Source organism: Puma concolor, chromosome B4, assembly GCF_028749965.1.
Source record: "Puma concolor isolate L17-30 chromosome B4, mPumCon1.1.hap2, whole genome shotgun sequence".
NCBI classification, from domain to species: domain Eukaryota; kingdom Metazoa; phylum Chordata; class Mammalia; order Carnivora; family Felidae; genus Puma; species Puma concolor.
This window is the reverse complement of record NC_141673.1, coordinates 67,644,301-67,748,433: the sequence shown is the minus strand read 5'-3', so window position 1 is coordinate 67,748,433 and position 104,133 is coordinate 67,644,301. Positions and strand designations below refer to the sequence as shown.

Below are 104,133 nucleotides of genomic sequence, written 5' to 3'. Positions count from 1 at the left end.
TTGGATGCTTAATTGACTGAGCCACCGAGGCACCCCAATACTTATTTTTATAAGAGATACAAAATGGCCTCCAACATAAATATGCATTTTTATGTGTTACCACAGACTATGGTCTCTGCTTGATATGTGTAATGAAATGGCTCACTTAGAAGTTTTCCCAGAACTAAGAAACAGTTCTTTCCCCTATATACTCAATTTTATACTTCTTGCAAGACAGAAAACTGCATCTTTGCAAAGGCAGGTTTTCCTAGGCACCTTTCCACAGGTACATGCCTAGGGATAGAAATTCAGCCAAAATACTCTGTGACAGTAAGAAATTATATAGAAGTACAAAAGGAGTATTCTTGAATCTTTTATCCCAACTACCACTTCCCCCCAACTTCTAGATTGTCCCCAGAAGGTAAATTCCCTCACAGAAGCACAGCCTTTCTGCTTGGAAGCACTGTGCTTGTGGAAGGAAGTCGGCTCTGTAAATAATGCTGTCATGGTGCCACCTGGCGAGGAATAGGGACATTACAAGGAGACCCTCTGAATTTATGGCTTTCAATTCAGCAAGCCCTACCAAATGCTTACTAAAGGCCTGGCTCTTTGCCAAATAGTGGGTGGCAGGGGAAGCTGAATAAATAGAATGTATTTGAACAATATAAAACCCAACTGCAATAAACTCCTAACTGGTCTCCCCTGGCCTCTCACATACCTATAATCCTGAAGGTAAGTCTTCCTAAACCACAGCTCTGAACATTTATCCTCCTCAGAAATCTACATCATGTCCCTATTACTTCTTGAATTAAGTATAAAATCCAGTGGTTGTAGGGAGTCAAGGTCCCCTTGGATAAGACCCTGGCATACTTTTTTTTAACCCATACATTTATTTCCCAGGTACGCTTTCTAGCCATCATTCCATCTTTGGAAGTCTGTATCATCCAGTCAGCTAGAAATGATTCCCAAGGGTATCCCAGTTCTTTTAATCTTTGGATAAGTAGACTGGACGAGTCCCTCCTGGCCCTTGACTCCATTTCTCTTAGTCATTCTTCCCAAGTGCAGTCAGATGCAAATCTCTCCTCTAGAAAAGGGATTTCTGCAGCCTTGGTCACCTGTACCAGCTTCTCATGGGGTCTGGGAAGGCTGCTTTTCCCTCTTCTCTCTCTTATGCTACCTGCAAATGGTTAAGTCCCCAGAAGGGGTATGTAAAACTTTTTGATTATTAATTTGTGCTTTTATTTCTAGGAATTCAATTCATTGCTTTCATCCAATTCTTAAAGAGACCTATAAAATGAAAAGGTTAAACAAACCCTGTAGTCAAAAGTTATTTACCATTCCCCAGAAATTCCCACTTTCCCACATCTGATTCTTTGCTCATTCTCTTTACTCTTCCTGCTCCATTCTGTCTCTGCCAGTTGGAATCCTACCAGTTCTTTGAGGTCCTTCTCAAATGCTACTTCCTTCATGGAGTCTTTCCTAATGTGATCTCTTCCTCCTTTAAATACCTAAATCTTTTATTTTAAACTTTTAAAAATGTTTATTATTTTTTTTTTGAGAGAGAGAGGCAGACAGAGCATGAGCAGGGGAGCAGAGAGAGAGGGAGACACAGAATCCCAAGCAGGCTCCAGGCTCCAAGCTGTCAGAACAGAGCTGGACTCAGGGCTTGAACCCACAAACTGTGAGATCATGACCTGAGTTGCAGTCAGAAGCTTAACTGACTGAGCCACCCAGGCACCTCATGAATATCCAAATCTTTTTGTTGGTACTTCTTTTGGGGATAATTATTATATTTTCCTTACTTCTATTGTTTATTTACTCACTTCTGTTATTTATGTGCTTGTTATTCCCCCTTCCAGATTATGAATATCTTGAGGGCTGGAACTTCTTTCTAATTTTTATATTCTCTTAAGTATTTACCATATGTTATTGACTTTAAGGCATCATCAGTTGTGACACATAATTATTTTAGGTGCCATTAAGAAAGAAAAAAAACACTGCCAATTAAACTTTCACTATGCTTTATCAATTTTATTTAAAAATTTTATTCCGTTTAAAAAGTTTATTTAGAAAGACTTATTTAGAAAGAGATGGGTTTTTTTTTTTTGTATCACTCCAAAGCACACAAATATAATTTAAAGTCATTATGGTATTCTTATAATTTCTTCATATTGAGTCTGACACTTCTGAATCACTTTTGACTCAAGGTTGTTGATGTCTGTTATTTTTCCAAACATTATATTCTCTGGGTCATTTTGAGTGTTAGCGAAGCAGCATTTCTTAAAAAGAGAGCTTCGCTATTGTCTCTGGCAATTTATTCCAGGCCAAAAAAATCTATTCTGCAAGTTTTAAAGCTGGAACTTTTTGATCTTGCCAGAAAGTGTTCAAGGAATCATTTCAGACAACAACCAGAACTAATATTCCTTCAAATGGTCCTTGAATGGTCAATTAACTGAAACATCAAGGGGTTGTAGATTTCCAGTCATACCACCTAGAATAACAACTAGGCCCAGGCATGTGTAGGCAATGACAACAATGTCATGACTGCTGCTTGGCCAACAGTAATTGTAAGCTGACATTGATTACTGATTATGAGACACATCCCATTTCAGAAGTGTTAAAATGGGGGAGTGGGAAGTATATTTGGAATTGATTAAATCAGTAGTATGGGAACTTCCTTATAATCAGAAATAAATGTTTGAGCCTTAAATATAGAATTAAAAAAAAATACAGAATTTTAGAACTGGTAATAAAAAAATATGTCCCCATCTCTTAGAATCTTCAAAAGTGTTACTGCTGAAAGAAATCTTAGTGATGATCATATAGCCATTTTATTTATGTGTTATTTTTATTTTATTTTAGAGAGAGAGAGAGAGAGCACAAACATGAGCAGGGGAGAGGGGTGGAGGGAGAGAGAGGGTGAGAGAGAGAGAAAGAGAGAGTCTTAAGTCCATGCTCAGCGTGGAGCCCAAAGTGGGGCTCATTCCCAGGACACTGGGATCATGACCTGAGCCAAAATCAAGGGTTGGATGATCAACTGACTGAGCCACCCAGGCACCCCAATATAACCATTTTATGTATAACTCAGATGTCTGAAGAGGCTGCTATGTCCCTTAGAGATCTGATTAAATTTGGTCCAAATTCAAATGCCAAAATCTGGGAATTCCACAGGATTCCATACATGCCTGTAGCATCTTATGGTTTATTTTGCTTTTGCTTCTTTCTGCATCCACAATCCTGAGTCCATGCAAGCTGCCTCAGTTTGACTTCTTATCAGCTCTGGGACACATAAAACAGCCCTTTCACTGGTTTCAATAACAAATATAACCTTACTAGGCACTGAAAAATTTTTACTGTAGACTTGAATAAAAAAAGATGAGGGAGAAGTGATCACAAGGAGAGTTCCCATTGAGGAGTTTATGCCTTTCACAGGCTCCTCTACCCTATCCTTCCTTTACTCTCTTCTTCCTCCTGCCTGCTCCAGAGTAACAAGCAAATTCTTTCTCTTATTTTGAGAAAAATAGTTTCTCTCCCATTTAGTGCCTGGATGAGAGAAATTTACCTTATTCTACTATAAGCACTTTATAAAAAAGTGTAGTCTCCTGCAGTGAATATATGATGCCATTGCGTATAACTAAAGAAATAGATGAGATGACATACCCAAGGTTGCATAGTTAATGACAATATCAGAACCAGAACTCTGTCTAAATTATATAGATCAGTGTTGTTTTTTTAACCCATTAAATGGTACTGCACATTTCTCTGCTACAAGTAGTTCTTTTTTAATGTTTATTTGTTTTTTTTTGGGGGGGGAGGGACAGAGAGAGATGGAGACAAAGAATCTGAAGCAGGCTCAAACCCATGAACCACAAGATCATGACCTAAGCTGAAGTAGGATTCTCGACTGAGCCACCCAGGTGCCCCATCTCTGCTATTAGTAGTTATAATATACTAACTGGTGGTTCAGCTTCAATAATAAAAAGGGCAAGTCAACATTGCTTTAGAGCAGGTGAATAATTCTTATAAGCATGAAGGAAAAAGACACCCAAGAAGGAAACCATGACTGAGTCAATTTGCCAACAAGTATTTACCAACTGCCTACTATGTATCATGGAAGGTGGTAGGCACTGGGGCAGACTCTAAGAAGTCATGGTCTCTGCCCTTAAGTTTCTCATAGTCTAATGATAAGGGAATGGTGTTCTCTCAAATTGGGAGAGAGTACTTCTCAGAATATTGAAGGGAAAATCTGTTTTCTTTGAGCATTGTCAACTGAATTAAGGGTACCTCAATTTTAAAATGGAAATGGTGTGTATGTGTGTGATGGGGGCCAGGGGGTGGGGGAAACAAGGTAAAATGGAGAGGACAAAAGTAAAGAAGCGCTGAGAAAACGCACAAAAATTTATACTACAGAGGACATCAAGTACAACATTGGAAGAAAAGCAGTAGCTGAGCTGGCATCTCATACTTCTCTGGAAAAAGTAAGTAGAAAGAGGTTGGGGAAAAATACTTATGGCCTCTACACCAGTGCACAAAGTACAGGTAATATACAAATAGAACTTGAGATTCCATACAATGAGAAAAATAAATTCTCACAGATATAAAGAAACTTGGTAGGGTGGGACTCATGTCTGGGACACGGCAGTGAGAAAAGGTGCGGTACATTGTTCCAAATAAACAATTGGGATCTGATGTGCAGCTGGAAAGGAATTGGCAGTCATGTGATCCACACCACATATATGTGGGAACATAAGCAGCTTCTTTGCTGTGATCTACAGAAAGTTAGCCCCTGCTCTTAGCATTTATAAAATTCAGAAAGGAAAAGAGGAAGAAAAAGTGTAGGGAATGGAAGAAGGAAAGAGACATAAGAAAGTAAGCGGAGGAATACAATAAAAAACAAAGAAAATGATAAAAGAGTAGCACTTTACATCATGAAGACAGTCTTATATGGGATTTTATATCCTTGAGAGTGGAAACAGGAAATGAATTATTTAGGTGAAGGTAAAGGAGAGGAAAAGAAGCAATATTATTGTAAAAATGTGCTAGATTCCACCAAAACAGATGAACTGGATTATAGATCCCAGGAACAAATTATGAAACTGGCACAAAGAAGTTCCAGAAGTGAGGGGAAGTTGATTTAATGTAATAGAATCCTTCAGAAGGAAGAAGATGGCAGAGGAAAGATGATTCTGGGTCAGATTCTGACCCACAAAGATGGAATTGATTGGTGAAATGAGGGTGAAGAAAATATTGAAAGTAACTATTGCATTTTGGTTCTTCCTGATAGCCAAGGAAGTAAGGTAAGAGGTAGTCCAGGGCTACTGGAAGCCTGACTTCAAGTAACTAGAAAGTATGATTTTTATAGCCTGCAACTCTATAGGGGGAAAAGGCTCAAAGAAGATGGCATTCTCTTAAGAATAAAATTTAGTCAGTACAATTGCTTTGGAGTCCAATGAAGAGGACTGGAATGAATGATCACAGGGACCTTGCCAATGAACTCAGATTTAGAGATGTCAGGCAGAGAGTAGGCATAACTAAGAGAGTAGTCCATATATTTCAATACTTTCAAATGCACAAACTATAAGGCAAAAACTGGGGGATTTGATTACAAAATAAAGATTTATGTTCTACAAAGGCCAGCGTGGACAAAGCTAATAGGTAGATGGCAGAATAAGAAACTATTTGCTTTGTCTAAAACTGACAAGGATATAATAGCCTAGAATAGATATGGATCTCGTACAAATGAACAGCAACCAGATAGAAAAAAAAAAGGTGCAAAAGATATCAACAGGCAATTTAAAAAATAGGAAAAAGCTAATATGCATATAGAAATTTGATCAAAAGCATCAATAATCAAAAGCACATTGAACCAACAATAATATATTAGGTTATACCTATCACACCAGCAAAAATTAGAAATCTAGAGAGTTACAGATGTCAGGGATGTGGAAATCTGCTACAAGATTGGTTTCACCACTTCTGGAAAGCAAGCTGGCATTACTTGGACACATTAAATAGATTCATACCCTGTAATCTCTCTCTTAAGTAACATAAAACAAATTCTTTACAAGTTCAGAAGGGGGCTAATAAGAGGATGTTCATTGCAGAGTTATTTGTAGTGAAGTGGAGCTGGGGGCAATGTGGGTGTTCATCACTGGAGTAGTGGAGAAGTACAACATGGCAAATGCACACCATGGCATCAGTGTGAAAGAACAGATTAAATGTTAGCATATGGCAAGATGGATGGAGATGAAAAACAGTGCTTAGTGAAAAACGTAAGACACAGAATGAGACCTATAACTCAGTAGCTTTGGAATACATTTAAAAATACATGCCTACCAAATAATAACTATTTTCTAAGAACACATTTAAACAGAAATATACACACTAAACACATCAGAAAATTGCCTATTGTTGGGGAAGAATGGGAGTGGAGATAGAATGTAAAGATGGAATAAAGAAATAAAGACATATAACAAGAGGGTTTTTCCTTGCAGGCACAATGATGGTGTATCATGAACTGAGGAGTATGATGAACTCAATCCTTCAAGGAACAAAAACTTCAAAACAAAACACAGGAAAACACAAACACAAATTTATCAGCACTAAACCATGAACAGAATAGCACTTAGAGAAGAAAAAGCCGAAATGAGGAAAAACTTGTAAAAATACTGACAGCAAAATAGGCTTGTTATTCCAAAAAAGAAATACAAAGAATTGATACCTTTGATGCTCAGAACACATGGGGTGCTATATACATTTTTGGAGGCACTGATTTTAGATGTTTGAAATACCTCATCTCATTTAATCCCCATAACCACATGAGGTAGATATCTTAGAACTTTTTTGGTTGCAAGAAATGTAAACCTATCTATAATAATTTTGAGGGAAAAAAGTTTATTATAAAGACGCCAGGTTATCTCCAAAACCCAAGAGCAAAAATGCAATTGGCCCTCCAAGGTTGACGAAACCAGGGCAACCATTATCTCAGGCTCTTTCTCTGAAGGTATGGTTTTCTATCTTTGCTTCTCTCTGTCCTCCGACTTCAATCTATTCTCCCTACCTGCCAATTTTCTTTGCTTCTTCACATACATGGAAGAAGACAATGGCTCCATATCTGAGTATCTGCCTGTTCCAGCCCCAAAGTGGGTATATCTGCTGCATTCCAATTCCAAATTCCTAGGAAAGAGGACTTAATCAATCTAGCTTTGCTGCACTGATTGTGGTGATAATGGTGTGGTGTTCCATAGTACTAACTTGACTGCCAGGGTTCACCCCAGTGGGAGAAGAAGAGGGTTCTTGGAGAATGGGCTGAGTGCCATAGCACCCTCTAAAGTATCTCCCATGGCCAATAGGACTGTGGAATATTTGCCAAACAAATGAATAATTGAAAGACATGAAACTCAGCTTTCTCTAACTTCAAAGCCCATGCTCTTTGTACTACATCATACAGCTCCAAAATGTTTCCATTTGAAAAAAACTGATTTCATCACCTCTGTAAAAGAGAATGGTCTTATATTAGGTATCTCCAGAAACCAGATGGCATATTCAAATTAGGATAGTTTGGGGAATTTCATAAAGGTTTATTTATAACGGTGTGGGTAGGTTGTAGGGAAACTGCAAAGGAGCTACAGTACCCCAAATCTGGTATTAGAGGGGCTAAGCCTGAAGAGGTAATGGGAGATGCAGTTCCACCACTTAGAAATAGATAACTAGGTAGAGAAGGCTACAATGACAAGAGCTGAGATCTTACCTAAAGGGACTCAAGTGAGCTTGCCACAATGCCACAGGGAAAGAGCCAGAGGATTAAATAGCCTAACCTCACATTCCTACTTCCCTCTAATCTTCTGCCTATACTACTCATTGGCTGAACCCAATAGAAAGCCAGGGGTCAGGGGATCTGTAGACCTGGTTCCATGCAGGTCAGCCTCCCAAGCCCAGAGCTGGGTAAAGAGGGTCAGGAATTGATCTGCAGAGGCAAAGAGATATCTAGGCCTGTAGACTAGAAAATAGAAACAAACGTGCAATCAAATTGGAAGTCCAAAAAGATAAGACTTTAAGAGTTCCCTATAGAGGATCTAGACATGTTTAATTTTCATGTCCTGGGTAAGCCATATTTCTAGATATTAAAGTGAATATTTAGCTTAAGTCACTAATGATGAATGCCTCAGGGGCTTCCTTGGGGGATTCAAAGCTCTGGACACTCCCTCTCCACTCCTACTAGAGGAGTTTTGCTATTTTGGTTTAAAACATCAGGATTCTGCTACATTGAGAAAATAGCGCTACAACACCTCCAGGTACTATGCTAAGGACGCATAAATGAATCATAAATCAGTGGGGAAGACAGAGAAGTAAAGAAGTAAGAGTACAGTGTTAGGAAAATGCATTGGTTATGAAGGGAACCCAAATAAAGCCCAATGAATCCAGAAAGGGGAAGGAGTCAAGGAAGGCTTCCTGGAGTAACTGCAAAGGGAGGTAAAGAAGTTCCGAAGACACCGGCGTTGTCTAGAAGGGAGGAGGAGCCCAACAATGATTCACTATCACTGAAAATATCGAAGCTACAGATCGGTGGACTAGGCTAGGAGGTAGGAGGACTCGACGTGATAGGCAAAGATCTATGCTCAGCCTAGCCTCCAACCTTGCTCCGCCCCCATCCCAGCGCAACCCATCCTCCACCAAAGGGGAGCGGCATTTCAGCATTTCCACTCAGCTGGGAGGGTATTCCAAACCCAAGAGACGCACTACCGCGGGGCACGGCTGCTGCCTAGTCTCCCAGAATAGCTCGTGTTCCCGGGGGGTCTTCAGGTTAGCGCAATCCCGCCCCAGCGCGGCCAAGAAGACGCTCATTGGCTGCCATAACGGCGATCCGAGAAGTTGGGGAAGGGTGATTGGCCGCAGGTTTGTTTTGTTTGTTTGTTTGTTTAGTGCTGACCACGCCCATCTTCTTTACCCTCCGCAATCGGGTCAGGGCCCAAAGCCTCATGGGTAGTTTGGGCACGCTAGATTGGGAAACATGGCGTCAGTTTTAGGAGGGATTCTGAAGGCTGGAAGAGCTGGAACCAGAGCTAGAATTCCTGGGTTCCCTCCCCACGTTTTCAGGGCATGGGCTGAACTGTGGTAACCTTAGAGGCTTGTCGTGCATCCTCCCGCGACAAGTGGTTTTGCATACGGATAGTGAGGGGGCTGGGACGAGACGGTCATTTCGGAGTGATTTCTGGTTGTTGCATTTACGTGCGTTTTCGCAGTCGCTGGGGGCTTTTCGTGTGCCTCCCGGGCTCAGGAACCCGGGCAGAGGCTGAAGCAGGAGACACCACCAAGGCGTCGGCTTGTCTGGCGTTGGAGCGCTGCCTCCGCGCCCCTGCCCCTGTAAGGTCCGTTGGTGCCCCAGCCTCCCAGAGCCCAGGTCCTTGAATGAGAAAGTGCTCGCCCTTGAGAAGACAGTTTAGGTCGCTCATCCCGATTTTACAACATTCCTGGCCATACTCACCCTCCACCTTCCACGTTGAAAGCATTTCAACAAGGAATCAGGCAGTTCGTTATACCTGGAGTTACTCAACCCCAGCTTCTAGCCTCCCCGCCCCACCCCACCCACTTTACAATTCACTGCTTATTCTTTAAGGCTTAGTTCTAATACCATCTCCTCAGTATAAAGCCCGCTCCATTCTTTGGGACAGTTATTCAGTTACATCCTTAGGCTAAATGTGGGCTCTGGAACTGCTGCCCACTTAGAAATGCCATTTGAAACGTGTGATTTTGAACAAATTAACCTCTATGAGCCCCAGTTTTGCCTCTTAAAATGGAGGTAATGTACTTCCAGGGTATTGTGAAGATCAAATGTAGAGCTGTTAGAACATAAGTGCTTGATAAATGTGAGCTGCTGTTATTATCTGCCCTCCCAACATACTTTGTATAGGCCCCTTATAACGTTTGTTCTTTATATTACCATTAATATATTATATTATATTGCCCTATTAAACTTTGAGCTTAAAAGCCAGAACTGTGTCTTGTTACAATGTCAGCGTACAACAGTGTTGGGCAAATGTAAAGCCAAGAAATTTCTTGGAAAACTTTGCAAAAAGCACCCTCTTCTTTTCCTTTCTTACTTTTTGTTTGTTTCTCTTAAAGCCTCTTTGAGATAGGAATTCTCAAACTTGGAGAAGAAGCTGAGATCCTAGGGGGAAGAATAAGCACTTCTTTTGTTCTCCATGGTGACCACGAAGGCCCTATCCTTTCCCTTTCTGCTTGACAACTTTAGACAGGTTTCATCTTAAGTATAGGCCCCTGGCCCCTTTTCTCAGAGCATTTATTTTAGAAAACTTGTAATTGCCAATCTTTCTGTGCCCCTTTTGAAATGTATATGAATCTCCTTTAAAGCCTTTTGCTAGTTTCCAGACCCAGGGAAGGTCTTTCTCAATGACCTGGGAGCCATCCCTTTTTTATTTTATTTTATTTTATTTTATTTTATTTTATTTTATTTTATTTTATTTTATTCTATTTTATTTTATTTTTAATATAATTTGTTGTCAAGCTAGCTAATATGCAGTGTATACAGTGTGTTCATGGCTTCTGGAGTAGATTCCCATGTTTCATCACTTACACGCTACACCCAGTGCTCATCCCAACAAGTGCCTTCCTCAATGCCATCACCCATTCCCTGCCCCATTAAGCCTCAGTTTGTTCTCTGTAGTTAAGAGTCTCTTATTGTTTGTGGGAGCCATTCCTTTAAAATGCAACCCTCAGGAAGATGGCATTCCTATTTCCTAGTCTCTATGGGAGGGTAGGAGCCCAACATCAATGGGCATCTTGCTCCAAATTGCAAAACTACAACCTGTAAACTTACTTTTCCTTTGAGTAAGACCAGTCACCACACACAGGTAGCCCTACTGCGGCTCTTAAGAACTCTCCAGCCACTTGTTTTAGTAGAGTTGAGTTCAATCTCCTATTGCAATAGTCTTTTATTATTTTTTATGTTTATTTATTTTTAAGAGAGAATGAGAGCAGGGGGAAGGGGAGAGAGAGAAGGAGACAGAGGATCTGAAGCGGGCCTCTGCGCTGATAGCAGCGAGCCTGATGCGGGGCCTGAACCCACAAACTGAGATCATGACCCGAGCTAAAGTCAGACGCTCAACTAGCAGCCACCCACCTTCCCCTCCTATTGCAGTAGTCTTAAATAAAGTCTTTCTTTCCTGTTTAACTTTGCCTGGTGTAATTTCTCTTTGATAATGGAAAATTTTTTGTTCTGTGTTTATTGTTTCTTCTCAATTATAGTGCTGTTTCATTTCTTCCTCCTTGATGACTGAGAAGTGCTTCTCACATGTCCTCTGATATCTAGAGATTCACCAATTTGGACTCAAAAGATTAGAATTTTGTGGAGTGAAGCTACTACTTTAAGTCATTGCAGAAGGTAGTGTGATTTGTATAATATGGAAAGGGTAGTACATCTATTTGAGGGAATCCTAACTGAGGTGCATTCATCTTATGGAAGTGGCACCAGAAAATAACAGACCTGTTCCCTTTCCTATTATTAAGAAAGGGGCATGAGAAAGATGCAATTAAAAAAAAAAAGAGTGGTTAAGAATATAATGCTCTCTCAAGGGACGCTAAATTTGGTTAAGGAGAAAAGCTAGAAGAAGTGAGAGGGGTTAGGGTTGCAAATGGAAAGCCTTCTGCAATGGTAGAGATAGTGTGGAGAGGTGTTAAAGTACAGGGAATGAAATATGTCTATTTAAGCTGGGAAGTAAGGTGCAATGAAATGAAAGATGGTTGGGAAAAAGGAAGGCAGTAGGGAGAGGGGAATTAACTTGGAGTATATACCAGGGAAGGAAACTAATAGTCTGAGAAGCTTGGAAGGGGCATTGACCACTTGGATCATAAGGGAAATATCAAACAGTCATGTTACTTAAGGAAACTAGAAGATTTAGAAGGGATTTGACATATTGGTCTATCTCACCTGCATTTCCTCAACAACACACAAGCATAAACATAAGTTGAATGCAGTGTTATGGTAGCCACTTAAAGCCATCATAAAAGTTCTCCCTTATGGGCTAATGGAAGCTAAGAAGATGGGGTTCAGGCTTATCACCCTTAGTTTTTCTTTTTCTTCTTTTCTCTGACTTTTCTTAATGTCAACACTGCTCCCTAATTCCCTTTTTCTTAACTTCTTCCCCTATTTTTTCTTATGTAGGAGTGGGGTGGATGAGGGTGGATTCAGGATATGAGAGTGGAATGTGAGAAAGAAAAGAACACTACAATGATAAGTTGAAAGAGAAAAGTTTGCTCCTAAATGTGTATGCAAAACTCAGGCTAGGAATAGTATGTAAAAGTACTGTACGAAAAAAATTAAATGGAGTTAAGTGCACTTATGCCTTTAAAAGATGTGACAACATAGAAGAAAAACATGAAAGTCTTAAATTATCCTCAGGAAGGCCTAAGAGAAAACAATGCTTGAAGTGAAATCAGACAGATGAGCATTAGACATCAATAGGATCTTCCAGGACTGATGCTAGTAGAAAGAAAGCTATGAATGCTCTTTCCTGGAGGCTCTCAGCATTGGAGAGTTGCCCAATTGTCAAGACTTGGGTGGGCGGGGGGAGACCTCTCTTCCAGGAGTCTTCCCACTAGATAGATTCTGCCTGGGCCAGGCTGGTCCTCCCAAGGGCCCTCACCATGGCCCCCTTCATTTCCTTGTTTCGAAAACTATAGATGATGGGGTTACACATGGGGGTGATGATGGTGTAGAGAAGGGAGAAAGGCTTGTCTTTGTCAGGGCCATGTGTGCTGCGAGGATTCATGTAAGAGAACATGGCTGAGGTATAGAAAAAGATGACCACAGTCAGATGGGAGGCACAAGTAGAGAAGGTCTTCCCCCGACCTGAGGAGGAGGTTCTGCCAAGGATGGAGGCCAGGATGCGGGCGTAGGAGATAACAATGAGCACCATGGGGCTGAGCAGCACCACGATGGCATCGGCAAAGATCATTTTCAGGCTAAACTGGGGGTCTCCACAAGAGAGGGCAATCACTATGGGGGCCTCACAGAAGAAGTTTTCTATGTGGTTGTCTCTGCAGAAGGGATTCCGGAATGACATATACTCAAGAAAGATGCCATTGATCAGCCCAAAGAACCAGGCAGTACTCACCAGCCTCACACAGACATGCCGGCTCATGATCTGGGCGTAACTGAGTGGGTGGCAGATAGCAACGTAACGGTCATAGGCCATAAAAGCCAAGAGGATGCACTCAGCTACACCCACACAGAAGACCAGGTACATCTGGGTCATGCAAGAGACAAAGGAGACAGTGTGGTTCTTGACCACTAGGTGGATTAGCATCTGTGGGATGGTGGTGGTGATGAAGCAGACATCCAGGAAGGACAGATGGCCAAGGAAGAAGTACATGGGGCTGTTGAGTCTGGGGTCTGTCCAGGTGATGAAGATGATGAGGCCATTCATGGCCATGGCAAGGCTGTAGAGGGCTAGGAAGAGGGCAAAGAGCAATGCCCGAGTGGAAGAGGAGCTCTGCTCAAAGCCCACGAGGATAAACTCTGTCACTGTGCTCCCATTCCTTAGGTCCACCATCTGCGGCCTGCTTGAGGAGGGAGGACAGGAAAAGCACAGGTGAGATAGTTGTAGGGGAATGCAAGGTACTCACTTGGGCCCAGAAACCCAGCTATAAAGGAATAACGAGCAGCGGTAAACATTTTAGAACTTTAGTAAAATATGTAAGTGGCCATGTTATGGGGCAGTGAAGATATCAAGGTCACTATAGGCTGCATACATGGAATTGTAATATCAAAAATTGAGGAAGTGATGGTTATACTTTACTCTGGTTTGGTCAGGCCTCAAGTGAAGTACTGCATCTTATACAGGGCTCCAAATGTTGAAGGATTAGCCACTAACAAAAATGTATTCAAAGGTGCAAAACTCAGATAGTAGGGCTTGGAACCCAGGCTAACTGAGGAATGGTTTAAGAAATTGAGGAATGGAGTATTTGAAGGAAGACATGGTGGCTATTAGCTTATAGAAGATCATATTTAGGAAGCACTTGGGAAATGTTTAAAGACATATTTTTTCTAGAAGAAAAAAATGCTTAGTTTTAGTGTATATATTTAAAACGATAAACGATTGAAGTTTCAGAGAAAACAATAACATTCTAGCCTTTGGCATTGTCCCTTAGCTGATAATAATTTGGATACCTCTGGAAACAGCCATGCTTACCAGTCATCCATCCTCTTTCCAGACTCCTTCTCCTAGTGGTTGCCACTATTGCATCAAACACCCATGCTGTGCATGCTGGAGATGGGGCATACTTGTGAACTCTTTATTGCGTGCTTTCCTCATAGGAGACAGTTTCCCTACTGGGGTTGAAACTTAGGGCTCTGCACCATTGGGTGGAAAGTATGCAACCATCACTGTGAGACAAGGGAAGCTATGAGCAGGGCACAAATTCAGCCTTTTTGGAATGGACCTTCAGAAAATCTTGATCTGTCCCTTTGCTTCTGGGATAAGTCTTGTTCTTTTTCTATCATCAGAGAATGAGAATTCAGAAACTCATGTTCTTTTCTCATTATTGTAAATTTTAGGAAGTCATTATGTTCATATTAAATCTCTCTTGTACTTTTCATCTTGTCTTTGAGTTAGGATATCAGATCCCTTCCACTTTCAGATGCTTATAGTTGGTTAGTATATTCCTTTTTAACCTTAAGTTCTGCCAACTACTCTTCATTTTCTTTTCTCCCACTCCTTTTTCTATACACTCTCACTCTACCCCCTGTGTTAGTCTTTTGCTCTCCCTTTTCCACTTCTACTTCTCACTCTTTCTTCCCCCTCTCCCTTTCTCATATTTGGTGTGGGTGTTTGCCATTTAGCTACCTCTGGGTGGACTCCCTTCTCTTCTCCATATCTTTATTTTTTTCTCCATGTCTTTAAATATCTCAAGTTGCCTATCTTAATTTTAGAAGAGATGTACCCAATTACTGCCACTCCTTTTAGCTTTGTATTCTCGGTAGGTGATTTCCTGATAGGTCAGGCAGTGGGCCATTCCCATCATCTGTACTTTGGAATGCCCCTCTAGAACTTGTACCTAGATATTCTCCTCTTCAGGCCCCAGAAAAGGCAGGGAGGGTCAGAGAGCAATGTTTAATCCAAGATATGGCTTGGAATCACGGACCCAGTGGACATATTGGGGCTGAGGTCAGAATCTGGGCAAGAGAAGTCAGTGAGCTATGCTCCAGACAAGCCTGGGACTTGTCCAAGAAGAAACTGAAGTTCAACCTAAGAAAGCACTAGGATCTATAGGAGTATAAATTCTTATTTGTGGTTCACAGTCCCAGAAAGAATACTCTGTGATACCTGGCATCTAGTGCCCTGTTAACAACCAGGGTTAACGAATCAAGCATTGGTATAAATAAACAGGATAATAATTTGAAAATCATATCCCACCTCATTCTGTTGCTTGGCTGGTGGTGAAGTTTGTCACTGAATCACTGCAGCAAATAATAGAGAAAATCTCATTGTATTTGAAGAACTGGTCCAGGGAGGATGGTCTGACCTGATGGGCCACTCTGGAAGAGAAGTTGTGGTAAAGACCTTGTTAGTTCTTTGATATCCACACCATAGGTGATATTTACTTAAATAATAATACTAAGTTATGTGTGTACTGCACTTCAACTGTCACATATTCCATTTGTTAATAACCCTATTTGCTCCAATTTTTTCATAGTGTATGTTTTGACCTTCTCAGGATTTTTTTAAAAATGTGTATTTATTTATGTTGAGAGAGGAAGAGGGGAAAGAGGCAGAGAGAGAGAGAGAGAGGGAGAATCCTGAGCAGGCTCCTAGCTCAGTGCAGAGCCCAAAACAGGGCTTGATCTCATGAACCTGGGGTCATGACCTGAGCCGAAATCAAGAGCTGGATGATTAACTAAGCCACCCAGACACCCTGCTTCTCAGGATTTTTAATTTTGTCTCAGTGCTAGCTGAATCTTTGCACTTTGACTTGAAAAATCACATGCTCTCTTAATTGTTACTTAAAGAAATACCAGCAAGAAAATAAGAAAACATTCATTCTCCTTTAGCTGCTGATAATCTCATATTATTCTAAAACATGTCCTTGAAGTTATTTCTGACCAAAGAATTTTCTGAGACTGGTTATAAGAAATTGTTGCTATGTGCTGTAAACCTAACCTTGAACTTCTAAAATATCATTTTTATTGGTGACCTTAATTATGGCCATGGTAATATTTAAACTGATAACTCTCTGTTTTCAGAAAGGCACATATACTTGTCAGATTGCTTTGTTAAACTAGAAGAGGATCATGGGATTTTCTTATGCCAAGTGTACAGATATAAGATACATAACCACCGGTGATGCCTTGAATTTTTTGTTTAAAGAGTCAAGGGCCTGTAATCTCATTTAAATTAATAGTAGTTTATAAAATAGTCCACACATGTCACGACATTTGAACCTCTGACTTAGTATTATAGTTTAATGATATAATTTAATCTCATTGAAGACCCTCTGTTAAGTTATGATGGACAATGTAGTTGAACATCATTTGGCAGGGAGAAAGGAATAGGGAATACATTATCAACTGTGGGTCTAGAGTGGCTTCAGAATTGATTAACTTACTGTTCTGATTCATTTTAGAACCCATCTGCAAGCAAAATAGAACTGTTCAAAAGTTCTAAGAGCCTCTCAATAGAGCAGTGATTTGTGTTGGAGGAGTAGCCAATATGAAGGTGTAGGTAGGACTGTTTTAATATTTTACACCCTATAGTTAACCATAGACTTAATGGTTACAATGCTAGATACTATCATGAGTAGGGTAGGGCAGGGATTAATTTCTTCCATATTCCTGATATTTCCTTCCACATGGGTGAAATTGTGATAGCATAACACTCCTGACCTTTCTCTTCTTCATTTACACCATACCTAGGGGGTGGCTTACTGGACTGGTGACTTTAGAAGGAGAAATGGAGCATGTGTTGTCTATCCCTTTCCTCTCACCTTCCCCTGGGGAATGAATGGCCTTCTCCAGGGTAGCCTCTAACCCTGTTTGGGGAGACTCTGTGGTTGTACAGTCTTGCCAATACAGAGGAAATTTTATCTGTCTGACTCTGTGCTTCTGGATTAGGAAGTCCAAATGCTCAAATGTCTGCTTTGTTATTAATAAAAATGATGTTTTAGCTTCCATCTCAGACTTGTCTTATTTCTCAGATGATTCAGACTCAGTTGGGAAGAGCAGTGTTATTTAATGAACCCCTCAAAGTCCCTAATGATTATTGTTAGTAATATAATCACATATATGGAAATAAAATTTAAACCAGGAAATGTGATACAGCCTTGGTTATAACGAAAAGAAACTATGAGTCATGATGATGTCTGGGAAGATCCTGAGAGAGCAGAGTTGTGCTGATACACATATGTTGAATGCTCAAAGTATAGTGCTGGTGAGTTAAGGGAGAGAAGTCTACATTCCATGACCACAGGAGCACAATGAACAAAGTGTGCTATTGTAGACTAGACTGGTGGGAAAATGTCTCATTATAATGTAAGATTTTGATTCCTGTCATATTTACTGAAGAGAATCAGGACACTATTGAATACATTCAACAGTTAGCCACAATGCTCCTGTTGCTTTCCTAGCATGCTATGACCACAGGAAAGAAAATATAATACAATACAGCACTGTATTGTTTATTCTGTAGAGTATGTTTGTTTTAAGAATGAGATTAGTTCACTTAAGTTGTAAACAAATTCACCAGCCCTGTTTAAATCATGTAGATTCTCAGAGAGCCTCAGCCTCTGTGAGGCTTGGCTATTCTCTTTCAGGTCTGCTGTAAATAAAATGTGCCTCTAGTAATTTCAAATCTTAAATAGCTTGAAACCTGGTTTATCTTCTGCATACCCTAATCCCTTGCTTTTTGGATTAAATACATAATTTCATCACCAAGCAACAGAAACATTGTGGCTAACTGTTGAATGTATTCAATAGTGTCCTGATTCTCTTCAGTAAATATGACAGGAATCAAAATCTTACATTATAATGAGACATTTTCCCACCACTCTAGTCTACACCCAAAACACATTATTTTTCTGAGCAGAAAAATTTTATGATAGATATATTTATCAAGGAGTTCATGGAGCTCTGGGGAATCAGTAGGTATATTTCAGAGTGTCCGTGCATCTCTGAAATGTTGTAGGAAAATGTGTGCACGAGATCATTTTTCTTGGAGAGTTCATAGCTTAATCAACGTGTCAAAGGCAACTGGAAACCACAAAGGGTAAAAAACTTGTCATTTAGAGATTTGAAGTCACTAAGTTCCCATAGACTTCTCTTCTTTAGATTGAAAATCAAAGTATTCTTTCATCTTGCTGAATTGTTTGTTTCCTCAAAAATATCTCTATGGAGTGTGATTGAGACATGGTTGAGCACCCAGTTCTACCACTGGTAGCCTCTTGAGATCATAGTTATTCCCAAGAGGTCTCAAAGAAGTCGTCCAGGAAAACAGTTTATTACTAGCTTGGGCTTTGGCTCCCAATCCTTATATTAGAGGCCTCCTAGCTCTCATGTTTGAGGAGGACCACATGGTAAGCTTTCTTTGCCTGGGCCACTCAGTGTCCTAAGGCCTACAGTGCTGAAAGTAGTGAGAAGTCTCCTTGTTTCTATCCTCCAGACCTATATTCCCATCTTACTATCATAATTAAAAGAAGAATAAACAGGCCTAAGAACAGGGTTGGGATGGGGAGGAGGGTACAATAAGATGAGTAATTAAATAGCATATTTATGATATAAGTTCAGAAAATGAAATTCTAAATCATCATGGAGGCAGTATTTCTGGCCATATGAACAACCAGGTCTTATCTAGAGACAGTATCAATGTTTGTTTTTTTGTTATTGTTGTTGTTTTGTTTGTTTGTATTTGGAGAAGTAGGAGGAGGTAGCAGAATTAAAAAAAAAAAGGAGCTTCAATGCCCTTGAGGAAGTTCATCCTGGGAAAAACCTCTATGATGACCAGTGGTTTTCCATTTCCTTCAAGGTTAGGACAAGCAGAAATGGTAGGTAGATGAACTTTCTGTCCCACAAGGGCTTTTAAACAATGATATTACTGGTTAAGGGGTATAGTTTCTTGCTCTGTAGGTTTTTTGAGAATATTTCACTGAAAGTTCTAGTATGTCAGGTCTGTTTTAGACTGGTCCAGTACCAAGGCAAAGGACAGACACCAGCCTACATAATTATCAGTGCCCCCAGGAGGATCCATGGCTCCTCCTCCTATCCTTCCTCCTCAGTTAATTGTATTATTTGAACCCTAAGTAACCTAAATCAGAAACCACAAAGTCACCTTTCACTCTTGTCTTTCTAACCTTCATATTATATTAAGTGCCAATATTCTTTATCTTCTCCTACTCTCCTACAGACACCCTAAAGTCCAGCTACAACTCACATCCCCCACAATACCATAGGCCTCCAAGTCTCTGTGTATGCGATTCCCTCTTTCTGGAATTCATTCTTCAGACATTTTCTCTATTTGGCAAAATCTTGCTTTTATAAGACCAACATCAAGTCCTGCATCCATAGTGAAGCCTTCAACTACTCTTGCCCAGGTCAGCCCATCTGAAGTGGCACTCACTCCTACATCTGCTAGGGGAAACACTCATCACATGCTACAACATCTTCCATCTATTACAAGCTCCTTAATCATAGGGATTTTACATCTTTATCTCCTGGAAACTGCCTAGCACATAGCTATATTTGCTGAAAATAGAATAAATGAAAATCTGAGTTCCAACTTTCTGCATTATTTAATGTTGCCAGTGGCATCAACTTTATTTTTTTTTAATTTTTTTAAAATTATTTTTTTTAACGTTTATTTATTTTTTGAGAGAGAGGGAGCTGTCAGCACAGAACCCGATGCAGGGTTCGAACCCACAAGCCATGAGATCATGGCCTGAGCTGAAGTTGGACTGAGCCACCAGGCGCCCCCGGTGGCATCAACTTGGGAAATAAATTCCTTTAAATCCATTTTTTTAAGTCTGTAAAATACATAATTGTATGGTTGTTCTGAAGATTAAGAGGAGATTTATTAATTCAATCAAAAATGTGTGTGTATGTATATATATGTAAATCCCATAGAACAGTATTTGCAGTAGGGAAAGTGCTCCACAAAACTAATGTTTCCTTTTCTAGGTCACTGGATAACTAAAAAATATTGAGACATTTACATTTTTAAATGTCAGTAATCCTCAAAATGGCTTGAAGCCTCTTAAAAACTGAATCCACAAATTAAAAATGTATTTCTAAGCATTACGTTCTGGCAAAGCATGCAGTACAGTTGGGGGTAGAGATATTTTTACAAATGAACTATAATATGATATGGTTAAGAGCTCTAATAGGGCTTTAATAAAATATTGCAGAATCTCAGGGCACCCGGGTGGCTCAGTTGGTTAAGCATCCAACTTTGGCTCAGGTCATGATCTCATGGTTTGTGGGTTTGAGCCCCATGTCAGGCCCTGTGCTGACAGCTCAGAGCCTGGAGCTTGCTTGGGATTCTGTGTCTCCCTGTCTCTCTGCCCCTCCCCTACTTGCACTCTGTCTCTGTCTCTCCCTCTCAAAAATAACATTTAAAAAAAATGTTAAAAATACTGCAGGATCTCAACAGTAGTAAAATAATGAAATGCTCAGGGGAAAAGTGTATAATAAGAAAAGTGTAATAAGAAAAGGCTCAGGAAAAAATATCTGCTAATGATGGACAGATTCAGAGGCTGTTCTTGGAAAAGGGCATTTTTATAAAAGAAAAAATGGCCAATCTAGGTGGGAACATGGATTAAGTCCAGAAAATCTTCAGTTTAGATATAAATTGAAATTATACATAAACTTTGAGGAAGACTCTAAGAGGCAAAAAGTGGCCCTAAAAAAGATGTTCTTTTAGTAAATTGAATTATTAGTAGATATGTGATTATTGTGATATAAAGGATAGATCCAGTGATGAAAACCAGTTTCTCCTCAATATTTATTAAGGAAAATAGAAATTCCTGTACCCAGTTTGACAATGAATGGGTAGATTGGAGGCATCAACTTCCATAATGGCTGATACTCAATAATTTTGAAATTAAATATATAAAATAAAACATTTAACTAATTGGGGCTTATTTGAGAATTGAGTGGAGATTTTCACTGCTTCTCAAGGCTAAGAACTGAGAGACAGGCTGAAAAACTCTCATAATTAAATAAGACTAGATAAACAGGCAGCCTTCAGGAAGAAGGTAAAGGCATCCACTCTCCTGATTCCAGCCCAGAGAATGTACAGTTCACCCTAAAGTGAATAATCAATTTCTCTTTGTTAACTAAGAATGAGATTTTAAAAAACAAAAGAAGGACCATTGATCATTTAAAAATACAGGCATGATGAAAACCTCTAGAAAGCTACAAGGGCCCTTGAATTAACTCTGCTAAAAGAGAAGGGCAACCAGTATCTACAGAGCTCCTTGTTAGTGAGAGTGGGGTCATCCATAACCAGCGATCAGGAAAAATGTACAAGTTGCAGACCTATCTGTGAAGGAAGAGAACCAAGTATTTTGTATCTAGCTGGATTGTATCTCACATCAGAATTATTAGAAAGACAGGGGTGCCTGGGTGGCTCAGTTGGTGAAGTGTCTGACTCTTGATTTCAGATTAGGTCATGATCCAAGGGTTGTGGTTGTGGGATTGGGCCCCATGTCAGGCTCTGAGCTGAGTGTGGAGCCTGCTTAAGATTCTCTCTCTCTCTCTCTCTCTCTCTCTCTCTCTGTGTGTGTCTCTCTTCCTCTGCCCCTCTCCCTTACTTTCTAAAATTAAATACAATAAAATACAATAAAATAAAAGATAAGATAAGATAAAATTTTAGAAAGATAGTAACCTACAGTGAGACTCTTCACCAGGAGCCAAAAAAAGTGAAACTAGAAAGACCTTGTAAGACAAAAGCTGTCACCCATCAGGCCTTATTCTGAGACCTATTGCAGTAGCCCCATCATTAGAAAGACAGTCCAGGCCTTTACCAAATCCTTACATTGTCAGAAAAAAATAATTGTTTTTCCTTCTGATTTTATGCATTATTCAGAATGCCCTGTAATTGTGGTATTTTTAAAGATTTAAAAAAGCTTTGGACCCTCATGAGTTTTGCTAACACATCCACATGAACTTTGAGGAATTTAAGAATAAATTGGAAGACGACAGGTTGTGCCATGTGGTACCTAACAAAGTTTTATAGACAAAAGCATATGGAACCATGGTTGAAAAGATATTTGGAGGACAGATGTAAATGATTTTTAAGGAAAGACGACCCATCTCAATGTCTTCCTAAATCACTTCAGAAGTGTTTCTATAGATCTACCATTTCCCCTCTTTTCTATTTTAAGCTCATTCCCATCTCCATTTTCTTAAGTGAGATGGACACGGAGTAGTCTCTTTGCTCCTCCACGTGCATTTTCAATAATTGGCTTGCAAGAAAGATTTATCCAATTGAGTTAAATTGTAGAAATGTTCTAAAATCTCTCATTGTGTCTCTCTTAGTCTTCTGCCTTCTTTTTGCTTCAGCTACCTCTTTGCTCCTGGATTCACTTCAATCTCTCCATATCTCTCTGAAACTGAGGCCCCCGAAGTACCTGCAGTCCCCTGATGATGACCTGGCCAGGGCCAAATATTATAAATGTGCCAATGCTGGGCATGCCAGATGCCTATTATGGGCTAGATTCCTGTGATGTCCAAAAGGTAAATGTAGGTCACAAACTCTCCCAGAAGACCTTATTGATCTGCACTAGTGGGAGATACCATAAATAATGGAAATACCAAAAATAACGTCAGTTTCATCATAGCTCAAGTTCTAACTCCGTATTTTGCTTCCCTCCTTCTCGTAAGACATGATCATCCATTGTGCTTATCCATTCTCTATCTGAGCCATAATGTGAACTTCCTATTCCATTAGAAGCTATAATGAAACCAGACTAGACTTGTTGCTCCTCTCCCTTGTCAGTCACTTTCGGTATGGAACGTTAAAGAGTAAAACAACCAAAAAAGCAAAGGGAAAAAGAGAGAAAATGATATGCAAAGGTATTCATAATGATATTCCTCTGAATGTTGATGGCCTGTGTATATGTCCAAAGAGGGATGAGTAAGAAATTGAAGAGGAGAACTTAGTAATCAAGAATTACTCAACATCAGCAGATTGGATAACTTCAGCTGTTCTGTGGCATTAGTTAATCTGAGCTATTTTACTATTTAAAATGCCTGAAAAAAACTGGAGTGACTCTAAATGGCTTAGAGAAGAAAGAGAGAAAAAATTAGAGGCAATGAGAGATGGGGAGGGGGGATGTGTACCAATAGAAAAGAAGAATATAAAGCTGAAGCACAGAAAGATTCCTGGACTGAGAAATGGATGATTTTAAAAGGTGAATAGTTATATATTTAGAGATTCAAAAACTACATCTATAACCTGATCTTATCACTTTATAGGGAAGCAAAGAGGCTAATGGGGTAAAGTACAGGGACTTTGGAGGCAAGCATACCTGAAATTCAGCCTTGGCATTGTCACTTACTATAATGTGGAGTTGGCTAGCTGAGTCACAAGTTTTTTCTCCTATAAAATAAGGATTAACTAAAATAATGTACAGTTAATGGGTGGCACAGATTAGATAATAAATAAAAATTAGCTGTGATCTCTGTTTCCTCTTCATCTCCTTGTGGTTTCACTTCACATGTGGAAGCAATATTGTAAAGATCTGTCCAGTTTCCCACTTGCAGAAACTCAGAGAAAGGGAAGGATCTCATCCATCCTAATGGTTCCTACTTCTCCCTGTCAGGAGGGACTTTCCATCTAACTAAGTTTTTCCCCCTAATATATTTTAGTCCCATTTTCTCTTAATCTTCTCCCAGAAACATTGCAAAAAATATCAACCCCAAGCTCTGTATCACAATCTCTAGGAAAGGATCATCATTGAGTCACTTCTCAGCCTCTCTTTCTCCAGGTAACAATAAAGAGAAATGCCAGATAAATAGAAAACACTGACATGCACAAGCATAAAGAGGAAGACTGAAAAAGGAAAGGATAAAAAGTAATCCTCTGGGAGGATACTAGGATATCCTAGGATATCTCTGGTATAGCAGAGAGATCTTACCCACACCAAACAAAAAAGGAGGAAAAATGTTAAAGCCAAAGAAAGAATTAGAGAGACTGAAATAGAGAAGAGTGAAATAGGAAAGAATGTGCACATGTGACAAGATGGTGTATGTGTGGAAAAGTGATGAATAGGTGGACATTTAGGGGAGGGATAAAGAAGCACATCAAGAGACAGAGAACTAAGAACCCAAATCTCAGCACAAAGAGAGAGAGAGAGAGAGAGAGAGAGAGAGAAAGAGAGAGAGAGAGAGAGAAAGCCAAAGCCAAATGTGGAAAAAGAGACTGAGAGACTGACCAGGCAAGCTAGGCATGGCTCCCTGGTCATGTGGAATCAGAACTAAATAGCCAGGTACTTGGATTCTGTTTCCTTAAGTTCTAGGAGTACAAGATTGACCTTCTGGATTGTCTTTCTCTCTGCAGCAATTAGAGACTGGTCTTTGCAAACCAGACTGGCCCCACCAGAAACATCCAAGCCATAAGCCCCGCAGTCAGAGCCATGGGGCTGGTGGGCAGACTCTGAGAGCCTGGTGGGGACTCAGAGGGAGATCCCAAGAAAAGAGTAGCTGGAGAGAATTAGAAAAGTGGAGACAGAGCTAGGCATCTAGAAAGCGAGAAATAGACAAGGTGGAGGTTAATGGAGTGTCCTCTCCTTCATGGCCACTGTGTGAAGAGCCTGGTGTGATCTGAACACAGGTGGTCACTGAGGGAGTCAGGGGGTATTCATCTCTGATAGATGCCAACCAAGTCAGGCTCAACTTTCATTGCGGAAGTGAGTACATTTACTGACCTTCTCCATGGGCTTTGGTACATGAGGGTGATGACATTGGCTCTGCTAATCTCAGCCCCAGAAGAGGGATCCACAGGCATAGAGTGAGGGTACTGTGAATTTTGCTGCAAACCAGCTGCTTGTTTATAGGACAGGGAGTATGACATCCTTCTGTGAATGCACATGTGCAAGGTGTGCATGCATGCACATATGCACATAGATGTGAGCTTCTAACTGGTTACTGCTGGGAGCCAACTGTAATAAGGCCAACTATCTCTTCCTGAAGTGTTACCATTCTAACTGGATCCCCAGGGATAGTCTCAAACCAGTCCAATCCAAGACTCCCTCGTGAGGCTATGTCCACGGCAGGTGGCCTGGAAAGTCTAGACTAGTCTCAGGTTTTCCCAGAGAAGTTCTGGTCCATTTACCAGGTAACTTGATAGATAAGGGGCCTAGCAAATATCATTATCCCTGTGTTTTCAGCTTTAAATCTGGGAGCCCTTTAACTCTTGCCTACCAATTTTATTTTGCATTAATTTTCTAGTTAGGGTTTCTGATGACTTGTGCCCCCAATTAAATATTCACTTTCATATGATTACACTACATTCAGCACAACAACAAACACTGGCTGAGTACCCACTCTGCTCTAGTTACCTTGTTAAATGCTGCCAATAGGGTGCTAAACAAACAACCACAAGCTCTCCTTGATAACATGCCTCCCTTCTAACTGCCATCCTCTACCTCTTCATTATCACACTTCCATTCTTCAAATCTGGAATGACCTTCTTTTTAGCTTTTTTTTTTTTTATTTTAGAGAGAGAGAGAGAGAGAGAGAGTGCGCGCACACAAATTGGGGAGAGGGGCAGAGGGAGAGATAGAGAGTCTTAAGCAGGCTTCATGCTCAGTATGGAGCCCAACACAGGGCTTGATCCCATGACCCTGGAATCATGACTTGAGCCAAAATCAAGGGTTGGACGCTCAACCAACTAAGTCACCCAGGCGCCCCTGGAATAACTTCTTCCCCCTGATCTACCCACTGTTCTTCCCAAACCCTGCCTGCCTAGTACTGAATTAGATTCAGCATAGCTCAAAGAACTTCAGTCATCCTCATATCCCCTCAATCCTCTAATGCTCTTCTTTCTACCCCTGGAGAGCCTGGAGTCCTATAAAGTTAAAGTTTATGATGCTTGCGTCCTGACTCATTCTAAATGTGTGGGATGGCTTTTTGTCTCCACTCACCACCAACCAAGTGGTCTCCAAGTCTAGGTCTTACAAGATCTAATATAATTGGGGCATTTGGGAAACATAATTCAGTTTGGAGGAAGACACGATTTTCAAGCATAAGTCACAAAAGCTAAGCTTCAGGATATTGACCTTTGCAGTACAAGATGTCTGACATTGTTCAGACACCAATTCAAAAACTCCTAAAAAAAAAAAAAAAGCCAACTTGTCAAGTTCTTTATAGCTATTTCTTTAAAAAAAAATTTTTAACGTTTATTTATTATTGAAAGGCAGAGAGAGAGGGTGAGCAGGGGAGGGGCAGAGAGAGAGGGAGACACAGAATCTGAATCAGGCTCCAGGCTCTGAGCTGTCAGCACAGAGCCTGACGTGGGGCTTGAACCCACAAACCGCGAGATCATGACCTGAGCTGAAGGCGGACGCTTAACCGACTGAGCCACCCAGGCGCCCCTATAGCTATTTCTATACCATTAATTGATATTGTAAGAAGGAACCTTATTGGTGTCCTCACTTCCCTATAACTTCTGGTTCACAACATTTTAAAGACAGAATTCCAACCCAAACATGATATGCAATTCAAATTTGGGTGAAAAAATAATTGTAGTTGACCCTGGAACAACATAGGGGTTAGGGGCACCACCCCATGTGTGGTCAAAAATCTGTATAAAACTTTAATTCCTCCAAAAACTTAACAACTAATAGCCTACTATTGACTGGAAGCCTTATGAATAACATCTACAATTGATTAAGACACATTTTGTATGTTATATGTATTATATGTTGTATTCACACAATAAAGTAAGCTAAAGAAAATGTAAAAATGAAAATCGTTTTAGGAAGAGGAAATACACTTACAGTAATGTGCCATAAAAAATCCATGTGTAAGTGGACTTGCACAGTTCGGGCCCCTGGTGTTCAAGGGTCACTTGTAAATCAAAAAAAGAGATGTCCAAAAGTGGTATAATTTCAAAAGCCATTAGGGCAAAGAGTTGTTAACTCTATTGATGCTATGTGAGGTAACTCTGCATATATTTCCATTTATTTAGATTTTATCTAATGACATTCCATAAATTTATATGCATCTTTCCATGATGGATTACCGTTTTTCATTAGAGTTATTCCTATATATTTTATATTTTGGATAGTATTTAAAATCATATCTTAAAATTTTAATTTTCTAATTTGTTGGTATATAGAAATGCAATTCAGTTTTTGTACATTGATTTTGTATCCAGTAACTGTGTTAAATTATATCAATTTTAATATATTATTTATGCATTCTTTTAGTTTTTCTGTGAAGACAATCATATATCATTGTAAATGAAGGCAATTTTGCCTTTTCATTTCTAGTTCTTATATCAATTACCTATTTCCCTTGTTTTCTTGTACTTTCTAGGATCTTCAATATAATCTTGAATAAAAGTAGGGATAATGGTTACCTAGGCCTCTTTATGATCTGAAGGTAATTTTAATGTTTCACTGTTAGAGGAGGATGTTTGCTGTTCAGTTTGGTGTATAATCACTGTAATAGCTTAAGGAAGTTCATTTCTATTCCTGGTCTGCTGAGAAGTATTGTTTTTTAAGTTATAAACAGGTATAAATGCAAAATAGATGCATTTCCTGCATCTACTGAGATAATCATGAGGTATTTACTTGTCAACGCAGTGATTTACATAATTCATTTTCTGATGTGAAATCAACTCTGAATTACTGGAATAAACCCAATTTTGTTCATTATATAAGGTATTATATTTTTAATACATTGTAGGAGACAGTTTTATTTGAGAATTTTACCAACTATGTTTGAGAGTGAGATTAGCTTATTTTGTCTTCATCAAGTTTTGTTATCAAAGTTATCATTTAAAAAGTTGAGGTGCACGCCAGTCAGAGTGGCTAAAATGAAAACTCAGGAGACTATAGATGCTGGCGAGGATGTGGAGAAATGGGAACCCTCTTGCACTGTTGGTGGGAATGCAAACTGGTGCAGCCACTCTGGAAAACATTGTGGAGGTTCCTCAAAAAATTAAAAATAGACCTACCCTATGACCCAGCAGTAGCACTGCTAGGAATTTACCCAAGGGATACAGGAGTACTGATGCATAAGGGGCACTTTTACCCCCATGTTTATAGCAGCACTTTCAACAAGACCGAAATTATGGAAAGAGCCTAAATGTCCATCAACTGATGAATGGATAAAGAAATTGTGGTTTATATACACAATGGAATAATATGTGGCAATGAGAAAGAATACTATGTAGCAACATGGATGGAAATGGAGAGTGTTACGCTAAGTGAAATAAGCCATACAGAGAAAGACAGATACCATATGTTTTCACTCTTATGTGGATCCTGAGAAACTTAACAGAAGACCATGGGGGAGGGGAAGGAAAAAAAAAAAAAGGTTAGAGAGGGAGGGAGCCAAAACATAAGAGACTCTTAAAAACTGAGAACAAACTGAGGGTTGATGGGGGGTGGGAAGGAGGGGAGGGTGGGTGATGGGCACTGAGGAGGGCACCTGTTGGGATGAGCACTGGGTGTTGTATGGAAACCAGTTTGACAATAAATTTCATATTAAAAAAAATAAAAAGTTGAGGTGTTTTCCTCTTTTTCCAGTTATATAAAATTAGATTAACTTTCATTGATTGATAGTATTTGCTTTAAAATCCTATGTCTGGTTCTTTATTTATAGAAATATTATAGAAATACATTTTTTAATTTTAAATTCCAGGGTAGTTAACATACAGTTTTATATTAGTTTCAGTTGTACCATATACTGATGGTACCATTATAGTACCATATAGTGATACATCACCCAGTGCTCATTATGAGAAGTGCACTCCTTAATCCCCATTGCCTATTTTACCCATCCCTCCCCACCTCCCCTCTGGTAACCATTAGTTTGTTCTCTATAGCTAAGAGTCTGTTTCTTGATCTGCCTCTCCTTTTTTTTTTTTTAAATCTTTGCTCATTTTTTGTTTCTTAAATTCCACCTATGGGTGAAATCATATGGTATTTGTCTTTCTCTGACTGACTCACTTATTTCACTTAGCATTAACCTCTCTAGCTCCATCCATATTGTTCCAAGTGGCAAGGTTTCATTCTTTTATGGCAGAATAATATTCTACTGTGTACATATCACATCTTCTTTATCCATTCATCTATTGATGGACACTTGGGATGCTCCCATAATTTGGCTATTGTAAATAATGCTACTATAAACATGTATTATCCCTACATATATCCTCCCTACAATGCATTATCCCTATGAATTAGTGTTTTTGTACTTTTTTGAGTAAATACCCAGTAGTGAGATTACTGGATTGTAGGGTAGTTCTCTTTTTTAACTTTTTGGGGAAACTCCAAACTGTTTTCCAGAATGGCTGCAGTTTGCATTCCCACCAACAGTGCAAGAGAGTTTCTTTTTCTCCACATCCTTGCCAATACCTGCAGTTTCTTGTGTTTTTTATGTTACCCATTCTGACAGGTGTGGGGTGGTATCTCATTGTAGTTTTGATTTGCATTTCCCTGATGATGAGTGATGTTGAACATCTTTTCATGTGTCTGTTGCCCATCTGGATGTCTTCCTTGGAAAAAATGTTTATTCATGTGTTCTGTCCATTTTTAATTGGATTATTCATTTTGGGGTTGTTGAGTTTTATAAGTTCTTTGTATATTTTGTTACTAACCCTTTATTGGTTATGTCACTTGCATATATCTGCTTCCATTCCGTAGGGTGCCTTTTAGTTTTGTCAATTGTTTCCTTCACTGTGCAGAAGCTTTTTATTTTGATGTAATCCAAATAGTTTATTTTTGCTTTTATTTCCCTTGCCTCAGAAAACATATCTGGAAAAATGTTTTTATAGCTGATGTCAGAGAAATGACTGTCTGTGCTCTCTTCATAATTTTTATGGTTTCAGGTCTCACATTTAGATCTTTAATCCATTTTGAATTTATTTTTGTGTATGGTGAGAAAAAGTGGCCCAGTTTCATTCTTTTGCATGTAGCTGTCCAGTTTTCCCAACACCATTTGTTGAAGAGCTTTTTCCCCCATTGTATATTCGTTCCTACTTTGTCAAAGATTAGTTGCCCATATAATTATGGGTTTATTTCTAGATTTTCTATCTGTTCTATTGATCTATGTCTCCAGTTTTGTGCCAGTTCCAGTGTTTTGATTATTACTGCTTTGTAGTATAACTTGAAGTCTAGAATTGTGATACCTCCAGATTTGCTTTTTTTTTCAAGATTGCTTTGGCTATTCAGGATCTCTTGTGGTTCCATATACATTTTATGATTTTTTGCTCTAGTTCTGTGAAAAATGCTGTTGGTATTTTGATAGGGATTGCATTAAATGTGTAGATTGCTTTGGGTAGTATGCACATTTTAACAATATTTTTTCTTCCAATCCATGAGCATGAGCATGGAAAGTCTTTCCATTTCTTTATGTCATCTTCAATTTTGTGGAAATAATCTTAAACTACTGATTTACTGTATGATTACAAATGTGTGCATGTTTTCTATTTCTTCCTTAGTCATTTCTGGAAAATAGTATCTTTTCTAGAACTTTTCTATTTATTGAAGCAGATTTAATGTCATAAATTTTTCCATAGTATTATAGTAGAATTTTAAAAACTTGTGTTAGTTTTCAATTGCTATGTAGCATATTACCACAAATTCAAGGACTTAAGGTAACACAATTTTATTATCTTACAATTTCCTTGGGTCAGGAGTCTGGGTATGGTTAGCTGGGTATTCTGCTCAGGGTTGCACCAGGCTGAAATTAAGGAGCCACCAGGTTGTGATTTCATCTGAGGCTTAGGGTCCTCTCCCAAGCTCACTGTTTGTCAGCAAAATCCATTCCTTTGCAGTTGTACTACTGAGGTACCTATCTCCTTGCTGGTGTCAGTCAGACAGTGCTATAAACTCCTAGAGGCTGCCCATAGTTCCTTGCCACATGGCCACCATAGGCAGTTCACAATGTGGGTGTATGTTCTTTTCCAGCTAGCTGGAGTGTTATCTTTCTTAGACTTCCAGCCCTTCTTTAGCCTGCCATAATGCAGTTTTATATAAAATAAATTTTATATTTTGACTTTCATTGTTAAGAAGACAGCTGTCAATCTAATTGTGGTTTTTTTGAAGGGAATCTGTCTTTTTATTCAGGTAGCTGTTAAGTTTTTCTCTTTGCCTCTCATTTGCAGAAGTTCTAATGGTGTGCTCATGTGTGTATTTCTTTTTATAAATAATGTATTTTTGATGTATTTAGGACCTCTTTAATCTGTAGATTGATGTCTTTTCCAGTTTTGGAAAAATTTCAGCTATTTTCTCTTCAAATATGTATTTGCTCTATCTATTCTTTTTTTCATCTTCTTTATGACATATCACTCACTTTACTAATCCTTTTATTGGTTGTTTCTAAACATGCTTAAATGCAGATTGAATGTTCCTGGATGTCAGCCCCCAAATTCTTCACTGCTTTTTTAGTGCTTTAGTGCCTTCAAGTGGATAGTTTAAAATATATGTCCAGCTTTTGCTGTTTTTAGTGAGACAGTTGGTCCAAATTACATGGTCCACCAATATCAGAAACAGAAGGCCTCTTATAATTCATTCTGCAAAGTCTGCAGTTATGTGCCCCTTTAATTCTTAGTATTGTTTAAGTCTGTTTATTTTTGATCAGTCATGCCACAGTTATGAAATTAATTTATTCTATCAATTTAATCAATCTTTAGATTTGTTTGAATTAATTATATGATACATTTTTATTCCTTCTATGTTCCTTGCATAATCTATTATTCTGTGATTAAGTTGGTAGCTTAATTTATTACTTTTTAACACTTATTTTTTTTTCCTAATAGAAGGAAGTATTGCTCTAGGTACATCCCACAAAATTGTAAATAGTTTCATTACAAGTTTTGGATTTGTAAAATTGTCTAATTTTTATTATAATCAATTCTTTTGTTGAAAGCTGGACATGAGGTATTGGGTAAAAGGAACTGAGGCAAATAGGCCTTTAGTGGGAAGTTTTATGTTAGGCATTAGGCAGTGTTTAATATTTGCTGTAGTTGTGGTGTCAGAGGTTAAAATTTCCTCTAGTGTCCTCGTTTTTGTCTCACTTGCTGTTTTTTTTGTTTCCCCAGAGACTCCTTCATAAATAAGGTCTGAGGATTCAGCTCTTTCAGCTGTACTCCTTGAAATTCTCCAGCCTTACTGATGTGGTAGCAAGGTACAGGGGAGTGGAAGAATTCCATAGTCTTATGATTAGGTCTCAGTCTCCTAGTGAGCCCTTGTCCCTGGGCTGTAACCTTCATAGGTCCCTCTCAGTTTTCCTTTTTTTTCTTGGATCCTCCCCCAGATTTGTTAGGTTCTCACAAAATAGTTTTCCTTGAGGGCAGACTGTTAGGGAGAACAGTGCTCTCTGGGTTTATTTCAAAATGCTAACTTTTCCCTTCCTCTTGCTGAAGCACAGGGGGTTTATTTCCTGATGTTCATCATGAGAAACCGATGGGGCTGCTGGAAGTAAAACTCATGAAACTATGAGAGCTCCTCTGAGGGCAGGACCTCAGTAGTTTTTATCTCTGAAGCTAGCCTATGCTCAGTCTCTAGTAATAGTTCATTTTCCTTTAATGTTCTGGCCAGGCTCAAGATGCGGCTTCTATTCCCAGAAAGCTGTAACTTTCTGTGTTCCCTTGTCTCCTAGTTTTTGGGGTGGCGGTTTTTCCTGTGACTTCAATTCTCTGATAGATCTAAGAAGTCTTGCTGACTTTGTTTGTTTACCCTTTTTTATTGGTGAGTGTGGGAGCAGCAACTTCCAAGCTTTTTATTCTTTCCACGTTGAACTAGACTTATACCTCATTCTTTGGTATGTAGGTTAATTAGAGTTGTGTTTCTTAATTTCTAACCATATGGGCTTCCTTCTAGTTACCTTTTTGATACTGATTTCTAACTTAACTGTATCATGGTCAGAGAACTTGATCTGTATGATTCCATATCTAAAATGTTTTGAGATATGCTTTATTGACTAGTATATGGCCTATTTTGAAAAAAATTTCAATTCACGGTTGCTAATATGTGCCCGGTACTTGTTAGTCAGTGTTCTGGGAGGAAATGGTTGGCATACTTAAATAGGACTAATGAGGGGGCTTACCAGGATGTGAACAGGATTAGGGGAATCAGAAAGGGATGTTGAAGCATCCCAGGCTCTCAAGAGCAGAAAGCAGGTGCCACCTTATGGGGACAGGAAAGGGAGATTTTGGAGAAGGACACCTGACAGTAATTCTGGGACATCAGGGAAGAAGCAGAAGAATAAAGAGCCTCACTCACTAACTCTCCTGCCTTCCTCTATCCTGCTAAGTAACTCTTATTAGTTGAGCCCAACAGGATGTAGAAGGCATCAAAACCCATTGAGGCAGCAAACAAAGGTCTGTCTGCCAGGACACAGATCAGAGGGAGAAGGTATGTATTTAGTTCTATAGGGGAAAAGAAAATATCCATCATACATAAAAGGAAGAGTGGATCCTTTATATGAGAGGAGCATATGGGTGGGGGAAATATACACATTGATGAAAGAGGGAGATTGATAAGGTGAATGAGAAAAATGTTGACGTTCTAGAAAGTATTCCTATTAGAGGGCACATGGTTTTCACGGGTTGCACTGAATGGCATTTGCAGGAATCATAATGCAAATGAGCAAAGACAATGAATGATAGGATTGAGTTAGGCAAGAATGTGAGATTGGTGGGAACAAGAGAAAGATCACTGATGGATGGATGAAGTTTGAATGGAAGTAACAGAGGAAACGGGCAGAATTTAAGTAGGAGTCCATGCTAGTGGCAGGCAGAAGGATGTGATTGAGTAGGAAAAGTCTTATAATTTGAGATAAGTAGAGGAGTAAGGGTAGACTCAGATAGGGATAAACACAGAGGTTTTAGAGCAGGTTTTATCACATCTACTTATATAGATTGTTGCCATGGCAGTGCCAGCAGAAATCCTGCCCATGGTAAACCAGAAGTGTCTTTGTAGACAAAATTCTGCGTCCTAAATTCTTCGTTTCCTCCTGCCTCTTTTTTTTCCCATATCAATTCCTCTCATCATCTTCCTCATTCTGTCCTTTTAATACTTTATCTCCTGACCAGGGTTACTCAACCTCAGCATTATTGATTTCTTGGGTTGCATAATTCTTTATTATGGGGGTTGGTCTGTGTATTGTAGGATGTTCAGCAGCACCCCCGACCCCTACATACTAGGTGCCAGTTGCACACACCCTCCTCCTGTTATGACAACCAAAAAATGTCTTCAGATATTGCCAAATACCTCCTGGGGGAAGTAATCATCCCTGCTGAGAACTCCTGCTCTAGACTTTAGGTAACTGAATACGGGCAGGGAAGAAAGAGATAGAGGTGTGAGCAGAGTCTTGGAAATGTAGTGTATTATAAGTAAAACAAGAGAGAGGAAGAAATCTCCAAGAACAAAAGGGAAATATTTAAATTGCACAACATGCGTCCAGGCAGGGCACAAAATTTTTCCAGCGAAAGTGAATAAATACACAAAAAACTTAAAGTGCTCTTTTTATATTCTTATAAAATGCAGATGTCACTGGAAGCTTCCTTGACCCTACAAGATTTCATTCTATAGCTCCCACTCCCAGTTTACAATCTGGGGATGTGGATGCACCCCTCAGACTTCCTGTTCTTGCTTCTGCCCTCCCACCTTTCCATTAAGAATTCACATGTATTTGGCATATAGCTCCTCCTCTTGTTTCCTTGGAGGAGTAATACAATCCTATTCATCAGTTCTTACTTTTTCTGGGAACTTTCTTGGAGAATTTTGTAGCCACCATATAGGGATAATATTACATACCCCTTAACACATTTCTCCCATCCATTGCTTTTTCCCAAACTTATATACATCCCTTTGTTTCCCACATGGCTCTCAGTCTGTTCTTTTCCCAAAGCTGGGGCTCCTGCTAATTGCCTTTGCCCTAGAAAGAAATGCTCCAAAGAATGGAATGGTCATCCTCTTACTGTCTTTCTCTTGAAGAGCTTACTACCTTTCCCCCAAATTTGGAATAAACTTTTCCATTTCATTTTACTCGCCCCTCCAATCATGAACATGTATCAGTAAGAGAAATTTGGAAAGATCAATCTATACTGGAAGTGAAATCAGACAGATGAGCATTAGACATCAACAGGATCTTCCAGGACTGATGCTAGTAGAAAGAAAGCTATGAATGCTCTTTCCTGGAGACTCTCAGCATTGGAGAGTTGCCCAATTGTCAAGACTTGGGTGGTGGGGGGGGACTTCTCTTCCAGGAGTCTTCCCACTAGATAGATTCTGCCTGGGCCAGGCTGGTCCTCCCAAGGGCCCTCACCATGGCCCCCTTCATTTCCTTGTTTCGAAAACTATAGATGATGGGGTTACACATGGGGGTGATGATGGTGTAGAGAAGGGAGAAAGGCTTGTCTTTGTCAGGGCCATGTGTGCTGCGAGGATTCATGTAAGAGAACATGGCTGAGGTATAGAAAAAGATGACCACAGTCAGATGGGAGGCACAAGTAGAGAAGGTCTTCCCCCGACCTGAGGAAGAGGTTCTGCCAAGGATGGAGGCCAGGATGCGGGCGTAGGAGATAACAATGAGCACCATGGGGCTGAGCAGCACCACAATAGCATCGGCAAAGATCATTTTCAGGCTAAACTGGGGGTCTCCACAAGAGAGGGCAATCACTATGGGGGCCTCACAGAAGAAGTTTTCTATGTGGTTGTCTCTACAGAATGGACCACGAAATGTCATATAATCAAGCAGAATGCCATTGATCAGCCCAAAGAACCAGGCAGTACTCACCAGCCTCACACAGACATGCCGGCTCATGATCTGTGCATAGCTGAGTGGGTGGCAGATAGCAACGTAACGGTCATAGGCCATAAAAGCCAAGAGGATGCACTCGGCCACACCTACACCAAAAACCAGATACATCTGGGTCAAGCAGGAGGCAAAGGAGACAGTGTGGTTCTTGACCACCAGGTGGATTAGCATCTGTGGGATGGTGGTGGTGATGAAGCAGACATCCAGGAAGGACAGATGGCCAAGGAAGAAGTACATGGGGCTGTTGAGTCTGGGGTCTGTCCAGGTGATGAAGATGATGAGGCCATTCATGGCCATGGCAAGGCTGTAGAGGGCTAGGAAGAGGGCAAAGAGCAATGCCCGAGTGGAAGAGGAGCTCTGTTCGAAGCCCACGAGGATAAACTCTGTCACTGTGCTCCCATTCCTTAGGTCCACCATCTGCGGCCTGCTTGAGGAGGGAAGACAGGAAAAGCACAGGTGAGACAGCTATGTGTGGATGCTACCTAGTTGTATAAAAACAGACAAAGGGGACAAAGGAATGAAAAAGACGGAAATTTTAGTACATTCTATGTGAGTCAATATTGTCATGGGCACTGAAAATGCTAGTGCTATTGTAGGCTGTAATAGTGGAACCATATTATGAACCAAGGGAGATTCTGTTGTACCTTGTGTGAATCAGGCTGCATCTGAAAATATCGTATCCAGTTCTTGGACCTCTATTTTAAATGGTTATCCACTGGGACTACCCATATCCATGGGGCTATGTTCATGAGACAAACAAGACGGTGAAAGATCTGGGAACCACGTGACAAAGCTTTGAAGGAAACTTTAAAGAAGACTCAAGGAATCTGAGACGTCCATTTAAATATTAATGGGATCTCCATCTAGAGGAGTGAATTTTCTATCTCTGTATGCTGTCAATAAGTAGAACTTGAACCAGAGAGTAGAAATGTCAGAGAAAAAAAATGAGTGATATTTCTAATTGCACATTTTCTTTCTGCTCTTAACTACAAAAGCAATGCCTGTTCATTATAGAACATCTAGAAAATACCAAAAAAAGCAAAATTAAGTAAATAAAAACAACCACCTAGAGAGAAACCACATCAATATTTTAGTTTATGCCTTTTCAATCATTTTGTTTTGTGTGTTTATATTTTAAAAGCTTTTAAGATCAACATAAGGTCTGAGTAGAACCTGCCTTCAAAACTTAAGTTGGAGAGAAGTATAGCTTCAGGAAGAAATACAGCACTGATTCCAGGTTGGAGGATTCCAATAGGGAGAAAGTATAAAGGATAAACATTCATCTTTTGTTTGAATGGGCAGTTGGGAACAATTGCATTCCAACCCATTTTGCAGCCCCAAATAATTTATTCATTTAATAAGTGAATGTCTACTATGTTTCACATATTGTGCTAAGTGCGAGGGATATAACATCATTAATGAGACCTTTCTCCCTGAACTAATGGGTATTATACTATATCCTAAGTCATTAGATCAAGGGGATAAGTAAGAATATAAAGAATCCATATAATATATGCATAATATTAACAAAAAAGCATACATTTATAAGCAAATATATTTCAAACTCTCTTGCCTCCATACAGGGAATGTATCTTTTTGAAAGGTCATGGAACATTTGTAAAATATTGTTGTTATATTAGAGTACAAAGAAACCTTAAATGAATTCCAAAGATCCCAAAGAGTGCAGACTATGTTCACTATGCTAACACTGGGCATTAATATTCTTAAATTTCTGTATAGAGGGGATTTCTTAAAATTGTGTTTATTTTCTTCTCTTGAGGGAGAAAAAGAGCACAGTGGCTGGTCAGCTTGTTTATGGGATTTTGCTTACCAATATTGTGTATCATCCCATTGTATACTTTAAATATCTTATAATTTTGTCAATTAGACCTCATTAAAGCTGAAAAAAGTCTGTCAAATCCAAGTGGATAAAAGAGAATATTGTTTGCTGAGGTTTTTGTTTTTGTTTTACTTCAAGAAAATTAGTAAACTCTTACTGGAAATTTTACATTTCAAATGTGTTTCTTTGATAAATAAATTGTAAATAACACTCTTCTGATTAGCAAGGCTGCAGGAGCATTGTCCCATTTGTGCACTGCACAAAGGCTCCTGAAGGGAAGAGTGAATGCTGAAATCCAGCCTATGTAATCTAGCCTGTGCTCAATTTATCAAGCTGTGCACCCTGGTGAGGTGTGAGTTCAAGAGAAGTGGTGCCTTTTCCTCTAGTTCTTGCCTGACAGAGAGTGACTTTTTATAATTAGCGCAAAGGTACCGTATGTGCTAGGGAAGTATTGCTGATCAGGAAGATCTGGCCTTGAGAATATGTCAATTGTAGCACTTAAATTTTTTGTCTTACAACATTGGTGAAATTTTTGAATAAGTAACAATAAATAGGCCTATGTTCCTCTGAGTGGATTTTAGGAATAAAAAGGCAACAGGCATTTCTTATAATGCAGTGGTACTCAAAGTGTGCTCCAAAGGCCATCACCCCCAGCAGTGTTAACTGAGAACTTGATAGAAATGCAAACAGTTGGGCCTTACCTCAGCCACTGAATCAAACTCAGGGATGGGGTCCAGAAACCAGTATTTAAAATACAAGACCTCCATGTGAGTCTGATGCACATTAAACATTGAAAACTATCAGTTTAATGTAGGGCAGGACAAATTATGGCCCCCAAGCTAAATATAGGCCACTGCCTATTTTTATAAACAAAGTTTAATTGGAACATAGCCACTCCCATTTACTTATGCATTGTTTATAATTGTTTTCACACTACAGGCAGGGCTGAGTAGTTGCCAGAGACCAAAGAGCCTATAAATACGGTTGTCGGATTTAGCAAATAAAAATGTAAAATGATTCATTAAATGTGTTCTTCAGACAAACAATGAATACTTTTTATTATAAATATGTTTCATGCAATATTAGTAACCCAACACACAAAGCCTAAAATATTTCACTATTTGGCCCTTTACAGAAAATGTTTGCTGATCCTGCTTAATGTAATGACTTTAGAGTAGACTTGCTTCTGATAAACAAGGGTGTGTAAGGGAAGCAATGAAGAAGGCCTCAGTCCTGAGTACACATCTGGGATTCTGGTGCATCAAGTCTCAAGGACTTCCTTCCCAAGAAGGCCAAAACTAGGAGACCAATTTGCCTGGATGGAAGGGCAGCTGGTGCCACTTCGTTTTCTTTTTATTAAACTCATTTAATCAGTTGCTTTTCCTTTTTTAAGTGCCTGGCATTACACGTGTTCAATTAATATAAAGCAGAAGAACTTCAATAATAAAAATTTTTAAAAATATCAAGCAGATGTTTTAGAAGCATTGGCCAAGTAATTCAGAAGTGTTTCTGTGACAATAATAAAACTAGACATGATTATGAAAATAACCCCAGCTACTTGAAAATGGAGGGAAAAAAAACCCTTTGAAAACAATCCTTAGATCAAAAAAAGGAAATCAAACAGTAATTACAGATTATCTAAAAAGTACTGATAATAAAAGTAGCATATATTAATAAGTACTATACACAGATTTTTGTTAGAGAAAGTTAATAGCCTGAAATAGTTTTATTATTTAACAAAAAGGAATAAACATAAATGAAATAAGACAAGATAAAATTGATGTAGAGGTTAGAAGCAGATAAACAAAATTAACTTAAGGAAGACCAGAGGGGGAAATATGTACTGGAGGAAAAGATAATTTTCTAGGTAAATATAAATCACTAAAACTCATTAAAGAAAAGATAGAAATCAAGATAAGCTAATATTCTGAGTGAAAGGAATGAAATGCAGTTGTTCTAAACCTTAGCTTCACATTATAGTCACTTGAGTTTTTATAAGATTTTTGTGGGGTTTTTTGGTTTTGTTTTGTTTTTTAGTTTATTTATTTATTTTTTGAGAGAGAGAGAGTGCACGGGGGCGGGGGGGGGGGGGGGTGGGCAGAGAGAGAGAATCCCAAGCAGGCTCTACACTGTCAGCTCAGAGCCTGATGCAGGGCTCAAACTCACAAACTGTGAGATCATGACCTGAGCCGAAATCAAGAGTTGGACGATTAACTGACGGAGCCACCCAGGTGCCCCAACTTGAAGAGTTTTTAAATGTTCCCATGGCAAAAGACATGAACAGCCATTTCTCCAAAGAAGACATACAGATGGCCAACAGACACATGAAAAGATGCTCAACATCATTCATCATCAAGGAAATGCAATTCAAAATCACACTGAGGATCACCTCACACCTGTCAGAATGGCTAAAATCAAAAACACAAGAAGTAACAAGTGTTGACAAGGTTGTGGAGAAAAAGGATCCCTCTTGCACTATTGGTGGGAATGCAAACTGGTGCAACCACTCTGGAAATAGTATGGAGGCTCTTCAAAAAATTAAAAATAGTATTGTCTTATGACCTAGCAATTGCACTACTAGGTATTTACCTAAAGGATACAAAAATACAGATTCAAAGGGGCACATGCACCCCTATGTTTACAGCAGCATTATCAACACTAGTCAAATTATGGAAAGAGACCAAATCACCATCAACTGATGAATGGATAAAGAAGATGTGGGGGTACCTGGGTGGCTCAGGTGGTTGAGCATCCAACTCTTGATTTTGGCTCAAGTCATGATCTCATGGTTTGTGAGTTCAAGCCCCACATTGGGCTCTGAACTGACAGTGCAAAGCCTGCTTGGATTCTCTCTCTCCCTCTATCTCTGCCCCTACCCCACTCATGCTCTCTTTGTCTCTCAAATAAATAAACTTTAAAAATAATTAAAAAAATGAAGATGTGGGATACATACACACACACACACACACACACACACACAGGCATATTTACTCAGCAATCAAAAAGAATGAAATCTTGCCATTTGCAACAATGTAGAGGGAGCTAGAATGTATTATGCTAAGTGAAATAAGTCACAGAAAGACAAATACCAATGATTTCACTCATATGTGGAATTTAAAAACAAAACAAATGAACAAAGGGAGAGAGAGAGAGAGAGAGAGAGAGAGAGAGAGAGAGAAGACAGGAAACAGATTCTTAACTATAGAGAATGAACTGATGGTTACCAGATGGGAGGTGGGTGGAGGGATGGGTGGATTAGGTGATGGGGATTAAAGAGCACACTTATCATGATGAGCACCAAGTAATGTATAGAGTTGTTGAATCACTATATTGTACACATAAGACTAATATAACACTGTATGTTAACTATACTGGAATTAAAATTAAACTTTAAAAAAATATGTGGTATAGATGTGTATATATGTGGCATATATGTACAATTAATATTATTCAGCCATATAAAGAATGAAATATTGCCATTTGCAACAACATAGATGGAACTAGAGGGTATAATGCTAAGTGAAATAAGTCAGTCAGACAAAGACAAATACCTATGGTTTCACTCATATGTGGAATTGAAGAAACAAAACAAAGAAAAAAGAGACAAACGAAAAAGCAGGCTCTTAAATATAGAGAACAAAGTGATGGTTAGAGAGGAGGTAGATGGGTGAATGAGTGAATTAGGTGAAGGAGATTAAGAATACACTATCATGATGAGAACTGAGTAATGTATAGAATTTTTGAATCACTATATTATACACCTTAAACTAATGTAATGCTGTATGTTAATGATGCTGGAATTAAAATAAATAAATAAAATAAAATGTCCCCATGCCCTAGCTGCATATCAGACCAATTAAAACAGAATGTATTGAGAGGGCTCAGTCATCAATATTTTTAAAAGTTCCCTAGTAAGTCCAATGTGCAGCCAAATTTGAGAATTATTAAAATAGAGAAGACAAAGAGCTATGACAAAATAGGGCCAGGCTCTGATAGTTCCTTAGGTGAGTTCTTTCTAATATTGCAGCAATCAGATATTTTTGAAGGCTACCAAATCTGTTTACAAGAACAGAAAAAATAAAAGCTTCCTGATTACTTTTAGAAAGTCATAAAACCACTGATACCAAAACCTAAAAAGTACACAAAAGAAAATTTTGACCAAGATAATTTATATTAATAAGGAAATAGGCAAAACAAATTATTAGCAAATGGAATTCACTAGTGTGTTCAAAGAACAGTGCACCATGCTAACTGAAATTTATTCCAGGGATTTAAGGTTTTTCTTATATGAAGAATTCTACTAATAAAACTCACCATATTAATATGCCAAAGATCAAAAGTGTCTAGTCAATGAGATGTAAAAACATTTGATAAAATTCAGCAGTGATACCTGATTTTAAAAATCCTTAGTAAAATAGGACTAGAAAGAGGCTTCATGGCATAATTTAAAAAGGGCACTTGTGATGAGCACTTGGGTGTTATATGTAAGTGATGAAATACTAAATTCCACATCTGAAACCAATTTTACCATATATGTTAACTAACTAGAATTTAAATAAAAACTTGAAATAAAAAATGTATCTAAATTAAAATAATTATGTATATTATGTGTTAGGTATTGTTTGTTCTACATGCGTTTTAGGTAATAAGTGCTCTAACTTCAAAATCATGCATGGGGTAGGTAATCTTTCTTCTAACTTCACAGAAAGGATCAGTAATTTGCCCAACATCACACAGTAAATAGTGAAGCATGGATTCAAATCTGGGAAGTCTGATTCCAAAGCTTCACTGTCAACTACCCCCAAACCTACAGGGGTTTGAATGCCCTACAAGTACCAGCCAAAGCATATGACAAATGAATTAAAGGAGTAGGGTGTTGGTAAGTGTTTAACAGATGGCTCTGGGAGGGGCTCTGATCTATAGCATTTGCCAATTTCCAAAGTGTAAATCCTCCCACCATGACCTATTTCAAGCTAGAAATGATTGAAACCACTAAACATGTTTTAGGAATGGATACACCTTAGGTTACTATCATATAATTTTTACAACCATATAGATACAATAGATGTAAATAACCTTGAGAACATAGATATTAGTAAAATATAAATGAAAAAACTTTGGAAGTAATGAATTTTAGTATTACCTTTGTTTTTTAATATAATTTATTTGGTTTTAAGTTTATATAATTTGTTTATAATAGCTCTGTTTAACAAGTTCTTAAAATTCCTGAAAATTTAATAATTGACCCTTGAGAGCTGGTACTAACTGGCTCTAGTACACCACTGGAATGAAAAAAGGAAAGGGCAAAATTATCATTATTTGTAGAAGATATTTCTAGGATTGGGGTGAATTTCTCCTCTCTATGTTTCTGCCTCAACTTATAGGGAGGCCAGAATTTCTACCTAAATTTCTCCCATCAGGAGGGAATAATGTTACAGGAAACACTTTGACCCCACTGTTCATCTTCACTCTACAAATAAATACCCCTCAGGCACTGGTTACATATATTATGATACATACATAAAATGGGACAATCTTTTGGAAATTGTGTCTTACCTCACTCTATGAGGCGGAAATGGCCTTTTTGTCACCAAATCACTGCAACAGGTAAAAAAAACAGTCTCGTGGACTCCGAGGATGAGCTAGCCCAGGAAGAACATCTGATGTTGGAATCCTCTCTGGAAAAGATGGTGCCCCTAAAAGTTTACATAATCCCTCATATATAACCTCTCAAATCATTCCAAATGAATGTCTATTCAGATAAAACTTCTTTACTCATTTATAGTAATTTATAGTTTACAAAAGCACAGTCACATATATAATCCCATTTAACTCTTACAAAAATCTTGTGAAGTAGACGCTACCTCCATTTTACAGATCAGGAAACTGAGGCTCAGAGAGCTAAAGTAATCTGCTCAAGATTATATAGCTATTAAATGAAAGCAATGGGAAACTACAGCTTTAAAGTCCTTAGAATACCTTTTTCACCACACCAAGGTGCCTCAGGCAGAGGTGTTACTACCTCTTTCAGGTTATACCATTAATGAATGCCTCATTTATTCAGGAATACACACACACATATGTTATAACCCTCCTTTCCTTGTAGTTACATTCCTCATTCTTTGAATTTAATCATGGTAAAGAACAACTTATTGAGAGTGGGGGTAAAGTCCCTTTGAAGTTTGAATACATTCATTAACCTTTTCCGTCAAGCTGAATATTCATGAGACCTTTTACCATGCCATGCTATCCTTATTTCTTTATTACCTTTAAAGTTTCCAGAAATAAGAAAAGAAACAACTAAAGAAAAAATTGATTGGAGACACGGAGGAAAGTATAATAAGAACTAAATAAGCACATTTTGCATTTTTAAAAATTCAATGTGTATAATGCCTTTGGCTGATGGGCTGATCAGATCATCCCTGAAACAAACAATTACATGCTAAGGAAGGGACTGAATCAGAAGAACACTGGAAAGAGACATTTAAGATGTTAAGAAAGAACAATCTGGGAAATATCCCTATTCAAATATGCAACCAAATGTTCTCCACCTCTCACAAGACAGAGCTATAGGAATGAAGGTAAGTGCAACAAGAGTATTAAATTAGAGAAAAGGAATACTTTACTGATTTTAATGAGGGATTTGAAAGCATCATAGTGACTAAGGAGTGATAAAAAGTCTTTTTGGTGGTCTTTGGAAATAGGACAGATTCCAGTGCATCGGGTCTTGTTTCAGCTCAAAATGGTCCAAAAGCAAAGAGTGGACTGGAGCCTTCACTTCCTTCTGTCTGCTTTCTTGTTTAACAGCATCAAGACACAACCACTCATTTAAGTAGGAGACTGGGTGACCTCTCTGCTTCTTCCTCACTCATCTCCATATCCAATTAGCCTTTCATTCTCTCATTTTAACCTCCTCCACTCCCTTTATGCACCCTACACTCCAGTTACTATTTACCATACACAAACCCACCCATCTGTTCATTCACTCATCACTTGGTGCCTACTATGTACACACTCCACTCCTACTTGCCTCCATGCTTTCACACATGCTGGTTGTTTGGTGTGTAATGCCCTTTACCTCTATTGGCACCTGGTGAATTCTTTCTTATTTTTTTGTGACGCAGATCATATGCCACCTCCTCAACAAAGCCTTCCCCAATAGCCTATCATTCCCCCCCAGCTTTCTTTTACGGAAAATAGCTTAATTTCTTTAGAAGTAGCTTTTTAAAATTCCATTATTTGCTCTTTTTCTTTTTGAGTATAGTTGACACACGATGTTACATTAGTTTCAGGTATACAACATAGTGATTCAACACCTCTACATGCTGCGCTATGTTTATCACAGGTGTAGCTACCATCTGTCATGACGCAACACTATTTGCTCTTTGAGCCACAAGTGCTGTATAAAGTTTAAACAAGGCCCCCAAAATAATCAGAAGAATTAAATTAAATTAGATCAATTCTCAGGAAGAGACCAATACTGAAATATTTACAACTATATAATGGATTAGCTAAGAAATAAATACTAAATATAATTGATAGAAATAATCCATACAAAAATAAAACTGAACATAGGTAAAACTGGATATGCTAAGATTTAGATCTACAAATTTTGACCTGGGAAAATGGAACAGGAAAAAATATGTCTGCAAAAGAAAACCTACGGTAGCAGAAGCTATTATGTAAACTTGATTTGTATGAAGGCTGATAACAGAACTGTGTTGGTATATTAAACATAAAGGAATTAGTTTGGGTGAAAATGATTTAGTATTGACAGAAATTGGAAATATCTTAAGTACTATACTAGAAAGTTGGTTAAGGAATTAATTTGGGTTAATAGAATTATTAAGAGTAATTTCATATCAAGAATTTATATGGATTCGGTGTTGGTATAATTCCAATTTAAATGTTTGTATTCATTAACATAGAATCAACTTCAGGGCCAAAATAGTGAGGGAAAACATAACTACAAGGTGATAGTTGTGGAACAAAAGTATCTACCTGTTATCCAACATAGAGTAAACTTTTGATTAATGATTTTTGAACAAGGAAATGAATATTTAAACAGTATAATTTTGTTGATCACTTTCTAATTATGTAACCCACTAACTGAAATCTGTTTTAAATTCATATTTACCAAATTTGCAATATTGAATATATGATTATATTATTTTAATCCTCTTTGAAAATGTTGCATTACTCTGTGTGCTTCTCCCTTTCTATATAGCTTTCTTTTGAACATTTCAAGGAGTTTTAAATTCTAATTTATATAGTGACCTTTCTGCCTTAATTTCCAATGAACATATTATATTCTATTAGTCAGGAAATGAGAGTATTCAGTATAAGTCCATCATACAGAAAAAAGTAACAATTATTCTTTTACAGTTAGAGAAATCACCATCATAACATTTAATATTTCATTATTTCATTGATTCTTCTGCTTTCCAAAAGAGAAAGAGAAACTTGAGGACAAGAGAAAAGAAATATAAATTAATGCTTTAGTTTAAGAAAGCAACTAGAGGGGCGCCTGGGTGGCGCAGTCGGTTAAGCGTCCGACTTCAGCCAGGTCACGATCTCGCGGTCCGTGAGTTCAAGCCCCGCGTCGGGCTCTGGGCTGATGGCTCAGAGCCTGGAGCCTGTTTCTGATTCTGTGTCTCCCTCTCTCTCTGCCCCTCCCCCGTTCATGCTCTGTCTCTCTCTGTCCCAAAAAAATAAATAAACGTTAAAAAAAAAAAAAAGCAACTAGACACTTCACACCACAACCTAATTACAATTGTATAAAATTTTGCATATATTTCAAAAGCTCACAGAAAAACTGGAAGAAAATAGTATTGAATTTTGAATGAAGGAGAACTTCTGAACCAGAGGTGATAAATCATCACCCCTCTGGCCTACAGAGATGTGTTTTATTAAACTACAGTCTTCTGTAAAGGATACCTCACATAAAAATCTAGATTCTGCTTCCCAGGGAAGAACAATCAGAAGGTCTTGCTGCACTGTGCCTGTTCTCATCATCAACTCATTGGAGTTTAGTGCTGGTCTCTGTTCCAGGCTAGTGGGACTGGAAGGTCAGTCCCAAGACACGCCATTGTCATGCCATTGCAATGTCTATTTGACCACTTAAGGAATTTGTGCTTGAGGTCTTTCTCTCAGTCATACAAGAAATCATGAAGAGAAAGATAGATTTGATAGATTTTTACATCAAATGGGAAACTTTGGTACAACAACAACAACAAAAAACTACCTTATGTATTTTTAACAAATAACTGATTCAAAAAGAACACAAATACAAGGGGCAACAATATATTAAATTTATTATGTAAAAAGCCCATCCAAAACACCTAATGTCAAGAGATAAAAAGAATAAAGCATCATGATAAGTCTAGAGAAAGAGAAAAAAGAGAGAAAAATAAAAGAATAAGAACTCGTAACTCAGAAGTGGAAAAACCATCCCAAAGCATTCAAACTTATTAGTAATCAAACAACAGTTTTAAAACAATCAGATACCATTTCTGATCCATAAATTAAAAAATTTTAATTACAACATCAATGCTGGTGAAATTGTACTCCATTCTTGGTTGGAAAGCAGTTTGGCAATAGGTACCAAAAACTTTAAGAATGTTAATTCCTTTTAATGTAAGGTCCCTTTAAAAATACAGACCTTGGAGTCCAAACATCTGGATTTAAATCCTGGCTTCTCCACTTACCAACTGCGTAAACTGAGGCGACTTAAATTAACATGCCTCAGTTTCTTCCTTTCTAAGATGAGAATAATACTGATAGTACCTACTTTATTGGATTATGAGGATTAAATGAATCAATACTTGTGAATTTTCTGGAATAGTGCCTGGCACATTGTGCTATATAAGTTTGCTAAATGTGAATAGATTCAACTATTTTAAAAACTGACTCCAAGAAATTAATTACCAGTTGAGAAAAAGCTTTATATACAAAATTATAAATTATCACTATTTATAATAGCAAAAAAAAAAAGCTATAGTAGAGGAATGGTTATATCATTGAAAATTAAAGAAATATGCAGTCGTTAAAATTATGTTTATGAACTCTGTGTAATAATGTTGAAATACTTACATTATAAATTTAAGCAAAACAAAAAGCAAGATACAAGTCAGTATATTTGGTATTCTCACTACATTAATTAAAAAGAAATTTGCTTTGTATTGATAAAAGATTGGAAGGAAGTTCACCAAAATGTTGAATGGCTGCTTATAGATGATAGAACTATAAAATATTTATTGTTTAACGCTTTTCTCTACTTTCCATTTATTTAAAACTCAGCATTCCTCTACTTTTATGTATTTCTTTACACACATTTTCAAGGTAGAAAGTGATGTTATTATTCTATGATTTAGCTGTTATAAAGTACACCAAAGATAACACACTTCTCATTTACCCATTACATCTTCTTACTCTTAGTGTTTAAATACTCCTCTTAAACTGAACATTGTGTAGTACTAGTTTGATAAATAGTTACATATGTATGCAATTAAAGTTTATTGAAAATATTAAAAAGGGATAATTCAACTTAATACTTAATTTATTCATTCACTCAACCAATATTTATTAAGAGCCTCTTATGGGCCAGGCCCTGTTTTAGACACTTGAAAAAGTGATCAAAATCATTGTCCTCATGATGCTTCCATTCCACTGGAATTATGAAAATAAAGTGGGAATGGCTTTGGCTAAAAGAATCTTGAGATGTCTACAAATATACTTCTCAAAGGATTTAGAAGGGTTAGATTCATGGTATAATTAACCAAAGTCAAACAAATTTAATTCTTAGGCATATTGACCTCAGATGACCATACTCTGAGATGATTTCCTTAGATGTTAAAATTAAGAAAAATAAAGACAGACCCCTAAACAAATGCAAAAATAGAAAATACCTGAAGTCATTTAATTACATACAAGATGTTACAAATTCAATAAATGTTAACCTATCATTGTGAAAATTAACCATTAGGCTCACAGGAGAATTGGTTTTAGGATACTTAGTTTTCTCTCTTTGGGCTATGGTAGAATTAATAACTAAATAGCTTTTGGGCCTTTTTTAGTGGTAATTAAAAGGGGTACTGCTATCAAATGCCTGGATATGTCTAACCTACATCTATTATGGAACAATTTATGTTATCCTAGCCTCAGAAAAAATTAAGATTTATGTTGAAACTTTTCTTTACTATGTGATAGACAACCTTAACAAATTTGTTAAATTAGAATAATATTTTCTATTATGTTATCTAGACATTTTCCAAGGTAAATGTAGTTTCTTTCCCTTTCTCTGCCCTCTAATACTTGGATCCACTGCAAAGTCTCCATATTTCTGAAATTGAGAGACTCTGAACCACACTTCACATCTAATGATGGACTGACTGACAGTGAGAGGGCCCTTGCTTAGCATAACAGATCTTTACAACTATGCACAAGACAGAAGAACAAGCTCTATTTACAATGAAATTTCTCTGGCATTCACATGAGTGAGAGACAGCACAGATAACCTTATTTGAGAACTTTATTTCAATTGATTTTCTTAATTCTCGATGGATCTCAAATCCACTTATCCTTTCTGCTAAAATACTTAATAGTTGTTCAGAGTTTCCCCTCCAGAATAACAATCTAAGCTATATACAAAGCAAAAATCAAATAAAGCCAAGAATACATTCCTCCTCCTGACATTTCCCTCCTCTTAGAAGGGGATTTAAATAATTTGTGGAAAAAGTCCTAAATAACCCCCAAAACCTCCTCCTGACTCCAAATACCCTAAAATGTAGAGGGAAAACAAAATGAAAAGGTGACAAATTAATCCATACATAGCATGATTAATCCTTAAACATTAAGAATTTGGCTATTTGTACAAGATGGATTTGTAGGAAATTATACCGAAGGACTTTGTGATTGATGAAGGCAAAACTGAACATTAGACTGGCTCTTTTCAGCAGTATTAGCAGTCATGGTTAATGTGGACTATGTGTCATTTATGTTGTCTTGAAAAATTGTACTGATTGTAAAAATAACCAGAAACACAAAGATAGGGACATGAGATAGACACATATGAAAAAGTCTTGGAAAGAACTAGAGTTAGTTGGTCAATTATATAGATGGTATTAAGAAGTGAAATAATCACTTTTTGAGATCCAACATCTACATGTGAAACTCACATATATATGGTAGACGTGTAGAAAAAGCTTAGGGTTTGGAATTAGATAAATCAGTACTTACATCTCAGCTTTAATCACTTACTAATAGTATTTTGGGATATCATCTCTGGTTTGTCAAATAGTGTAAAGATTAATTGATAATGGAAATAATACACTTAAAGTGACCTACAAACAGTAATTGCTTAGTACATGTTCATTACCTTCTCCTTTACTTTTCTCCCACCTTTTCTTATTTGCACCTATATGTCGGAAGAGATCCTTTAAGGTCTTGAACCAATGTTCCGCTGCCATGGAAAATTTCTAGGTAGAAACTATGGTTTAAAAAAAATCACTTTTCCAGATCAGGAAATTCTTTTGGATAGCAGATTAAACTCCTGTCCCATCTCTGGCTCCTTGGCTTACTTCCTTGTAATTTTATTTATTCTGTAGATCTTAGAGGAAATGAGAAAAACTGAATCTTCATGTTATTTACCTTATTTTGTAATATATTTGCAAACCTCTTTAAGAATCCTAACCCATCTTTTCTCAAAGGTACAGGAAAGAAAAATGCACAGATATACAGGAAAACTATGCAGGCAAATGGATTGGGAGAAAAACACAAATGAGAAGGGAGGAAGAAAAATAAATCATGAGGCAGATAGAAGAAAATAAAGTAGATGAGCAGCAAACAATGTAAAGTCAAATAAGGAAATAAAGTGAAAGTTACAAATAAAAGGAAACAAGAATAGATTGTGAAAAATGTAATTGCAACAATCCCTCCCATTTCTGTGATTCTCCATGGCTTAGATTCTCTCATTTGCTCCTCACAACAACCAGTGAGGAATTTTGTGCTCTTAAAAGGTGCCACTAACAGGACTTTAAGATGGGGAAATGGAGTTTCAGGAAAGAATAAACAAGCTGACTTATCAAGTAGCTAGATGGGGATAGAGGCAAGACTAATTATGTGGTCTTTCAGGGGCTCCTGGGTGGCTCAGTCAGTTAAGCATCAACTTTGGCTCAGGTCATGCATGATCTCACGGTGTGTGAGTTTGAGCCCCGCATTGGGCTCTGTGCTGTCAGCTTGGAACCTGGAGCCTGCTTCAGATTCTGTGTCTCCCTCTCTCTCTGCCCTTCCCCTGCTCACACTCTCTCTCTGTCTCTCTTTCTCTCAAAAATAAATAAAAAACATTAATTAAAATTTTTTTTAAATTATGTGGTCTTTTACTGTCCTCACACCTCTGTGGATCAAGGCCACTTATAAATAAAGTATTAAAACCAAAATAAATTTTCTGGCTTCATGCTGAAAGAGGATGGAAAAATGGTGAAAGGAGGGATCTAGAGAAAAGGAGGGGAAGGACATAGTGAAGAAAGAGCTAGAAAATGAGAGAAAAAAATCCCCAGAAAGATGAAAAGCCAAATAGGAAACAGACTGAAAGGCTCACATAAGCATAATGGCATACGTCCGTGGATGATGTGGAACCAATCCCCCAATCTAGGGGTTTAGAATCCTCTCACTTCAACCAGGTGACTCTGAGAATAATTAGTCTGGGCTCTGGGTTCTATCTGCCTTGTATACAGGTCACCTCAAAACCAGACCAAACTGCTCATCCAAGTCATCTGCCCCTCAGCCAGAGCCAGAAGGGCAGGTGGGAAGACTCAGAGCCTGATAGAAACATGGAGGACACAGAGAAAGAAGCAACTAACTGGAGAGAGTTAGGCAAGAAGAGATACAGCTAGACATCTAAAGAATAAACAGAGCAAGGCAGAGGTAAACTGAGTTAAGATCTGTAATGTCATCAATGGTCATTGTGTGTAGAGCCCTGGTGTGATCTGATCTGAACACAGGTGATTGCTGAGGGAGCCAGTGAGTGTTCATCTCTGATGATACCAAGAGAGGATGTCAACTTTCAGCATGGGAGAACTGAACATATTCACTGACCTTCTCCATGGGCTTCAGCATCTGCAGGCGAGGACATTGGCTGTACTGATGTCAGGCCCAGAGTGAGGATGCAGTGAATTCAGTTGTAAGCCAGCTGCTCATTTATAGTGTGAGTTCCTGATTCTCTACTCCCTCTGACTCTATAGTACTCTCCATGATGTCTCTCTCACCCCACCCCCTCACAGGTTTACCAGGATATCCAATAGGCTCTCAACATTAGGTAGAGGCTACTTCTTACTGGTCACTGACAGGAAACTAACAGATGAACAATCTATTCTTTCAGTCTGCCTTAGTCTGACCAGGTCTCAGGAGTTTAAGCAGATTAGACCAGTCCTAGGATCCCCAGGGAGACTTGTCCATTGGCAAAGGGCCCTGGAATTTTTGAGTTAGCTTCATTTTTTTCTAGGAAGAATCTTTTCCCCACCCAAGATTGCTATTTGGAAGAACTAAGGGTCAGGTTATCTTCATGGTTCCTGCTCCCTTATGCCAGACAAAGAACCCTCATCCTCAAAGGTAGAACCTACCTACCTACCACTCTGACACTCCAACCCAAGGGATTCAGGAAGATGTAATCCAACATAGGACCCCAGGAAATGAAATGGATAGTAAGTTTTCTTTGGAAAAATGTTTATTCAAGATAGTTCCTGAACTGAATCAGTTATCCAGTCATCTTCAAAATTTCCTGTTTGTCTCATAGGCTTTTTTCTTACAGTTGTTTTCTTACAATGAGAATTCAAACAAGACCCAAAATTTACAAGCAGCACAGGAAAGAGTGGGTCCATATCAAAAGACTAATTCTGCATACCTCTCCTAGTGGAGGAGAGGTTATAATTTCCTCCCTTGCCTTGTTCAGTTGGGCTTAGCAATTGCACAGGGCCGAAGCTATAAGAGCAACATTTCAATCTCTGCTGTGAGCTCAGCCAGAGACTACAGGGCTGATAATGAGAAAATAAATATGTAATATTTATTTGGCCTGAAATCTGGCTTGAAATACTCCCTTCCAGGAGTACCAGATACTGAAGCTAAGAGATTCCACATGATACCACCTTCCAGGAAGCAGCCATTACAGGCATTTTATTTTATTTTATTTATTTTTTTTTTTAAATTTTTTTTTTCAACGTTTATTTATTTTTGGGACAGAGAGAGACAGAGCATGAATGGGGGAGGGGCAGAGAGAGAGGGAGACACAGAATCGGAAACAGGCTCCAGGCTCCGAGCCATCAGCCCAGAGCCCGACGCGGGGCTCGAACTCACGGACCGCGAGATCGTGACCTGGCTGAAGTCGGACGCTTAACCGACTGCGCCACCCAGGCGCCCCAATTACAGGCATTTTAAAGAGGATGGGGTCTCCCAACTACATTTTCTAGAACCCCAGAACTCCTTTTCAGTCTTTTCTAATGTTGGGTAGACTTTCTTTCTGTGGAAGTGATTTTAGGTAAATCTTAGGCACTTTACTCATTCCCCTCTTCTTTCTTCCATCCTTTTTTCCTGAATGGCCCTTACTCTCTAAAGCTTACCAAGAGAGTATGAAGAGTGGATCTGTTTGGATTTGGTGTATGCTTTTCTACTTATACTGGTTTGAAGTTTGTAGCACCCTCTGTCTTCTAATTGTGGTGAGGCATGTCTTTTGTTGAATTTTATTTCTTCTTTTTGACCTATATTGCTTTTGAAGTATTTGTGGAGAGATTCAGTTTTAGGTAGCTATCATTATCCTTGACTAGCCAGATTCCAGCCACTTTGGTTTCTATTTTTGCAACTAAAGTCTTCCTTTGGCCTAATATCTCTTCTTTGTCAATAGTATCTTTTCCCTCTGGCTATTCTTAAGACTTTTTCTTTGTGTTTGGTATTTTGAAATTTCACTATCTTTTTTTACTATTATTATTTTGAAAGAGGGAGAGAGAGTATGTAACAGGGGAGGGTCAGAGGGAGAAGGAGAGAGAGAATTTTAAGCAGGCTTCATACTCAGTGCTCAGAGCAAACGATGTGAGATCATGACTTGAGCCAAAATCTAGAGTCAGATGCTTAACCGACTGAGCCACCAAGATGCCCTTACCTTTTTTATCTATCCTATTTGAGATTTGTTGTCCTTCCAAAATTTTGTTTAATATTTATTTATTTTGAGAGAGAGAGTGGGAGAGGAGCAGAGAGAGAGGGAGAGAGAATCCCAAGCAGGCTCCATGCTGTCAGTAAAGAGCCAGACACAGGGCTCAATCCCACAAACTATGAGATCATGGCCTGAGCTGAAATCAAGAGTTGGTTGCTTAACCGACTAAGCCACCCAGCCACCCCCTGGGTAATTCTTCAGTTCCATAGCTAATAAGTTTTCTAATTATTTCTTCTATTATGTGTAAGGTACTATTTAAATGTCTAAGTTTTTTATTTCAAAAAATGTTTTGACTTATATATCTTATTTGTTTCTTCCAATACATCTGCCTTCACTGATAGTATCTTGTTCCTTTCTCATGTTTCCAACCTCAGATTTTATTTCTTTGAACATCTTAAGCATACTTACATTGTATTATTAAGCCCAAAATTCCATTATCTGAAAATACTGAGGTGTCCAGTGTGATATTTTTTGTTTCTGTTAACTGTTGCTCAGAGTAGTTGCTTTGTAATTTTGGATCATCAGTTCGTGTTTAGCTGGATTTCACATATGGAAATCCTGTGCAGTCTATTTTATGAGAGGATTTATGTTTGCTTCTGTCAAGTGCTCCAGAAAGATACTAACTCAGAGCCATCTTATAATTATTTGGCTTAGAATTATTATTCTGTGTTCCACCATGCACAAAGTGTAAATTAGCAAAGGTTTGTGGTCAAATTTTCAAGGGAGATTCCCCCCGCCTCCAGAACTAATATACACAGATATCCATGTTGCTTTCCTCTGCCAACGGGAAGATTATTTTCTTGAGCATTCTTTTACTAAGTGTGTAGGCCTTTGAGGAGACAGCTTGAGACATGATTTCATTTCCAACTTCCTACATTATGTAGAGCCAAGGGTTTGTCTCTTGTTCCAGTATAGTCTTCTGAAGCCTCTTATGTATTGAGATCTTCAAATATTCCCCCCAAAACATGGTGTTACTGTCATTCTGATTTTCAGTTTTTTCTGTTTTTGCCCACTGAGTGTTTTCCTTATTTTCTTGAAGGCTCAGCAATAATTTGATAGGATTTAAAACATATTTTATATATCATTGTTAGGATTTTATAGTTGTGTATGTGGGAAGGGATGGAAAGGTGGATGAGAAATGGAAATCCTTCTCCAAATCTTCTTATATATTGATATATAGTTTATATTAAGTAAAATTTACCCTTTTTGGTACAGTTATATTTGATATATATGACTATATATATATATAGTCATATAGTCATGTAATCATCACTACACTCAGGACACATGTCCCCAGATTCATCATCTATCATTTCAAAAAACTCCCTCATGGCCCTATGTAGTTAATTTAGTCAACTCTTCCATCAACCCCCAACAGTCACTGAACTGTTTTCTGTACCTATAGTTTTGTCCTCTCCAAAATGTAATTAAAATTGAATTATATAGTACGTAGTCTTTTGAGTCTGCCTTCCTGTATTTAGCATAATGTATTTGAGATTCATCCATGTTGTGTATATCAATAGTTTGCTCCTTTTTATTTCTGAGTATTTCACTGTACAGATGTAGCAGTTTGTTTACCCATTTACCATTTGAAGGTATTCATTACCACTCAGAATGTCAGTTTTTGTGATTATAAATAAAGCTCCTATAAATATCTGTTTTTGTGTCTATGTTAAGTTTTCAATGCCCCTGAGTAGAAACCTAGGAGTGAGATTTCTAGGTGGTATATTAAGTGTTTCAATTTATGAGACACTGAAAAATTGTTTTACAAGAGGTTGTACCATTTTACATTCCCACCAGAAATATATGAGAAATATATGAGAGTTCCACTTGCATTATTTGTCAGCACTAGGTATTTTCAGATTTTTATTTTATTCTATAATTCTAATAAATGTGTAGTGTGATCAAATTGTGATTTTTATTTGCATTTCCATAGTGACTAATAATGATGAGCATTTTTCTTGTGCTTATTTTCCACCCATATATTTTCTCTGGTTAAATATCTATCAATTATTTTGCACATTTAAAAAGTTGGGTTGTTTTCTTATTATTTAGTTTTGAGCATTAGTGATGTATTTTGGATACAGATAGTATCTCAGATAAGTGCTTTGTAAATGTTTTCTCCAAGTCTGTGCTTGTTTTTTTTTTCATTCTCTTAATAGTAACTTTCAGGGGCGCCTGGGTGGCGCAGTCGGTTAAGCGTCCGACTTCAGCCAGGTCACGATCTCGCGGTCCGTGAGTTCGAGCCCCGCGTCAGTCTCTGGGCTGATGGCTCAGAGCCTGGAGCCTGTTTCCGATTCTGTGTCTCCCTCTCTCTCTGCCCCTTCCCCGTTCATACTCTGTCTCTCTCTGTCCCAAAACTAAATAAACGTTGAAAAAAAAAATAAAAAAAAAAATAGTAACTTTCAAAGTGCAAAAGTTTTAAATTTTGATGAAGTCTAATTTGACAATTTTTTTCTTTTATGGTTTATGCTTTTAGTTTCATAGTTAAGGAAACTTTGCCAAAGTCAAGGTCATAAGGATTTTTGTCTATGTTTTACTCTTGAAGTTTGATTATTTTACATGATACATTTAGGTCTATGACCCATTTTGAGTTAATTTTTTCATGAAGTACATGTTATGGGTTGAAGTTTGTTTTGCATATGTGTATTCAATTTTCTCAGTGCCATTTCTTAAAAATATCATCGTTTCTTTATTGAATTAACTTTGTACCTTGTTGAAAATAATTTGGCCATGTATACAAGGATCTATTTCAAAAATCGATTCCATTCCACAGATTTATAGGTCTATCCTTTTTCCAACACCACATAGTCTTTGTTATTGCAGCTTTATAGTAAATCCTGAAATCAGGTTATGTGAGTCCTCCAACTTTGTTGTTGTTGTTCTTTTAAATTAATTGACTCTATTGTTTGTTTGTTTATTTATTTATTTATTTATTTAGAGAGTCCGCACATGCATGAGCATAGGAGGGGCAAAGGGAGAGGGAGAGAGAATCTTAAGCAGGCTCTGAGCCTGACACAAGGCCCAAATCAGAGCTTGATCTCACAACTGTGAGATCATGACTTGAGTCAAAATATAGGGTCAGACACTCAACCAACTGAGCCACCCAGGAGCCCCAAATAGATTCTTTTATTTTTTTTTTTAATTTTTATTAAAATTCTTTTAAAGGTTTATTTATTTTTGAAAGAGAGAGAGAGAGAGAGAGAGAGAGAGAGAGAGAGAGAGCAAGCATGAGTGGAGGAGGGACAGAGACAGAGGAAGGCAGAAGATCCAAAGCAGGCTTTGCACTGACAGCAGTAAGTCTGATGCGGGGCTCAGACTCACAAACCATGAGATCATGACCTGAGCTAAAGTTGGTCGCTCAACCAACTGAGCCACTGAGGTGCCCCTAGACTCTGCTTTTAAGAGCAGCTTTAGGAGGCACCTGGGTGGCCAGTTGGTTAAGTGTCTGGCTTTGGCTCAGGTCATGATCTCACAGTTCGTGAGTTTGAGCCCTGTGTCAGGCTCTGGGCTGACAGCTCAGAGCCTGGAACCTGCTTCAGATTCTGTGTCTCCCTCTCTGCCTCTCTCCCACTTGTGCTTGTCCCCCCCTCTCTCTCTCTCAAGGATGAATAAACATTAAAAAAAATTTAAAAAAAAGAGCAGCTTTAGATTTACAGAAAAATTAACATAAAATACAAATAATTCCTATATACACTCCAACATCTTACCCCACCCACCCAACTTCCTCTGTTATGAACATTTTGCATTAGTGTGGTCCATTTTGTTACTACTGATAAGCCAATATTTATATGTTAACTAAAATCCATTGTTTATATTACGATTCACTCTGTGTGTGTACATTCTATGGGTTTTAAAAAATGTATAATGGCATGTATTTACCATCACAGTGTCATACAGTATAGCTTCACTATCCTGTGAAACACCTGAGTTCCACCTATTCATGCCTCCCTCTTTCCTCCTGGACTCTTGGCAAAACAAACAAAAACTGATTTTTAAAAAAATTGTCTCCATAGTTTTGCTTTTTCCAGAATATCATATAGTTGGAATCATACAGTATGTACCCTTTTCAGATTGCCTTATTTCACTTACTAATATGCACTTAAGAATCTTCCATGTCTTTTTGTGGCTTGATAGTTCATTTATTTTTATCATTGAGTAATATTCCATTGTATGGATGTACCACAGTTTGTTAACATAGTCACCTGTTGAAGGACATCTTGCTTCTAAGTTCCAGCAATTTTGAATAAAGCTGCTATAAACATTTGTCTACAGTTTACCTCTCATTTGGGTAAGTACCAAGGAGTGCAATTGCTGGATCATATGGAAAGAGTATGTTTATGAGTGATGTTGAGGATTTTTTCATGTGGCTGTTAGCCATTTGTATGCCTTCTTTGGAGAAGTGTCTTCTGCCCATTTCTTAACTGGATTATTTGTTTTTGGGGGTTGAATTAGGTAAGTTCTTTATAGATTTTGGATATTAGCCATTTATCCAATATGTAATCTGCAAATATCTTCTCTCATTCTGTAGGTTGCCTTTTAGTTTTGTTGATTGTTTCCTTCGCTGTGCAGAACCTTTTTATTTGATAAAGTCCCAATGGTTCATTTTTGCTTCTGTTTCCCCTACCCCCAGAGACATATCTAGGAAGAAATTGCTACAGCTGAGGTCAAAGAGGTTGCTGCCTGTGTTCTCTCCAGGATTTTAATGGTTTCCTGTCTCACATTTAGATCTTTCATCCATTTTGATTTTTTGTGTGTGTATGGTGTAAGACAGTGGTCTGGTTTCATTCCTCTGCATGTCACTCTCCAGTTTTCCCAACACCATTTGTTGGTGGAACAATAACAAATGTTGTTTTTCCATTGTATAAATGGATTTTTTTCCATTGGATATTCTTACCTGCTTTGTCAAAGATGAGTTGACCAAACAGTTGTGGGTCCATTTCTGGATTTTCTATTCTGTTCCATTGATCTCTGTGTTTCTGTGCCAGTACCATACTGTCTTAATGATTACAGCTCTGCTATATAGCTGGAAGTCTGGAATTGTGATGCCTCCCGCTTTGCTTTTCTTTTTCAACATTACCTTAGCTATTTGGGGTCTTTTCTGGCTCCATACCAATTTTAGAATTGTTTGTTCTAGCTCTGTGAAAAATGCTGGTGTTATTTCGATAGGGATTGCATTGAATATGTAGATTGGTTTAGGCAATATAGACATTTTAACAATATTTGTTCTTCCAATCCATGACCATGGAATGTTTTCCATTTCTTCGTGTCTTCTTCAATTTCTTTCATGAATGTTCTATAGTATTCAGAGTACAGATCTTTTACCTCTTTTGTTAGGTTTAATCTTAGGTATCATGCTTTTTGGTGCAATTGAAAATGGGATCAATTCCTTGGTTTCTCCTTCTGTTGCTTCATTATTGGTGGATAGACATGCAGCAAATAGCTTCACATTGACTTTATATCCTGTGACTTTGCTGAATTCACGCATTAATTCTAGTAATTTTTGGGTGGACTTTCAGGTTTTCCATATAGAGTATCATGTCATCTGTGAAGTGAAACTTTGACTTCTTCCTTTTCAATTTGCATGCCTTTTATTTCTTTTTGTTGTCTGATTGCTGAGGCTAGGACTTCCAGTATATGTTGAACAACAGTGGTGAGAGTTGGACATCCCTGTCATGTTCCCGACCTTAGGGGAAAAGCTCTCAGTTTGTCCCCACTGAGGATGATATTAGCTCTGGGTCTTATATCAGGGAAATATATTTCAAAACCACAATGAGATGCCACCTTACACCTGTCAGAATGGCTAAAATTAACAGCACAGGACACAACAGATGTTGGCAAGGATGCAGAGACAGGGGAACTGTCTTACACTGTTGGTGGGAATGCAAACTGGTGCGGCTACTCTGGAAAATAGTGTGTAGGTTCCTCAGAAAGTTAAAGATAGAACTACCCTAGGATCCAGCAATTGCACTACTAGGTATTTATCCAAAGGATACAAAAATACTGATTCAAAGGGGCACATGCACCCCAATATTTATAGCAGCACTATCAACAATAGGCAAATTATGGTAAAAGCCCAAATGTCCATTGACTGATGAATCATAAAGAAGATGAGGTATATATATATATACAAAGGAATGCTACTCAACCATTTAAAAAATGAAATTTTGCCATTTGCAATGATGTAGATAGAAGTAGAGTGTATTATACTAAGTGAAATAAGTCAGTCAGAGAAAGACAAATACTTTATGATTTCACTCATATATGGAATCTAAGAAACAAAACAGGTGAACATAGGGGAAGGAAAGGAAAAATAAAATAAGATAAAAACAGAGGGAGGCAAACCATAAGAAACTCTTAACTACAGGGAACAAACTGAGAATTGCTGGAAGGGAGGTGAGTGAAGGGATGGGGTAAATGGGTGATGGACATTAAGGAGGGCACTTGTGATGAGCACTGGGTGTTATATGTAAGTAATAAATCACTAAGTTCTACTCCTGAAACCAATACTACACTGTATGTTAACCTGAATTTAAATAAAATCTTGGAAATAAAATAAAGAGCATGTTTAGTTTTGTTAGAAATTGCCATACTGTCTTTCAAAATGACTATATCATTTTGCATTCCCACTAGCAATGAATTTAGAGTTCCTGTTGCTCGATATCTTCCCAACATTTAGTGTTATCAGTGTTCTGGATTTTAGCTGTTTTAATGGGTGTGTAGTGGTATCTCATTGTTTTAATTTGTAGTGCCCTAATGACATATGATATTGAGCATCTTTCATTTGCTTACTTCTTGTCATCTGTATCTCTTCTCTGATGAAGTATCTCCTCAGATCTTTTGCCTATATTTTATTTATTTTTTATTTTTTATTTTTTTTGATACCTTATTGTGGTTTTAATTTCAATTTCTTTTTTTTTATTTTTTATTTTTTATTTATTTTTTTTTATTTATATATGAAATTTATTGTCAAATTGGTTTCCATACAACACCCAGTGCTCATCCCAAAAGGTGCCCTCCTCAATACCCATCACCCACCCTCTCCTCCCTCCCACCCCCCATCAACCCTCAGTTTGCTCTCAGTTCTCAACAGTCTCTTATGCTTTGGCTCTCTCCCACTCTAACCTCTTTTTTTTTCCTTCCCCTCCCCCATGGGTTCCTGTCAAGTTTCTCAGGATCCACATAAGAGTGAAACCATATGGTATCTGTCTTTCTCTGTATGGCTTATTTCACTTAGCATCACACTCTCCAGTTCCATCCACGTTGCTACAAAAGGCCATATTTCATTTTTTCTCATTGCCACGTAGTATTCCATAGTGTATATAAACCACAATTTCTTTATCCATTCATCAGTTGATGGACATTTATTGCCTATATTTTAAAATCAGGTTATTTTTTTACAGTTGAGGTTTAAGAGTTCTTTGTATATTTTAGATACCAGTCTTTATCAGACAGGTGTTTTGCTAACATTTTCTCCCTGTGTGTGGCTTGTTTCATTCTCTGGCTATTGCGTTTTGCATAGCAAAAATTTTTAATTTTAATGAAATCCAATTTATCATTTTTAATTTCATTCATTATAATGTTGGTGTTGCATCTAAAAAATCATTGTCAAGCCCAAGTTCACATAGATTTTCTCCTCTGTTATTTTCTAGGAGTTTGTTTGGCATTTTTCATTCAAGTCATGATCCATTTTGAATTAATTTTTGTGAAAGATGTAAGATATGTATGTAGATTTTTTTTTTTTTGCATGTGTATGTCCAGTTTTTTCACTACCATTTTTTTGAAAAGACCATCCTTTCTCAATTGAGTTGCTTTTGCACCTTTCACTATCAATTGACTATATTTCTGTGGATCTCTATCTAGGCTCTCTATTATGTTCCATTGATCTATTTGTCTTTTGCCAATGGTACACTGCCTTCATTAATATAGATGTATATAAAGTCTTAAAGTTGGGTTTTGTCAGTCCTCCAACTTTGTTCTTCTCATCCAAATTGTGTTGGCTGTTCTGTGTTTTTTGTCTTTCCATGTAAACTTTAGAATCAGTTTTCCGTACTCACAAAATAACTTGCTGGGTTCTTTTCAAAGTTGTTTTGGATACTTTAGTTCCTTTGCATTTCCATGTACATTTTAGAAACAGATTTCCGATTTCTACAAAAATTCTTCTAGTTTTTTGAGATTATATTAAATCTATAGATCAATCTTGGGAGAAATGGCATCATAACAATGTTTAGTTTCTAATTCTGAACACAATATATATTTTTTTAAAAAAGTTTTTAATGTTTTTTTATTTTTTATTTTTGAGAGAGACAGTGAGACAGCACAAGCCGGGGAGGGGCAGAGAGAGAGGGACACACAGAATCCGAAGCAGGCTCCAGGCTCTGAGCTGTCAGCACAGACCCTGATGCAGGACTTGAACCCACAAACCATGGAGATCATGACCTGAGCCGAAGTCAGACATTTAACTGACTGAGCCACCCAAGCACCCCTGAAAACAATATATCTTTCCATTTTTGTTTTCTTTTACTTCTTTCCTCAGCATTTTATAGTTTTTATCATAAAGGTCCTATATATAATTTAGTATTTCATGTCTTTTGGTGCTATTATAGAAGGAACTTTTTAAGTTTCAAACTTAGTTATTCATAGCTAGTATATAGAGATACAATGGATTTTGTATCGATCTTACTAAACTCACTTATTTTGCAGATTCTTTGAGATTTTCTGTCAACAACCATGTCATTTGTGAATACACAGTTTACATTGATTGCATTATAATCTGTAGAGCTAACAAAATCTGTACCCTCCCTCCTCTATTTTTTTTCTTTTTATGCCTTTTTCTTTAGTATTATTTCACTTTCAAGAACTTTCTGTATGATGTTGAATAAGAGTGGTAATACCAGTTATTTACGCCTTTTCTTACTCTTAGTGTGAAAAGAATTAGTCTTTCACCATTATGGGTTAAAATTTTTTATTGTCAGATGTTCTTTATCAGTTTGGAAAAGTTCCCTTCTACTCATAGTTGCTAAGAGGTTTTATAGTGAATAGGTGTTGAATTTTGTCAAATGCCTTTTCTCATCTGTTATAACCATATAGTTTTATTTCTAAAATCCATTACATGGTGAATTTCATTAATTTTTTGATTGATGGGTGTTGAACCAATCTGTATTCCTGGGATAACTTTAGTTGTGATGTACTGTCTTTATTATATAATGCTGGATTCTATTTGCTAATATTTTTTCTTAAAGATTTTTCCATTTATGTTAACAAGGGGTATTGGTCTGTAGTTTTCTTTTTTTGTAAAGTCTTTGTCTCATTTTGATATTCTGGTCTCAAAAAAGTTGAAAATAATTCCTTTATTTTCAGTTTTCTGGAAGAGTTTGTGAAGAATTGGCATTATTTTTCCCCTTAAATATTTGGTAGAACTCATCAGTAACCACCTCTAGGCCCCATGTTTTTTTGGTGGAATATTTTCAGCTATGAATTAATGTAATATATACAACTTCATGTTATTGATTTCTTTTTCAGTAATATCAGGTAGTTTGTGTTTCCCAAGGGATTTGTCTATTTCATTTAAGTTGAATTTGTGAGCATAAAATTGTAATATTTCCTTATTATCCTTTTTTTTAATTTAAATTTAAAATTTTAAGTTTTTATTTAAATTAGCTAGTTAACATATAGTGTAATATTAGTTTCAGGTATACAATATAGTGATTCAGCACTTCCATACAACACCTGGTGTTTGTCACAACAAGTGCATTCCTTAATCCCCATCACCTATTTAACTCATACTCTCACCCACCTTTTTTCTGGTAAGCATGTTTGTTCTCTATAGCTAGGAGTCTGTTTCTTGGTTTCTTTTTCCTGCCTTTGCTCATTTGTTTTGTTTCTTAAATTCCATATATGAGTGAAATCATATGGTATTTGTCTTTCTCTGACTGACTTATTTCACTTAGCATTATCTCTCTAGCTTCATCCATGTCATTGCAAATGCCAAGATTTCCTTATTTTTTATGGCTGAGTAATACTCCATTGTGCGTGTGTGTATGTATATATATATACATGCGTATGTATATGTATACCTATATATTTATATAATCACCTCTTCTTTATCCATTCATCAGTCGATGGATGCTTGGGCTGTTTCCATATTTTCACTATTGTAAACATTGGAGTGCATGTATCCCTTTAAATTAGCATTTTTGTTTTCTTTGGGTGAATACATAGTAGTGCTTTTGCTGGATCATACAGCAGTTCTATTTTTAATTTGTGAGAGAATTCCAAAATGTTTTTTAGAGCGGCTGCACCAATCTCCATTCTTGCCAACAGTGCAAGAGGGTTCCCCCTTCTCCACATCCTTGCCAACATCTGTTGTTTCTTGTGTTCTTGATGTTAGCCATTCTGACAGGTGTGAGGTGATATCTCGGTGTGATTTGATTTGCATTTCCCTGATGATGAGTGATGTTGAGCACCTTTTCATGTGTCTGTTAGCCATCTGTATGTCTTCTTTGGAAAAATGTCTATTTATGTCTTCTGCTTATTTTTTAATTCATTTTTTGAGTGTTGACTTTTTAAAGTTCTTTATATGTTTTGGATACTAATCCTTCATCAGATATATCATTTGCAAATATCTTCTCCAATCCTGATACATTGTCTTGTAGTTTTGTCAACCATTTTCCTTCAATGTCCAGAAGCTTTTCTTAAAAAAAAAATTTAATGTTTATTTTTGAGAAAGAGACAGAGAGAGTCAGGGACAAAGAGAGAGAGAGAGAGAGAGAGAGAGAGAGAGAATCTGAAGCAGGCTCCAGGCTGTCAACACAGAGCCCAAAGCAGGGCTTGAACTCACAAACCATGATACCTTGACCTGAGCCGAATTCGGACGCTTAACTGACTGAGCAACCCAGGTGCCCCCAGAAGCTTTTTATTTTGATCAAGTCCCAATAGTTTATTTTTTACTTTTTTTTCCCCTTGTCTCAGGAGACATATCTGGAAATAAATGCTATGGTCAATGTCAAAGTTACTGCTTGTGTTCTCTTCTAGAATTTTTATGGTTTCAGATTTCACATTTAGATATTTCATCCATTTTGAATTTATTTTTGTGTATGGCATAAGAAAGTGGTCAGTTTCATTCTTTTGCTTGTTGCTATCCAGTTTTCCCAACACCATTTGTTGAAAAGACTGTTTTTTTCTCCCATTGGATAATCTTTCCTGCTTTGTCAAAGATTAATTGACATTTCTGGGTTTTCTATTCTGTTCCGTGGATCTATGTGTCTATTTTTGTACCAGTACCATACTGTTTTGATTACTACAGCTTTGTAATATAACTTGAAGTCTGGAATTTTGATAACTGCTAGCTTTGCTTTTCTTTTTCAAGGTGGCTTTGGCTATTCATGGTCTTGTGGTTTCATAAAAATTTTAGAATATTTGTCCTAGCTCTGTGAAAAGTGATGTTGGCATTTTGACAGAGATTGTATTAAATATGTAGATTGCTTTGGGTAGTGTGAGAGAGAAAGACAGTGGCAGAGTAGGAGGACCCTAGACTTGCCTGGCCCCACAAACAGAACTAGATAACTATCAAATTATCCTCAATACCACAGAAATCAACCCTTTTATTGTCCTTTTAATTTTTGTAGTATATTTTGCAGGAAATATTGTAGCATCCATAGTCAAATTTTCTATTTCATTCCTGATATTGGAAATTTGTGTCTTCTTTGTTTTTCTTTGTCTGACTAGAGACTTATTAATTTTGTTGATATTTTGAAAGAACCAGGTTTTTATTTCATTGATTTTACTCTGTCTTTATTTTCAATTTCATTAGATTATTCCTTCATCATCCTTATTTTTTTCTTCTGCTTGCTTTGAATTTAATTTTCTCTTCTTTTCCAGTTTCTTTTGAGTTAATTTTTTTTAATGTTTATTATTTTTGAGAGAGAGACAGAGAGCAAGGAGGGGAGGAGCAGAGAGAGAGGGAGACACAGAATCTGAAGCAGGCTCCAGGCTCTGAGCTGTCAGCACAGAGCCCTCCCTACGCCAGGCTTGAACTCACAGGCCATGAGATCATGACCTGAGCTGAAGTTGGACACTTAGCCGACTAAGCCACCTAGGCACCCCATCTTTTCCAGTTTCTTAAGATGAAAGTTTGGAGTACTAAGTTAGACCTTTCTTCTTTTCTAATATAAACATTTATTGTTATAACTTTACCTAAAAGCATTGCTTGACTCACATTAAGCACTGCTTATATCTCACAAATTTTGATATGTTGATTTTAAATTTTTGTTCAATTTAAAAGTTTCTGTCTGGTGATCTCTTCTACAACTCAGGGATTATCTAGAATTGTGTTTAAAAATGTTTAGATATTTGGGGATTTTCTGGATATATTTCTGCTCTTTCTTTTTTTCTTTTTAGAGAGAGAGTGAGCATGTGTGAGCAGGGGAGAGGGGCAGAGACAGAGACAATCTTAAGTGGGCTCCATGCTCAGCACAGAGCCAGATGCGGGACTCAATCCCACAACCCTGGGATCATGACCTGAGCCAAAATCAAGAGTCAGACACTCAACTGGCGGAGCCACTCAGGCACCCCTGTTATTGATTTATAATATAATTTTGTTATGATCAGATAACATAACTTGAATAATTTCAATTCTTTAAAATTCCTTATCTATTGCCCAGAGTCTACATATAGATCTTACATCTTTAAAAAAATAATTCAAAATGGATCTCCTCTTAGAACAGCTTTTGCTGCATCCCAAAGATTTTGGACCACTGTGTTTTCATTTTCATTTGCCTCCATGTATCTTTTTATTTCCTCTTTGATTTCTTGCCTGACACATTCAATGTTCAGCAGCATGTTATTTAACCTGCATGTATTTTTTTTTCCAAAATTTTTCTTGTGGTTGATTTCTAGTTTCATATTATTGTGGTCAGAAAAGATGCATGACATGATCTCAATCTTCTTTTTTTTTTTTTTTAATATTTATTCTTGAGAGAGAGAGAGAGAGAATGAGAATGAGCGGGGGAGGGGCAGAGCAAGAGAGGGACACAGAATCCAAAGTAGGCTCCAGGCTCTGAGCTGTTGGCACACACAGCTGTGTGTGCTATAATTCACAAGCTGTGAGATCATGAACGGAGCTGAAGTTGGACGCTTAATCGACTGAGCCACCCAGGCACCAAATTCAATCTTTTTGAATTTGTTGAGACTTGTTTTGTGGCCTAACACAGGGTCTATTTTGGAGAATATTCTGTGTGCACTTGAAAGAATGTGTATTCTGTTTTTAGATGGAATATTCTGAATATATCTGTTAGATCCATCTGGTCCAATGCATCATTCAAAGCCACTGTAACTTTGTTGATTTTCTGTCTGAAAGATCTATCTATTGAAGTGGGGTGTTAAAGCCCCCACTATGATTGTATCACTATTGATTTCTCCCTTTATGTTTGTTAGTAGTTGCTTTATGTATTTGGGTACTTCCATGTTGGGTGCATATATATTTACAATTGTTATCCTTGTTGGATTGTGCCATTTATGATTATATCGTATCCTTCTTTGTTTCTCGTTATAGACTGCTTTAAAGCCTATTTTGTCCAATATAAGTATTGCTACCTCAGCTTTTTGCTTCCATTTGCATAATGTTTTCTATCCCTTTACTTTCAATTTGCATGTGTCTTTACATCTGAAATGAGTCTCTTGTAGGCAGAATATAGAAGGGTCTTGCTTTTTTATTCATTTAGTCACCATATGTCTTTTGATTGGAGCATTCATTCCATTTACATTCAAAGTAATTATTGATAGGTATGTACTTATTGCCATTTTGTTACTTGCTTTACAGTTGTTTTTGTAGTTCTCTGTTCCTTTCTTCTCTTGTTCTCTTCCCTTACGGTTTGATGGCTTTCTTTAGTGATATGCTTGGATTTCTTACTCTTTATTTTTTGCATATATATTATAGTTTTTGATTTGTGGTTACCATTAGGTTTATATATAACATCCTATGCATATAGCAGTCTATATTAGGTTGATATTCGCTTAAGTAGGTATCCACTCTAAAAGCACTAAATTTTACCCTCCTTATGTTTAATGTATATTTTGTCATACTTTACATCCTTTTATTTTGTGAAAACCTCGGCTGATATTTATAGATATAATGATTTTACCGCTTTTGTTCTTTAACCTCTGTACTGGTTTTTAAAAATTTTTAATGTTTATTTATTTTTGAGAGAGAGAGCGAGACAGAGTGTGAGCAGGGGAGGGGCAGAGAGAGAGGGAGACACAGAATTGAAGCAGGCTCCAGGCTCTGAGCTGTCAGCACAGAGCCCGACGCAGGGCTCGAACTCACAAACTGAGATCATGACCTGAGCTGACGTCAGACACTCAACCAACTGAGCCACCCAGGAGCCCCGACCTCTGTACTGGTTTTATAAGGGATTAATCTACTATGTTTTTATGCTTGTATGTGTCTGAAATTTTTTCCTTTCCTAATTTTCCTACTCCTAATTGTGGTCTTTTCTGTCCACTCAAAGAATTGCCTTTAATGTTCCTTGTAAGGCTGGTTCAGTGGTGTTTAATTCCTTTAACTTTTATTTACGTGGAAACTCTTGATTTCTCATTCTGTTCTGAATGATATCTTTCCTGGATAGAGTATTCTTGGTTGCAGGTTTTTTCCTATCAGAACTTTGAGTATTTCATGCCACTCCCTTCTGACATGCAAAGTTTCTGCTGAAAAATCAGTAGATACTCTTAACTATTTTCTCTGGCTGCTTTTAAAACTTTCTCCTCATTTCTATTTCCTGCCATTTTAATTATTATGTGTTTTGGTGTGGACCTCCTTTGGTTCACTTTATTAGGGCTTCTCTGTGCCTCCTAGATCTGTATGTTTATTTCCTTCCCCAGATACAGGAAGTTTTCAGCTATTATTTCTTCAAATAAATTCTCTTCCCCCTCTCTCCTCTTCTTCTGGGATCCATATGATGCAAATGCTATTACGTTTGATGATGTCACTGAGTTCCCTTAACCTATTCTCATTTTTATTGTTTTTCCTTTTTCCTGTTCAGCTTGGTTGCTTTCCATTACTTTGTCTTCCAGCTTGCTTATCTATTCTTATCTATTCTTCTGCTTGCTTATCTATTCTTCTGCTTCCTCTAATCAACTATTTATTCCCTTAGTGTATTTGTAACTTCAGTTATTGAGTTCTTCACCTCTAATTGGTTCTTTTTATATTTTCTATCTTTTTGTTGAAGGTTTAATTGAGATCTTCCACCATTTTCTCAAGTCCAGTATCTTTATGACTATTATTTTGAATTCTCTCCAGCATATTGCTTATGTCTGTTTCATCTAGTTCTTTTGCTGTGACTTTGTTCTCTACTTTCATTTGGTACATATTCCTCTGTCTTCTCATTTTTTCTAACTCTCTGTGTTTGTTTCTATTAGGAAAGTCAGCTATGTCTTCTGATCTTGAAGGTGGAGGCCTTTTGAAGAAGAGGTCCTGTAGTACCCTGTAGCAAAATTTCCCTGTTCACCAGAACCTGGCAGTTCAGGAGTGTTTCCTATGTGTGTTGCATGCACCCTACTGTTATGGTTGAGCCAACTTCGCCTTCAGAGTTGTAATGGCCATCTTTGCCTGTTGTGGGCAGTGTTTGGTCCCTACACTATTAAGGGGACAATCTGGGGCCACCCAAAGCTTGTAGTTGGGTCAAACCAGAAGCCTACCCTCAGCCCATTTACCAGAATTGCATCCCCACTGAACTGCAGGGTGCTCTACTTGCACTGTCCTTTGAGAGACTTTGATTGGTGGCCTGGACCTGCAGCTAGACCAGATGTCTGGCCCCAGTCTGTCTATTGGTTTTTGCAGTAACCCTGAGCCATAGGGCTCTCTATTTGTGCTGTCTCCTATGAGGTTTTTGTTGGTGGGCAGGGCTGGAAGTCAGATCAGATGTTTGCCCCTAGCCCACTGCTGGGGCTGCATTTGAACCAGTGTATGTGGTTATCTTCCCCTCTCCACAGTGCAACAGTCACTTTGGAGTGGTTCTGGTCACTGTGGGGGCTGCTTGCAGAATAGATATATCAAGCATCACTTTGGAGGGACTCCTATCATGTGGGGTGGGTTGAGTGGGACAAATCCACAGGAGAACTTGGGAATGGGGTATTAGGTGTTCATGCTGGTTCCCACAGGTGACTGGGTATCTAGACTATGAGATGGGGGAAAGAAATGATGCCTGCCAGCTCTTTTGTTCTTGGAGAAGTCTCCTAAATATCACTGCCCCTTTAGTGAATGTTTTGAAAAAAGTAAGTAAATGTCTTTGCTGTATACCCCAGATGCTTTTGAAAATGTTGCTTCTATGCTGTATCTCAGTGGGGTAGTTTGTTTTGGTATCTCATTAAGCGTGGGGGCTGTTTCTTATTGCCTTCCAGCTCTCTCAGAGCCAAGTCTCCTGATTTTTATAATTTCTTCTTTTTCTTTCTTTCTTTCTTTCTTTCTTTCTTTCTTTCTTTCTGAGTGAGTGTGAGAGCAAGTGAGCAGGGGAGAGGGGCAGAGGTAAAGAGAGGAGAAAGAGAGAGAGAGGGAGAGAATCTCAAGCAGGATCCCATGCTCAGCATGAAGCCTGATGTGGGGCTTGATTCCATGACTCCAATCATGATTGGAGCCAAATTCAATAGTTGGACTCTCAACTGACTAAGCTACACAGGCGCCCCTAAGTCTACTGATTTTTAAAGTTCCCAGTGTTAAGTCCCACTGAAGGTAAAAATTCATGAAGTTAAGTCCATCTGCTTTTCAAAATCAAATGTTACGGGGACTTGTCATCCCAGTGCAGGTCCCCATGTCTGGGGTGTCTAGTGTAGGGTTTGTTCTTCTCGTTTCTCCATTCTTGTGGTGTCCTTCCCATTTGTGGGTAGTCTCATTTAATTTGGTTCCTGATTGACTAGGACTATCCTTTCTTACAGTTTTTTCTGTGGTCTCCTCACTACAATTAATTGTGGAAAGTATGTTATGCCAGTCTTTGGTCCATTTTCTGGATTATTTACACTGATGTGGCTATTATCTAGGTGTGTCCATGGGATGAGATGAGTTTAGGATCCTACTCTGCCATCTTCCCAGGCTTCACTCTCAGGTCTGTTATGTTTTGTGGTATCTACTTGTTGAATTGATTACTGAGATCTCTCCAATTCTAGCTCTTTGTCCTTTTCTCCTTCTAGTTTTATAATTTTTGCCTTATGTATTCTGAAATCTACTTCTTAGGTACATACACATTTAGGATTATTATGTCCTTTTAGTGAATTGTCCTTTTATTGATCTTTATTTGATTATAATATTATTCCATCTGTCTTTGATTAATGTTTGTATGATATATCCTTTTACATCCAACAATCTGTCTTTCTACAGGTATATTTGGGCCATTTTCACCTAATTAATGATATGATTGAATCAAAATCTACCTACCATATCACTAATTACCTTTACGTTTTTACCTTTTTTTTCTGTTCATTATAGATTAATTGAATATTTTTTATAATTCTATATCTTCACCATTGGCTTATCATTTATAACAAAATTTTTTTAATGATTGCCTTATAATTTTTATTTTAGTTTACTTTTTGAGAGAGAGATAGAGAGTGCATGAGTTGGGGAGAGGGGCAGAAAGACAGAGACAGAGACAGAGAATCTTAAGCAGGCTCAGTGTGGAGCCTGAGGTGGGGCTCAATTCCATGACACTGGGATTATGACCTGAGCTGAACTCAAGAGTCTTGTACTCAACCAACTGAGTCACCCAGATGCCCCACATTTTGATTTTTAATAGGCACATTTAGTTATTTACAGTCCATCTTCAAATAGTATTGTGCCACTTCATGCATGCTTTATAACAATCTACTCCTAATTCCAATTTCCTATTCTTTGTGCTATTGTTCTGTATTTTAATTTTACATATGTTCTAAACCCATAGTACATTGCTACTATTTTTGCTTTAGACAGTAAATTATTTTATAAAATAATTAAAAACCAGAAAAAGTGTATATTTACTTTTCTCTTCATAATTTCCAAACATATTTTTGTGGATCCAAGTATCTTTCCAGAATTGTACCCCTGCCTCTTAAAGAACTTCTTTTAACAGTTCTTGTTCTGCAGGTCAGCTGGCAATTTCTGTTTTAGTTTTTGTGAAAAATATATTTACAGGTGGTCCCTGACTTAAATGGTTCAACTTAGGATTTTTTGACTTAAGAATGGTGTGAAGGGGCACCTGGGTGGCTCAGTTGGTTAAGAATCTGACTTGGGCTCACATAATAATCTTGTGGTTCATGAATTCGAGCCCGTGGGTTCTTTGCTGACAGCTTGGAGCCTGGAGCCTGCTTTGGATTCCATGTCTCTGTCTCTGCCCCTCCCATGCTCATGCTCTTTCTCTCTCTCTCTCTCTCTCTCAAAAATAAATAAACACTAAAAAAATGGTGTGCAAAGGATATGCATTCAGTTGAAATCATACTTTGAATTTTGATCCTTTCCCAGGCTAGCCATATGTAGTAAGATACACTCTTGTGTGACAGTGAACTGCAGCTCCTAGTCAGCCATACAATCATGAGGGTAAACAACTGATACACTTACAACCATTCTATACCCAGACAACCATTATTTTTCACTTTCAGTGTAGTATGCAATAAATTACACGATATATTCAACACTTGATTATAAAATTGGCTTTGTGTTAGATGATTTTGCCCAATGAGAGGGGAGGGGCCAAGATGGTGGAGCAGCATGGAAGTTGTTTTTGCCTCTATTGTCCCTGAAATGCAGCTAGATCAACACCAAACCATCTTGTACATCTTGATTTGAGGATTAACACAACAATATGCACAACTTGAACCACAGAACTTGGCAGGTACCCAGTGTGGAGGGGTTAACTGGGAGAGACAGAAGCTGCAGGGGGTAGGGAGCTGTTTTTACTTGCAGAGAGAGGACAGAGACAGCAGGAGGAGAGTACAGGAAAAGCACTCCCCCACCAAAAGCAGCTGGACAGAAAGAGAAAGAGTGAAAACAGCCACAAAGGACTGAACAAAAAAGAGAGAAAGGAAAAAGTAGGGGGTTTAAATTCCATTAAGACTTTATAAACAGGGGAGTGCAGGGTCTGAAACTCTACAGCTCAATAACTGGCAGAGCTCTGGTGGGAAGGACAAATCCCCAGGAGCAGACAGTGAAGTCTGAGGGGCCCTCAGGCCACACAGGAAGAAGTGGTTCCCCTGCTTGGGGTGGTTCCCCTCCCAAATGGGAGGACATTTGGTAGAGGCTGTGTGGCCTCCCCACAGGCAAAGGTCCCAGTGGACACTGGAGAACAGCCACATTCACTGGTGTTGGAATAAGGATGTTAAGGGTGAAGCCTGGCGCCAGACACGTGTTGTGATTTACCGTAACCCCTGGAACACTGCTGCTACATGATTGCATGAACTTTTTCTGCAGCAGGTTGGCACCAGGCTGCAGTCTCTGGGCATCTGCAGTAGCACAGTTGCACGAATATTCCTGGGTTGCTCAGCAAGACCCTCCCCCAGAGGGTTTGAGCAGGTCAAAACCACAGGGCCCTCAGAAGTGAGGGGTTTGCAAACATAACTCCATCTGAGATAAAACTCAGCCTGGCAGGCTGACGACTTGGTCAAAGACAGTTTAGAATCAGGGAGTGATGGAAGCCAGGGACAAAGGAGGGGTTCTTGATTGCCAGACTGCAAAAGCACAGTTCTGATACTAGAGACTGGGTAGCTGGGTAAAGCCATTTTCACCCCTCCTGTGCATGCTCATAGGTGCCTACATGTGCCACAATGGTCTACCCCAGTAAACTAAGCAGCGTCATCTAGTGGAGAACAGAGCTGTTACACTGAACCCCGCCCAACTGGGCCAACCACCCTCTGGAAGAACACCACAAGTCTCTCTGTCTGCTTAGTTTATGGACTATAAAGTGTTTCACAGTTTGACTTATAGCAGAAACTGGATGTAATTTCAATTGTATTTCATTCTGTTCCATTTTTATTTTCCATTTTTATAAAAAAGATTTTTCTTTAATTTTTCTACTATATATTTTATTTTTTTGTAAATTAAAAAAATTAATGTTTATCTTTGAGAGAGAGAGACAGAGTGTGAGTGGGGGAGGGGTAGAAAGAGAGGGAGACACAGAATCCGAAGCAGGTTCCAGGCTCTGAGCTGTCAGCATAGAGCCAGATGTGGAGCTTGAATGCACAGACTGTGAGATCATGACCTGAGCCCAAGGTGGATGCTTAACTGACTGAGGAACCCAGGCGCCACTACTTTTTTGTAAATTTTTAAAATTCTATTTTACTTTCATCATTTAATTTTATTTTATTTTATTGTATTTATTTTTTAAAATTTTCAAATGTTTTCCTTTTATTTACCTTTTTTCTCTATTCTATGAAGCTTCTTTCAACAACCAGACCAAAAAACACCTAGGATCTAGCATCCTTTATTTGATTTTTTGTGTGTTGTTTTAAATTTTTAAATTTTTACTTTTTAAATTTTATTAATACTTTTTCTTCCTTCAAATGACAAAATGAAGGAATTCACCCAAAAAGAAAGAACAGGTAGAAATGACAGCTAGGGACTTAATAAAGACATATACAAGCAAAATGTCTGAACCAGAATTTAGAATCACAATAAAAAAAATACTAGCTGGTGTTGAAAAAAGCATATAATCCCTTTCTGAGGAGATAAAAGAAGTAAAATATAGTCAAGATGAAGCTAAAAATGTTATAACTGAGATGAAATCTCAAACAGATGCCACGGCAGCAAGTATGGATGAAACAGAGCAGTGAATCAGTGATACAGAGGACAAACTTCTGGAGAAAAATGAAACAGAAAAAAGGAGGGAAACTCAGGCAAAGAGCATGATATAAGAATTAGAGAACTCAGTGACTCATTAAAAAGGAATAACATCCGAATCATAGGGGTCCCAGAAGATGAAGAGAGAGAAAAAGGGGTAGAAGGGTTATGTGAGCAAATCATAGCAGAAAACTTTCATAACCTGGGGAAAGACACAGACACCAAAATCCAGGAAGCACAGAGAACTCCTTTTAGATTCAACAAAAACCGAACATCAACAAGGCATATCATAGTCAAATTCACAAAATACTCAGGCAAGGAAAGAATGATATAAGCAGCAAGGGGAAAAAAAGTCCTTAACCTACAAGGGAAGACAGATCAGGATCACAGCAGACCTATCTATAGAAACGTGGCAGGCCAGAAAGGAGTGGCAGGTTATACTCAATCTGCTAAATCAGAAAAATATGCAGCCAAGAATTCTTTATCCAGTAAGGCTGTCATTCAAACTAGAAGGAGAGACAAAAAGTTTCCCAAACAAAAACTAAAGGAGTATGTGTCCACTAAACCAACCCTGCAAGAAATTTTAAGGGAGATTGTATGAGAGGAGGAAAGATGAAAAAAAAAAAAAAAAAGACCAAAAGCAACAAAGACTAGAAAGGACCAGAGAACAACACCAGAAATTTCAATTCTACAGGCAACACAATGGCAATAAATTCATATCTTTCAGTGCTCATTCTAAATTTTTTTTTTCAACGTTTATTTATTTTTGGGACAGAGAGAGACAGAGCATGAACGGGGGAGGGGCAGAGAGAGAGGGAGACACAGAATCGGAAACAGGCTCCAGGCTCTGAGCCATCAGCCCAGAGCCTGACGCGGGGCTCGAACTCACGGACCGCGAGATCGTGACCTGGCTGAAGTCGGACGCTTAACCGACTGCGCCACCCAGGCGCCCCTCAGTGCTCATTCTAAATGTCAATGGACTAAACACTCCAATCAAAAGACACAGGGTAACAGAATGGATAAGAAAACAAGATTCACCTATTCTGTTTACAAGAGACCCATTTGAGACCTAAAGACACCTTCAGACCGAAAGTAAGGGAAACAATCAATCATGCTAATGGTTGCCAAAAGAAAGCCAGAGTAGTCATACTTGTATCAGACAATCTAGATTTTAAGATAAAGACTAACAAGAGATGAAGAAGGGCATTATATCATAATTAAGGGGTCTATTCATCAAGAATATCTAACAGTTGTAAACATTTATGCTCCAAATGTGATAGCACCCAAATATATAAATCAATTAATCACAAACATACAGAAACCCATTGATAATAATACCTTAATAGTAGGGGACTTCAACACTCACTTACAACAATGGGCAGATCATCTAAACAGAAAATCAGTAAGGAAACAATGGATTTGAAACACACTAGACCAGATGGACTTAACAGATATATTCAGAACATTTCATCCTAAAGCAGCAGAATATACATTCTTCTCAAGTGCACATGGAACATTCTCCAGAATAGATCACATACTGGGACACAAATCAGCCCTCAAAAGCACAAAAAGATTGAGATCATACCGTGCATATTTTCAGACCACAACACTATGAAACTCAAAATCAACCACAAGAAAAAATTTGGAAAGACAACAAATACTTGGAGACTAAAGAACATCCTAGGTGACTAAAGAATGAATGGGCTAACCAAGAAGTTAAAGAGGAACTTAAAAAGTATATGGAAGTTAATGAAAATGATAACACCACAGCCCCAAACCTCTGGGATATAGCAAAGATGGTCAAAAGAAGGAAGTATATAGCAATCCAGGCCTTCCTAAAGAAGGAAGAAAGATCTCAGATACACAACCCAACCTTACACCTTAAAGAGCTGGAAAAAAACCAGCAAATAAAACCCAAAGATAGCAGAAGATGGGAAATAAAGATTAGAGCAGAAATCAATGCTATTGAAACCAAAAACAAACAAACCAAAATAAAACAACATACACACACACACACACACACACACACACACACACACACACACAAAACCAGTAGAACAGATCAATGAAACCAGAAGATGGTTCTTTGAAAGAATTAACAAAATTGATAAACCTTGGCCAGTTTTATCAAAAAGAAAAAGGACCAAAATTAATAAAATCAAGAATGAAAGAGGAGAGATCACAACCAACACTGCAGAAATACAAACAATAATAAGAGAATACTATGAACAATTATACACCAATAAATTGGGCAATCTGGAAGAAATGGACAAATTCCTAGAAACATATAAACTAACAAAAATGAAACAAGAAGAAATAGAAAATTTGAACACACCCATAACCACTAAAGAAATCGAATTAGTAGTAAAAAAAAATCTCCCAAAAACCAAGAGTCCAGGGCTGGATGGCCTTCCAGGGGAATTCTATGAAACATTTAAAGAAGAGTTAACACCTATTTTTTTGAAGCTGTTCCAAAAAATAGAAATGGAAGGAAAACTTCCAAACTCATTCTATGAAGTCAGCATTACCTTGATTCCAAAACCAAAGACCCCACTAAAAAGGAGAACCATAGAGCAATTTCCCTGATGAACATGGATGCAAAAATCCTCAACAAGATACTAGCCAACCAGATCCAACAATGCATTAGAAGAGCTATTCACCACAACCAAGTGGGATTTATACCTGGGATGCAGGGCTGGTTCAATATCTGCAAAAAAATCAATGTGATACATCACATCAAAAGAAAGGACAAGAACCACATGATCCTCTCAATAGATGCAGAGAAAGCATTTGACAAAATACAGCATCCTTTCTTGATGAAAACCCTCAAGAAAGTAGGGATAGAAGGATCATACCTCAAGATCATAAAAGCCAAATATGAAAGACCCACCGGTAATATCATCCTCAATGGGGAAAAACTGAGAACTTTCCCCCGAAGGTAAGGAACATGACAGGGATGTCCACTCTTGCCACTGTTATTTAACATAGTATTGGAAGTTCTAGCCTCAGTAAGCAGACAACACAAAGGAATAAAAGGCATCCAAATCAACAAGGAGGAAGTAAAACTTTCACTCTTCACAGATGACATGATATTCTATATGGAAAACCAAAAAAAAAAAAAAAAACCCTGCTAAAACTGATCCATGAACTCAGCAAAGTCGCAGGATATAAAATCAATGCACAGAAATTTGTTGCATTTCTAGACACCAATAATGAAGCAGCAGAAAGAGAAATCAAGGAATCGATCCCATTTACAATTGCACCAAAACCCATAAAATACCTAGAAATGAACCTAACCAAAGAAGTGAAAAATCTACACACTGAAAACTATAGAAAACTTATGAAAGAAATTGAAGAAGACACAAAAAAATTGAAAAATATCCCATGCTCCTGGATTGGAAGAACAATATTGTTAAAATGTTGACACTACCCAAAGCAATCTACATATTCAATGCAATCCCTATCAAAATAACACCAGCATTCTTCACAGAGCTAGAGCAAACAATCCTAAAATTTGTATGGAACGGATTGGCTGAGTAGCCAAAGTAATCCTAAAAAAGAAAACCAAAGCTGGAGGCATCACAATCCCAGATTTCAAGATGTATTACAAAGCTTTAATCATCAAGATGGTACGGTACTGGCACAAAAATAGACACTCAGATCACTGGAACAGAATAGAGAACTCAGAAATGGACCCACAACTATATGGTCAACTCATCTTTGACAAGCAGGAAAGAATACCCAATCGAACAGTCTTTTCAGCAAACGGGGCTGGGAAAACTGGACAGCAACATGCAGAAAAATGAACCTGGACCACTTTCTTACACCATACACAAAAATTAACTCAAAATGGATGAAAGACCTAAGCATAAGACAGGGCACCATCAAAATCCTCGAGGATAAAGCAGGCAAAAACCTCTTTGACCTTGGCTGCAGCAACTTCTTACTCAACATGTCTCTGGAGGCAAGGAAACAAAAGCAAAAATGAACTATTGGGACCTCATCAAAATAAAAACCTCCTGCACAACGAAGGAAACAATCAGCAAAATTAAAAGGCAACCAATGGAATGGGAGAAGATATTTGCAAACGACATATCAGATAAAGAGTTACTATCCAAAAGCTATAAAGACCTTATCCAACTCAACACCCAAAAAACAAATAATCCATTGAAGAAATGGGCAAAACACATGAATAGACACATCTCCAAAGAAGACATCCAGATGGCCAACTGACACATGAAAAAATGCTCTACATCACTTATCATCAGGGAAATACAAATTAAAACCACAATGAGGTACTACCTCACGCCAGTCAGAATGGCTAAAATTAAAAACTCAGGCAACAAGAGATGTTGGTGAAGATGTGGAGAAAGAGGATCCCTTTTGACTGTTGTTGGGAATGCAAGCTGGAGCAGCCACTCTGGAAAACAGTATGGAGGTTCCTCAAAAAATTAAAAATAGAACTACCCTATGACCCAGCAATTGCACTACTAGGTATTTATCCAAAGGACACAGGTGTGCTGTTTCAAAGGAGCACATGCACCCCAATGTTTATAGCAGCGCTATAGACAATAGCCAAAGTATGGAGAGAGCCCAAATGTCCATCGACAGATGAATGGATAAAGAAGATGTGAGACACACACACACACACACACACACACACACACAATGAAGTATTATCCAGCAATCAAAAAGAATGAAATCTTGCCATTTGCAACTATGTGGATGGAACTAGAGGGTGTTATGCTAAGTGAAATTAGAGAAAGACAAATATCATATGACTTCATTCATATGAAGAATTTAAGATACAAAATACATTAACAGAAGGGAAGGGAAGGAAAATAATATAAAACAAGGAGGGGAACAAAACATAAGAGACTCTTAAATACAGACTACAAACTGAGGATTGATGGAGGGCTTGAGGGTGGGGGATGGGCTAACTGCATAAGCGGCATTAAGGAAGACACTTGTGGGGATGAGCACTGGGTGTTATACACAGGGGATGAATCACTGGAATCTACTCCTGGAATCATTATTGCACTATATGCTAACTTGGATGGAAATTTAAAAATGAATAAATAAAAATATAAAAAATATAAATAAATAAATAAAAAGATTTTGCCCAATGATAGGCTAATGTAAGTGTTCTGAACACCTTTAAGGTAGGCTAGGCTAAAATATGATGTTTCGCGGATTAGATGTATTAAGTGGGTTTTCAACTTATGATATATTCAACTTACAATAGGTTTATTGGGAAGTAACCCCATCCTACACTAAGAAAGATTTGTATTTCTAGTTTGTTTTGAAGGATATTTTCACTTGATATAGAATTCTGTATTAACAGTTTTTTTTCTTTCAGCACTTTAAGTATGTTACTCTGTTGTCTTAGTTTCTGATGAGAAGTATGCTGTGATTTTAATCTTTTGTTCCTCTGCATAAAATGTGTCTTTTTCTTTTTCTCTAGCTGCCTTCAAGATAATCTTTTATTTTCACATTTAAATATGATGTGTCTAATTGTGTGTCTGTGTGGGTGTTGGAATTTATTCTGCTGTGATTCTCTGAGCATTTTGGATCTGTGATTTGACATCTTTCATTATTTCTTTGAAAGTTCTCACCTATTGTTTGTTCACATTTTTCCTACCTTGCTCTCTCATCTTCTAAATTTCTATTTACATGTATGTTAGGCTGTTTGAAATTTTCACATATCTCTTGACTATTTGGAGTTTTTTCATTCTTATTAGTTTTTGTGTTATAGTTGTGTAATTTCTATTGACCTATCTTCCAGTTCACTGATTTCCTCCCCTTGGCTATGTGGAATCTACTTACGAGCCTATTGGAGGCATTCTTCATTACTGTTACTATAAGTTGTTTTTATTTTTAGTATTTCATTTGTCTTTTTCCTATAGTTCCCATTGCTGCCAACTGAAATTACCCAACTTTTGATGTATATTAGCCATATTTTCTATCATAGCCTTTCACATATTAATCAGAATTATTTTAAATTCCCTTTTTGATAAGGTAAACATCTGGTTAACTTTTTTTGTTTTTGTCTTTTTTTTTTTTTTTTTTAAATGACTCCTAATTTTTGGTTGAAAGTTAGACATTGTGGATAGGACACAAGAAACTGAAGAATATAGTATTATGCCTAGAAATGGCCATGATCTAGTATCTATAATTTTGGAAAAGTTCTCAATTGACCTCACTTTCCTTCCAGTTATTACTACCTCAATTTCCTCCAGTGATTCCTTTCAGTTTGCAAAGGAATTTCCCTTATAAGAAAAGTTGTCTGTATAAGTTGTCTCTACTTGCGTGTTTCTTTCTTTAGTCCATTGCAATCTGGCTTCTATCTCAATTCCTCTGAAAATGTTCTCATGAAAGCCTCCAACAATGCAGATGGTCTCTTATTTATCCTAATTTTTATTCAGTCTCTCAGCTCTGTTGGGGGAGGTCATCAAGAGGACATAACTTCTAGCTGACCCATGAGCTAGACTCTGGTAATCAGAAGCTCCTTACCCCCTCCTCTAGTCTTAGAGTGTGTATTTTGCTTGCCTTCCCTGATCCCAGAAGCTGCTCCAAGGACATAGCCTCGAGATAGTGATGTGGTGTTGAGGCCATTTGGATGGTAAATGTGACTGAACCCAGTTAAGGCTTCTATATAAACTTTTAAGATTTGGCAGGTGTTAATGGAGATCTACTCATCTTGTGGCCACCCAAGACAAGCCTCATGTGTAAACTGCTTTGCTTTTTTAAGCCTGCCACCTAACAATCTTGAGTGGCCTGCCTCTTTTTCAGTTTCCCCTTGTCCTCGGCTTAGGAGCTGGTCTCAGATTACATCCAGGAAGCTCTCAAGGAGGTTGCAACCAACAAGCTGCTAATTCTTTCTCATGATCTTCTTGTGACAGAGCCAGACACCTACCCATATTCATTCTCACCCTTGTTATTATGTTTTATTTTTTTTAACGTTTATTTATTTTTGTGTGTGTGAGAGAGAGTATGAGCAGGGGCGGAGCAGATAGGGAGATACAGAATTTGAAGCAGGCTCCAGGCTCTGAGCTGTCAGCACAGAGCACGATGCTGGGTTTGAACTCATGAACTGAGAGATCATGACCTGAGCCAAAGTTGGACACTTAACTGACTGAGCCACCCAGGAGCCCCTCACCCTTATTATTTTTAAGAAAATCCTAGTTTCATTTAGTGTAGCAATTTACTCAGCTGAAAAAAACCCAAAATTTTTTAAGGCTTCCCTGCATATAGATTGTCATTTGACTAAGTCCTGGCCTGTGAGATAAATATAAGCAGATGTTTCTGGGTGGAACTTCCTTTAAAAGGGGTAGGGACTAACTCTGCTGCATTTTTCCCCTTGTTTTCTCTCCTCTCCCTACTTTTGGCTTAGAATGAAGACACTGTCATTGGGAGCCAGAAGCTCTTTTGCAAGTATGAGATGACCTTGAGGGTAACTAGAATACTCTCACTTCTGCCTAAATTATTTTTTTAAATGTTTTTATTTATTTTTGAAACAGAGAGACAGAGCATGAGCAGGGGAGGGGCAGAGAGAGAGGGAGACACAGAATCTGAAGCAGGCTCCAGGTTCCAAGCTATCAGCACAGAGCCTGACGCGGGGCTCGAACTCACAGACTGTGAGATCATGATCTGAGCTGAAGTTGGACACTTAACTGACTGAGCCACCCAGGTGCCCCACTTCTGCCTAAATTCTATTGGTCAAAGAAAGTCACACGATCAAGTCCAGATTCAATGGGGAGAACTGTATGGTCATATGAACAATGGATAGGAATTATTATCCTATTTCAAGGAGAGAGTAATAAGTCTATTAAACTAGTGTATGCAATTGCTCATTCTAGAAACCTAGGAGTCATCTGTGATGCCTCCATTTTCCTCACTCTCAACATCTAATCCATTGGGAAATCCTATTGAATCTGTTGTCAAAGTACATACAGAATTCATACATTTTCTCTCTGCCACCTTGTCCAAGATACCATCACTTCTTGCCCAGGCTCCAGGAGTCTCTTAATTGGTCTTCTCCCTTTTACTCTTATCTTCCTATCAGTTTTCTTCACTGCAGCAAGAGCCATCTTATAATATAAATCAGTTTGCATTGGCCATTCACTTAACAATGACTTTATATTGCATTTAGAATAAAATTTGAATTCCTAATAATACCATTCAAGGCTACGTATTACCCTCCCTCTGCCCTCTGATCTCTCCAATCTCATTTCACTCTGGTTTCTTCTTCTTTCACTATATTCCAGCCACATGAGTCTTATTTCAGAAACTTAAACTTTCCAAGCTCTTCCCTATTTCACGCCTCTCCGTATGTTATTACATCTCTAGAATGCTCTTGCCTTAATTTCTTCCATGACTAGCTCATTCCCATCCCTTATGTCTTTGTTTATGTATCATTTTCTCAGATTAGCCTTCTCTGACCCTCCTCTTTAAAGCTGGTCCCCTTGCTATTCCCTAACTAGCCCTTTGTTGAATTCTGTCATAATTCTTATTTTTCTGTTTACTTATCTCCTCAAGTAGAGTGTAAGCTCCATGAAGGCAAGAGCCATTTCTGTTGTTCGCTGTTGTATCCCAATACCTGGCCTTAACCCTGGTACTTTGTAGATTTTAAACAAAAATGCTGAATGAGTGAGTGAATGGATAAATAAATGATATAATAAAGGTCTGAGCCAGGACAGTTGCCATGGGTAAAGAAAGGATAGAATATTTGAAAAATTTAAGTTTCAAGTTAAATGCCCAGTCCTCTCTGAAGCCTCTCCTTATTTCTCTAGTCAGAAATTGAGTATAATGTCTCATGGCTGAACATCTTCTAATTTCTGTTTGTGCCTCACTTGTGGTACTTAATATGTGGTACTCTTATAGTGATTGTTTTTAATGACTTCTCTTTCCTGCCAGACTTTTACCTATCTTAATGCAAAACTGTATTTTATTCATCTGTCTCCCATAATGCACAGCATTGGCACACAGTAGACTGAATATATGTTTTGAATGAAAGAATGAGGAAATGATCTGAACATTTTCTAGTTCTAGGGTAAGAAGAAGGGGTTTCCATAGATTGGGTACCTGGGTAACTTCCCTGTGACTCAGCCTTTCAGGGAGGAGCCCATTCTGCTTGAAAGTTTTCCAATCTCATTACAAAGGTTCTTTGTTCAGGGCATGACTTTGCCATGCTTCACTTTCTGAAGTAAATCAAAGAAAGATACAAATAATGGATATTCTTCCAGATTTAGTAATCTCAAGCAAAAGCCTACTATTATAGTAGGCAGCAGTAATTATAACACAGAGCATTTCCCAGCACATCCCAGTTAGGCCAATAGAAATGACTTTGAACTTCCAAACTTTTGCTACCTGGGGAAGCCTGGTAATAGTGTTGAGCATACTCTGAGGAGGCACTTGGGTTCCAGCCAGTCTCTGCCGAGGCTGAACCCCTCATTCTCCCTTCTTCTCTGGTGTCTGTGGTAATAGGCCTTAGGGGAGAAGAAAGTAGAGTTGAGCTGAGACTGTCAGGGCCTCATTAGCATTTGCTACTTAGAGATTCCCTGTAGTTCCAAGTGTGGAAATCCCCATAGGCAGCTTTACTTTAGATCAATTTAAGGTCAGTCTCAGGTTTGCTTTTACTCTAAATAAGTCTCAAGAGGTTAGTTAGAAAGATGCCTACAGTGACTCCCCAAGTGACAGCTCAAAGAGGATCAGAAGCAGCTGGGATTTATTAAAAGAGTGAACAAAGGGCACATGTCCAGGAAGTGTCCCTACAGATCTTGTTCCAAGCATCCTGAGTAACCTGGCAACTTCAGGGTCAGCTCTCCCTGGTATGTAACTTACGGACTGTTCCTGGAAGACCCACTCCACTCCTACCCTAAATCTTTGTTTTGCTGTCATTTCTGGATTAGTGAGGAGAGGCTGGTCTCTGACTTTGGGACATCTTTTTTAACAAGTACTTCTCTAATCTACACCAATCATCAATAGCTAGATTAAATCCCCTTCTGGAAATAAGACTGTCATCTCATCATACCCTGCATCACAGATTGTTTCCAATAACAAAACAAAAAGAACCTAAACAATTATTCAAAAAAAACAAACTGTTAAGTAAAACATGGAACACCTATATAATGGCATTTTATGTTGCTCACTCCATGAATACCCGTTTACCTATAATTTTAAGTGAAAAATCAGGATGAAGAATTCTATATATCATATAAAAAGCTACATAAAGCCACATTTTGGCAAGGGATAAATGGAAAATACTAAAATGATAACCGCGAAAGTATTATGGATGTGATTTCCTAATCGTTATTTTTCTTTGAATCTTTCTATTTTTTTTTTAATTTTTTTTTTCAACGTTTATTTATTTTTGGGACAGAGAGAGACAGAGCATGAACGGGGGAGGGGCAGAGAGAGAGGGAGACACAGAATCGGAAACAGGCTCCAGGCTGCGAGCCATCAGCCCAGAGCCTGACGCGGGGCTCGAACTCACGGACCGCGAGATCGTGACCTGGCTGAAGTCGGACGCTTAACCGACTGCGCCACCCAGGCGCCCCTGAATCTTTCTATTTTTTAATAGCATGTATTACTATCATAATCAGGAAAAAAAACATTAAAATGGTAACAGCCATTCAGCACAGAGTTATGGTTTTCTAACATTATGCCAAAAAAAAAAAAAAAAAAGACTGATTAATGTATTTGTTTTTTAGGGTTGCCATAACAAAGTACCACCAACTTCACAAACTGGGTAGTTTAAAACAACAGAAATCTATTCTCTCTCAGTTTGGAATGCTAGAAGTCCAAAATCAAGGTATCAGCAGGATTGATTACTCCTGGAGGCTCTGAGGGAGAATCTGTTCCATGCTTCTCTCCTTCTGGTGGTGGTAACTGGCAATCCCTGGCATTCCTTAGCTTATAGACACAATATTTCATTATCACCTGCCCATCTCCCTATATGTCTGTGTCCAAATTCCCCTCTTCTTACAAAAAGACACCAGTCATTGGATAAGTGCACACCCTAGTCCAGTATGGCTTCATCTTAACTTGATTACATCTGCAAAGACCCTGTTTCCAATAAGGTCACATTCACAGAGAAGTTGCTGGGAGAATAAGTACCCAGGCCTCATCCTCTGTTCTACCTCTCATCTTCAGACAGTGGCCCTCTTGGTAGAATCCAAATGGAAGTAAGATGGCAAGGAAGCCCATGGTGGAGAACTTACAGATTATTCCCTGGGAGCACAGAGCAGGGTGGAGAATGGATTTTTAAGGGCAAAAGGAAGCCATCCAGCATACTGGATATTTATTTAGTGTCATGAATGTTTATATGTTTGGACTGAGGCCTTGGTTCCTCCCTAGTAATGCAAAAGGCTGACCTCTATTCCTTGCCACATGAGCCTTTCCACTTTGCTTCATTGAAGCACACAAGAAAAGCCAGACAGAGAAAATGCCAGCCACATGGAAGGTGAAGTCTCTTATAACCTAATCATGCAAGTGACATCCAATCATTTTTCCTGTATTATATTCATTAGGAAAAGGTCAATAGGTCCAGTCCACACTCAAAGGGAAAGAATCAAACAAAAATGTAAACAACACTTCTCCCCTTTATTCTAATAGATTCCTAATTTTGTTTCCCCTTTTCAAATGCCCCAAGGGTAGCTGGGTAGCTACAGGGGGTCAGTCTTAATTAGTCCATACCTATCATGGTGATCCTATTTCCCTTGCCAAGCATTACTTTAAGTATAAGAGTATGATGAAAATCCAGTAAAATATTTGGGAGGCTAATCTCCTGGTAGGCTTCTGGGAAGATTATCCTTACTGTTTTTTTAAAAATTTTTTTAAATGTTTATTTATTTTTGAGAGAAAGAGAGAGACAGAGGGCAAGCAGAAAGGGGCAGAGAGAGAGGGAGACAGAATCCAAAGCAGGCTCCAGGCTCAAAACTGTCAGCACAGAGTCTGATGCAGGGCTCAAACTTGTGAATGGGAGTTCATGACCCGAGCTGAAGTCGGATGCTAACCAACTGAGCCACCCAGGCACCCCTGTCCTCACTCTTTCAAGGGACATAAGCACAGGGACATTTCCTGCTCCTCTGAATGTGTGATGTTCAGGATTTTGTCAGCCATCTTGGAAGCATGGAGCATCCAGACTAAAAAGATAAACCAACACCAAGTGAGGATGGCAGAGCAGAAAGATTTAGAAGACACCTAAGCTTCTAATGAAGTTAATGAGTTGTTGAATTAACCAACTCTGGATCATCCTTCTCTGTAGTCCTTATTATGTGATTTAACAATGTATTCATTGGGGGCACCTGGGTGGATCAGCCAGTTGAGCTTTGGACTCTTGATTTGGGCTCAGGTCATGATCTCATAGTTCGTGAGTTTGAGCCCCGCATCGTCGGGCTCTGTGCTGACAGCTCAGAGCCTAGAGCCTGCTTTGGATTCTGTGTCTCCTTCTCTCTCTGCCCCTCCCCTACTTATGTTCTGTCTTTCTCTCTTTCTCAAAAATAAATAAACATTAAAAAAAAGACAAGAAAATGTAGTTTAAAAAATAATAAATAAAGTGAACAATGCCTGACACATTACAATGGTGCAATAAATGTGAGGTATTATTATTATTACTTATGTCAGACATTAAACTCAGCAATTTACATGGTGATTAGTTTATTTCCAGGGAGGCAGATATTACCACTTTTATTTTACTGGTGGCAAAGTGAGATCAAGCAGATTAAATAATTTATTCAAAGTCACAGAATGACTATATTAGGTAGAGACTAGAATATCTCCATTTTATAGATATGGAAATTGAGATTTAGCCACTCAACTAGTAAACAGCAGAGCCAGGATTTGAATCCAGACATTCTAACTCCAGAGCCAATGTTTTTAACCACCATTCTACATATTGCCACAGATGGATCATAATTTATTGAACCATTCTCCTGTTATTGGATAATTGGGTTTCTAAATTTTCATTGTTATAAGTAAGTGAACATCTTGTACACATATCCTTGACATAGCTGAACAATGATTTCTGTATGATAAATTCCTAAAAGTGGAAGAGGGTCTGTTTTTTCATATCCAACAATGCCAGAGGAGCAAAATAACCAGAGGAGCAAAAATCAGAAATTAATAGAAACTTTTTAACATGGTCTAGAGCAAGACATCTGAGCTGGAGAGGAGAGAGATCTTTGTGTATTTTCTAAATTGGATGTAGACATGCAAATTAGGAGCAGATCTGTACTCCCAGCCCCCACCCCTATTCTTACAAATTTAGGACTCTGTTCAGTAGTACCTTGAGATTAGAGCAAGAGTATGAAACCAAAAACTGGAGGGGAATTCATAATAGTGCATCCCAGCCTTGGGGCTGCTCGTTCTAGTCCCTACTCCAGTTACTCTCACCCTAAGCAGCTTAGCAGCTTCTTTCTCCTTTTCTTTCCTCCAGACCTTCCCATACCTTATTGGAAGGCAGGGATGTAGAGTGGCTGAAGGGAGCTCTTCCACTGACAGGAAGTGCACGGCATTTTTCAGAATTAGTATTCATGGACGACATTATGATTCTGGATGTTAGTGTTATCTGTCTTATCCCCATTCATTTATTCATTCCACAAATAGACTTAGAATGTCTGTAATTTGCCAGGCAATGTTCTAAATGCCAGGGATGCATCAGTAAGCAAGAGCCAAAACTCCCTGTCCTTGTGACACTCTATTCTTGTTATTGAGTGAATGACTACACAGGACATGCCAATATGCAGATTCATTATGTCAACCATGAATAATAATATATTCAGAAAGTCACTTCTACTGCATTCCAGAAATTCTCTCTGGCCTCACCCTAGTCCCCAGAAATGTCCAAAATATTTGGCCCTCATACTCTTGCTCTAATCTCACAGATCCTTAGATCCACTACTCCAAGCTTAACTTTTTTACCTGCATGATGACCTGACCCAGGAAAATGCATACCTCAGTCCACTTCCATTAGGCTGTTAGCCTTAACCATTGTCCAGAAACTATTTAGGCACAGCAAATTTAGAAGCAAGTCTCCCAGTCTCCCCTTTTAAGATTACTTTATTTTTAAATAGGTAATATAGACAGGTAATTATGTCTCCAGCCTCTAAATTTCCTTTTCCAGAGGTAACCAGTGTTTCCACCTATTTGTGTATCATTTCAGGAAAAAAAATGTAAATGTAACTAATATTGAGTGGAGCTATCTCTGTTGCTCAAGAATTGATGCCTAGGGCCTTTAGTGAGGCAGAGAGGTACTGAAATCCTCATGTTCAAAAGAGATACCACCAAAGAGCTAGCCACATTTGGGAGTCAGATACTCCCTCCAGGTTCAATAAGATGCAGACAAACTAGTTTTCCCACACTTGACTATCTACTCCACGTTTCCCAGTTCAAAAAGCAAAAGACTGGGGAGGGGAGAAGAAAAAATTATCAGAGTTGTGATGGCTTAGAAAAGATTTGTGGCTTTCCCCTCCCTTCTCATAGAAGACAGGGCAGCTTCCTCCACCATCACACCAAGAAGAGTAAGGAGGGAGGTCCCAAGAAAATTCCCAGTAGGTTTTGGGGAGTGTATTTAGAAGGGGGGAGGCAAGTGGATACATCCCTGCTCAGATGCTCACAGATGGTGGAACTGATGATGCTACTGTCATAACTTTTGTGGGGAGCTTGTCATATTTACATGTTCCTAAAGAAGTATGCCTACCATTTGCCTTGAAATATCTGGATGTGAGAGGCTTGCTGGAGTAACCTGAGCCAGTAGGGCAATAAGGGGCAATGGAAATATGATGGTTGATTTTATGTGTCAATTTGATGGGGTCACAGGATGCCCAAATGTTTGTATTTCTAGGTGTATCTGTGAGAGTGTCTCTAGAAGGGATTAACATTAGAATAGCTGGACTGAGTAAAGAAGACTACTCTTCCCAACGTGGGTGTGTATCAATTTGTTGAGGGCCTAAAAAGAATAAAAATGTAGAAGAAAGGAGAATTCACTCTGTCTGCTTGAGCTGTGGCATCGGTTTTCCCCTGCCTTCGGATTGCAACTTCTATCATTGGTGCTCCAGTTCTCAGGCTTTTGGATTCAGACTGGAATTATACACCACCTTGCCCGTGTCTCCAGTTTGCAGGTAGCAGACTGTGAGACTTCTCAGCCTTGATAATCCTATGAGCCAATCCTCAAAAATGTCTTAAGATATATACTATACTATTAATCCTTATCCCAGCCTTCCCCAAAGGTAACTATGGCCTTTTATCAGAGTAACTGTGCACTAGGGAAAAGGAAATAATTAGATCTTTCAGAGACTACCGGACACTAACCCTGAACTGACACAACTTCCAGGAGACTCAAAATGTCACTATGGTCCACCAGTCAGAAAAGGGGCTTATAGAGGTTAGGTAATCAATGGAGTTTTAGCTCAGATTCTCTTCTCAGAGGGTGCAATGGGTCACCAAAAACTATGCCGTGGTTATTTCTCCATTTCTAAAATGCACAGTCAGCAGCTGGCAGAATCCTCACACTGGTTCCCTGACCTGTGGAGTGAAGGCTATTTTTCTGGGAAAGGCAAAATGGAAGCCACTAGGAAAACAGTAAATCAAAGGCAATGTCACACTCCTGGAAGGAATACAAAGATTAGTGCCACCACCAAGAACTTTAAAGATGCAGGGGTGGTGATTCCCACCACATCCCCATTCAACTGTCTTTTGTGGCCTGTGTGATAGATCTCGAAAATGAAAATGGATCACCAAAAACATAACCAGGTGTGGGGCGCCTGGGTGGCTCTGTTGGTTAAGCATCTGACTTCGACTTTGGCTCAGGTCATGATCTCACGGTTTGTGAGTTCGAGCCCTGCATCGGGCTCTGTGCTGACAGCTCAGAGCCTGGAGACTGCTTCGGATTCTGTGTCTCCCTCTCTCTCTCTGCCCCTCCCCTACTTGTGCTCTCTCTCTGTCTCTCAAAAATAAATAAATAAATGTAAAACAAAACAAAACAAAAAAAAACCTTAACCAGGTTCAGCCATTCCTTGGTTCCTGATATGCAGCTATTGACCTAGCAAATGCTTTTTCTTGATATCTCCTAGTAAAGATCATAAGAAGGAGTGAATGATTAGGAATGAATGTTGCTTTCAGCTGACAATGCCAGCAATACACCTTCACAGTCTTACCTCAGAGATATATCAACTCTCCAACCCTATGTCATAATTTAGTTCACACGGATCTTGATCACCTTTTCCTTCCATAATATATCACAGTGGTCTGTTATGTAGATGTTGTTACTGAAAGTTTGAAATTTTCTTTTTTCCTTGGATTGAAACAATTGTTTTATAATGATAGTAAGGATTTTCTTAGCAGTGTCTTCATCATGATAGTCAAGTGGAAAAAAAAAAGCCTATGTTTTCATGTTTATACATGACACGTTAGAAGCCATGGAAATTATATAATCTTTAAAGACATCATGCACTCCTTGCCTTCACGCCTTAGCTGACGTTAGTCCCTAGGGAGCATGCCAGCCCCCTTTATTAATCCTCCTCCTCAACACAGAGCTAACTCCATAGGTGGAGTTAGGACTCCCCTTGGAAAAGGATGTTACTTTTTCCTCTTTGTAGGCATACCTGGGAGTATATGATCCAAAATTTAGATTTGGGGATCAGGGGAAAGTGAGAGCTCCCACATAAGCCTTGAGCCTAAGCAACACTTGCAAACACAGAATTTACTAGAAAGTCTTACACTAGGAGTTTTTAGACACTGACTCAACCAATTAATGATTCTCATTCTGTCAATCCTCTTTACTTCTGGGTCTAGGATAAGGTCAGTGATGGACAGGGCCAATGAAATTTCAGAAGATCAATATTAGATAAGGCTGAAGTCTAGTACTATCCACAAGATTTGTCACTAATTCCCTCACATGAAATGTGTCCACAATCTAGGTAGTACCCTATTTTAAAATTTGTTACTTTTTATTTTCTTAGCTTGATGTTATTCTCAGATAGTAGAAAGACAAATAGCTACATAAACATAAAAATACACAAATATAAGTAAACATGAGATTTAATATTTGAAGAATGTGGTCGTATATTTCCTGACTCCTGTGCTATTTGACACAAAAACCAAATCTCTCTATAATCCAAGTAGTTATTATGTAAGTGATGAAAAGGGGTCTAGTTAAAAGGAAAAGAGCAGGCAATAAGTAAAAGAGGTGGAAGTCAAAAGGAAGGTAAGAAGTTTGTTTAAGGAAAGATAGGAATAAGCAGAAGGGGCAAGGACTTCCTGTTGGCAGTCTTTCCCTTAATGATGTATCATTGTTCAAGTATTTCTAGTAAATTCATGTAATTCTCTTCCTACTCATGGGCCATTCACTCTAATTTATATCAAACTAAGGTCAATTCTTGCTTCATAAAACTAAGCAAGCCCAGATCATTATCCAGTGAAACAATATCTCAATGTCTCTTGCATGAGGCCCTTTTAGTTCTTTAAAGAGAAATTTTGCTCTTCCATGCTTCCTGGAAGAAAGTCATACCCAAGTCCTCACACAGTCATATTTGTGGGCTTCCTCCTTTACCCATTCATAAGGGGCAGTGAAGAACAGGCTTCTACACCACTGTATTCTCTACACCTTTAAATATATGGCATTCAACCTTATATTTATTGAGCATCTACTATGCTCCAGACACTCTTTTAGATGCAAGAATTGCAGCAATGAAGAAGACATTCTTACAGATCACAGATTCTGGAGGAAGGGGAAGTCGATTAACAAATCATAGGTAAACAAGCAGGACATCATTCAGATAATAACAAATGTTACACTACCTTAGATCGGGTGGTCAGGGAATGACCTGAGACAAGAATGATGTGAAGGAGCAAATGTGAAGATTTTGGAACAGAGGGTTCCAGGCAGAGAGAATACAAAGTGTCAAAGTGCTAAGGTGGGAATAAGCTTGGTGAGTTCAAGAAACAGAAAGACTAGAGTGACTGGAGCAGAGTGCAAAGGGCAGAGAAGTGGCAGGGTGGCCAGAGGACAGATCATGTAGATCAGAGAAAGTGTCTGAATTTCATTTTACATGTATAGGGAACAGAATTCTCTAGAGTAGGATTCATAAGAACTTCATCACAGAGTACGGTAAATTAAGAACTGCAGTCATTGGCAGAGTTATTCCTTTTTGATTGAACATTTCTTTTTGCTTTCAGGATAACTTATTACATATCTTGTATGATGTCACCTTTTTGGAAAAACTTCTTAAGAATAAAAAACTTCATTAAAAAATAAGGATTTCTGGCTAAGGAAGAACTTCACTGACAGTTAAACATGAATATTCAATTAATAAGAGCTTTTCAAAAACAAATACATCTATTCTTACAAATAGAATCTACTTAGGTAATTACTAAAATATATTCATGAAGAATACATTCTTAAATAAAATCATAAGAATTCTTCGTATTCTAGAACATGTTCTTATTATTTTTTGTTTTTATAATCTTTCATCTCCTCTCTCTGCTCCTCAGTATCTAGCTATGGTACCAAGAAAACAGAACATTATTTAAAATGCTATTAGGCAACAAATGATTTTTTTTTATATGTTTATTATTTCGGAGACACAGAGAGACAGAGCATGAGTGGGGGAGGGGCAGAGAGAGAGGGAGATACAGAATCTGAAGCGGGCTCCAGGCTCTGAGCTGTCAGCACATAGCCTGACGCGGGGCTTGAACTCACAGACCGTGAGATCATGACCTGAGCCGAAGTCGTTCGCTCAACGGACTGAGCCACCCAGGTGCCCCAACAAATGATTTTTTTAAAACTTTAAATAATAGTAAATAGCTAAAATAAAGAGGTAAATTTGTTGGAGTGCCTGGGTGCCTCAGTCCGTTAAACGTCCGACTTCAGCTCAGGTCATGATCTCACGGTTCGAGAGCTGCCGCCCGCGTTAGGCTCTGTGCTGACAGCTTGGAGCCTGGACCCAGCTTCAGATTCTGTGTCTCCCTCTCTTTCTTCCCCCTCCCCTGCTCATGCTCTGTGTCTCTGCCTCTCAAAAATAAATAAAGATTAAAAAAACTTTTAAGAGGTAAATTTGTCAAAATGATGATTTCATGACAATGCAGCAAACTGGTCATTTGCTTTTGTTGCACTGGCATCCTATATATTGTTAATGAATTAATTGAGGGCTAATAAGAGAGGTCAAAGTTCATGGAAGCCAGAATATTGTAGTTTGAATACAAACATCTAATTTAGCAGAAGGATTTTTTTTTGAAAGATACAAACCTACAGAGTAAACAAAAGATAAAACATCAGCACAATATATTTTAGAAACTGAAGGCTGATAGATGCATGGTATCTGATTTTGCAGAACTAAGAAAGACAAATTCCAGGCCACCAGCTAGGCAGGGGCATGGGGCTAAGAACAAATTGTGATGTGCAAAATCCTCTGGAACTGAGAATGAAAAGTGTGGAGTGAAGGCTAAAATGGGAAGAACTAGTTGAAAGTTACTTAAAATTTTTTTTTAATCCTTCATCCTTTCCCTCACTGCAATAGCTCTGAGACCACCTCTTACCCATCCTAGCAGAAAATTGGATATTTATTCTTTGGAGGAAGTAAACAGAGTGATTTTGTCTCAGCTACAATAGTTCTATTTGAAGGAATTAATATTACCCCAAAAATAGGGGGATTAAAGAAAGATATGTTTCCTAGATGTTAAGATTCTCAGATCTCCTCTCCCATTTAACTCCCAGAGTGCTGGCAGCCACATCTTTAGCCTCCAAGCAGAAGACCAGAAGAGTCTTCTCTGATGAATCAGAGCAACCAGAGAGGAAGGACCTAAACATATTGATATCAGGACTTCCTAACCAAAGACCCAACCAGTGTAACCAATAAAAAAGCTCGTAGTTAACAAGTCCCCACTAAAGCATTTTGGAATTTCAATCTATATTTTAGCCTTCTACTCTACATATGAACAGACAACGAAGTATTACCAGGCAAATGAGAAAACTTCCAATATGAGAAATAAAGGCCAAATCAAACTAATAGTAACAAAGGTGGGCGGGGAGGCAACTTGGAGGAAACAGAGAATGTGCATAGAAAAGAAAAACAAAAGTCAAAATTCACAGACACTCAGAGGATGAAATGCATCCATGAAGCAAGTATAGGATGCTAAGAAAAGGAATATTTAGAAGACAAATGAAGGGCTCTTAGAATTAAATATGATATAGAAACACAATACAAGAGTTGGAAAAGAGTATCTCTCAGGAAGTGAGGCAAAGAGCCAAAGAGATTATCATATGGGAGGAAATCATCATCGAAATCATTCAAAATTTTTTTCTTAGAACCAAACAATTTCTTAGAATTTCATGAATTTCCAGATTGAAGGGTCCACAAAATGCTCAGTGTAATAAAGAAAATAGAAATACACCACAGTATATCACTGTAAAACTACAGTACACTGGTACAAAGAGAAGATTTTGTAAGCTTCCAGATAGATAGAAATATAGAAAAATAGAAAGATAAAATAGGTAAGATAAAAAGAATCAGAAACAGAAATGCTTCTCAAAAGCAACTCCAGAATCTACAAAATAATGGGTAAATACCACAGAAAAAGAATATATCCAACCTAGAATACTAAACCCAGTGAAACTACCAATCAAGTGTGAGGGTAGAATAAAGACATTTCTGACATGCAAGTTCTTACTTTTACCTCCCATGCACTTTTTCTCAGAAGATACTACAGGATACTTTACTCCAAAAAAAGGGAGTAGACTAAGAAAGGAGTAACATATGGGATGCAGAACATAGGAGATCCCACAAGAGAGAGGTGAAAGAATCCCAATGAGGAAGAGATATCCTAAAATGAGAATTACATACCAGACTAGAGCAGTGTGATTCAAAAGTCATACATATTAAATGCTGCTATCCCAATTCCCTCTGTCATTATGCCATTTTTAAAATCTTGACAAAGCTACTAGTAAGTATATTCCATCAGAAAAAAAGGAAGGCATGAGATCCAAGAAATTGGTAATTCAAATCAGGATAAAGCCAAGGGGAATTCTTAGGATAGCAGTAAAGGGAAGTCTCAGAATCACAGCTGCACAGCAGGATCAAAGGAGTAGAATAAATCTCTAGGGAGAGCCTCTCTCTCTCTCTCTCTCTCTCTCTTTCTCATTTACACACACACACACACACACACACACACACACACACACACACACACACTGGAACTGATAGATTAGCTGATGAAGTTGCCCTTGTGGGAATCTGTAATGAAAAGTTTTTGGAAGACAAGATGTCAGAAGAAATAGCAATTGGTAAAGGAAAATTTATGTAAAAACTGTGAAAAGATAAAGCAATTACCAATGTTAGTGAAGAGGTAAGAACGTAATCACAGTACATTACAATAATCTAATAGAATATCTGGACAATAATAATGTAAATACTGAATGCTGACTTAACCAAAAACTGTATATAACTCTACTGGGAAGATGGGGAAAGAAAAGTAGAGAGTTATGGAAGCACAGCAAAGCTATATTTTCTCTACCATTCCTATCTATCACAATTGGAAGTCAAAGGACAATGTCAAAAATAAATGAATGGAAAAGATATTTGGAAATTTGTAGATAGGCAAACAGAGATATATGAAAGCCAGAAGACACAGCTAGAAAAGGAGTCCAAAGTTGTTGTCTCTGGGCAGGAAGACTTGAAGAAGTAAGAAGGAGTGGGGTAGAAAGCCATTATATTTATAGTAAGTCTTTCAATGTTACTTGACTTCGTTCTTATTGCACGCATTACGTTAATCAAAATTTAAAGTAGTATTTAAAATCCCTGGGTTCCCAAGGGATACAGGAGTACTGATGCATAGGGGCACTTGTACCCCAATGTTTATAGCAGCACTCTCAACAATAGCCAAATTATGGAAAGAGCCTAAATGTCCATCGACTGATGAATGGATAAAAAATTGTGGTTTATATACACAATGGAGTACTACGTGGCAATGAGAAAGAATGAAATATGGCCCTTTGTAGCAACATGGATGGAACTGGAGAGTGTTATGCTAAGTGAAATAAGCCATACAGAGAAAGACAGATACCATATGGTTTCACTCTTATGTGGATCCTGAGAAACTTAATAAAAACCCATGGGGGAGGGGAAGGAAAAAAAAAAAAGAGGTTAGAGTGGAAGAGAGCCAAAGCATAAGAGATTCTTAAAAACTGAGAACAAACTGAGGGTTGATGGGGGGTGGGAGGGAGGGGAGGGTGGGTGATGGGTATTGAGGAGGGCACCTTTTGGGATGAGCACTGGGTGTTGTATGGAAAGCAATTTGACAATAAACTATATATTGAAAAAATAAATAAATAAATAAATAAATATTAAATATTGTTACCCTTGAAAAAAAAATAAAATAAAATTCCTGGGTTCCAAGAGAGATCATAATGCCTGATTTTGGCCTATATTTAATTGGATATTCACTCTGAATATCCAGCTTGATATCCCCTTTTAAATGCCCACAGTTTACACCCCACTCTGTACTTCCCAAATGCACAATGAAATCTTATGAACATAGAATAGGAATGAGCAAACTACAGCCCTCAGGAAAAATTGGCCTGCCACCTGTTTTTATATGAACTGTGAATAAAAGTGGATTTTCCAATTTTAAATGGTTGAAAAAAAATCAGAAGAAGAATATTTTGTGACACATAAAATTATATGAAATTCATATTTCAATGTGCATGCTTATTTGTTTACATTTTGTCTATGGCTGCTTTTATGCTACAGTGGCACAGTTGAGTAGCTGTGATAGTGACTATGGATAGCAAAGTAAACAATATTTACTATCTGGTCCTTTATAGAAAATGTTTGCCAACTCATGACTTAGAAGCTTAGTAAGACAGGATAGGTATATGTAGGACCATCTATCCTCTATTAGCACTATCCTGAAATCACATTTCAGAAATACACACACATATAAACAAATACACACTACAAACTATCAGAAAATCATCTTCCCTAGGTTCACCATTGAAGCTTTTTGTCAGATTTCATCATAGCAATTCCCTGGCAGTCCCCACTTCCCAGCATTATGATTTCTGAATTAACGCATGGCCTGTCATCTTCTCAATAAGAAACAAAGAAAAACTTACTTAGGGATTACATTGAATGTGTAGATTTCTTTGGGTAGTATAGACATTTTAACAATATCTGTTCACCCATTCCATGAGCATGTAATGTTTTTCCATTTCTTTGTGTCTTCTTCAATTTCTCTCATAAGTGTTCTATAGTTTTCAGAGTACAGATCTTTTACCACTTTGGTTAGGTTTATTCCTATGTATCTTATGTTTTTTGATGCAACTGTAAATGGGATTGATTTCCTGATTTCTCTTTCTGTTGCTTCATTTTTGGTATATATAAATGCAACAGAATTCTGTATGTTGATTTTATGTCCTGTGACTTTGCTGAATTCATGTATCAGTTCTAGCAATTTTATAGTGGAGTCTTTGGGTTTTCCATGTGGAGAATCATGTCGTCTGTGAAGAGTGAATATTTGACTTCTTCCTTGCTGATTTGGATGCCTTTTATTTCTTTTTGTTGTCTCATTGCTGAGGCTAGGACTTCCAGTACTATTTTAACTAACAGTAGTGAGAGTGGACATCCCCGTCATAATCAAAATAACACCATCATTTTTCACAGAGCTAGAACAAACAATTCTAAAATTTGTGTGGAACCAGGAAAGACCCCGAATAGCCAAAGTAATGTTGAATAAGAAGGCAAAGTGGAAGGCATCACAATTCTAGACATCAAGCTATATTACAAAGCTGTAATCATTAAGCAGTATGGTACTGGCACAAAAACAGACACATAGATCAATGGAAAAGAATAGAAAACCCAGAAATGGACCCACAACTATATGGTAAACTAATCTTCGACAGAGCAGGAAAGACTATCCAATGGATGGATACCTGGATAGCTCAGTTGGTTAAGTGTCCAATTTCAGCTCAGGTCATGATCTCACCATTCGCAGGTTCGAGCCCCACATCAGGCTCTCTGCTCTCAGCCCAGAACTCACTTCAGATCCTCTGTCCACTCCCTCTGCCCTTCCCCTGCTTATGTGCGCTCTCTTTCTCTCAAAAAATAAATAAACATTAAAAAAAAGAGTATCCAATGGAAAAAAGACAGTCTTTTCAACAAATGATGTTGGGAAAACTAGACTGCAACACGCAGAAGAATGAAATTGGACCACTTTCTTACACCATACACAAAAATAAATTCAAAATGGGTAAAGGATCTAAATGTGAGACAGGAAACCATAAAAATCTTAAAAAAGAACATAAGCAGCAACCTCTTTGACATCAGCCATAGCAACTTCTTACTAGACATGTCTCCTGACAAGGGAAACAAAAGCAAAAATGAACTACTAGAACTTCATCAAGATAAAAAAGCTTCTGCACATCAAAGACACCATCAACAAAACTAAAAGGCAGCCTATGGAATAGGAGAAGATATTTGCAGATGACATATGTGATAAAGGACTAGTATCTGAAATACATAAAGAACTTACCAAATTCAACACCCCAAAAATAAATAATCCAGTTAAGAAATGGGCAGAGGACAGGGCACCTAGGTGGCTTAGTCGGTTAAGTGTCCGACTTCAGCTCAGGTCATGATCTCACAGTTTGTGAGTTTGAGCCCCACGTCGGGCTCTGTGCTGACAGCTTGGAGCCTGGAGCCTGCTTTGGATTCTGTGTCTCCTCTCTCTGTCCCTCCCTGACTTGTGTTCTGTCTCTGTCTCTCAAAAATAAATGAATGTAAAAAAAAATTAAAAAAAAAAGAAATGGGCAGAAGACATGAACAGACACTTCTCCAAAGAAGGCATAAAAATGGATAACAGACACATGAAAAAATGCTCAACATCACTAATCATTTGAGATATACAAGTCAAAACCACAAGGAGATACCACTTCACACCTGTCTGAATGGCTAACATTAACAACTCAGGAAACAACATGTGGGTGAGGATGCGGAGAAAGGGGAACCCTCTTGCACTGTTGGAGGGAATGCAAACTGGTGCAGCCACTCTGGAAAATAGCATGGAGGTTCCTCAGAAAGTTAAATACAGAACTACCCTAAGACCCAGCAATTGCACTACTAGGTATTTATCCAAAGGATACAAAAATACTGATTCAAAGGGGTACATGCACCCTAATGTTTATAGAAGCACTAACAATAATAGCCAAATTATGGAGACAGCCAATGTCCATTGACTGATGTATGGATAAAGAAGATGTGGTATATATGTACAGTGGAATATTGCTCAGCCATCAAAAAGAATGAAATCTTGCTATTTTCAACAATGTGGCTGGAACTAGAGTGTATTATGCTAGGTGAAATAAATCAATCAGAGAAAGGCAAATACCATTTGACTTTATTCATATGTGGATGACCATAGAGGAAGGGAAGGAAAAATAAAAATGAAATAAAAACAGAGAAGGAAGCAAACCACAAGAGACTCTTAACTATAGAGAACAAACTGAGGATTGCTGGAGAGGAGGAGGGTGGGGGAATGGGCTAAGTGGGTGATGGGCATTAAAGAGGGCACTTGTTGCTACCATTTTTTTTTTTTTTGAGAGAGAGAGAGAGAGAGAGAGAGAGAGAGAGAGAGCGCACGTACACATGCGTGCAAGCGGGAAAGGGGCAGAGGGAGAGAGAGAATCTCAAGCAGGCAGCCTCCATGCCGAGCACAGAGCTCAACATGGGCTTGATCTCACAATTGTGATGTCATTACCTGAGCCAAAATAAAGACCCTTAACCGATTGAGCCATCCAGGAACCCTAAGGAGGGCACTTGTGATGAGCACTGGGTGTTATATGTAAGTGATGAATCACTGAATTCTACTTCTGAAACAAATACTACACAATATGTTGAATAACTTGAATTTAAATAAAATCTTGGAAGAAAAAAATAAAAGATGTTATTTGAAAAAAAGGAAAAAAAAAGAAAAACTTACTTAGGACCTGACTGTAAGAAAATTGGGTATACCATCTTTCAGTCTCTAGAATTACTATCATCAGGAAGAGAAGGAAACTAGGAAGGTGAGTGATCTAGAGAAGAAGAAAGTAATTAGAAATAAGGAATATTCTTATTTTCTTCATTACAAGAGGGTCTATCTTCCCAAAGGTAATATTGCTAGGAAAATGAAAACTGAAATGTATTTTTTATGTGTTTTTCATCCTTGATTTGAAATCTAGATCTGTTCTCCGTAAAATTGATTCTAGAAAGATAGTTTGCCTTCAAGACCATCTGTTGCTTGGCCCCAGGATGGTCCCAAACTGAATTTGCTTCTCAGAAAGTGAGAGTAAGAAGTTTGGGTTGAGGGGAGAAGGAGAAAGGTCATAACCTGTTTTCTGTCTATATTGGGCTTAAATAACAGACATTTCTACTCACTTACCTGGACTTTCCCTATTCCTCCAATCTGGGATACAGATATTGTGACTCCTCTTCTTAGGAAAGTTCTTCAAATTATGGTTTAGTTTTCTGTACTGGGGAAGTCAGTAATGCCAATTCCATTGAATTTCTGGTCCTATTTCTGTATTTAGACTTGAAGACCATTCCTTGTTGCTATAGAATTCAGGGTTAAGACTTCTTGGAAAACTGGCTTGAGATGCATAGACCTGAGGAAAAGAGAAGGGGAAAGAGAAAATAGAGTCCTGTTTTCAGGGGTTATTAGGGATATTAAACAAATTTCCAAAAGACTTTGGCCTAAACCTAAAGCTAGGATCTCCTGAGATATAGCGTACTGAGAGTTAGAAGAAGGACCTTCCAATCTCTTCTCAACTTTGTTGCCCTGTATTCATGCCTTCTAGTTTCATGTATTCCCATCATGACCTCTGCTATGCTACAGTAGTTGATAACTATAAGCAAAGAGACAAATTAATATTAGAGGTATAGGGCCTTAGGAAAGAATCACAAACTTCTCTAAAAAGATTAGAGGCCCAAGAGAAATACAAATCTTGTAACACACAGCAAGGATACTGGCCCAAAGATACATAAATCTCTTCCTCACTGCTGCTTGTTTTTTTCCTTTTTGGAAGAAAATCCTCACGAATATTTTCCAGTATTCCACATACTTAATTTGTGTGTGTCCTTATGGGAAACAAAGAGCCAATGAGCTCTATTCCTTCTCTTCAACTCTGTCCTTCTAGATTGGGTTATCTCCTGGATAACCCAAGTGCCCTATCTCACCTACTATGTGAACTTCCAGGACTCTTTCTGCAAGTTTTCTCTTATGTCATGGTTACAAATCCTCATCAATTTTTGGATTCTGCTACTGAACACAGAACTAGATATACTTGGGCAGAACATTAAGAATCTGCTCCTGTCCTTCCAGTATGTGTTCCTTGGTGTAATTTTGACTTCAACCCCTCAAGGCATAACTGCCAGAATTGAGTCAGAGCTAATTCAAAGAAGCTATGGAAAGAAATATTTGGGCCAAAAGAGCCCCCATTTATGCTGAACTCCTGATTCCAGGGAGGATGTTCCTGAGTTTCAACACAGGTTACTCTTCTGTCTCCAATGCTTGGCCATTATCTAGCTTGGAGGACAACTGTAGGCCAGGGGAAAAGCCATCTTTTAAGAAAATAGATATGGACTCTCAGAAGTCCAGCCTGGCATATACAGGAACTCTATGGAAATTAAACACCATCTTAATTTACATGCTGGCATTCCAAATTCTGACTACATACCTCCTGCTAACCATTCCCTCAGAAAAGAGATTTTCCCCAGAACTTCCTCTAAACACTTCTTTTTGTGTTTCTTTTTACTTTTTACTTCTTACTTTTTACTTACTTCTTACTTTTTACTTACTTCTTACTTTTTCAAACACAACTCAGGGACATTTGGGGACCTGAAGCTCAAAATCCTTGAACCCATGTACCCTTCACCATGTGTTAAGTGCTTTACTCTGGTAAAAATCTCATGTGTATTCGACCCCAGCCTGATAAAGTATCAGTACTCCCATTTAATAGATAAGAAAACTCAGAGAAGTAATTTATGTCAGATTTAATGATCAAGTTGGGACTTGAATCTAGGCTTTCCGAAGGCTAAGACCTCTGCTTTTTCCAAATCCCATGCTGCTGATTATCATTGAATTAGGAATTCAATTTCTGAAGGTATCTAAGAAGAAAATAATAAAATCCTCTAACTCTATCATTTCATAGGTTAGCTTAATGTTTATTTATTTTTGAGAAAGTGAGATAGGGCATGAGTGGCAGAGGGGCAGAAAGAGAGGGAGACACAGAATCAGAAGCCGGCTCCAGGCTCTGAGCTGTCAGCACAGAGCCTGAAGCGGGGCCCGAACCCACGAACCGCTAGATCATGACCCGAGCCGAAGTCGGACACCCAACCAACTGAGCCACCCAGGCGCCTCTCATAGGTTAGCTTACAACTTATAATAATAATAATCACTACAAGGAAGAGGGGACATAAAATAGAAGGGACAATACAGCTTAGGTTAGAGCACAGGACACATTTGAATATGTCTACTTTACCAATTTCATGGGTCCCAGGCTCCTTATCACTGGAGATTCAGTTATTCCTCACAACCCAAAGCTCATGGGAAAGGTAAACTTACTTTGTATAGCCAACTTACATAAGAAACTCCCCAGATGTAGAGACATCCATTTGTCTAGGCAGAAAGCCAGAATTCTGACGACACTTTTCCCTGACACTACCTAGCCTTTATTCACTCTCAGAAGTATGAGAAGCTGATCTCCACACCTCATTGGCTTGCCTGTAGGTAAATCATTGGAGAATGAGCCCTGGGTACTAGTTTCAATGCTGTTGCTATGTCATGGTAGGACCTTGATTGAGCTCATTATCTCTCGGTTTTTTTCTTCAGTGAAATGAGGGAGTGTTCAAGAGCTACTATGGGGAGTCAAGCAATGGGAAAGGACAGACCCATAGATCCTCTGACCCAAACCATATATTTCTTCCCTTCAAGTCGGTACCCCATAATGGGTAATCACTTTTACCCTCAGAGGCCTTTACCATATTAGGTTCCACAAAGGCCACAAACCTACTGGCTTCTTTGTGCCAAGCACTGTGCTAAGCATCTTCACAGACTTGAGTTTTCCCATTAGCACTCTCCGGGGAAAAAGAAACAGAAACCAAACACAACCACACTCCCTCACTCCAATGCTTAGGTGAGCAAAATAAAACTCCTAGTCGGTTTCTGGAACCCTCAGCAGTTTCAAAGAAAGAAACTGAAGGAGAGCAGCCCCTGATCTTCAGGAGGGTGAAATTTAGGAATCTGTCAAATTCTACCCCAGATTGTCTGTAGCCATCATTTCACCCATTTCT

The 104,133-nt window shown here is 38.2% G+C and overlaps 2 protein-coding genes across 2 annotated transcripts; both read right to left on the bottom strand.

Moving 5' to 3' along the window:
• Positions 1-10,476: 10,476 nt before the first annotated feature.
• OR10AD1 (olfactory receptor family 10 subfamily AD member 1) lies at positions 10,477-101,410 on the bottom strand. The gene is made up of 4 exons (XM_086713553.1): positions 101,225-101,410; positions 43,380-43,501; positions 15,414-15,535; positions 10,477-13,557 (listed from the first exon to the last, which is right to left on the bottom strand). The coding sequence occupies exons 3-4, from the start codon at positions 15,416-15,418 to the stop codon at positions 12,594-12,596; spliced, it is 969 nt and encodes a 322-aa protein (XP_086569679.1). The 5' UTR covers positions 15,419-15,535; positions 43,380-43,501; positions 101,225-101,410; the 3' UTR covers positions 10,477-12,593.
• Positions 35,444-36,731, bottom strand: LOC112867764 (olfactory receptor 10AD1). Its single transcript, XM_025930769.2, has one exon. It carries the CDS (start codon positions 36,398-36,400, stop codon positions 35,444-35,446), a length of 957 nt encoding a protein of 318 aa, XP_025786554.1. The 5' UTR covers positions 36,401-36,731.
• Positions 101,411-104,133: the final 2,723 nt, after the last annotated feature.

What these genes read in the sequence shown, in the direction of transcription:
- LOC112867764 (XM_025930769.2), bottom strand. Translation starts at nt 36,400, where the DNA reads ATGGTGGACCTAAGGAATGGGAGCACAGTGACAGAGTTTATCCTCGTG.